General features: G+C 42.8%; 1 protein-coding gene across 1 annotated transcript; it reads left to right on the top strand.

The window, feature by feature from the left end:
- The first annotated feature begins 24,389 nt into the window (after positions 1-24,389).
- On the top strand, positions 24,390-143,172 carry LOC126236006 (fibrillin-1-like). The gene is made up of 6 exons (XM_049945017.1): positions 24,390-24,522; positions 71,773-71,824; positions 81,261-81,418; positions 93,934-94,070; positions 132,849-134,895; positions 142,742-143,172. The coding sequence occupies exons 1-5, from the start codon at positions 24,405-24,407 to the stop codon at positions 134,793-134,795; spliced, it is 2,412 nt and encodes an 803-aa protein (XP_049800974.1). The 5' UTR covers positions 24,390-24,404; the 3' UTR covers positions 134,796-134,895; positions 142,742-143,172.
- The last annotated feature ends 1,007 nt before the right edge of the window (positions 143,173-144,179 follow it).

Genomic DNA, 144,179 nt, shown 5'->3' with positions numbered 1-144,179 from the left:
AATTTCACTTTTTATTACTCTGTTAAGCCAGTTTTACTACTGATTTATTTTCCTTGTTGCTGCACATTGGCTCATATTAGTTGTAATGTTGCATTTGCTCTGTTAATTTACATTTACTGCTGCTTGCTTTGCCACTTTGCATTTTTTTGTCAGTGCTTTTTGTGTTAATTTTTTTGTGCTGCTGCATTGCCTCGTCCTTTAGTTTATGCATCTGAGCTCAGACGATTTAAGTTAGCTTTAGTTGGGGTAGGCTATATAAGAGAACGAGTTGTGATGAATTGGAAGAAATGCATTGAGAAGCTATAAGAAAATGGTTTGGCCAAAAAAGGATTTTGATAGAGGATATGAACATAAAAGTAGGTTTAGGGACAACAGGTTTAGGTAGGATTTTCTTGGAAATAAATGATGAGGTAAGATAATTGAAAATAAATAACGAGGTAATAAATATGTGAACATATAAATACAGAAAGCATACTTGGATAGAATTTTTTTGGTGGAAACAAACGTTGAAATAAGATGAAAGATCTATGGAATGAAGTTTTGGGTTGGACTGCAGTACCAAATGTTACACTGAAAACAAACCCTGTCCTTTCCTCCTCTGTTATTCCATTATGTGTGTGTGTACCCTTGTGTATTTGTGTTCTTCCTGTCTTTATATGTTTAGCTGATAAGACTAATGTTGTAGAATTTTTCTAGTACTAAGCTACATTCACTATGATGAGGAATTCTGTTATCCTCAAATATAATTTGCATTAATAATATGTTATTTTCTTTGTAAAGATGTTTATAGACATCATTAATTCTGGTCTGTTTCAATGCTCATGTGTGAAATTAATGTTTCAAAAACTATTCTCATTATTTTATATATTTGCTTATGTCATAATTCCTGTAACACTGATGTATATGCCTATTTCTATTCTTTTGTAAAGCCTGTATTACTAAAAATGTTATCCGTACTATTATGTTCTTTAATGATGTATTTTTTACCTTTGTAATTGTATTCTTATGTTGTAAATTTATAATTGTATCGACACCAGTTCTTCAAATTAAGTTACATTTCACTGCACACGTTTCTGTTGCTCATAGTAATGCACAATATGTGAGAAGTAGGGACTGATAGTGTCTGCACGTGTGTTAATAATTCAGCAAGGGACTGGTTAACAGCATTGCTGGATCGAAGGACATTTCAAAAAAAAATTTTTTTTGTGAGTGCACAAGTGGTGGTTCATGGACTTGCTATATTGTCCGCAAGACTCTTCGATGGTGATTGTGCACCTGCAGAGTCGCAACAGATGGCTGCTGGCCATCTCTACGAGGACTATGGTGGGTCTGCAACTTTGATGGCCCACTAATACCATTATTTCTGCGAGGACTGCAGTGGGTCTGCATCTCTGGTGGCCCACCAGTACCATAATCTCTACCGGGACTCCAGTGGGTTTGCTCTGTGATGACCTACCTACCAATATTCTTCAAAACTTCGACTAACTCTGCTGTGGGTTTGCTCTGTTGTGGCGCATTACCTGTTAGCATGTCAAGAGTAAGCACTGTCTTTCCGTTGGAAGGACCACGCTCCTTCTTCAAGACTGCATGGAAATCCACTACTTCCGTGTACATTTTCTGCTACTAAAGAGACTTCGTGAAAAAAACTGTAATTAGTACTGTGATGAATGATCAGGACTGTCTTTATGGACTGTAAGAAAATTTTAGCTTTTGACCAACATAGTATCAATAGGTGTGTGCATTTGATTTCTTTGTTATTGTAATTATGAAAATTTTTTTCAAATCTGTATTGGCCACTGCCCAAAACAATTTGTAAAATTATTTGTGGGGAGCATGGGGGCTCTGTAAGTAGGCTGTTTAGGTTTTTATATTGGTAACGCCACGTAGCGCTCTGCTGTGTGCAGTCTGTGGCTTGGTAGTATTGTCGGAATTTGCTATTGTAGTGTTGGGCAGTTGGCTGTTAACAGTGCGTAGCGTTGCGCAGTTGGAGGTGAGCCGCCAGCAGTGGTTGATGTGGGAAGCGAGATGGCGGATTTTTGAGAGCGGATGATCTGGACGTGTGTCCATCAGAAACAGTACATTTGTAAGAATGGATGTCATGAACTGCTATATATATTATGACTTTTGAACACTATTAAGGTAAATACAATGTTTGGTCTCTATCAAAATCTTTCATTTGCTAACTATGCCTATCAGTAGTTAGTGCCTTCAGTAGTTTGAATCTTTTATTTAGCTGGCAGTAGTGGCGCCCGCTGTATTGCAGTAGTTCGAGTAACGACGATTTTGTGAGGAAAGTAATTTGTGAAAGGTATAGGTTAATGTTAGTCGGGACGATTCTTTTGTAGGGGTTTTTGAAAGTCAGATTGCGTTGCGCTAAAAATATTGTGTGTCAGTTTAGTGTTGATCGGAATAGGTAAAGAGCGAAATGTCTGAGTACGTTCAGTTCTGCTCAGCTGTCTGAAAATCAAATAACGTAATGGATTTGCCAGCACAGTAATTCACTAATTTTTCTAAGGGAACGTTTCAATTTGAGCACACTAACACATCCAAGAAGCTGATCCTTCACTGTACATTATTATAGTATCCCGTTACAGTGATTGCGCAATGTGGTGGGAACTGCATATTGGTAGGTGGATTGGCAGGCAGAATTGCTGGACTCTGTCCATTCTTGGTGGTGATGATGAATACTAATTCCAGAATCATTCTAGCTATTTATCCATCCATCCGAGGCATTGGAAAGTAGCGGGAAAAAGCCTCTCTCGGAAACAGCACAATATTCAACTTTTACATGGCAGTGCACAGTTTGGTAGCTCGTCCCCGACTGACTCTCAGTTCCACCTTTTCTACTTAGACCAACCACAATTTGCGCGCGCTACAGAGTTCCGTTCCCGAGGGGAACCACAACAACTTTTACATACAGAATAACTAAGAACCTTAAGTGTGGATCAGCAATTTACGTAACAGAAAACAAATACATTAAGTAAAACGGAACATTTGCACATATTGACATTTCTACAAAAAAATTATTCACACAAAAATTACAATTATATATAGTAAGTTTTGTTCCCTCCAAATGGGACATAGAATTTAAATGACAGATATATCACATTACATAGAAATGAGTATACAGTTTTGTGTTACCTATTCAATCAAACACATTTACAGACGCTTAACGTAGTAATATTAAATGAATCAAAAGCAAAATAAATCAGTAGAGCACTAGAGTTATGGTGTTACAAGTGTTAAAAGTAAACCGTAACTTCTCTCTATCGTTGGTTGCCTGAAACTATCCTTACACTGGGCAACATGAGCTGCTGCATTACCAACCGATGAGCAGTTCTGATTGTCACTTGGGTGCAGATTATAGGCGGCACAGGCAGATTCCAAACGAAAAAAGAACGATAGGAATAAAAATAACAGCAAATAAAAAACTCAGTACAATGAAAATTATGTGGCAAAATATAAGAAATAAAAAAATACATTTAAATCAACTAACAACAGAAACAAATTCATTTGACGAGATTCGAAGCGACGACCTTCTACATGCCACGTTTATGCTCTAACCACAGCTTTTTTTTCTTTTTTCAAAGGTCCTCCCTCCTCCCCTCACAGCCCTTTCTGGCCTTGTGCAAAGATGCCTTCATCGGCGAAATTTAATGCTTCAGTCAAACTGAAATGGAAATGTCATGTTCTGACAAATGGTGAGTCACAAAACACTCACCTTTACAGCAATAAAAACGAAAAAATTTAGAAAAATAAGTAGTATGAATTGAAATTATAAATTTTCCTCGGAGTACATGTTCCGGGAAGAAAGTTACTTCTGGTGAACTGAAGTTCGTGATATACATCAAAACAGAAAGTGTATTTATTTATGGGTCAAATTTTAGAAACGTATACCTTGACGTACTGTCCCTCTTCTCAAAACCATATACAGAACGAAAGGCAAAACACAATGATCAGCATATGGACGAATTGACAATCCAGCAGAAGAGTTCTTGTTTGGCAGACACAAAAATGAAGCATTTATTAGATGCTGTACAAAAATAACAGTCGTTCTCGAAATACTTCGTCACTAACAAAATAATAGTCTTCTAAATCGAAAACAGCTGAAAAATACTGAAAACAAATTAAGATAACCTGGCAGCAGACATCCTTGCTAACACTAGAAGTAAATGTTCGCCTCCAGAGGTTACATCCTGTTTAAAAATAAAATGAAATAAAATGTACCTTAATTAAAGGAAATTCCAGCTGTTCTACATGTCCAGTCTTAGACAGTGTCATTTGATACACAAGTCGCCTGCCCGCGACACACAAGGAGACATGTATTGGAACGTGCACCACACTTAGCAAGTCCAAACACTCTTGAGACAAAGTAGCCTACGTCCGTTTTTCTGTTAGTTCTCTTCCAACAGAGTGCTACATTACGAAAAATTTCAGCACAAGTAGCATAGAAAAGTAAATAAGGACTTCGGACAGCACAGTAAATCAAAAAATCACATCAAATGAAGAGTAAAGATAATACAAAAAAAGAGGTAGAAGAAATAAGTTGTAGTTCCATAGCACCGTGCGATTTTCGCAATGTTATCTTCAGAAAATTTGCAAAGGTGTCAGTATATTTCTTCCGTGTTTGTTCCTTACCTTGCTCATGTTACAAATATTCCAGGAAGTCCAATTTACCAGACTTTATAAGGATAATATTGCCTAAATAGTGAGTCCCGTAATCCAGGTCGTAGCATTTTTCTTTGTTTTGGGATATGGGTTCGATTGTACTATGATGGCGTCTTACACCGTGATGTGAATCATAGCGACTTTGATTAACTGTCTGTCGCTGCATTTCTCTTGCCGTGTCCCAGATGATACGAAATTTGCGGCACATGAATCGATGTTCGATTGCGTCCTCTTCCACAGACATGTCACAGTCACTGGATCGGAGTAGGTGAATTGAATAAAGTTTGGAGCTTGTTGAAATAGCCCGGTTGACCACCTTCTACCACAATGCGTACACACTGCCAGGTAGAGCTCTGGAGGCTAGGTCAGCCACACAATGTGCAGGTTTTGCCACACAATGTTCCACTTCTGTTGTGGCAGTTGCAGTTCCCATTTATTCCATACTGGAGATCCACGAAGTCCAGTAGAAACGTAGCTGACTCTATTGCCTCTCAGGTCACTATGTAGAAGGTAACTGGTGTCGAGGTAAGACCGACACACGAAGTCCGGTGCATAGGGGATGCTACTGATTTGGGTGGGGTCTTCCTGTAATTGTGGTCGGAGTTTAGGAAATAATGTTGCCGTTGGACTTCAAGAACGTTTGTTAATCACAACATTGGTGAGTTTGATGAAAAGCGAAGCACATCTGGCGTGGAAGTATTAACCCCAGACCGCCATCTTCAACACTCAGGCTGCAAGTTTGCTTAGAGGCCTTGAAGTTGTATCCCCTCCACAACATTCAATATATGGCCTGTTTAATGGCACATATTATTTGTTTGGGCACTGACAGAACTTGAGCCAGGGAAAGTTTGGAAATTTGTGGGTAGTTCCTATGGGGCCAAACTGCTGAGGTCATCGGTCCCTAGGCTTACACACTACTTAGTCTGACTTAATCCAACTTACGCTAAGGACGACACACACACCCATGCCCGAGGGAGGACTCGAACCTCCGACGGGTGGAGGGGGGGGGGGGAGGGACTTGAGTCAAGTATCAGGCCATTGCTAAGATGTAGGTGTTAATGATCTCCACCCTTTCGTGAAGGTCCAAGGTCCTGACCGGGTGTATTCTGACTACCGCTCTCTTCTTACGTAGAATAGTACGCCAGTTGAGCGTCTCCATTCTCTATAGAGTACTTGCCATGACGACTCCGAGGACTTCGTGCTGTGTGCGTACACAGAATCAATTTCGGTGTATGTACCAACCGAGACATGTGAGGGAAGTAACACTGTCATTGTAGGACTGTCATTCGCCCCTGTTGCCTTCTCAAGTTAGCAGAGTAGAGTGCATAGTCTATCCATGTCTCCTGGCTGTTCCATGAAAACTCCGAGGTCACCGGCATAAGCCCTGCAAATCAGCTGTTCGTTGCCTATCGTGATCCCCCGGTATCCCTTGGATATACTCGTATATCGGAGCAGCGTACAAAGCCACCGACAGTGGGCGTCCTTGCCGTGCTGACATTGTGATCGGAATATTATCACTCAGAAAGCCTTTGATGATGACCCTCGAAGTGGCGTTTTCAAGCATATTCTGAATGACAGTCGTGAACTTTGTCCTAAATCCCATTCTGGTCATTATCTTCTGCAGATAACCGTGACTAATTCTGTGAAATGCTTTTTGTAGGCGTTCAGTGAAATCGCTGTGTTCCGCATCCTTTAACTTTTAATACAGGCTCTGTAAACCAGAAAAGCATCGAATATATTTCTATCTCGTATTGCACATTTTCAGTAGTTGCAAGGGCAACAGTCTGGATGATTGACTGATCTGGCCTTGTAAGAATAACCAAAACGGCCTTGCTGTGCTGGTACTGCGAACGGCTGAAAGCAAGGGGAAGCTACGGCCGTAATTTTTCCCGAGGGCATACAGCTTTACTGTATGATTAAATGATGATGGCGTCCTCTTGGGTAAAATATTCCGGAGGTAAAATAGTCCCCCATTTGGATCGCCGGGCGGGGACTAATCAAGAGGACGTCGTTATCAGGAGAAAGAAAAATGGCGTTCTACGGATCGGAGCGTGGAATGTCAGATCCCTTAATCGGGCAGGTAGGTTAGAAAATTTAAAAAGGGAAATGGATAGGTTAAAGTTAGATATAGTGGGAATTAGTGAAGTTCGGTGGCAGGAGGAACAAGACTTCTGGTAAGGTGACTACAGGGTTATCAACAAAAAGTCAAATAGGGGTAATGCAGGAGTAGGTTTAATAATGAATAGGAAAATAGGAATGCGGGTAAGCTACTACAAACAGCATAGTGAACGAATTATTGTGGCCAAGATAGATACGAAGCCCACACCTACTACAGTAGTACAAGTTTATATGCCAACTAGCTCTGCAGATGACGAAGAAATAGAAGAAATGTATGATTAAATAAAAGAAATTATTCAGATAGTGAAGGGAGACGACAGTTTAATAGTCATGGGTGACTGGAATTCGAGTGTAGGAAAAGGGAGAGAAGGAAACGTAGTAGGTGAATATGGATTGGGGCTAAGAAATGAAAGAGGAAGCCCCCTGGTAGAATTTTGTACAGAGCACAACTTAATCATAGCTAACACTTGGTTTAAGAATCATGATAGAGGGTTGTATACATGGAAGAACCCTGGAGATACTAAAAGGTATCAGATAGATTATATAATGGTAAGACAGAGATTTAGGAACCAGGTTTTAAATTGTAAAACATTTCCAGGGGCAGATGTGGACTCTGACCATAATCTATTGGTTATGACCTGTAGATTAAAACTGAAGAAACTGCAAAAAGGTGGGAATTTAAGGAGATGGGACCTGGATAAACTGAAAGAACCACAGGTTGTACAGAGTTTCAGGGAGAGCATAAGGGAACAATTGACAGGAATGGGGGAAAGAAATACAGTAGAAGAGGAATGGGTAGCTTTGAGGGATGAAGTAGTGAAGGCAGCAGAGGATCAAATAGGTAAAAAGACGAGGGCTAGTAGAAATCCTTGGGGAAGCAGGCAAAAAGGAATACAAACGTCTCAAAAATGAGATCGACAGGAAGTGCAAAATGGCTAAGCAGGGATGGCTAGAGGACAAATGTAAGGATGTAGAGGCTTTTCTCACTAGGGGTAAGGTAGATACTGCCTACAGGAAAATTAAAGAGACCTTTGGAGATAAGAGAACCACTTGTATGAACATCAAGAGCTTGACGTATTCCAATCTCTGTCTTCCTACATCTACATCTACATTCTACATTTATACTCCGCAAGCCACCCAACGGTGTGTGGCGGAGGGCTCAGATGGAAACCCAGTTCTAAGCAAAGAAGGGAAAGCAGAAAGGTGGAAGGAGTATATAGAGGGTCTATACAAGGGCGATGTACTTGAGGACAATATTATGGAAATGGAAGAGGATGTAGATGAAGATGAAATGGGAGATACGATACTGCGTGAAGAGTTTGACAGAGCACTGAAAGACCTGAGTCGAAACAAGGCCCCCGGAGTAGACAACATTCCATTGGAACTACTGACGGCCTTGGGAGAGCCAGTCCTGACAAAACTATACCATCTGGTGAGCAAGATGTATGAAACAGCTGAAATACCCTCAGACTTCAAGAAGAATATAATAATTCCAATCCCAAAGAAAGCAGGTGTTGACAGATGTGAAAATTACCGGACAATCAGTTTAATAAGCCACAGTTGCAAAATACTAACACGAATTCTTTACAGACGAATGGAAAAACTAGTAGAAGCCGGCCTCAGGGAAGATCAGTTTGGATTCCGTAGAAATACTGGAACACGTGAGGCAATACTGACCTTACGACTTTCCTTAGAAGAAAGATTAAGGAAAGGCAAACCTACGTTTCTAGCATTTGTAGTCTTAGAGAAAGCTTTTGACAATGTTGACTGGAATACTCTCTTTCAAATTCTAAAGGTGGCATGGGTAAAATACAGGGAGCGAAAGGCTATTTACAATTTGTACAGAAACCAGATGGCAGTTATAAGAGTCGAGGGACATGAAAGGGAAGCAGTGGTTGGGAAGGGAGTAAGACAGGGTTGTAGCCTCTCCCCGATGTTATTCAATCTGTATATTGAGCAAGCAGTAAAGGAAACAAAAGAAAAATTCGGAGTAGGTATTAAAATCCATGGAGAAGAAATAAAAACTTTGAGGTTCGCCGATGACATTGTAATTCTGTCAGAGACAGCAAAGGACTTGGAAGAGCAGTTGAACGGAATGGATGGTGTCTTGAAGGGAGGATATAAGATGAACATCAACAAAAGCAAAACGAGGATAATGGAATGTAGTCGAATTAAGTCGGGTGATGTTGAGGGTATTAGATTAGGAAATGAGACACTTAAAGTAGTAAAGGAGTTTTGCTATTTGGGGAACAAAATAACCGATGATGGTCGAAGTAGAGAGGATATAAAATGTAGACTGGCAATGGCAAGGAAAGCGTTTCTGAAGAAGAGAAATTTGTTAACATCGAGTATAGATTTAAGTGTCAGGAAGTCATTTCTGAAAGTATTTGTATGGATTGTAGCCATGTATGGAAGTGAAACATGGACGCTAAATAGTTTGGACAAGAAGAGAATAGAAGCTTTCGAAATGTGGTGCTACAGAAGAATGCTGAAGATTAGATGGGTAGATCACATAACTAATGAGGAGGTACTGAATAGGATTGGGGAGAAGAGGAGTTTGTGGCACAACTTGACCAGAAGAAGGGATCGGTTGGTAGGACATGGTCTGAGGCATGAAGGGATCACCAATTTAGTATTGGAGGGCATCGTGGAGGGTAAAAATCGTAGGGGGAGACCAAGAGATGAATACACTAAGCAGATTCAGAAGGATGTAGGTTGCAGTAGGTACTGGGAGATGAAGAAGCTTGCACAGGATAGAGTAGCATGGAGAGCTGCATCAAACCAGTCTTAGGACTGAAGACCACAACAACAACAACATTGCACATGTTTGGTGTTGGCGGACAGCATTTGGCGTTACCTGCTTCAATCTACTGGCGACACGCCGCGCCTTTATTTTGTAGTCGCTGCTGAGTGATTGGGTCGTAGACTGCCAGTGTTCGGTGTTGCGATTGTCTTTGGAATGGGCGTAATGCAGCCTTCTTCAACTGCTGATGTTATTTCTATCCCGTTCTGTATTTCATTGGCAATACGGATAAATTTGTCACTTAGGATGTTAAAATATTTGGCATAAAATTCAACAGGAATCCCGTCAAGTCCTGGGAACTTCCCCTGGGACTCCATTCTCTACAGAGCACATTTCCAACGCTTTGGAGGCTACGTCGGAACACAAAAAATAAGTTCAAAGTACGTGCTAATTTCTCGCCGTATCTTCGTCATGCGACTGGTCTTCCGACTGTGTTGTCTCCTCCAGTGTTTATGTACAAGTTTTCGCGATGCCTGCGTTCCCTGTACAGCAACGACTGGTTGGTTCCTTGTCACAGTACCCTCACTTTGGGACCTCAAGTAGCTTAAAAGTTGAGCTCTAAATCTCTTAAAGACCGGAAGTAGGTCCGGTTCTCCCGTAACCTGTTGAGCTAGGTTTTATAAACAGCTCCGCTGAAACCTCGCCGTTGTCCTGCGCCATTGACCTTTCTGTCGACTGTAGTTGATCAGAAACAGCTTCGCTGTAGTAACCCACCATTCAAGTGTATTCCTCGCAGTATATTGCTTCTGGTGTAATTTTTGACACAAGGTTTTAAAACCTTCACCTAAAAGGGCATCGTCCGAAAGACTGCAGTTGAACTTTCAAGTGTTTCTCCGAGGTGGCGAGTCGATCATGAGGGCAGTACATTTAGCAGAAGTAACTGCAATGATCAGAAAAGATAACGGGTAGGACGTCTGTGCTGTTTATCTGTACCTTAAGTGTAGGCGACACATATATCGTATCTAGACGACTATGGTCAGTGTTATAAAAATAGGTGTAGTGTATTCTGTCTGGATTCAGGACAAACCACGTGTCTTTAAGCTGGAAACTGTCGACTACACGAAGTTCGGCAGATGTGTTTGGCCGTAGCATGTGGTCTATATCACTGAGCGCTGCATTAAAATCACCACCAATGTCAATGGTGACGAAGTTCCTGACTATAAAAGTGCCTTCCTGGCGCTTTATCGCTAGAAGAGGCGTAAACATTGGCAAAGACAATGTTGATTATTGTGCAAGCAATCGCGTGACCATTCGGCAAAGAACGCCCCGTCTCTGACATCAGTATCTGGCCGATTTAAAATAGTAATGACTGTCTCCATTCCTGGGCCTACATTCCCGGAACAGTAAAATCAGTAATAAAATCAAGGGCTTCATGGATCATTTCTGGAAGGAATGCGCTGTGAGATTATCCAGTAAGAAATTATTCAGTGCCAATGTACTATTGCCATTGCGCATTTTGTTAACATTTATATCACAAACACACTGAAGAGCAAAAGAAACTGGTACACCTGCCTAATATCGTGCAGGGCTCCCGCGAGCTCGCAGAAGTGCCGCATCACGACGTGGCATGGACTCGACTAATGTCTGAAGTAGTGCTGGAGGGAATTGACACCATGAAACCTGCAGTGCTGTCCATAAATTCGTAAGAGTCCAAGGGGGTGGAGCTCTCTTCTGAACAGCACGTTGCAAGGTATCCCAGATATGCTCAATAATATTCATGTATGGGGAGTTTGGTGGCCAGCGGAAGTGTATAAACTCAGAAGAGTGTTCCTGGAGCCACCCTCTAGCAATTCTAGATCTGTGCGGTGTCGCATTGTCATGATGGAATTGCCCAATGCGGTTGGAGTGCACAAAGGACATGAATGGTTGTAGGAGATCAGACTGGATGTTTACGAACATGTCACCTGTCAGAGTCGTATCTAGATGTACCGGAGGTCCATATCACTGCAACTGCACACTCCCCACGTCATTACAGAGCCTCCACCAGCTTGAACAGTCCCCTGCAGGCTCCATGGATTCATGAGGCTGTCTCCATGCCGGTACATGTCCATCCGCTCGATACAAATTGGAAGGAGACTCGTCCGACCAGGCAACATGTTTCCAGTTGTCAAAAGTCCAATGTCGCTGTTGATGTGCTCAGGCGAGGCGTACGGTTTAGTGTCGTGCAGTCATCCGGGGTACACGAATGGTCCGACTCCGAAAGGCCATATCGAGGATGTTTCGTTGAATGGTTCTCTCGCTCACACTTGATGACCGAGCATTGAAATCTGCAGCAATTGGCGGAAGGGTAGCATTTCTGTCACGTTGAACGATTCTCTTCAGTCGTCGTTGGTCCCGTTCTTGCAGGATCTTTCTCCGGACGTAGCGATGTCGGAGATTTGATGTTTTACCCGATTCCTGATATTCAGGGTACACTCGTGAAATGGTCGTACGCGAAAATCCACATTTCATCGTTACCTTGGAGATACTGTGCCCCATCGCTCGTGCGCTTACTATAATACCACGTTCAAACTCTTAAATCTTGATAAACTTCCGTTGTAGCAGCAGTAACCGATCTAACAATTGCACCAGACACTTATAGAGACGTTGCCGATCGCAGCACCGTATTCTGCCTGTTTACGTATCTCTGTGTTTAAATACGCATGCGTATACCAGTTTGTTTGGCGTTTCAGTGTATTAAAGAAACAGTTATCAGGCGCCATATTCCGTAGTTTTCTTTGGTGGTTCATCTCTTTGTGTGATTTCCTCGTCCTTACCGTGAACATCTGCACTTTTTCTTTGGCAACAGAAGTCGGTGACAGCTCCTCAGTCCCCTTTTTCATGCGACGCATCTGTTGTTGCAGGGGGTGGGGGCAGATCTTCTTTAGTCGAGAAGTTGATCTTTCCACGTTGCCTGTCTGATGCAGGACATTGTGGAAACGATTCCTGGGACAAGTTACTTTCTGAGCCACTACGAGTAACTGTAGCCAGCGGTTGTATGGCTGGCACTTTGCGAAAACTCCCGTTGTCTGCAGTGACTTTCCGTGGCTTATTTTGAGTGGGGAGTTCATTAGCTGACTGTGCACCGTGCTTTCGCTCTCCAGAGAAACGCTCGCTTAAGGGAGTGGCTCTAGTGAGGTAGAGTTCGCGTCGCGAGTGTGCCCGGTACCTTTTGTGTAAGCCCACTGCTTATCTCAGCCGGGGTCCGTGGCGGCGGCGGCGGCGGCGGCGGCGGCTGCTCCGCGGGGACAGAAACTTCCACACAAGTACCTCTGGTGTGTCTTGGGATTGAGACACAGTACCAGCCACTGTCTCACTGAGTATCGGTGCCTATCAACGTTGCAGAATAAGGATTCCCTTTGGTAACTGCGCAGGCCTTCTGCTAGGACAATTCTGACGCAGGCGTTCTGTGGATTGACGTATTGTTCACGTTACCGGTTGTCCACTGTACGGCACAAAAGCTCGGTAACCTCCAATGTAAACGTAAGAAAGAATATGCTTCTGAACTTCCATTCTGAATAAACGAACATCTCTGTTCACGTGGTACACGTACGCACTTGACCAGAATTCTCTTGAAACAGAATATACTTTTCCTTATAATTCCAAAGTTTTCGAAATTTCCTCTTTTGGTACTTCAAACGCGACTGTGAACAACTTGATATTTAGAGTGCGTTATTCCGAATGTTGTATCAAGACATCACTGATGGAATCATCTACATGTTGAAATTTCCGGACACCGTTATTACAGGCAAGAAATCGTTCGTTAACATCAGCGGTACGTAGTTTAAACAAACACTAGTACGCCGGAAAGTCCAGCCTATTTCCTTCTAAATTCTCGAAGGATCACTAATCCATACATGAATTTCGTAAGCGGTGGGTCTCGGTAAATTTCTATCAAATGTGCACTACACGGAGAATTCCATGTTGTGTGAATTGCGTATTGATACCGGGGACCTAGAAACGATGGAGAGGCTTCGTCCCGCCGTACTCCTAGTGGTCCACAACCCCACAACAGGCCATAGCAGTCCACCCACACCACCGCCACCCCACACAGAACCCAGGGTTATTGTGTGGTTCAGCCCCCAGTTGACACCCCCGGGAACTTCTCTAACCAGACGAGTGTTGCCCCAAATGTTTGCGCGGTAGAGTAATTATGGTGTACACGTACGTGGAGACAGTGTTTGCACATCATTCGCCGACATTATGTAACTGAGGCGGAATAAGGGGAACCAGCCCGCATTCGCCGAGGTAGATGGAAAACCGCCTTAAAAACCATCCACAGGCTGGCCGGCACACCTAGCCTCGACACTAATCCGCCGAGCGGATTCGTGTCGGGGACCGGCATGGCTTCCCGTTCGGAAACCAGCGCGTGAGGAAGCGCAGCTAGCCGGGCGGGCTTCCCTGTTGTAATTCGTCTCTTACTCACAAAATTACTCAAATTACTCGGTAGACAGGAAACTTCACAGCACGTTCACGCAGCGGAGTCGCCACTTGCAGCACCGGTGACGCAGGCACCGACGTAGAGTGTCTAGCGAAGCGCGTGTCAGTCACGGCCGACCAGGCGGGAAGCCACGCAAGTATGTGACGAAATAAAGAATAAAAGGTCCAGATCTAGGATTCGGGATCCAAACACAAAGACAGAAGCCCAGACAAGGTTGTTTGCCAATGGCGAACGGTTCTTGGGTGACGTTGAACGCTCTGCATGGAGGAAACCAACACGTGAAGTGTCAGCTATCAGGCAATTTTAATCGAACTATAGTTATGACCCAATTATGTGGTTGCTCGGCACAAAACACAACACAGTGTCTAGTCATGACTCAGTTTACCTACGGATACCTTGAGAAAGTTTCTTCTGCTTCCCACAAGTTCTCATAATGCTGTACATATCTTCGCATTGATGCGCTGTGTGCCGCCTTATCCTGACCTATTGAAGACCTCTGTTCACTTAAATTCAGCGTATCTCTCAGTGAAACCATAGCTTACTAACCCACAAGCATTACGTCTGTCTCTACGCGTCGTAACGCAGCGCATCCAGGAACACGTAGGAATATATGTACACTTCATAATACCAGTCAGGCTTCCACTGACATGCTTCTCACGATCAATTCCTTTGCCTCACCCCTTTCCCTGTTAAATAAATTCCGTATGCTAGTTCTTCTTCCTTGGCCTTGAAAAAAGATTTGGTCGAGTATGGCACGAATGTGTCAATTTCAAAGTATAGAGTATGCACTTCCAGTCAATTACGTAAGCCTTAGCTACACCTACATCTACATGGAGAGTCTGCAAATAAAAGTGCCTAGCAGAGTGTTCATCGAACCACATTCATAATAATTCTTTGTTATTCCAGTCTCGTACGGCTTGTTGAAAAGACGAATACCTATATATATTTCCATGAGAGCTCATATTTCCCTAATTTTATTATGATGATCCTTTCTCCCTATGGAGGCCGGTGTCAACAAAATATTTTCGCATTCAGAGGAGAAAATCGGAGTTCCATAATTCGTGAGAAGATTCTGCCGCAACGAACAATGTCTTTTTTTAATGATGTCGACCCAAATCCTGTATCATTTTGGTGACACTGTTTCCCCTATTCCGCGATAGTACAAAACGTGTTGCCTTCTTTGAACTTTGTCGATGTGCTCCGTCAGTTCTATATGGCCAATCTAATTGAATAGCACCGCTCCTTCTTTATCACCATCTCATGTGTTCCCTTCATCTGCAGGAAGGCTCTGCAGGTTATTCATATCCTATCTCCTCTACTTCCACTAAAAGAGCAGATGTACCCAAGATACTAGCATCTGTCAGCAATACTACCTGCGTTTCCCTCCCCAAATCTTCACGTCTCTCAAGCTACCACAGGAGCCACCTACTGTATAACCTCTAGAGTCTTAAAATCAGTCCTTTCAAAACCCAGCCAATAGTCATATGTCAAACTTACCGTCGCTTCCGTCTAACATCTTCCTCTCATTCACCGTACTGCAACAACCTTTCCTACTAACCATGAAACATAAAGCCCTGGTAGACAAAAATTACTAATACTATTAACAGGCTACATGGGAATTACAACTTCCCAAAATCCCCTTCAATTGCTAAATAAATAACCGACGTATCTTCATATTTGCCAATGTAGGCTGAATCTTGTGAGGTATCGGGCGAGTTGTGGCGCCCTAAAAATATTCTAAGTTCGGAGTTGGCGTGGCCGCACGCTCGGCTCGGCAAGCCAGGGTTCGTCAGCAACTGTGTGCTGTCGAACATTAGCCGTAGCAAGAGGGGTGGCCTCAGTACGTGGTCCAGGCCGACCACGTGGCTGCGAATTCCAAGTTGACTCTGTGTCGAGGACTGTGCTTTGTGTCGATGAAGGACATTTGTATGCTGGGAGTGCCAAAGATGGCGGGATTTGTGAAACCGTAATGGCAGATGTTTCACAGTTCATGTAGAAATTAATAATAGCCAGAGGAATCATGAAAGAATAAAAATAAACATGTACATTACCATTATCTGCATGACGATTCTGATGGTGTAATCAGGTTTTCAATATCTTTATTAGTTGAAAGTTTAGTTCTGACTGTAAATTATACAAGTAACATCCAGCAACGAGTTTCTAAAATCTAAACGGTTCATCCGATTTTGTCGATCGACGTATCTTTAGAAATCTATTAGTGTAAACCTAAATTGATATGAATTACAGGTATGTAACTTGAATAGCGCATGCGTTATTGGAGGTCATAGTGGCCGATTACTATTGATCGTGTCTGGCCATAAGTACTCCACAGTTACATGAAAAACGGTAGCAGCATGCTTATAAATATATTTATTCATCTATGTCTTTGTTTATATCCGATATATACTATTCATGAAGAAATTGGTCCAATATTTGCTGTGTTTTAGAAAGGACAAAGACTTTAGGCTACTGGCCTACTTTTGCTTCTATTCCTTTGATATATGTTTATTTAATTTGTTTATGTATTTAATAATATGTGTTAGAACGTGTTAATGGTCAGGCCGTAGGAATATTTATTTAATTTCAAGTTATTTAAATGTAAATCCAATATTTTGTATGTATCTCAATACGTTTGCGAGTGTGCTTTGGCTTGGAGATATGGCGGGAGCGCTCTAGCCAACCACAGCGGTCGTTACTACGGTAGGCGACTACCTAAGTAAATGGGGAAACTGTATGGAAGTGGGGGAAGAGTATCGGGTATCAAAGGACACGGTGAGGTGCTGGATGGGTAGGGGCGACGGACGGTCGCAGGAAATACTTGGAGAGTGTTGAGCAGTTTACGCGTGGTCGTGGGAGATAAAAATATTTCCTAGTGCCGAGTTGTACACTTGTGAGATTTCCATGGCTTCTACAGTGAAGACGTAGTATGTGTTTAGGAGCGAATATCTAGCGAGCTATGTTGTTGCTCATAACTAATTACGTAAAGTGGGAATCTACTGTTTCCCTGTTATTCAACTTATATTTTATCTAATTGCTGGACCATCGACACCAATAAGTGTTTTGCAGTAATAAACGGCATTCTTAGAGGTACTTCTGCTATTGTACTCAGCATTTAAAGCTGTTAAAATAGTACCTGCAGATTTTATTTAATTGCAGTCTTTCATTTATAAATTTCTATGTTACATTCAAAACTCGCAATTGCTGAGTGATAGGAACCTTCGACCATTTGATTCATGTGTATATTCATATTGTGTACTGTAGACTCAGCATTATTTGGCTTGTAATGCGGTAGCTACGTATCCCAGCCTACGAAACCAGCCAAAACATTTAATATTTCAACTCTGAGTCTGAGGTTATGTAGTTGAGGGTCAAATTTTTTTGAAAGCTCGCAATCTCCGCAATTCAAAAATTTTACAATTTTTGGAAAACGATGCACTCCGCTTCGCTAACCTTGTCTGCCTTCCAACTCATACATACATCCTTACCAGTTGGTAAAATTCCTCCTCCCCTCTCTCCTCAAATATATTCGCAAATCCTATGCATCGCCTAAGCTCGAAGATAAACGCCCCATTTACTCCCCAATCCTGAGCTGCAGGCGCGCCTGTACTAACACGTTCCACCTTCCCTCGCCTTCCTGAACCAGAAATCGGTGCTGACCTCCACCTATCCAGCAGGTATAGTGTTGACCACACATCTGGCTACGCTAAGGCTCCCAGCCTCCTGCTCCACCCTCCATTTACACATCCATACATTCCATTTCGCAGTACAACATCATCTACCGGCTTCGTCGCAGTGATAGTGCCTCTTTTATCTGAATCCTCGTGTTGCTCCCCTTATCTGCGCTATTATTTCCCTTCCAGTTGCACAGAATTTACTGTGATGTGACGTCAAGTTACTTTTTCATACGTGTTATCGTAATTGCCAGCATCAGCCTTATGGAAGAAAACTATTCTTGATATGACTTGCTACAGAAATGTTGTCAAATGGAACATTTATTCTAGCTGGATTTGTATATATTTTATGTCGATGAATTGGTTATTTACAGTGAATATCTTTCGAGTCCTTATGACAACGCTGCTTAGTACCCAACAATCTTGAATACATCCACCTGCCAAATTGTGTCATGAGGAAAACACCACAATATGTTGCCACCAAACAAGCGCACTACCACACCACAACCGCGTTGCCACAAAGGAGACAGACAATACATCTCCTGGTGAGCTACAGCGGTTGGAGAAAAATATGGAAACACCGCGGGCAATGCATTCTTCAGCATAAAGGCAAATGCAGCCAAGCCTGAACATCATTCTCAAAACGTTTCAAGTGTCAGTCGTGGTCATAACAGTGCTCTGTGTTTTTTCGATTGCATTATGTTGGAGCTAAGCGCATTGGAACGTGAGAAAATTGTCGGTGCTCGTATGATGGGTGTTTCATTAATCGAGTTAGCGGAAATGTTTGGTGTTTCAAGAGGAATAACATCATCCGCTATGTCACAATGCCAACGAAACTGTGTTTTGAGTGACTGGTCTTTCTAGAGGTTTGTGACGAAAAATAAGAGGACGACAGCAGTAAAGATCACGGCAACAATGAATGTCGCCCCCGCGAACCCTGCTAGCACCAACACAACATGAGTGGACTTCCTTAATAAGAGAATTGTAGGTCTAGCTGGAATTCAAAAACCACTCATGAGTGATGCAAAAAACGGGGAATCGTGGTACCGAAGCCATAAAACTTTAACTGTGGATCAAGGGAAGAAAGTCATTTGGCGGCATGAGTCTTGTTTCGCACTGTTTCGAACTTTAGCCGATTTTACGTCCCACGAGTAAAAGATGGAGGGTGTTCGAATATGATTTAGGGAGCCATATCGTGGTATTCCATTGGTCCCATGATTGCCCTACCAAGGATTGTGTGACCATTCCGTCTGATTAGGTTAATCCAACGGTACAAAGATTGTTCCTCAGTGGTGATGCTGCGTTCTCAGACGGCAGGCCGCTGTTCGCACAGCTCGCATCGTCCAGGGCTGGTGGACTGGTTCTGTAGGCGCGAGGATGTGATGTCGCCACTCCCCTGGCTAGTAAGCATGCTTGATGGGTGTCAATCTCCATCGTCTTTACCTGCAATTGTCGCTATTTTGCAGGAGGAGTGATGTAATATTCCCCTGAAGCCCATACAAGGTATGTATTTGTTCATTCTGAGACTACTGGAAGTTTACATCGGTTTTTAGGCACCGAATTAGGTTCGGTAATGTGCTGCCATATTTTTGTTAACTCCCTGCAACTTGGCAGTGCTCTGAACCTGTTCCTCATGTATGTGGTGCACTCGAAGAAACTAACACCACGGGGTATTGTCACTGGACTACAAGGAGATTTTTTTTATGCATAACAGCTCCTTCAGGAATGTCTGACATTTCTGGTTACTTTCAAGCTCGCTTGGATGATCATTTTTGAGGCATGTGTGACTTGCTACAGTTACTCAAATGTAACAATTTAGTTATTTATTACACTGGTTTCAAAATTTTGTACGTAATGTTAGTAATAATAGCAGCGTGCTGCAGTGGATGTCAGAGAGCGACGAGGGGATAAGGGGGAGGGGGGGAGGAAGAAGGTTGGAGTAGCGAAAGATGTAAAAGAAGAAAGAAGAAAGGGGTGATTTGCCATAGCGTAAACACTTGGAACATCATATTATGCTACAGGGGTTGAGATAGTTTAACTTCTCTTTTTTCTTTTCATTTTCTCCTTGAGATTAAGAAATAATGCGTTTCACGAACAGATCGCTGGAGTGAGTTTCTGTAAGTCTTCCTTCAATAGTCTTCCATGCTTCTCTCTCTGCAAGTTGTTGTGAATGGCATTATAGTACTTGGGAAGTTATTTCATCTGTGAATCGTATACAAAAGAGGTCATGAAGAAACATTTTCGAGCAATCAATAAAATCGTGACGTTAAGGTACAAAACGCATATACGGTTCTGAATGTACGCTGCCTGCTAAGAAGGTGAAACACATACATTGTCGGACGTCAGAGTAACTTCATACGCACACAGCATCGGCGGATATGTAAGTCATTAGGGTTGCAATTGTCTATGACAGATGAAGCGGGGCTGCCAGAGTGTGTTAGATGCATGAAATGAATTCGCAGTGGTGAATATTGACAACCAGCAACTGCATAATGGAACGACGACAGTGAAAGTGTGTGCTGTACCGGGACCTGAACCCGGATATCTCGCTTATCGTGAGCGGTCGCATTACCATTTGGCTGTGCGAGCACGGCTCACGGCCAGACCAAAACTTCCATATGTCGTCAACCATGTGTATGCAACCTGTACTTGTACATCCATTATGTATATTCCCGTACAGGGGAGACATTTTACTTGAAAGTTGTTTGCCTGGTGTTGGCGGATAAGTACAATATTGCGGTGCGTGTGTTACTCCGAATTACGATTCAGCGTTCCTTTGGACATGCTTGCGGAGTATATAAGGAACGCGAACAACGTCAGATGTTGAGTGACTACTGCGAAGGACACGGAGGCGCCATGTTCTCGTGTGGGACAGTGAGTTTTAATGGGGCCTCCCTCTGGGTCTCCATTTGGCTGGATGGGCGAGTCGTGCAATATGCAGGTTGTGGGTCATTCGGAAGTGACAGTGGCCTGTTGTTGGACGGTAGGGGAACATGTAGGCCGAGACACTCGAGGCCAATGTTCAGGCCGAACACGTTTAACCATCACAGGATCGCCGTATTGTACACCAAGCTCGCCGGAACCCTTTCACATCTGCGGGTGCCATCCGAGAATGGGTAATTGGAACATTGTGTGTCATCCCACACCATTGGTTGGATACTAGCAACAACTGGATTATGGAATTACCGTCCAGTGAGTAGGCTGACGTTGACACGCAAATTAAACGGCTACCTTTGGACTGGTGCCGTGACTGGGATGTTCAGCGACGAATGGTGGTCGGTTAGTGTGGCGACCAAGTGGGGAGAAGTCTCATTCTTCCAATGTCTTGAAGATGCATGGCGTATTGTACACCAAGCTCGCCGGAACCCTTTCACATCTGCGGGTGCCACCCGAGAATGGGTAATTGGAACATTGTGTGTCATCCCACACCATTGGTTGGATACTAGCAACAACTGGATTATGGAATTACCGTCCAGTGAGTAGGCTGACGTTGACACGCAAATTAAACGGCTACCTTTGGACTGGTGCCGTGACTGGGATGTTCAGCGACGAATGGTGGTCGGTTAGTGTGGCGACCAAGTGGGGAGAAGTCTCATTCTTCCAATGTCTTGAAGATGCATGGCGTATTGTACACCAAGCTCGCCGGAACCCTTTCACATCTGCGGGTGCCACCCGAGAATGGGTAATTGGAACATTGTGTGTCATCCCACACCATTGGTTGGATACTAGCAACAACTGGATTATGGAATTACCGTCCAGTGAGTAGGCTGACGTTGACACGCAAATTAAACGGCTACCTTTGGACTGGTGCCGTGACTGGGATGTTCAGCGACGAATGGTGGTCGGTTAGTGTGGCGACCAAGTGGGGAGAAGTCTCATTCTTCCAATGTCTTGAAGATGCATGGCGTATTGTACACCAAGCTCGCCGGAACCCTTTCACATCTGCGGGTGCCACCCGAGAATGGGTAATTGGAACATTGTGTGTCATCCCACACCATTGGTTGGATACTAGCAACAACTGGATTATGGAATTACCGTCCAGTGAGTAGGCTGACGTTGACACGCAAATTAAACGGCTACCTTTGGACTGGTGCCGTGACTGGGATGTTCAGCGACGAATGGTGGTCGGTTAGTGTGGCGACCAAGTGGGGAGAAGTCTCATTCTTCCAATGTCTTGAAGATGCATGGCGTATTGTACACCAAGCTCGCCGGAACCCTTTCACATCTGCGGGTGCCACCCGAGAATGGGTAATTGGAACATTGTGTGTCATCCCACACCATTGGTTGGATACTAGCAACAACTGGATTATGGAATTACCGTCCAGTGAGTAGGCTGACGTTGACACGCAAATTAAACGGCTACCTTTGGACTGGTGCCGTGACTGGGATGTTCAGCGACGAATGGTGGTCGGTTAGTGTGGCGACCAAGTGGGGAGAAGTCTCATTCTTCCAATGTCTTGAAGATGCATGGCGTTGTTGGTTGTGGCGTCATGGTGTTGTACCCGTCAGATGTGATTTCCGGTCACGGCTGATAGTGACTGGGTGAAATAGGATTTTACAACACTACAACACGGACATCGTGCGTCCTCATGTTACCTCTCATGCGATAGTATTGTGGTGCAGCTTTTCAACAGGACAGTGTTCGGTATCACATGGCACGTTTCTCTATGAACTGTCTGTGTGATATTGAGGTACTTCTGTGGGCAGCTAGATCCCCAGATCCGCCAGAATAGAACGTATTTGAGGCTATCTCGGTTGTTAACGCCGTCGCAGTTGGATACAAAAGACCTGTTGCAAAAGCTGGGGACGACTTACCTCAGGCGGGATACAGAGTGTTTTGGCACGCTTCAAAATCGAATGACTGCGTGCATCCAAGCCAGGGGCGGTGCAACGTCATACTAATAATCGGCTTATACTGCCTAGTTCCTTGTAAAGTTGACTCTGTATTGTAATCATTGAAATAACATCAAATACTCTCTCAACTCATGATGTTTCATTCTTTTTCTGTCTCCTCTTTTTGTGCTTCCCTTTATTGGACAAACATTGTCGTACGAAATTTGTTCACCTCTTTTTCCATCCAGTAGGTTACACTCTCGGTAAACAACTGTAGCTTGTAATGTCACCAGCTATGAAAACATTTTGCAACTACAAGTTTCATTAATTGTAGGAATAATTAGAAGTCAGAGTAATGTGACAAGTTCATATTCCAAAACCGTCATTTTCTATAGTCAAAGCAGATGTACGAACGAATGGCAGATGTCGAAGTAACAATTTATTTTCTCTACGCAATCCACACCTGTCACATTTTTTTATGCATTTGACGCAGAAGAGCAACGCAGTGGTTACCAGTTACAACTCTGCTCTTTTCGAAGTAAAGACAGATAACCAAATTCTCGTCCAAGAACATGATGGCCAGACTGCCCCACCAGATGAAGAGGTTTAATATTTAACTTCCTGGCAGATTAAAACTGTGTGCCGGACCTAAACTCGAACCCGGGACCTTTGCCTTTCGCGGGAAAGTCCTCTACCAACTGAGCTACCCAAGCACGACTCACGCCCCGTCCTCACAGCTTTACTTCTGCCAGTATCTCGTCCCCTACCTTCCAGAGCTCGAGTCTCGATCTGGCACACTGTTTTAATCTGCCAGGAAGTTTCATATCAGCGCACACTCCGCTGCAGAGTGAAAATCTCATTCCAGGTTTAGTATTGTTTCCTGCAGATCAACACGTTTCCTCAGACTGCGTTGATAGGTGTAGTGGAGAAATTGTATGTAATTCGCAGTAACAAATCGATACACAGATTTAGTTGGATTCTGGTGAATATGGTCCAGAACGTGCTGATTGTGCTAATATTACACTGCACACGTTCTCTATATTGACACCTATGGTCACAGTTTCGAGAATTCTCCCCAGGGGCCATGTTCAAAACATTCCGCTCTGACAGGCCACGGAATGCTCAACAGTACCACCAACCACCGTGTCATCAGCCGACAGGCGCAACTGAATGCAGATGTGAAGGTGTGTCTGCTCAGCACACAGCTCTTCCTGTTGTTGTCAGCTTTCCTGACCAGAGCCGCTGTTCCTCAGTCAAGTAACTCCTCAATTGGCCTCAAAAAGGCTGAGTGCACCCCAAATGTCAACAGTGGTCAACAGCACTCAGCAGACACAGACGAACACCCATCAATGTGCTAGCCAAGCCCGGCAGCGTTTAACTGATCTCAAAGGAAGAACCGTCTTTTTAGCTCTGTTTTAGTAAAAAAGAAAAGAGTTGTCCATACAACTGATAAACAGGAGGAACAGTTCTTATAAAGCTTCGGCAGCTGTGGATTCCATTCCACAATGAACAGTTGTGAACAGTCTGTTTTACGACAAATGCTCTCCAACATGTACGTTTGAAAGGAACATCAGCTGCAAGTTATCTGCAAAAGTCATAGACGCTAAATTATTCAGAGAGCAGCAACACCGTCGCTGAGGAATATTCTCCTTGCAGAGGTACTCATCCACAGCGACACGTGTCAGGCTGGCGGAAGCGTGCCCTCGCCCACCCCCCCCCCCCCCTCCCTACCCCTGCCACCGCCGCGGCGCGTGGGCGGTGTCAGGCTGTCTGCTGGGTGCCAGCGGGCACTTTGCGCATGCGCACCCCCCGTCTGGGGGGAGGGCGGTAAGAGCAAGCTGGCGCGCGCTCGTGGGCCGCATTGCTTGCTAGGCATCCCTTGACAGCAGACATGGGCCACCCAGCTCCATACGCGAAAGCTAGGGCTTTGCGGCGGATCCTGATGCTGCTGATGCTGCTGCTGCTGATGCTCACTCTAGCTACCCAATCAGCTGTCAGCGCAGGAGTAGGTGAGAACTTGGCTGCTTCATAATTCTAGCGTAACGCATGTTTAACATTTTACGTATTATGTTTAGAAAGCTGTAAAGTAAAACAAGAAAACAGAAAACCTTGCTACTCCTTAGGTCAAACACACAGTATCTATTAGTGATTTGTTAGTACGCTTTATGTAAAATATAAGTAGCAAACGTGAATAATGCCAACGATTGGTTCGCAGAAAGTAACCGGAGTTTGTCTAAGTTGCACCTGGAACAGCTACCTTATAACACACATAATTTCGGCAGCAAAAATTCGATGCCTGTATACTGTATTCAGCATTTATTATTGACATGTGATGCTTTGGTACGCTTACATAAATAAATTTATTCGCTTCTGATATTCAGTTTGTCAGTTTCCTTCAGTCTACATTTATTAATTTGCTCTCTTGATGACCTTAGGTAGCATATCTTAGTAAGACAAGCATGTAATGAAGAATAGATGGCCCCAATTTGTGCTCCAGTAGACTTTGCATGAGTTACCAGCCTTCATTTTTTTAGAACGATATATGTGTGGAAGAATGTTATTAATTGATAACTGTACAATAACATAAAATTCATGAAAATGTAATCAACGTAAACGCTGTGCCTCATGTTGAGACAAGAGACATAATGGGAAGACTTTGAGATTATTATTAGACAAGTTAAAATCCCAATTTGTTCAAATTTAGTTTGATATTCTGTCAGATACATTACGATAGTAAACTCACATAGTTCAGGAGGCTACGATAAATAATATACTTTAATCTGTCTTCCAACAGTATTTCTCAATAGAGCTGAGTCGTTCACAAGCGAACATGTTCAAAGGAACATTTCGCTGAAGTGAACGAAAGGATCTAGGAACGACTTCTAAGAAACACTTATTCATCAATCACATCGGTCGCGGTCAGTCTCGTTCCTGAGGACGGTCGTTTACAGTGCACTGTGGTCGTAGCAGATCTCTTTCCAGGAATGGTCGTTCAGAGTTCACTTCGGCTAGTCTAGTTCTTCCGTTCCTCGATCTAGCTCGGCTGGTTACGTTCTTTTTTATACAGTCTCTAGTTCCATTTCAACTTATTTTAAATTATATGAAAATTAAGTTCTATGTCATACATATATATTTTTCAAGTAACAAAAAGAAAAATACAGTTATCGCTTTGTCGTTCTTTAATACAAGTCAAGTTATTTTTCATTGTTTGACGAATTAATGGGGCAGCCATTCCATTTCTTATTTACAGACTAACTTTCATCTGTCTTATTTAACGACTAGCTTTTAAGATAACTTTTAATATTCTTTGTAATTGCAGCGTCACAAAATTTGCATAAAAATTGAGATTTTTCGCATTAAAATGAAATAAAACCTCACACTTCAGTGGGGTTCTTGTTATTCAGGTTTGATTTCTTTGCACAACAAAGTAGTTGTGCATGATTGTAGCTCAGTGGGATAAGTGAAAGCGACGCCTCTCCATTTGAAAAATATGACAACGGCGTAAAATATTACTTACTTTTAATATCAAAATCTGTCGTCCTGCAGTAGCTTTTTAACGAAATATTTTCCTTTCCTTTCAACCTGACAACGAAACATGCGTTTTGCTAGGGTCTCCCGTCGATCAGACTGATCGCCTAGAGCAAGTGTTTTTAGTTGACGCCACGTCGGCGACTTGCGTGTCTATGTGGTTGAAATGATGATGAGCACAACGCAACACGCAGTCTCAGAGCGGAGAAAATCTCCGACGCGGCAGGAAATCAACCTCGGGTCCCGCTGATTATATTCTCTCGCATTGACTACTCAGCTATACAACGGACTGCTTTCAGTTTAATTATTAACAGCGTATTATTGCATTAACATTAACAATACAACCAATTAACATACTTTTTACTAATTGCGTGGAGTAAATGTAACGAGAAAATCTCATTTTATTTTAAGCATTATTAATCTAAGTTAATTTTTTAAAAAGTACTCTAAATTATTAGAAAGTAACTTTTCAGTCACATTAGCCATAATTTTTTAGATTTAATTGATTACAGCTTGAATGCTTACGTAGTTTCCTCTGTTGGTTCTGCTTAACGATTCAATGTAGTGACTGTTTTCATTTTGATTCAGGCAGGAACAATAAACGATTTTGCAGTTTTTGTAAAGCCACAGGCGTGTTATCGCTATCGACGATTTGATATATGTTTACAAAGATTTGAAAGAATTCTAAAATCGAAATACGGTGCCTTGGCTTTTGAAGCGGCACAAGATCATACTTCGACTTACACACTGACAAGCAAAATACGACTAGAGCAAAGTTCAGTCGTTTATTGTGGCCGTAATTGAACTTCAACACGGAACAAAAACTTCTGCAACAGATATGTGGCTTGCACCATCCACCTCGCAGGACGAATCCCCTTGGAGCACGGTAAGATAGTCCATGGGATGGTTAATTTCGAAGAGAAGTTGCAGTTAACTAAAAATCATCGATGTAATCATCTCATATGTATTATACCTTACAAGGTAAATACGGGAGAACTTATTCAAAAATATTTTAATCAAAACACACGCACCTCAAAAAGTGATCATATCTTACGCGAAAAATCTGATAATTCAACTAAGAAGCCATTCAGCGCAAGTTTCGTGAACAACTTTTTCCTGTTCTTTTGTATAGGAAGTTATAGCCGACATATGCTTACAATTGTCAGCTTTGAACTAGTAGTGGCCTTTAATTTTCTTTTATTTTCAAATACTTTAGTATGTAAAATTTATTGTTAAATACATTAATACGTATTTAATGAATTGTTGAGTTTCGTGTTCATTTCACCTTCGTTTGTTAATGGTTGCCTGCGCTCGCTGAGAAGTTATCTTTCTCAAGTGACTGATGACTGAGTCGATGCATGAAACTTAGCGCCCCTTTCAGCTGGTGACTGATCAAAAGCTTGTTATATTTTTCGACTGTAAATATCTCAAAGACATGTTGTGCTATGCCTTGACGGTATAGGAAGAGAGGGTCTTGTTTCTTTTCACTTAGAAAGTTTCGGCGATCTCCAAGCATAATTATGTAGTTGCCCCCGTTGCTGACATAAAGCTCATAATTTTATTAAACAGTTTCTCTGCTCCTGTGTCGGAACTCACGGTTTCTTCCAAATAAATTTACACTCCGTACACAGATATTGTCGCACTTTGTTATGTAGTTAATTTACACATCAGCGATATGTAAAAGAAAACTGTTAATTTTGGATTGACAGATGGCAGTTAATTTTCAATTACTTCATGCCAGTTAAGTAGAAATGAGTACATATTATTTTCTGTGAACGAATAAAAAACGAATTTATTGTACTTGCTACAAGTATCACCTATATGTCAATGAATTCAACAACCAGAAGTGATAGCTGTACTTAACCCGCCACGGTAGCCGACAGCGCTAATGCGCTGCTTCCTGGACTCGGGTAGGCGCGCCGGTCCCGGATCGAATCCGCCCGGCGTATTAACGTCGAGGGCCGGTATGCCGGCCAGCCTGGATGTGGTTTTTAGGCGGTTTTCCACATCCCACTAGGTGAATACCGGATTGGTTCCCAAGTTCCGCCTCAGTTACACGACTCACAGACATTTGGAAAACGTTCGCACTGTCTCATGACTTACACTAGATGCAGACAGCTGGGGTACACTACTTCCGTCCCGGGGGTTCAGCGTGGCGTCAGGAAGGGCATCCGGCGACCCTCTGCAATTAACACTGCCAAATCCGTAATAACAAAGCCGACCCCGCATTCGAGCGGGACAAAGGACCCTAGAAAGAAAAGTGATAGCTGTACTTACTCGATATTTTTCCTTGAAATTTATCTAAAATGCATGTAGCATGAATAATTATATAAGAAACGAAAGCTGAACGAGTAAACATGAACGGTTCTCAAATGGTACGATGACCACTGAAACAGTTCCAGAGCATGAACGATTTTGTCCATCTATAGTTCTCATTTGGTTTCAGAACCGCCGGCAGAAATAGGAGCTCAAATCCGCCAGGATACGCTAATTCTGACGCGAGTAATATACCGGTTGAGTGGCATTCCCTTCATGAAGCCCTATTTCAATGATTGCATAACACTACGTTCTGAAAGCATGTTAGAAAACAGTTGTCTGGTTCGTTTCAAATTGTAGTTCTCCTATGCGTTGGCATTAAAACGTTGTGTGCAAATGATTCTTTTCGCCGCGCGGAGTGGCCTCGCGGTTTGAGGCGTCATGTCACGGACTGCGTGGGCCCTCCCGCCGCAGGTTCGAGTCCTCCTTCGGGCTTGCGTGTGTGTGTTTTTCTTAGCATAAGTTAATTTAAATAGAGGGTTCTGTGTAGGGACCGATGACCTAAGCAGTTTCGACCCTTAGGAATTCACACACATTTAAACATTTTTTGATTCTTTTCAATGGATTAAAAATTCTAAACCGTCAATAAAATTGGCACAGAAAACGTAATGCTTTCCATCCACCGTTTCATTCGTAATATTTGTAAGTAAGCTTTACTTAGACGCACGTGAAGCCAACTCTACATGTTGGCTATGAGAGCATGCGGCACCCGCTTTGGACTTTTTCAGTGAGGGCGCATTAATCCACGCAATACAAAGGGGAGGGAGCACTTTGTGCTCACCTTTTGAAAAAAATTATAATCTAGTCGATCACTTTAAATTTTAGAATTTTGAAAAATTTTGTTTTTGTTTTTAATGAATTCTTCTAGCAGATTCCAGAAATGTTTTAAATGTTTCGATTAACCTTACCCGAAAATTTAAGTCTCAATAGGAGGTGTCACTTTCCCCATAGCTGCCGTATTGAATATTTCGAGGTTCAGGCCCTTACTTACACATCAACATCTCTTTTGAGGTATGTTGAGAGTAAAAGTCTACAACAACGACAGTAGACATTACAGAAAGGACGTTGATATTACCAAGAGTGTGGCAAAAGGCATCTTCCGGTGATGGACCCTACTTTCACGTTAGTACCTCTTCAAAAACTGTGTTGTTAATATAATCCAACAACAATTAAAGAGCTTTTTTAGTTTTTTGGGTGGGCATAATGTTAACACCCCTTGTCCCTTGCTAATGTGCCTTACGGAAAATGCCTTTCTATTGGTTGGGCTAAGCTACTATTCTCTTGAGCATGATCTATTTTTTTCAACATGTAGTCTATCGTCGAGAATGCTTTCCTGGGGTAAACCGTTGTAGTCGTTCTATACAGGACGACCGCCAAGTGAATCTGACGAGAATAGTTTATTAAATGTACTCCATTAAACTGTTTTTGAAATATCGATAAGATATATAAACGTAAATGAGATTACCTCCCTGCATCGTTTTCCTTAGCAGGGGATGTAAATCTTTTCGAACCTGAAACACTTTGAAAAGTTCATATTGAGAGCCTAAATTCTCTTCAGGTATCCGTTACTGGCACTAGATGCACGCCTTAAGTGTAGGCAACACGCTATCCGAAGGCACAACTCTGTGCAGTCTCGCCGCAATTCGAGAGTAGTAGTTCGCTGATGCTTCGTAATGAATCAGTGGATGACAATGAACGTCGGATGAGGTGTACAGGCCAAGCTCCCTGCATTACTTGTGTCTGCGGCCATACATCGATGTTTCATGCAGCGTTGAAGAAAGGAAAACCCCCTTACTCATTACCATCTCGCTATCAGATATGTAGACTCGCAGCAGATAGAACATAAATACATTTAGCTCCCACAGTGTGAACAGATTTGTCATTCTGTAATGTATATAACTTCACACGACTCAAACGAAATAACGTAACTTACTAAAGGCATGACAACGAACACTCCTTTCTCACGGTTCAAAACACGGGTATTTTCGTTACTTAGAGCACAGAATATTGCCTACTTCAGTATTATTCAGCGAAACCATTGCTAGATCACGCCTGATATATGCAGGATACATTACTCAAATGATCAGTTGATCGTTTAGTTTGCTGCGTAATTGAGGTACTCCAAACGAGTAATTGTCCGCGTAGCATGTTGCTAAGAGAGCTGCTTGCACTAATTATCTTTTGGAAATGCTTGTCCATTCCCAGTCTGATTACTCAACCGCGAACAAGATCGATGTGACTCAGAAACTGTGGATGTACGAACCAGTTTCGAATCTCCGTTCATCTACATCCACCTATATATTCCGTCAGCCATCATAGAGCGAATGGCAGGGGGAAAATTGTAGCACCAAGTAATTTCGATTGCTATTACACTCGCAATGGGGCGAGAGCGAAGCGACTGATTATGCGGCTTCGCATGAGCCATAATTTCTCTCATCTTCGTGGTCCTTAAGCGAAATGTACCTCGTCAGCAGTGGAATCGTTCTATAATCAGCCGGAAATGTTGGTTCTTTAAATTTTCGCAGTAATGTTTTGCGGAAAGAACACCATCTTCCTTCAGAGATTCTCATTTGAGTTCCCGAAGCATTTCCGTAATATTCGCGTATTGATCAAACCTACAACTCACAAATGTGACAGTCATCCTCTGAGTTGCTTTAAATTGCTTTAATGTCTTTCCTTATTCAGACATGTTCATAGTCCCAGACACTCTAACACTACCCATGAATGGATGACAAAAGTTTTCTGAATGCTCTCCTATGTAAACGACATACCTTTTACAAAAAATTTTCCCAATATTCATAAGCTCACCATTCACTGATCTTACATCTTCTTTCCATTTCATATCACTTTAAAACGTTATGCCTAGAGACAATCGACGATTGGTCCATGGTCTGACGTAGCGTCTTAGACTAATAATCAGAACGTCTTCGGCTCTGGGTTCGAACCTTGTCACTGCTTAAATTTTGAATATAAATTATTAGCAATGGAGACCGAAAACTTCCACATACAAAGTCATCCTCATTCTATCAACGGACTTGTCAAAGAGGACGGTGCAGCATGTAGAGGTACAGGGAGGTTTCTTGCATTTGGGATGTAAGCCTGTCCTAAAAAGAGAAAGAGGTAGCAATGACAATCTCAGGCGGATACAGACGGCAATGGAAACCACTGCATTAAAGACACATAAGGTAGATCTACAGGACTTGTGGCCTGCAATTGAAAAGAAGTATCATGACGATCTCTCCATTGGCGAACGATTTCTTATTAATCCCCCGTTTAGATCTCTGGGAGGGGATTGCCAAGGGGGAGGTGACTATGAGAAAAAAATGCAATAAACAACTAAATGGCAACATTCTACGAGTCGGAGCGTGGATTGTCGGAAGTTTGGACGCGGAAGGAGAGCTAGAAAATCTGAAAAGGGAAATTCAAAAGCTCAGACCAGGTATAGTGTTGGTCGGTGAAATTAAATGTAAAGAAGATAAATATTTCTGGTCAGACGAATCTAGCAGCAATTGCAGCAGAAAATGGTATAATGAGAGTACGGCCGGACATTGTGGCCGAGCGGTTCTAGGCGCTACAGTCTGGAACCGCGCGACTGCTACGGTCGCAAGTTCGAATCCTGCCTCGGGCATGGATGTGTGTGATGTCCTTAGGTTAGTTAGGTTTAAGTAGTTCTAGGTTCTAGGGGACTGATGACCTCAGGACTTGTTCCATAGTGCTCAGAGCCATTTGAACCATTTGAGAGTACGATTCGTTATCAATACCAATGTCTGGCAGAAAGTGAGCTAATGTGAACAGTTCAATTATAGGGTTGTAGTCATTAGATTCGACAGCAAGACAAAGCTCACAATAATAGTTCAGGTACACATGCCGACGCAGGGAACAGAAAATTTTGAGACAGAGAAAGTATATGAGTATGTTAAGTGGGTAATTCAGTATGTAAAGTGAGGGAGAAATGCAATAATCACGAGAGGTTGGGATGCAGTTGTAGAGGAAGGAGCAGAATAAAAGTTACGCGAGAATATAAGCTTAGCAGTGAGAATGACCGAGGAGAAAGACTAATTGCGTTCTGCCAGAAACTTAAGCTAATAATAGCAATTACTCTGTTCAAGATTCACAAGAAGATGTGATATACTTGGAAAAGTTCCGAAGACGCGACAAGATATCAGTTGGGTTTCATTCTGCTCAAAGAGAGACTCTGAAAACGGGTGTGGTTTGTAAGGCGCACTCGGGTCACAGTCAATTATCAGTGATGAAGAACAGAATGAAGTTTAAGAGAATCATCTGGAAGAATCAGTTGGGAAAGAAGTGGGATAAAGAAATAAGGAGGATTGATGAGACGCCTTTACAGTTCGCTAAAAATGAGGGTACTGCTACAAGGAGTACCACAGTAGGCAACTCAAATGTAGAAGAGGACATTTCTGAAGAGAGAAATCCCAGCTGTTGGACACATAATCATAGGTAGAAGGAAAGTAACTTCTAAGAAAACTTTGGTAGTAGACGACACATCTGCATTGCTCACAAAAGAAGAACTTACGAATACACGGAAGCGGCAAAGAAACTCATATTGGCAAGCGTATTCATATACAGGGATATGTAGACAGGCAGAATACGCCTACATAAGACAACAAGTGTCTGGCGCAGTTGTTAGACCGGTTACTGCTGCTACAAAGACAGGTTATTTTATAGTCGGCGCACGAGCGATGGGACACAACATCACTGAAGTAGCGATGAAGTGGGGATTTTCCTGTACGACCATTTTACCAGTGTACCGTGAATATCAGAATTCCGGTGAAACATAAAATCTGCGACATCCTTGCAGCCGTGAAAGGATCCTGCAAGAACGAGACCAACAACGAATGAAGCGAATCGTTCAGCGTGACAGACGTGAAATCCTTCCGCAAAATGCAGCAGATTTCAATTCTGGGCCATCAACAAGTGTCAATGTCCGAACCATTCAACGAAACATCATCGATATAGGTTATCGGAGCCGATGGCCATCTCATGTACCGTTGATGACTGCACGACACAAAGCTTTACTCCTCGCATCGGCCCGTCAACACCGACGTTGGACTGTTGTTGACTGGAAACATATTGCCTGGTCGGAGAAGCTTCGTTTCAAATTGTATCGAGCGGATGGACGTGTACGGGTATGGAGACAACCTCATGAATCCATGGACCCTGCATTTCGGCAGGGGAATGTTGAAGCTAGTGGAGGCTCTGTAATGGTGTGCGGCGCGTGCAGTTGGAGTGATGTGGGACCCCTGATACTTCTAGATATGACTCTGGTAGGTGACACGTAAGCATCCTGTCTGATCACTTGCATCCATTGTTGACCATTGTGCATTCCGACGGACTTGGTCAATTCTAGCAGGACAATGCGACCTCCCACACGTTCAGAATTGGTACATAGTGACTCCACAAACACTCTTCTGAGTTTAAACAGTTCCGCTGTTCACCAGACTACCCAGACATGGACATCATTGAGCATATCTGGGATGCCTTGCAACGTGCTGTTCAGAAGAGATCTCCACCCCGTCGTACTCTTATAGATTTATGGACAGCCCAGCAGGATTCATGAATTCCCTCCAGCACTATTTCAGACATTAGCTGAGTCCATACCTGTTGCGGCACTTCTGCGTGCTCGCGTGGGTCCTATATAATATTAGGCACGTGTATCAGTTTCTTTGACTCTTCAGTGTGTTTTCAGGGAAATTCAGGAATACACCTGTATAAGTCACTTAGGAATGGAAGAAATAGGAAATACAGAGAATCCTAGGAGAAATGGCTCCAAGAAATTAAAAGCAGGGGCGGTAACATAAAGAGTGTAACTGCAATTCCAATGTTAAACTCAGGGCGCATAAATTGAATAATTCTACGACAGAAAGGATTTGTCTCCTAAAGTGATAGAAGAAGAAATGGAGGTCGATATGGAAGATATATTGGATCCATTATAAAAGTCGAAGTTCAACAGAGTTTTTGAAGAGTCATGACCTATTAAGGCAGAAGGGACATAAAGTACTTCTTATGATTTTCTAAAACAATTGGGCGAAGTGCCAACCGAAAGACTGTGGAAGTTGATGGTTAGATGCTATGAAACTGGAGACATACCATCAGTCTTTCGAAAAGATATCATGCTCTGAATTCCGAAGATATCAAAGCACATAACTTACAGAACTATTGCACAGTTAGGTGAACAGTTCCTGCATTCAAGAATAATAAAGAGATGAATGGAAAAGAAAATTGAGGATGTGTTAGACGAGGATCAGTTTGGCTCTAGAGAAGGTAAAGCACCATTGAGGTAGTCTTGACGTTGTGCTTGATAATGGAAGAAAGACATAAGAAAAATCAAGAGCTGTTCATTGGATACGTCGATCTGGAAAAGATATTCGACCATGTAAAATGATGCAAAATGTTCGAAATTGTGAGAAAAAGAGAAACAAGTTATAGGGAAAAGTGTGGTATAGCGTACAATAAGTACAAGAACTAAGAGGGAACAATAAGAGTGGAAGACCAAGAACGAAGCACTCGGATTAAAAAGGGTGTAAGGCATTGATATAGTCTTCCACCCCTGCAATCTATACTTCGAAAAAGCAGTTACTGAAATAAAAGAAAAGTTCAAGATTGGGAATAAAATTCAGGGTGAAATGATATCGATGATAAAATTCGTTGAAGACATTGCTACCCTCAGTGATGGTAGTTACAGGATCAACTGAACGGAGAGGGTATAGTATATGGAATGAGAGTAAAGCGGTAGAAGACAAACGTAATGAAAAGTAGCAGGAATGAGAATGCCGTGGAACTTAACATCAAAGTTGGTTATCACGAAGTAAACGAATTTAAGGAATTCTGCTACCTTGGTAACAAAATAACCAATGACAGACGAAGCAAGCAGGTGATAAAAAGCAGATTGGCGCAAACAAAGACGGCATTCCTCTTCAAGAGGTTGGCACATCAAAGGAATTAATGTCCAAGCAATTCGAATCAGTTACTTGTTTCTTTTTTTTTTTCTTTTCTTTTACTTTTTTCTTTTTTAAAGATGTTATGACTCTGTCATTCATCGACATCACTTTTCCGTATAGTACAGCGTCATCAGAAAACAGTCGCTCGAACGTTGTCGCTTATCCTGTTCGTCGGGTTATTTATTTATATGTAAAACAAGTATGTTCCCAGGAGCACTCCTGACGATGCTGATGATGTTCGATTTGTGGGGCGCTCAACTGCGTGGTCATCAGCACCCGTGCACATTCCCAATCTGCACACAGTTCAATCTAGCTACTTTCGTGAGTGACGATGGTATGATGAGGACAACACAAACACCCAGTCCCTGGGCAGAGAAAATCCCCACTCCGGACGGGAATCGAACCCGGGACCTCGTGATCCAGAGGTAGCAAGCTAGCCAGTAGACCACGATCCTGACAATATCCTTGTTTCTGATGAACATTCGTCGTCCAGGAAAACGTACTGGGTTGCTTTACTTGAGAAGTCTTCGAGCCACTCACATATCTGGGCACCCATTGCATATGCTTGGACCTTCGTTAACAGTCTGAACTGAGCCACTGTGTCAAACGCTTTCAAGACATAGAGAAACATGGAATATTCCTTCCATGGCTCGCAGGATATCATGTGTTATAAGGGAATATTGAGTCTCTCATGACTGGTGCTTTCTAAATGTGTGCTGGTTTATGGACAGTAACTTTTCTGTCCCAAGAGCATTTATTATATTAGAACGGAGAATATGCTCAAGCCTTTTTAGCAGACCAATGTTAACTATACTGATCTATAATTTAGCGTTTTTACATTGAAGCGCCAAAGAAACTGGTATAGGCATGCATATTCAAATACACAGATCTGTAAAAAGGCAGAATACGTCACTGCGGTTCGCAACGCCTAAATAAGATAACAAGTGTGTGGTGCGCTTGCAAGATCGGTTACTGCTCCTACAATATCAGGTTATCAAGATTTAAGTGAGTTTGAACGTGGTGTTATAGTCGGCACACAAGCGATGGGACACACCATCTCCGAGGTTGCGATGTAGTGGGGAGTTTCTCATACGACCATTACAGGATTGTATTGTGAATATCAGAAATCTGGTAAAACATCAATTTCCGACATCGCGTCGGCCGAAAAAAAATTCTGCAACAACGGGCCCAACGACGACTGAAGAGAATCGTTCAACGTGACAGAAATGCAACTCTTCCGCAAATTGTTGCAGATTTCGATGCTGGGTGATTAACAAGTGTGAGCGTGCGAACCATTCATCGATAAATCATCGAAGTCCCACCCGTGTACCCTTGATGACTGCACGACACAAAGCTTTACGCCTCGCCTGGGCACTTCAACACTGACATTGGACTGTTGATGTGTCGGACATATCTCGTTTCAAATTGCGTCAAGCGGATGTACGTGTACGGGTATGGAGACAACCTTATGAATCCATGGACCCTGCAGGGGACTGTTCATGCTGGTGGAAGCTCTATATCCTGTCTGATCACCTGCATCCGACAGACTTGGGCAATTCCAGTAGGACAATACGACATCCCACACGAGAAGAACTGCTACAGAGTGGCTCTAGGAACATTCTTCTGAGTTTAAACACTTCTTCTGGCCATATAACTCCCCAGACATGAACATTATTGAACATATCTGGGATGCCTTCCAACGTGCTATTCAGAAGAGATCTCCACCCCCTCATACACTTACGGATTTATGGACAGCCCTGCAGGATTCATAATGCGAATTCCCTCCAGCACTACTTCAGATATTAATCTTGCCCATCTCATGTCGTATTGCGGCACATCTGCGTGCTCCTAGGGGGAGAGGGGGGGGGGGGCGAGGAGGCTACACAATATTAGGCAGGTATACCTTGGCTCTTCAGTGTATAAAGAAGTGTCTCCTCTGCTCCAGTGGCTACAAGATCGTATTTGATTCTGCGCCTTAGTAAATTCTTGAGGCAGTCGGATCTTCAGGACACGATACGGGAAAACGACAGAGTAACCAACGGAGTCCCCCTGCTCAGACCCACCTGCCAAGACAGATACAGCTGCTCATATAAAATATGTGAAAATATCGAATCAGAAACAAAAGACTGAGTGCTATCTCTCCTGTACTGCACTAAATCTAAAATGACGCTGGGCCTTTGCAGTAACCAGGGCGGCAGGCGGTTAAAACCCTGGATTTGGGTTTGTACTTGCTCAACAGCGAGTGACTCCAGCACACGCTGCACGCGGATCCCAAACGGCATTGTGGCTTGTGGGTGGTTGAAGAAGAGGCGTTGCAGAGGTGTGAAGAGCAGCTAACAGCATGGTGTGAAGATTAAGTCGAAGTTGCGAGGATCTTACATGCCTGATGCACTATGAGGAGCTGCCACCTAATGGTGAGTGGCGGTTCCCCAACCTCAGCACAGAGGTTGAGTAAGGGAGTGGTCTTGTAAGCACCCGTGGCCACCAAATCCCCTCGAGTAAGAAGGCAGTGTCTCCAAGTAACGTCATATGCCTTACTGATTTCGAAGAATATACCGATTGTAACGTCGCGAGTCAATACGCAATAGCATTTATTGCACTACTTTGCAGTACGGCTCGTAGCTTTGGAGCCGTTGGCGGTGATAGAAGCAGCCGCTTGTATCTTAGCGTGACTCATTCGCACCTGTCGCTATCTTAACCGTGGGATCGAGTGACGGCGTATTCAAGCCCCTAAGAATCTAAATAAAACTATACTGAATATTATTCAGTTCAGTTAAAAGTCAATGTACTGACATTTGTTATTAAAGGAAAATTGTGTAAGAATCTCAGCTTTCTAGCGGGCATACTTTCAGAGTTTGTGAAAAATCACCTAAAACACCTCAAACCGACTCTTGTAAGATTAAAGTCAGTTAGGATTCATAACGGTTTGTCTTTTAATATCATTTGGAATCATTACTGAAGTTCACAAAATGGCAGAACAATTTATTTGGATTTTCATAATTAAAAAACGTTAACTTCATTTTTATTTTTCGTAAGATAAAATTCAGAAAAGATTTTTATTTAGTTATTTTGGTTTTGTGTGAGTCAATGGGAATGAGTGAGAGTGTGTTTGTGGGACATACATAAATATTCAATATCATATTATGTACAACATTACGTAACTGTGTCATGGGAAAGCCGTGGTTTGCTCACCTTGCTGATGACGTATGTCCAAAGGTACTTGCTTTTGTAAGAAGGCAGCCAGAATAGTCGTTTGTAGAGTAATAGTTTTCTAAAGTTATTCCAAGATTAGTTTTCTTTTTTTTTGTTAAACATTATATTAATACTTGCATATTTAAATGACGTAAATGCAGCTGGGAATAGTGACTGCCGTAGGACAGTTATGGCGCGAGAATAATCTCGAAGGATTGTTCTGATTGGCTGGTCATTTTTACCAGCTAATCAGAGTTAAGTAGTTCCCGCGCACTGCCAAGTAGTTATACTGGGAGAGAAGCAGACCGAACAGGGATCGCTGGCTAACAATCGGACGTGCAGGTCGTGTTGGACGTGTCCGTCTACATTATGAGTAAAAAGAAGATGTTACTGGTTTCTCTCACCCAGATTGTATTGCCGTGAAAGCAGTTGCATTTACGGAAAGATTGTGAAAATCTGAGCATTGTGAAGTGATCTGTTTGATAGATAAACGCGTGGGAACATTCGGCCTTTTTTAGAATTCCGCGTGGCATGTTTCATACCCGTTTATGGAATGGTTGGCGACCAGTTTCTTTATTAGAAATCCACTGTAAAGGACCGAATGTGAAACTCGTATATTGTAGCAGAGTAATGACTGTAAATTGCGTAATAATTGGATTCGGACTTAAGCGCATCTCTGGCTGCCTTGCGTGTGTACTGACTTGTCTGAACTGTGAACTGAGGACAATGATATTACTCGTTAATTAAATATGGGCTGATGGCAAGTGTTTATTCTGAAACGAAAAATTAAAAGAACTCGTTTCCTGAATTTTGACAATTTTCTAAAGAGATGAAGCAATTGCCCTCCACCCGAAATTTGTTATAAGGTATTACAGGATAGCTTGCTACCGGAGTTTACACCGACTTTGCAAACGTAAGTATTGAGGTGGTTTTTTTTTCAACGCTGTTTTTAACATCATCTGGACAGTATCTTCGTATGGAGAGAAACAGGCTGGTGATCAGACGTCTTGCTGAGGTAGGTGGAACTTTGGTAGTGCAACGTACGACGAGAGACAGTGATCAAACAAGTACGCCACCCTACTAAACCCGCCCCGCCGCACGATATACTGATGGTTGCATAGGAAAGACTGCTTATCCATACACAGTGCACCCACAGTCCAGCTGCAAACGCACGGAAGCCCTATAAAACTGGAGAAGGCGCGCCCTGTCCGCTCCCAAGACTTGTGGCTAAGACTCTTCAAGAGATTCAGTGCCTTAAGGGATATGCCTTTCATGTCTCTCAGGTGCGGTAACTACGACAGTTTCGAGTCAAACATGAGAACCAGAAACCGCACTGGTCTCTAAAATGTCGAATGATATCCCTCATACGATAGGCAGCAATATTAAAAATACGACGAGAACGAGTAAATTGAACACACAGACGTTTACCTGCAGAAAATTGAAAACCCGTCTTTGCAGCCCACTCCTCCGCGCTGTAAGTTTCAACTGACGGCTTGCTGTTGCAACACTGAAGACGGAACAGAAAACTGCAAAATCGTCCACAAATAAGGAGCAGTGTACGGGACTCCTCACTGTAGAAGTGATACTGTTTATAGCTACGGCGAAGAGGGTAACAGATAAAACAGTGCTCTGAGGGACACCGTTCTCCTGCTGAAAACGATCAAACAGCGAGTCACCACTCGAATCTGAAAGCACTACCGATCTTGAGCGTACGGAAGAAAATTCATTGTACAGAAGATTTATTGTATGCACTCATCCCAAGCCCTTGAAATGGTCGGTGCATATAAGTGATCCGTCATCAAAATTAATGAAATCAGGGTTAAACTGGCGTAATACGATCTTGAGATAATATACAAAAAGGGAACGCAAAAAATAGTAGCATATGGATTGTAATGGGTACTAGGAGACGCAATTGCACCCACTAGGAAGAGATCGACAACGAAGAAGAAGACGACCAGAAACCAGTGATTGGCGAAGACGAAAAGTGAGCTATTCCGAAGCAGTTTCACGATTTGCCGATAGGTAGTCACAAAGGAACCATTCACACGTACGACCGTATTAAAAGTTATAGATCATGGACAGTTATGAAGAAAGACATAGAAGAGTACATTCGATGTTCTGAGAGTTATCAGAAGAACAAGATCACGCAGAATAAGGTGAAGATGTCCATAGTGCTGACCGAAATACTTAACAGGGTATTCGCTCTTTGTATTATCGATGTAGTTCGATTGCTTCAGATAATAGAAAAAGAGAAAAGATAAATCCTAAGGTTTCAGGATGACCTCACGAAAATTGTGGTAGCAAAGCCTATCTCACAATAGGATGCGGACTCATTAGCGAGTCTTGTACACTGAGTAATTTGAAATTACGGAATAACGTCCGTATTATTGAGTGACCAAGGAATAAACTTCCTAAGTGACGTCTTAAAGAGGGTTTGTCGTTTACTGAAGATCGAAGCCATTTAAGCTTGTGCACGCCATCCTCTAATGAATGGAGCACTGAACACAAAGAGAATATCTATGTCGTCATGTGGGATCGAAGTAGGAAAACTGGGGTGAATGGGAACATTTTGCCACTTTCGTATATAAAACCACAACGCATTCATGAACTGGGTTGACTCCATTTGGGTTGTTTTAGGGGAGAATTTGCAACAAACCTGGGATCCTACAATGACACCCGGCCAACGTACAATACTGGCCATTAAAATTGCTGCACCAAGAAGAAATGCAGATGATAAACGGGTATTCATTGGACAAATATATTATACTAGAACTGACATGTGATTACATTTTGACCCAATTTTGGTGCATAGATCCTGAGAAATCAGTACCCAGAACAACCACCTATGGCCGTAATAACGGCCGTGATACGCCTGGGCGTTGAGTCAAACAGAGCTTGGATGGCATGTACAGGTACAGCTGCCCATGCAGCTTCAGCATGATACCACAGTTCATGAAGACTAGTGACTGGCGTATTGTGACGAGCCAGTTACTCGGCCACCATTGACTAGACGTTTTCAGTTGGTGAGAGATCTGGAGAATATGCTGGCCAGGGCAGCAGTCGAACATTTTCTGTATCCAGAATGGCCCGTACAGGACCTACAACATGCGGTCGTGCATTATCCTGCTGAAATGTAGGATTTCGCAGGGCTCGAATGAATGGTAGAGCCACTGGTCGTAACACATCTGAAATGTAACGTCCACTGTGTCTGTTGACTCAGGGATCGAGACGTGGCTGAACGATCCGTTACAGCCATGCGGATTAAGATGGCTGTCATCTGACTGCTAGTGATACGAGGCCGTTGGGATCCAGCACAGCGTTCCGTATTACCCTCCTGAACCCACCGATTCCATATTCTACTAACAGTCATTGGATCTCGAGTAACGCGAGCAGCAATGTCGCGATACAATAAACCGCAATTGCGATAGGCTACAATCCGACCTTTATCAAAGTCGGAATCCTGATGGTACGCATTTCTCCTCCTTACACGAGGCATCACAACAACTTTTCACTAGGGAACGCCGGTCAACTGCTGTTTGTGAATGAGAAATCGGTTGGAAACTTTCCCCATGTCAGAACGTTGTAGGTGTCGCCACCGGCGCCAACATTGTGTGAATGCTCTGGAAAGCTAATCATTTGCATGTCACAACATCTTCTTCCAGTCGATTAAATTTCGCGTCTATAGCACGTCATCTTCGTGGTGTAGCAATTTTAATGTCCAGTAGTGTATAATACCACGACGATGACTACGTAACGTAACTGAAGGAAGGGATGAGGCAGGAAAATCAAATGGCAAGGAATTTTATTACGTAATGTAAAGAAAAGAACAGGGAATATTATGATCATACTCTAAAGCCCACGGAACTCTAGGAAGAAGACAAATATTATTGCGTGTGAAAATGTGAGAAGAGAGCAGTCAAAGAAGTAAACAAGGCAATGGAGAGGACCTTTGCGTGTTGTAAGGGACTCGTGGGCCAAATGTAGTACTCCAATTAACGAATAACAATTTCATAACAGTACATGCGAACAGCTTAAGCGGTTCATAACCTTCGATATGTGAGGTTGCGATAAAGTTGAGTTGATTTGTTCCGAAATACTCTACCTTAAAATGGATTACAGAGGGATAGGAAGTCAAAACGTGCAGATGTGGGAGGCGTAATGATCAGTTCTCAGAGACGACATCCGGTCACTTTGCCTCTGTTTGCCTCAAACCTGACAACGGTAGCAGGCACAAAGAAAGGTCGGAGGAGGGAGACATCAGCGAGAAACCTAAAACTTAAACATTTAGATATATCATTCGCAACATCGTGTACTGAAAGTGCAAAGAAGTGTTACGAACCATATGCATGTCAGGGTGATATAGCTGACGGAAAAATCTCACAAGAAGTGCTACCGCTGAGTGAAATTATTCCTAACCCCAGAGCTTCGTAACCGGATACACAAGACTGCAGATGCAGAATTGACAAGATGTTATTACTTATTTGTGTGCCAAGAAAATGTCAATGACAACGTATGTATATTTGTATGTGAAAATAAAATAGAAACCCATATATTTATGTATGTATATGTACACACCAATGTAACATGCAAAAGAAAGAGGAATAAAATTAATGTTTAAAATTCGACTGTGAACCTTCTGTCAATTAGGGAGGTGTAATCACTGAACCATCGAAGTCTGCCAGAAAACTAGAAAACTAATCCGATCATGAATATTAGCTGTACATCTCGTAACTTTCGTAGAGGACCACAGTACAACTTGCTTTCGTAAGTCCATTAACAGGTCATAAGCATTGAGAAACAGCTGACTTCACGCACAGCGAGTCCGGATTGGAGGTAAAAAGCGACGCAGTCACGTTCCATCTCTTGGCAAACATCATCAAACGCCGTATTTTGATGCCCTGAAACGCCCAAGCAAGGTATAGTTAGAGAGTTAAGAGTTCAACAAAGTTCCAGAGTTCGAGAGTTCCAAGGAAAACTTCCTGGGTTGGACGAGCCTACAGCAGATGCTACGTGAGTCAGCAGTCAGATAATTTTTTAATGGGTTAGTTGCAGGTTACGTTACGTTCTCATTCATTGAAAGAGACCGTAACATTTCCGTGACGCTACTTATTTTAAGACGCATTTACTAAATGGCTCTGAGCACTATGGGACTTAACATCTGTGGTCATCAGTCCCCAGAACTTAGAACTACTTAATCCTAACTAACCTAACGACGTCACACACATCCATGCCCGAGGCAGGATTCGAACCTGCGACCGTAGCGGTCACGCGGTTCCAGACTGTAGCGCCTAGAACCGCACGGCCACACCTGCCGGCCGCATTTACTCACTCTCAAAACATACATGGCGTTCCAAAAACAATATTCAGAGTTTAAACGGTTACGTTACATTACCATCATTTCAGGTTGCGACCGACGCCTGCGCGCGTATTTAGAACCACACGTAGCGATCTGCACTGACATACGAAATAACTAAAGCAATACTACAACACAACAATTAGGCAGAAAGGAGGTAACGGTACAACATCCACGACGGCATTGGGCAGAGCTGTAGTGAACTTTGGTGCCAATACGACATCATCAACAAACTTTGGACATCATATGAACTTCTGAGCTCTGTTCTTTTTTTGCATGAGTCGAAACCATGGAGTCTGAAGTGTCGATCCCGAGGATGACGTCACAGGACGCGACTCTTTTTCGCTATTATACAGGAATGTTGTAGGCACCTTTGAGTCAAATTTGAAACTTATGGGCCGGAACAGGAGACAATTAAGGAGTTTCGAGAACGTCAGCCTTTACCTGTGTGTGCATTGCGTAATCCTTTCGATCGTTATGCAGTAGAACCGCTACAGCGCTATAGTTACTTCATTGCCATTGTCTGTATAGCACAGTATTTGACCGAAAGAAGAACTATAAAGAAATCACAATACTTTTCCTAGCTGCTGCTGAACACAACAATACATCGACGTTGATTATCCGACCTGCATCTGTTGCTTTAAGTTAGACCGTCTCTTTTCGAAACTGATACAGTAAGAGAAAATTAAAAAACGTGAAAATCTATATTCTAAAACGAGTAATATGAATATCCCTTTACAGTGTCCCTTAGAGAAAAAAATCGCTTGGGTAGTTACTAGTCGACCGACAGGCTTTTGAATAGTAGGAATACGACGGTTTACCGTGACGGCAACTTAAGGACCGTTAGACACAAAGCACAATATTCGAGTCGTGTGGGATGGCGAAGAAAATCAGTCGCAATCTTCTTGAAGGTGCGAGCCTGTCGTTGACTTCACGTGTTTCAGGGAAACCGTAGAAAATCTAAACCAGTATGATCCTCCAAAATTCTAATTTCCTAAGCACTGTACTATTTCGTTTTGTGGAGATTTTGTACCTGGAGGGAAGACGACGTGCCTTTAGCGAGGAACTGTTGCGGATATTTAGAGAACCGACATTTGAAGTCGACTGCAGATCGATTCTACCGCTAACAACATGAATTTCACGTAAGGACCACGGAGATAAAATGGGAGAAGTTACAGCTCTAAAGGAGACTTGTAGACAGTCATTTTTCCCTCGTCTTGTTTGCGAATGGAACAGGAAAGGACCGACAGTGGTACGTTGTATCCTCTGCCATGCACGGTACGTTGGCTTGCGGGGTACGTATTTAGACGTAGATGTAGAAAGAAGTAACATTTTTAAAACGTTATTTACCTCTTTCATTCTCTACTCTAGTAGGTGAGGTGTGTCGTTATGGAGCTCTTGGGTCATTTTTACTCAAATCCAGGTAAGTGAAGAGTCAGTTACTTGCTTCATATATCACTTAAACTATTCATTTATCGAAATGATGTGGTACGAGTCCGTTTACAGGATATATACAAATGATTAGTGCTAACATTAATGAACATATTATCATTCTATTCGTACCCATGCAACTACAGTTGAAAATAATTTTTTTAACTGGCTAGCAAGTTTGAAGTAGAAATTCTTCAATGAAATAGAGAGGATTGTCCAGAAGAAATGGTTTTAAACTAGATATACAACTTGCTTCTCTACCTGTCAGACATTTCATGTTAGAAAATGATCAAAAATTTTTTATTGCTACGTATTGAACTCCTCTCTGAGTCAGTGATAGCGTTAACAATGGTTAACAAAGGTCTAGGTATGTACATCGCTATTCTTCTCACATTGTGAGTGATTATTTATGACAAACTTCAATAGGGAAAATGCGTATCCTGACGGTGGAGGTAAAATGCCTAGCTCCTTGAAGAGGTACCTATATGTCGTCTGTGGGTAAACAGCACATATTATTCTTACTGCCCGCTTTTGTGCAATCAGTACTTTCTTTCTACGTGTTGAATTACCCCAGAAAATTAATCTGAACGACGTTACTGGCTAAAATATGCAAAACATGTCAAGAGGCTGATAATTTTTTTTCCTATGTCAGCATTTACGAAGAGCAAAAGTAGCTGTTCCTGATCTATATAAATGACCTGGGTGACAATCTGAGCAGTTCTCTTAGGTTGTTCGCAGATGATGCTGTAATTTACCGTCTAGTAAAGTCATCCGAAGACCAGTATCAGTTGTAAAGCGATTTAGAAAAGATTGCTGTATGGTGTGGCAGGTGGCAGTTGACGCTAAATAACGAAAGGTGTGAGGTGATCCATATGAGTTCCAAAAGAAATCCGTTGGAATTCCATTACTCGATGAATAGTACAATTCTCAAGGCTGTCAATTCAACTAAGTACCTGGGTGTTAAAATTACGAACAACTTCAGTTGGAAAGACCACATAGATAATATTGTGGGGAAGGCGAGCCAAAGGTTGCGTTTCATTGGCAGGACACTTAGAAGATGCAACAAGTCCACTAAAGAGACAGCTTACACTACACTCGTTCGTCCTCTGTTAGAATATTGCTGCGCGGTGTGGGATCCTTACCAGGTGGGATTGAGGGAGGACATCGAAAGGGTGCTCGTTTTGTATTATCACGTAATAGGGGAGAGAGTGTGGCAGATATGATACGCGAGTTGGGATGGAAGTCATTAAAGCAAAGACGTTTTTCGTCGCGGCGAGATCTATTTACGAAATTTCAGTCACCAACTTTCTCTTCCGATTGCGAAAATATTTTGTTGAGCCCAACCTACATAGATAGGAATGATCATCAAAATAAAATACGAGAAATCAGAGCTCGAACAGAAAGGTATAGGTGTTCGTATTTCCCGCGCGCTGTTCGGGAGTGGAATGGTAGAGAGATAGTATGATTGTGGTTCGATGAACCCTCTGCCAAGCACTTAAATGTGAATTGCAGAGTAATTATGTAGATGTAGATGTAGATTATTTGAGAAGCTCAATAATATGCTTCTTGCAGTTCAAGTTTTCGTCAATATGTACACCCCCAAAAAATGAAGCATTTTATCTTACTTACTGACTGCAACTCATGTGCTACATGAGTTGTTAACACAATTCTGGTTCTTGTACGGAACTGAATGTAGTGCGGTTCTTTTTTTCAGAATTGGGGGGCGTCCTTTTTCTGAGAACGACTAAATAATTCTTTGGAAAATATCATTTATTAACTATTCTTTTGCTTTTTCTCTAACGGAATTTATTATAGTTCTGCAAAAGAAACGGAGAAGGTCGTTCACGTATAGAAGGGGATAGAGTGGACACAAATTTGAGTCCTGTGTGACTGTCTTTGTGGTTTTACCCCAGTCACTACAATTTTCTACCTTTCCGACATTGGCTGAATTATTCAGTACAACGTTTTGCATTAGTTTTATCGAAACCACTATACTAAACCACTAAATCACTATTTCCATAAAACTTGATTTTTTCTATGAGAATATCATCATGTACACAATAGAAAGCCTTGGAGAGGTCGCATAAAATGTCAGCTATCGATACATTATTATTTAAGGCTTGTACTATTTGTAGCATTCTCAGTCGAGCAATCTTTCTGGAATCCAAGCTGTAATATGCTAAATAAATTGTTTACACTTGAATGGGGACTACTATTGAGGACATTACTTTTTCGAATAGTTTGGAAAAAGAAGTCACGAAGAAAATTGGTGGATAATTATTTAATTCTGTCTCGCCACGTTTCTTACGAAGTAGTTTAATAATTGCATAATTTAACTTGTGTGGAAAAATTCAATGTGCAAGTGATGCATGACATACATCACTAAGGACATTACTTATTAAGTTGGAAAAGCTTTTCAGAATTCTGTTTGAAATTCCATCAGCCCCACAGTAGCTTTTACTTTTTAGAATTTTTTAATTGTTTTCATTTCAGTGACGGATGTCGGTAATACTTCCAGCTGCTTTGAGTTTTGTGGACTAACATATTTACTATATTCTCTTGTTTCTTCAACTGAACCATTTAATCTTATATATGCTGCTACTCAGAAAGTAGTTATTAAAACTACTTGCAACTTGTGAATTATCAGACGTATCTTTGCTACGTAGCTTAATTTTTAAGGAATCTTTTACACTGAGTGGCATTCCTGTCTCCCGTCTGACAATGTCCCATGTAATTTTAATCTTAGTATTCGGATTTCTGTTTTTGTCAGGACATATAAGCACATTCTTCAGGACATTTTAGTAAATTTTCTTAAGAAAATGAGTTTCCAGATTCGTCACTCCGGAGTGGGAACAACGACGTGGCCTGGAGGCTGTTATGTTGGCATGCCTCTTCTCTTTCTGGAATAGATTCAAAGCAGAGGTTTCGAGAGACGGGTTGCTTGTTCACTCACAACAAAGGACGGATCGTTTTTTTAAGTATGCCAGATATAAGAGACTGCAAATAACAGACTGTTCTTCCGAACTGCTGCGGGTCCGGTTTGTAAGGCTGTACTTTCGGAGGTAGCGGGCAGACAGGCGTCTTGTGTGTGGAGCCGGATACGCGGAGAGTGGCCGCTCGTCGAAGCGAGGTTATTACAGGGGCCGCCACTGCTGCCGTCTGACGGCGCGCCGCCGCCCTACTCTTGGATAACGACGACATCAATGCTGTCGCAACGCTCAAAGACGGGCGCTCTGACTACACAGTTCCCTTCGGCAGCGATTGCTTGTAATGGCAGAGAGGTTTCTTGCACAACGACACGGTCCATTAGCTAACAATGTCAAAGAAAATTTCTCAGAAGAGCAGCAACTCGCGTGCGTCCAGTCGATGGAGAAACGGTTAAAGGAAAAATGGTCTTTGACAATGAGCATGTCATTATGCAAGCAATAACCCTCCCATTTATCTCCAGGAAAATCTTAAGGATATTATTTTTGTTGGACGCATTTCCCTGAGACATACGACACAGACACTAACAACCTCATTAAATGAGTACCCAACAGTGGTTATGTCATGTGTTGTGGTCTTCAGTCCAAAGACTGATTTGATACAGGTCCTATGCTACCCTATCCTGTGCAAGCCTCTTCATCCCCTAATAACTACTGTAACCTACGTCCTTCAGAATCTGCTTAGTGTATTCATCTCTTGGCCCCCCTCTACAATTTTTACCCTCCACGCTTCCTTCCAATAGTAAATTGGTGATCACTTGATGCCTCAGAACGTGTTCTACCAACCGATCCCTTCTTCTAGTAAAGTTGTACCACAAATTCATTTTCTCCCCAGTTCAGTTCTCTTCAGTAACGTCATCTACCCATCTAATATTCAACATTCTTCCTTTATCATTTAGCTACAATGTAGTAGGTAAGCAACTGGAAGCAGTTAATTCCATAAATTATCTGGGAGTAGGCATTAGGAGTGATTCAAAATGGAAATGATTATATAAAGTTGATCGTCGGTAAAGCAGATGCCAGACTGATATTCATTGGAAGAATCATAAGGAAATGCAATCCGAAAACAAAGGAAGTAGGTTACAGTACACTTGCTCGCCCACTGCTTGAATATTGTTCAGCAGTGCGGGATCCGTACCAGATAAGGTTGATAGAAGAGATAGAGAGGATCCAACGGAGATCAGCGCGCTTCGTTACAGGATCATTTAGTAATCGCGAAAGCGTTACGGAGATGATAGATAAACTCCAGTGGAAGACATTGAGGGAGAGACGCTCAGTAGCTCGGTACGGGATTTTGTTGAAGTTTCGAGAACATACCTTCACCGAGGAGTCAAGCAGTTTATTGCTCCCTGCTACATATATCTCGCGAAGAGACCATGAGGATAAAATCAGAGAGATTAGAGCCCACACAGAGGCATACCGACAATCTTTCTTTCCACGAACAATACGAGACTGGAATAGAAGGGAGAACCGATAGCGGTACACAAAGTACCCTCCGCCTCACAACGTCAGGTGGCTTGCGGAGTATGGATGTAAATGTAGATGTAGATGTAGATTTAGATGTAGCACCACTTTTCAAAGGCTGCTATTCTCTTCTTGTCTAAACTGTTCGTCGTCCATATTTCACTTCCATACATGGCTACATTCTATACAAAAACTTTTAGAAAAGAATTCCTAACACTTAAATCTGTATTCGATGTTAGCAAATTTTTCTTCTCCAGAAACTATATCCTTGCTTTCGCCAGTCTACATTTTGCAGCTGAAATAGAGAAACTCATCTACTACTTTAAATGTCTCATTTCCTAACATAATTCCCTCAGCAGCACTTGATTTAATTCGATTACATTCCATTATCCTCGTTTTGCTTATGTTGGTGTTCATCTTGTATCCTCCTTTCAAGACACTGTCCACTCCGTTCAACTGTTCTTCCAAGTCCTTCGCTGTCTCGAACAGAATGACAATGTCATCGACAAACCTGAAGGTTTTTACATCTTCTCCCTGGGTTTTAATTCCTACTCTGAAGTTTTCTTTTGCTTCCTTAAACGTAGGTTTGCCTTTCCTTAAACTGTCTTCTAGCATAAGTTGCAGTGTCACTATCTTTCCCGACGACGGCTCCTACCAGTTTTTCCATTCGTCTGTAAATAATTCGTGTTAATATTTTTCAACTGTGACTTATTAAACTGATAGTTGGGTAATTTTCACACCTTTCAGCACCTACTATCTTTGGAATTAGAATTCTTATATTCTTCTTGAAGTAATAGTTTAATAAGCCCGCCCCGTTGGCTGTGCGGTCTAACGCACGGCTTTCCGGACGGGAAGGAGCGCCTGGTCCCTGGCACGAATCCGCCCGGCGGATTTGTGTCGAGGTCCGGTGAACCGGCCAGTCTGTGGATAGTTTATAGGCGGTTTTCCATCTGCCTCGGCGAATGCGGGCTGGTTCTCCCTATTCCGCCTCAGTTACACTATGTCGGCGATTGCTGCGCAAACAAGTCCTCCACGTACGCGTACACCACCATTATTCTACCACGCAAACATTGGGGTTACACTCGTCTGGTGTGAGACGTTCCCTGGGGGGTCCACCGGGGGCCGCACCGGACAATAACCCGGGGTTCGGTGTGGGGCGGTGGAGAGGTGAAGTGGACTGCGGTAGTCGTCGTGGGTTGTGGACCACTGCGGCTGCGGCGGGGACGGAGCTTCTCCGTCGTTTCTAGGTCCCCGGTTAACATGCAATACAATACATACAATAGTTTAATAAATATTGCCGCACTCAACGCTATTTTATCCTGAGGAAGGCCTCTCTTTCTGTTCTTGAGCCCTTGCAGACACTGTTCAATAGGAGATCGATGATGACCTCCATTCCAGTAATCACTTCCCACTCACGTAGTGGATTAAGCACTACATGGAAAGAAGCCACCTACAAGGATGGTCAGCAGAGCTAACTAGACGCTGTTGAGGCAGATAGCTCTGTTTGAGCCCTGCAGCAGCGTCCAGGAATGGGTGGCCCATATCATGCAAGTGCTCCATCATGCCGCTGACTTATCCATCCCAAAGGCCCCAGGTCATCTTCGGAGGCGACCTGAACGTTGGTGGACTCTCTACAGCACCCTCTAGTACGATGGAACATTTCCTCACACATGCCCTATCGTCTTGTCCCTTCTTGTCGTCAGTGTTTTCCACAAATTCCACTCCTCGATGATTCTGAATGAAACCTCGTTTCCTATCAGTTCATTCGATTTTCAACATCCTTCTGTATTACCACATACCAGTCACTTAAATTCTCTTTCCTGCTTTTCCCACAGTTCAGGCTCGCATTCGAGAGAACGACGGTTCAATCCTGCGCCCGGCCATCCTGATTTAGGTTTTTCGTGATTTCCCTAAATCGCTCCAGGCAAATGCTGGGATGGTTCCTTTGAAAGGGCACGACCAATTTCCTTCCCCGTTCTTCCCTAGTCCGATGAGACCGATGACCTCGTAGTTTGGTCTCGTCCACCAAATAACCCAACCCGACAGTTCGCGATTCACTTCGCTGAAAGATAGTTACAAGGTGCAATGCTTTCCCAACATGTTTAACTCTTTATAATTCACGTTCACATATCGATACGAAAAGGTCTTTTCTTCTCGCCCAATCAGTGTATGAAGAGCTGGGATTTTTTTGGGACAGCAGTTGAAATATGTCGGCTGCTTCGCTTCGGCTGTAAGCCATGAACGTGCCGTAAACTTCTGCTTGCCATTTCGCAGGCAGTCTTTGATTCTTTGCAGAGGAAGAAGCCGTCTACAGTGCATTAGGTTGGCTGCGTTCAGTGCATGGTATTTGATAACGAAAACTTTCAGTGTTTATTATTCAAATTCCAGAAGGCCTTCCATATCTCCTCGGTTTGCTCTCAGTCATGTAATATGCTCATTAGGCTATTCATTCCGTTACACAGGTCTAGTAATTTTTCCTCACTCTCTCTGAGGATAGAAAAGTCACCAGTGGATCTTATCACTGATATATTCTCATTCTGAATGTTACATCCACTTCTGAAACTTTACGTTTGGTATCTAGTGAATGTAAATAGCCCAATGACAGACCCTAGTTTCGATGTTTGTAGCGAACGTTCTCACATCAATGATGTATTACATACGAGCCGCAGAATTCGTCACTGCGATTCCATTTACAACTCTCCCATTGTCTAATTGTTGAAAGTGAGTGTAAGGTTACCAGCTTACATGGTTGTCTTCTGACATCTGCGTCACTGGTATTAAGTTGAGGGAAAGCGTGAACGCCAAGTTTCATCTCGTTGTTCATTGTAGGGCGTGATACATACAGAGGGGTTCAGTGTACTGATAAAGCAGTGTACCGAAACTCGGAACAGCTTACTACATAGAGTAACTATGCGTCTCGATCTGTCATTCTGTTTTCAAGTTTCGATAGTTTCAAAGGCAAATTTCTCGTTTACCACTTGCAAATAGAAAGACTATTTCGTAAAAGTCTGCCGCTTGCTCAGATTTTAATATCAAATAACAGTAAGTCTTTATCGTTTCATTTCAGTTCGTTGGCATTTGGACCACAGCCGAAGATATTTCAAGATAAATTTCTCGTCGCCCTGCATCTTTACGATGCAGTTCACCTGCACAACGTTTAAAAGAATGATCTAGTCTTCACCATTGCACATAATGGTCTTACATGTCTTTGCTGGTTGGATAACGACCGTACTGTGTGTAACACGCAGCTGTTTAAGCTGCAGTGCTATTCGTGAGATCACAAGGCTTTACCACATCGAACTCTTCATACTTTCTTCGATCCTTCTGATTCAGCATGTAGCTGACCCACACCTATAGAATCCACGCTACTCATGTTGTGCTCTTCACAGTGTTTGATCACTGTTGGATTGCTTCTGTGGCTAGGTCACTTACGTGACTTTTCAACTTCCTTTAAGTCTACTTCGCACGCGTTCCACAATGGCATGAGCACCTGTTATTAAGAGGCACTAATTAAATTTCTATAGTATATGTCTGACCTGTATGGATGGGAATGTAACACACTGTATGCCATGTTGCTGTAATAGGCAGTCGACCTTTCCAGTGATCGGGCTTGCATACAGCAGACGAGTGAAATCCACTGTACTTTTCTCGATCAAAATCTTTTGCAAAGGGATTGTTCATGTAAGCCGAGTCCACTAGATTTGTCGATACCAGTATCTCCTATGGTGTGAAATTGTTCGAAGGTATACTTCTTGGCTGAGAGTTTGGTTACCTGAATGTGTGCTGTTTATATTGATTAGGACCACAGCATCGCATAGTCGAACAGTTGCATTGTGATGTGATGTAGGGATGAAGGCTGTAAACTTTCTGTTTGTATCATTGGCCTTCACAGTACGATGGATTGAGTTTAGGTGTTCCAGGAAGTCTTGATTTTTTTCCTCGCTTGATGCGACCGCAAGAATTATGTCGTAACGTCATTGCTGAAAAGTTAACTCACTCGTCACAGCACAATATCCCCATGACGTCATCGCAGTAAAACTGACTGAATCTGAATCGACACGGCACATTCTGCAAATGGCAAGAGGGTGGACGTGGGGAGTTGAGGGTGCTGGTCGTTTAACTGGGCATAAATTTTACCTAATACTGGCAAACAGACAATCAACGTATTACACATGACGATAAAAGCAGTCACACAGCCGTTGACAGTAACACAGTTTAATATCCAGGTGCATTTCATCACATTTGCAATAAAATAACTAAATAAATAAAGAAAAATCCTAAAAAATTTTGCAATTCAGATTTAGATTTTATTCGAAGACATTCTTCTACACACAACTCTAAAATCATATGTCAGTTGACTTCACTTACATTAAACTCTTCATGTAGTCTTAGATCCACTAGTGCGTTAAACCGCGACGCAGTAACTCTCACATATATTCCAAGGTCTGTCATGCTACCACTGCAGTAAATATTTAAAGCAAGCAAATGGCAGCACTCTTCATACATTAAACTTGCAATAGAATATGAGACTCTTTTACGTTACTTAAAAGAAACATAGGTACTAATTATGTAATCAATAAAAACCAGAATTAATAGTAAATTTACACAAGGGACGAATGAGGAAAATTCTAGGCACCCAAAACAAAGCCTCACTTATATTAGAGAAAATACACTAACATATAAAGTGTAACAAGACCCGATCCCATGCTAGTAGCCAGCACAAAAACGATGCAATGCATGACACAAACATGTAGGAAAAGGCATACCTAAAAGAACAACGCCACAATAAACCACAATGACAAGTTGAAGCAACATCGCTCGTACGGGACTGATAAATCACACTGTCAAACAACGTCACTCAAAAGCTAATCAAAGACAATGAATGCAAAACAAAGTCAGTCGAACACCGACGAACGACAGACAGTTCATGTACGCATCATATTGCTGTAGCAGCACTCAGCAATAAAGAGTAAAACAAACTAAATAGCCCCAGCCAGAACAGAACAAACAGTGAACGACTAGCAGGCAGTAACTTCACTCCGGCGATTACTCAAGTGGCGACTATCTGTTCTGTTGCAATCATAGCTGAGCACCATAATAACACGATCTCATCACTTTTGCACCAACACCTGTCAAACGTGAGAGGCACAGCATCTACCCGGGTGCCGTACTGTACGCACAGCAGCGAGAAGATGGCGGGCAGAACACTGTACTTTTTGTCTGTAGGTTGGTACTGCTATCATTGTTCAGTGGTCTCGCCTCTGTGTCTGCGGTACAGAAACTGGCTCCACCCTAACGCACTCTGACAATATCTAGATTTCCTCGTCTCTAGCCAGACTCTGAGGTTCTGCACCAGCCGTCAGTGGTTGGACTTTTTACTTATCCACAGATAGTACCAGTCTCACTGCACTTACCGCAAGAATTTGACATCGAATCGGAAAGTTATTCCTGGACCCACTCAGTTCCGATAGGCTGAGGTGGACGTTACAGGGTTCGTATCCAAACTCTTGAGCAATCACTGAATCACCATAGTCACTTCACCTCTTTCTGCATTTGTGATGGTACGCTTGTTGCAAATGCATTCGGGACATCCGCTTGTTAAGAAATAGAGTGTGTCTAATCTTTCAAAAGTGCAAGAAGTCTGACCTGGCAAAGTATACGCCTCTTTAAGGAAATAACTAGTTAACTACTACATCCCCTTCATAAACACAATGTCGTTCAGCCAAATGCACAGCTAAGCTTTGACTAATATCATCACTTTACTGGGGAGGCTTTGTAAACATTAACATTTTACACTGAGCTGGACACCACATGGATTCTCTGAGAATATTGGGTTCTGTGGTGCTGTGGTGCTGACATCTTCCCAGTCAGCTCACAGTATATATATATATATATATATATATATATATATATATATATATATATATATATATTACTGTCCATTAAAATTGCTACACGACGAAGATGACGCGCTACAGATGCGAAAATTAATCGACAGGAAGAAGATGCTGTGATATGCAAATGATTAGCTTTTAAGAGCATTCACAAAAGGTTGGCGCCGGTGGCGACACCTACAACGTACTGACATGAGGAAAGTATCCAACCGATTTCTTCATACACAAACAGCAGTTGACCGGCGTTGCCTGGCGAAACGTTGTTGCGGTGCCACGTGTAAGGAGGAGAAATGCGTACCATCACGTTTACGACTTTGATAAAGGTCGGATTGTAGCCTATCGCGTTGCGGTTTATCGTACCGCGACATTGCTGCTCGCGTTGGTCGAGATCCAATGACTGTTAGCAGAATATGGAATCGTTGGGTTCAGGAGGGTAATACGGAACCCATGCTGGGTCCCAAACGCCTCGTATTACTAGCAGTCGAGATGACAGGCATCTTATCCGCATGGCTGTAACGGATCGTGCAGCCACGTCTCGATCCCTCAGTCAACAGATGGGGACTTTTGCAAGACAACAACCATCTGCACGAACAGGTCGACGACGTTTGCAGCAGCATGGACAATCAGCTCGGAGACCATGGCTGCGGTTACCCTTAACGCTGCATCACAGACAGGAGCGCCTGCGATGGTGTACTCAACGACGAACCTGGGTGAAGGAATGGCAAAACGTTATTTTTTCGGATGAATCCCGGTTCTGTTTACAGCATCATGATGGTCGCATCTGTGTTTGGCTACATCGCGGTGAACGCACATTGGAAGCGTGTATTCGTCATCGCCATACTGGCGTATCACCCGGCGTGATGGTATGGGGTGCCATTGGTTACACGTCTCGGTCACCTCTTGTTCGCATTGACGGCACTTTGAACAGTGGACGTTACATTTCAGATGTGTTACGACCCGTGGTTCTACCATTCATTCGATCCCTGCGAAACCCTACATTTCAGCAGGATAATGCACGCCCGCATGTTGCAGGTCCTGTACGGGCCTTTCTGGATACAGAAAATATTCGACTGCTGCCCTGGCCAGCACATTCTCCAGATGTCTCACCAACTGAAAACGTCTGGTCAATGGTGGCCGAGCAACTGGCTCGTCACAATACACCAGTCACTATGCTTGATGAACTGTGGTATCGTGTCGAAGCAGCATGGGCAGCTGTACCTGTACATGCCGTCCAAGCTCTGTTTGACTCAATGCCCAGGCGTATCAAGGCCGTTATTACGGCCAGAGGTGATTGTTCTGGGTACTGATTTCTCAGGATCTATGCACCCAAATAGCGTGAAAATGTAATCACTTGTCAGTTCTAGTATAATATATTTGTCCAATGAATACCCGTTTATCACCTGAATTTCTTGTTGGTGTAACAATTTAAATGGCCAGAAGTGTATTTATATCAACTTTATGAGAATGGATCCCAAACACATAATGAAATAAATAAGAAACTCCTCCAGAGAAAAACCTGATTCTGCTTTTTAATCTCGAATTTAAATGCTGGTGCTACGTAACTTATAATAATTCCACTACAAAAACAGATTTTCCCCCTGTCGAGGAAGTATTTACAGTTTCAACGACGTGTAACATTTTCCGTAGCAACACTAGCCACTTAAAGATTTATCTGTCACCTTACTGCCGGCCGGCGTGGACGAGCGGTTCTAGTTTGAAACCGCGCGACCGCTACGGTCGGACGCTACAGTTTGGAACCGTGTGACCGCTACGGTCGCAGCTTCAAATCCTACCTCGGGCATGGATGTGTGTGACGTCCTTAGGTTAATTAGGCTTAAGTATTTCTAAGTTCTAGGGGTCTGATGACCGCAGCAGTTAAGTCCCATAGTGCTCAGAGCCATTTGAACCATTTTGTCACCTTACTGACTCGTAAAGACGTGGCTATTATGCGTTCGTAGTTGTCACTTTCAGAACTCAGCAATTCATGTATTTGATATATAATGATGTCCACAGATGAGTGTGATTCTCTTGCGTATACCTGAAGGGCAACAGCAAAAGTGTACAGAAAGTAACGCTTTACTCAGGAAAGCTGTTTTTGTGTTGGATAACAACAATGTAGTTCACGATGACTTTGTCTATTAAAGTATTGCTGTTGCAGATAGGAAATTAACAGCAACTGTGAATATCATTGCTTCTTTAAGCTGCTATTTGTTTCGCTATGCATGAATTGCTTCGTCGGTTCCTTTCAAGGTCCAAAAATAAACAGTGCTGCCCCCTCTGTCAGGTATGTACGTTTGTTTCTGTTGTGAAGTAAAATGTAACTGAACCGAAGATATTAACAAGATGTGAAACTGTCACACGAGAAACTACAGGACTTCGTGTTCTTATACACTTCATGCGCCGCTAAGACTAATGAATGATATGCATCGTGGTACTGTAAGACTTTCACCGCTTCACGTCGCGTTTCCACGTTTTAGACTAACCGTTTACTATGTGAAACAAGCAGGTTTCGTCTGTAATAGAATGTTATTGTGTTCAAATCTATTCTGCAAATGTATAACGAAAGCAGTGGCAAAATGTAAGTAACATCCTCAAACATCAATTTGTAACTGTAACGATTTTCAGTACTAAATTAATTTACTCCAAATTAATGTTTGATTCATGCAGTTTTAAGATGAGAAGCATATTGTGAAAAAAGGTTTCATACAGCTGAGCACACAACTGGTTGCGAACTATAGTTACTGGTATTTCTTAGAGAACTGCTGTAATCTTTTCGTGACCAGAGCGTTTCAGCTAGCACATGAAGATTCAAAAAGTGATCATTTCGACTTGAACCACAGGTCTAGAGAGTGGTGAGACAAGGGAACATTTCAAAAGCGAGAATCACTAGTGGCAACACGTGATGATTCGCTTGCTCCAAAATCATTAAAGTGTGGGCCATGCGCCATAATGGTGGAAAACACTAGTTTTTGAAGCTGGCCATCCAACAATTTGCGTTGAGTTCGGATATAATGCTCATTACTTACAGGTACTGTAACCCCATTCTTTACTGACACTATGGCAATTCACAAGGAGCCTTCGCAGCCAAAGTTCGCGTATTCACATAACGATCCAAAATGTAAATGTGTCATAATGCTCATTCTCACCACAGAATTAAGGGATGCAGTAGTCTGAAGCATTTGGTCAAAAAAGTACTTACGCTGGAAAAATGTCTTTCACAGAGCTGTTGAAAGGTCGTAATTTCAGCTAGTAATATACAAGCGGCGCTCAATCAGTAATGTAGCACACCGCTTTCCTGAAAGCAAGTTGGTTTTATTCAGAATTCAAATACACCATGTTGTTGTTGTTGTTGTGGTCTTCGGGTTCTGAGACTGGTTTGATGCAGCTCTCCATGCTTCTCTATCCTGTGCAAGCCTCTTCACCTCCCAGTACCTACTGCAACCGACATCCTTCTGAATCTGCTTAGTGTATTCATCTCTTGGTCTCCCTCTACGATTTTTACCCTCCACGCTGCCCTCCAATGCTAAATTTGTGATCCCTTGATGCCTCAGAACATGTCCTACCAAACGATCCCTTCTTCTTGTCAAGGTGTGCCACAAACTTCTCTTCTCCCCAATCCTATTCAATGCTTCCTCACAAGTTATATGATCTACCCATCTAATCTTCATCATTCTTCTGGAGCACCACATTTCGAAAGCTTTTATTCTCTTCTCGTCGAAACTAGTTATCGTCCATGTTTCGCTTCCATACATGGCTACACTCCATACAAATACTTTCAGAAACGACTTCCTGATACTTAAACCTATACTCGATGTTAACAAGTTTCTCTTCTTCAGAAGCGCTTTCCTTGCCATTGCCAGTCTACATTTTATATCCTCTCTACTTCGACCATCATCAGTTATTTTGTTCCCCAAATAGCAAAACTCCTTTACTACTTTAAGTGTCTCATTTCCTTATCTAATTCCCTCAGTATCACCCGACTTCATTCGACTACATTCCATTATCCTCGTTTCGTTTTTGTTGATGTTCATCTTATACCCTTCTTTCAAGACACTGTCCATTCCGTTCAACTGCTCTTCCAAGTCCTTTGCTGTCTCTGACAGACTTACAATGTCATTGGTGAACCTCAAAGTTTTTATTTCTTCTCCATGGATTTTAATACATACTCCGAATTTTTGTTTTGTTTCCTTCACTGCTTGCTCAATGTACAGATTGAAGGGGGAGAGGCTACAACCCTGTCTCACTCCCTTCCCAACCACTGCTTCCCTTTCATGTCCATCGACTCTTATAACTGCCATCAGGTTTCTGTACAAATTGCAAATAGCCTTTCGCTCCCTGTATTTTACCCCTTCCATCTTCATAATTTGAAAGAGAATATTCCAGTCAACATTGTCAAAAGCTTTCTCTAAGTCCTTAATCTAGCTTCTAAGATAAGTCGTAGGATCAGTATTGCGTCACGTGTTCCAATATTTCTACGGAATCCAAACTGATCTTCCCCGAGTTCGGCTTCTACTAGCCTTTCCATTCGTCTGTAAAGTATTCGCGTTAGTATTTTGCATCCGTGACTTACTAAACTGATTGTTCGGTAATTTTCACATCTTTTAGCACCTGCTTTCTTTGGGATTGCAATTATTATATTCTTCTTGAAGTCTGAGGGTATTTTTCCTGTCTCATACATCTTGCTCACCATATGGTAGAGATTTGTCAGGACTGGCTCTCCCAAGGCCATCAATGGAATGTTGTCTACTCCCGGGGCCTTGTTTCGACTTAGATCTTTCAGTGCTCTATCAAACTCTTCACGCAGTATCGTATCTCCCATTTCATCTTCATCTACATCCTCTTCCTTTTCCATAATATTGTCCTCAAGTATATCGCCCTTGTATAGACACTCTATATACTCGTTCCACCTTTCTGCTTTCTCTTCTTTGCTTAGAACTGGGTTTCCATCTGAGCTCGTGATATTCATACAAGTGGTTATCTTTTTTCCAAAGGTCTCTTTATTTTTCCTGTAGGCAGTATCTATCTTACCTCTAGTGAGATAAGCCTCTACATTCTTACATTTGTCCTCTAGCCATCCCTGCTTAGCCATTTTGCACTTCCTGTCGATCTCATTTTTGAGACGCTTGTATTCCTTTTTGCCTGCTTCATTTACTGCATTTTTATATTTTCTCCTTTCATCAATTAAATTCAATATTTCTTCTGTTACCCAAGGATTTCTACTAGCCCTCGTCTTTTTACTTACTTGATCCTCTGCTGCCTTCACTACTTCATCTCTCAAAGCTACCCATTCTTCTTCTATGTATTTCTTTCCCCCATTCCTGTCAATTACACATTACTGTCAATACACCATATTACTCTCCAAACTTTGGCTACAAAACCATATTTTTTGGAATAATCTCCGATCAACACGACGGTCTTGCGCTACCTTACTGTTTGTATGTCCACATGATACCACTCTACCACTCTATCGATTGACGTCCGAGCATCGGTGATCTACCCCGTGAATCCGCACAGATGGTCCTTCGTTGCTGTTTACGGTCTACTGTTAGGCGGCGATGAACCCAGCGGGAACACACCTTCGAGCACTGCAACTGGCGGACGAGTGTGTCAGCACTACCAACAGAGACGTCCAGATGCGGAGTGAGGAATTTCACTGTCATCTATAGACCACCTCGAAAGAGAGTGTTCGCACCTTGCGACATTGCAGGCATCTTCGGGCAGGTTTACTCCTTCCCTTGTCGCGAAGATGATAGATGCTTCTACCAACGACTCACCGTGCTTTTGTTCACGCCAGATATCAGTAGACATCCTGCAGGCACCTATGAATACCTACGATGCTCTCGTTTTCCACCCAGAGAAACTCAGTGACAGCCGGCCGGGGTGGCCGAGCGTTTCTAGGCGTTACAGTCTGGAACCGCGCGACCGTTACGGTTGCAGGTTCGAATCCTGCCACGGGCATGGATGTGTGTGATGTCCTTAGGTTAGTTAGGTTTAAGTAGTTCTAAGTTCTAGGGGCTCATGACCTCAGAAGTTCAGTCCCATAGTGCTCAGAGCCATTTTTTTGAAACTCAGTGGCATCTCACCCTTTGGAAGTCAGCTCCGTTACAGACGCGATTCTGAAGGCTATGTACAGTGCCGCCACCTATCAAAACTTCACAAAACTATAGGGGCTGAAGAACAAATATTCCACTACGTCCCACCTCGCATTTTCTCATCTGAAACTGGGCGAGAAAAGAATGTGTTGCATTACTTATTGAACGACCGTCGTAGGATAAGACGAAGCAATCAACGATACTATTTTTTAGTCGTTAGTGTACGAGGATGTCCACTTGGTTTCTTCTTTATAACTGAGGAAAATGGGGCACTGGAATCTGATTCTGGAGAACGACAGCTCAAGTCCCCGCCCAACCAATCACATTTACCTTTTTCTCTAAATCACTCAAGGCAAATACCAGAATGCTTCCTTCGAAAAGGACCTGGCTTACTTCATTTCCATCTTAGATCAAGTAGTCATCGATGGAACTTTAAACCGTAATCTTCATCCGGCCCTCGATTCAACTAAAAGAGTGTTATGTTAGAGTAGTGGAACACCCCTTTTCGTGTAATATTAATCGCTAACGTAATTATTGTTCCGTCTTAGTTGCACATTTTTAATTGGTTCACATGTTTTGATCACTTATGATCATCTTTGGATCTAGTTAATTGCCTCAGCAATCCGTCTTGTATACTCAGAACCACCTATCAGTCTACTTACATCTGAAAATTATCCAAACTGATGAAAACACGAAAAATGTAATCTAATTAAAATTATGCAGATGAACCGGAACAATAAATGAGAGTTATCTTAAATAGCTATGTAGTTGCTGAATCCCTGAAGACGATTATGTCGACCAGAGTGATAATACAGACGACTAAAAATCCATTGAATATTAGCAGTGGAACATTGTTTCTAAAATACCGCTCGCTGGAAGATGTAAACACTACATTTTTCTGTTTCTAATGAAAAATTGGGTTTCGAGTCTGCACACTTTTAACTACTTCCTTAAAGAGGTGGTATTTCATTCCCCATTTCTGAAGCACTACCCACATGAAAACTATGTTCTCACTTCACGCCTCAAATGCGCGCAAGCAAAATAAAAAGTAAGTAGTGATAGAAAAGCTCCGCCGCCGAATTAATTTATTCACCGCACGTGTTTCAAGGAGACTAGCTTTCATAATCAGTTGAGCAAAGGTGAATATTTAAGTTATTCTCGCAAATTAATAACAAATGTTGCCAGTAGAGCCAATGTTTATGCGGAAACGTAAGGGCAAAAGACATTGACCCTGTACGAGGAGTCAGATTTTAAGCGTCCCATATGTCCATCGAGAAATACCTCAAATAATATGACAATACGTGAAACAGAACTCATGCAGACGGACAGTCAACGTGATAGAGGAAAACCGCCCGTGCTAGGGAGACAGTTGACGCAGGCTAAAGTATTTCTGCATTGCGACACACGATTTCCAGCGCGAGCGAACATGGACTGTTAGCGTATGTCGCAGAGCAGCGGTGTATTCCATTAGCCTGTCTGGGACTGCACTAATTGTCACACCGGCCGTGCGCGCAAATAGCCCGCTCTCAGGCGCCGTATTTTGTCATTAGGCCGTGCCCAGGAGAGGAGCCGCAGTCGCTCCAACTCCGCCGGCCAACTGCCAGAACTAATTTCAAACTACATAATGAAATATATCGTTGCACATACCTCTGAATTACAAAGTAATATAAAGTTTTTTTTTTACTCTTAATCTGAATCTAGAGGATCTTTCTTGCACATTAAAGCTCTAATTTCCTCACTTCTCGCTCTATCTTCCGTCTCTCTTTTTCTGTTTACAGTGGTAGCATGCAACAAATACTGGAACTGTTCGCTTCCATGATTATCTTTTGTAACTGGTGATGAGACTAGTTTATTAATTTACCTTCTGCACATAGGCAGTATGTCCGCTGTGTACAGGATGAGCGTGCGGGCAACAAAGCTGCAAGATTAATGCTGCAAACTAAATTTAGCGCCTCTTGTTTACCATCCTCGTCTCTGTGGTAAGGTCACTTTATTGGAGGAAACAAATTATACACAAGTGCAATGTAGGAAAAGGAAAGTGTTACAATGTAGACTCCTCGACCGAAACGTTATTCCAGTACCGTAATTCCAGGCTGTGATTAAAATTGCTATCCTTCTGCGAGAATACGCGGAGGTGACAAAAGTCATGGCATAGCGGTTATGCAGATATAAGGCGTTTGTAGTCGGGTGATTCATGTGAAAAAATTGTGTCCGAATGACGGGAATTAACAGACTTTCAAAGCGGAATGCTAGTTGGAGCTGGACTAACATTCCTGAAGGAAAATAATATTTCGAGATCCACATTGTCAAGAGTGTGCTGAGAATACCAAATTTCGTGCAGTACGTTTTGCCAAGCACAATGCAGTGGCCGGTGGTCTTCATTTTGCGAGGTGCCGGGGTGGAGAAGAGTTTGTATCTCTTTAATTCTGACGAATTTTGCATGCGAAGGAGACATGCACTCGACCCCCTTCTTACCTATCACCTAATTAATTATGCACACAACGGTAACGAAAGGAAATGATGGTGGACCCTGGTAGTTGGTAAAATAAGGAGTGCACACTCACTATAATTTGATAAAAATCATAATCTACTCAGAGGAAAAAAAGAGAACTTTAGCATAATAAACAAGAGGAAATGGGCTTCTGCATATATCTACGAAGTGATAAGCAGATTAAATATTACAATGAGATTTATTATAAATCACAACATAAAGGCACATGATTATAGACAGAAGGTTAAATGATAGGGTATACTGAACTATTATGAGAATAAGAGTTGGCTCGAGAACAAGGGGCTCCTACTCTCTGTGATGCAATAGGTTGACGATAATGACTGGAGGTCCTAATGAATCAATTATTACTCTCACGACTATATTCCAGTATCGCGATTAGTAGTGAGAGCTCAAATGGAATCACATGGAGAAACAAGCAAGGTGGACTTGTAGCAACGCGAGCACGCGTGATGCTGAGGGATTCAGTATAAAAATGATAAGTCCTACAATGCCGAAGCCGCAAAATACTGTACTAGACCTGAAATCTGCAGCACGTCGTCGGTAGGCAGCGTTCTGATGATGCAGGCGTCGACTTCTGCTGTGCAGCAACTCTGTTTCAACCCCTGGCTTCGAAGGCTGTCCTAGAATTCTGAGTTCTGCCGATAAAGTGGGACTAAGTTGCAATACCGTCCAATTCCGACAAAGACCAGATCCCGAATTCCAGCGCCTATGCAACGCAAGAAGCGAAGCCAACATTTCTCAACTCCCTACCATCCTCGAAACCCGCGAATCAGCATTCAGTGCTGATTCCAAAATTCCCCCACACTGTCTCAGAACATCATTCGCGCCAATAGTGACCGTTTCATCCAATTTCAAGCAGGGCTTTGTGACAACTAGTCTAAGTTTAAGTTGACCAATCATGCCTCTGCTATTCAGCTGAAGGCATGACGAAAACAACATGCCCAGATCACCGGCCATCCGGCGCCAGACAGTCTCGCCCACCATGGCACGGTCAACAAGTATCCTCAGAATCAAGAGGACAATGCAGTCAGTCGCTCCCAGCAGTCTTCGTTCTGGACGCGCCGGAACAGTAAAACCATAAACTGCGGCGACACTCAGACTTCTCGCAGGTCGTTTCGCCTTGCACACAATAGGCGAAACTCAACCAACGTCAGTCTTCCCACCAGGCGCATAAGTCCATTGATGTATGACCCTCTCAGTATTCGCAGAAGTGCAGTCCCCAACCGGAAACGCAGCGTGCCGCGTCCTCTGGCGCTCACCTCGCACAGGCCACCCAGGGAAGTAACACAACATGCTTAGGATTCAAGTGAAAAGTATTTTGAGTTCTCAGTACAAATACTCTTATTACATTAACCTTATTCGGCCTGTTACCACCGTGCAACGACATAAAACATTAATAATTTAAAGTTCAGTCTTGATCACGTTATGTCTGTTTTAATGAGTAACCGGTTTCGGTTTTTTCTATAAAACCATCATCAGACCCATTGGCTCCTTTGGGTTGGTAGGTGGAGCTCTCCTTGCTGCTGTGCTCCACCTACCAACCCAAAGGAGCCAATGGGTCTGATGATGGTTTTATAGAAAAAACCGAAACCGGTTACTCATTAAAACAGACATAACGTGATCAAGACTGAACTTTAATCTAAATATAACAATTAATTGATCACTGTATTCCAAAAATGTTTACCAAAATTGTGAAACATTAATAAAATTCATGAAAATGAGAGGCGACATGCAAAACAGGGCATGTAACGTCTCACTTTAACGTCCGAGAGCTGCGGCGTTTTCATAGAGTAGTCAGTACCAACAGACAAACAGCACTGTGTGATATAACTGCAGAAACCTATGTGGGACCTACAACGAACGTATCCATTAGGACGATGCGTCAAATTTGGCGTTAATGGACTGCGGCAACAGATGACCGATGCGAGAGTACTGCTGACAGCACGACATCACCTGCATCACTTCTCCTTGTGGCCATATTGGTTGGACCCTAGACGACTGGAAAACCGTGGCATGGTCAAAAAAGTCCCGACTGCAGTTGCTAAGAGTTGATGGTAGGATTTGTGTGGTGCAGGCCACATGAAGCCATCGACCCAAGTTGTCAGCGAGGCACTGTGCCAGTTGGTGGTGGCTCCATAATGGTGTGGGCTGTGTTTTCTTGGAATGGGTATTATCGTCCAACTGAATCGATCGATGACTAGAAATGGTTACGTTCAGCTACTTGGATACCATTTTCAGCAACCAAAGATGGAATTTTTATGGATGACAATGCGCCATGTTACCTGGCCAGAGTTGTTCGTTGTAGGTTTGAAGAAGATTCTGGACGATTCCAGCAAATGGTTTGGCCACCCATGTCACCCGACATGAATCCCACAGAAAATCCATTGGACATAATCAGGAGGTAAGCCTGTGAGCAACATCCTGCACTGGCAACACTTTCACGGATTTGGACGGCAATAGAGGCAGCATTGCTCGACGACTTGTTACGTTGCTGCTGCATCAAGTTGCTACTCTACACTGGGCAAAATGAGGTGAATAATGGTGTGAGTTCATGTGTGTTTGTGTGTGTGTGTGTGTGTGTGTGTGTGTGTGTGTGTGTGTGTGTGTCGTTACTAGAAGTATTCAAGTGGAGGTCTCAACATAGCATACCCAGAAGACATTCACTTACAGCTTATCACCACATTTTGATTGAAAATGGTGGAATTCTAAGCACAGGGAATGTGGAAGCAACATATCAACAGATCGAAAGAAAACGGTTTGCTGTAGCACAATGACTGGAGAACGAGTGGTAAAGAGGTGTGACAACGTTACAACTTGATTAAGCATGGGTCCTTCCAGAAGAAGAGGATTCTAGGATTGTTTGAGTGGCTTTGATTAACAGGCAGAAAACAGAAGTAGGAATCTGGGAACAGGATACAGATAGTGTGTTACTAATAACCATTGATTGCTGGAAGTTAGGTTGATATCTCGAGTTAACATGCGTCATTTACTGCTGACACCACACCATCGACAACAGATACTCGCTTGTTGTAGAGCAGAGGCAGCCAAGATTTTCACTCAAATGCCATGCCCTGATACGAGTGCTACAGCGCTCAGCCTCTCTACGCATTTCCCCCGCCACCACTGTTTGCTGTCTGAGCGTGACGAAGGGAAATAGAGGAAAACAGTGAACGCACTGCATTTAAATTGCAGTGCAGTCGCAGTGCACAGCACTTGGTTCTAAATTTCACATTTCTCAAAAAGACAGGACACAAGCAAAACAAATTTTCAACACTGTTTGATTATTTTCGACATATTCCGCATATGGACACATACAGGCAATTTCACACATTTTAGCACTCACGTTCTGATGTAATGGTGACCTTTTTAGATTTGTAACTGAAGAAAGGTTTTTCAAGCAAATATGTCAATTGAAGTACTGTAGCACATTCGCAACCTCATTACAGAAATGTGTAAACTCTACCTGAGGAAAGCAATGTAGACGTGCTGGATAGTTCCAACGTGAAAGGATTTGGAATTAAAATGGGAAATACCTTGCAGGTCAATAAGTTACATCTGCACATGCACAGTGGTGCTTTTAACTGAAACAGCAAATATTTTCGTAAACAGCTCGAAAAAGTAAGATTGACAGTGCCTTCAAAACCTTTAGGAAACTATCCTTGTAATTCTTTCAAAGTCACAATTAATTCTTCAAACCTCTCGTTATCTTTAATGGCGTTGAGCGTATGGAACTGGGCTGAGTTCGTCACAATGTGTCTCTTCTACAAATGGTTGAAATGGCTCTGAGCACTATGGGACTTAACTTCTAAGGTCGTCAGTCCCCTAGAACTTAGAACTACTTAAACCTAACCTAAGGACATAACACACATCCATGCCCGAGGCAGGATTCGAACCTGTGACCGTAGTGGTCGCACGGTACCAAACTGTAGCACCTAGAACCGCTCGGCCACCCCGGCCTTGCCGAACAGAAAAGAATGCACCAGCCCAATACTGAATGAAACGTCGCGCAGCACAAAGTTCTTCTGGGAAGTTACGAATAAAGCAGAGACGTCCGAGCCGTGGTCTGCTCGTGGGCGCGCCAAGTTCATATTCTTGAAGAAAAAACCTTGTTTCAGAAGGCGCCTAGCATCAAGCGCACGTTTGTCTATCGATTATTCATATGATGTTGAAACGCATTCCTGTTAGTTTTTCAGCATTTTTGAACATATTCTAAGTTGATTTCGGAATTAATCGTAAGTTTATTTTCGAATGCGTGCGTAGTTTACGTGATGTCTCCGCCAGGGGAATTCCCGTCGCATCTAGAAATAAATAACTTTTCCGCAGACAAAAGGGGATGGGGCTGTACGACCTGAGCCGAATAAACCCGAACTGGTGAGTGCAAATCGTTGTTTGTTTATTGGTTGATTGGGTGTGCAAACAATAATGGTTATTATTATTACTAGCGAAATCCATAGATTCAGACTACCAGAGTGGACATAAACGACTAACAGCAATAACAAGTAAGAAAGATTATCTTCTAAGTGTATCCAAGAAAATGAAGTTTTGAGAGAAAATTTTTGCCAGATCGCCAGACTACTAAGGGCCAATTTACAGTTTCCGCTTAGCAGCCGCCTAAGTTCTATTCTCGGAATAGCGCTTAGACGCGTTGTACGAACATGTAATAATGCCTAACTGGGGAAAAACTCGGGATAACTGAATCGGTGATTCTGGCAGGGTTAACGATGTTAACCGGGGTATAAGTTTTGACAATGGCAGGAACGGTTACAGAACTGGTAATGACAAGATTTTTCACTCTGCGCTGATATGAAACTTCCTGGCAGATTAAAACTGTGTGCTGGACCGAGACTCGAACTCGGGACACAGTTTTAATCTGCCAGGAAGTTCCATACAGCGCACACTCCGCTGCAGAGTGAAAATCTCATTCTGAAAACATCCCCTAGGCTGTGGCTAAGCCATGTCTTCCCAATATCCTTTCTTTCAGGAGTGCTAGTTCTGCAAGTTTCGCAGGAGAGCTTCTGTTAAGTTTGGAAGGTAGGAGACGAGGTACTGGCGGAAGTAAAGCTGTGAGGACGGGGCGTGAGTCGTGCTTGGGTAGCTCAGTTGGTAGAGCACTTGCCCGCGAAAGGCAAAGGTACCGAGTTCGAGTCTCGGTCCGGCACACAGTTTTAATCTGCCAGGAAGTTTCACTTGTATACTATTCGTATTAACTGCTTTGTCAGTATTAGACAATGACATTATGGGCCGCCATAGTGGCAGAGTGGTTCTAGGCGCTTCAGTCTGGAACCGCGCGACCGCTACGGTCGCAGGTTCGAATCCTGCCTCGGGCATGGATGTGTGTGACGTCCTTAGGTTAGTTAGGTTTAAGTAATTCTAAGTTCAAGGGGACTGAAGACCTCAGATGTTAAGTCCCATAGGGCTCAGAGCCATTTGAACCAATGACATTATGATTTTTCATGTAGCAAAACGTTAGACGAACTTTGACGAGGTAACAGATTCTTTCGCAGAAAGGAAAGTACGCTGTGTAAAGCTGCAGCAAGACAACAGAGAAAAAAAATTCTGGACCTAAGGATTGAAGAAATATGTACTGTCCTGCTTATCTCTTATGTTTACTAGTTTTGTGTTCCTTATATTTAATTTTATGTCACTCGAAAGAGAAAGTTATTAGCTAATAGGCGATAAAGAACGCAAATTTTCTGAAGAGTTCTTATTCTCCCGGTCACAATTAATGCCACCAGGTATTAATTGTGAATTTTTCTTAAAGGGGGGTAGGATATCAAACCGGCAGGCAGGGAACAGGAGAGGCACCACAGGACACTTTAATTTCCACTGTCCTGAAAGTAGGTTTGATGACTTCCTTTACAAAATTCATAAGTTTGAATTCCACAAAGCGAAATACAGTGACTTGTGATAGAAGAATTCTGTGTGAAGAGGCGTTGCACTGCACTTCGGCACACGTAAAACTAAATAACATGTCTTACATTCCATCGAACATACATGTTATGTATCTCAATCGCTTTAGAAAGATGTACACTAAAATGAACATATTTTCGAAAAATAGCTTTTCTTTATTTTTTGATGTTCTATCTCAAACGCTCGAGGGGGAAGGGGGGACGGTCGACGCCACTATAAAATTTTTGCCACATTTCGGAAATACCGCAGACCGGAGCTGACGGTAATGGGTAATTATATCGAAAAAACCTTCGAGGATCGCCAGGAACATCATCTTAAGAATATTAGTTAAACATTTCGAGGATTTTCAATGAGTGGCAACCATAGAATTGGTACTTTTAGTACACAAAATCCATGGTTTTTCGTGCATGTCTTTATAAAAGATACAGATTTTCGAAAATCGGAAAATGGGTATCTAAGTGAACGTTTACAGAATCTATAGCTGAAGTTTGAGCCACTTTCTACGATTAGTTATTTAGATAATTGTGGCCCACTGAACAAAAACGGCTAGAAACAGGTTTTTGCTGTTTTCTGCATTAGTACGGTGTCTTTGAACCTCTAGATCTCATTAACGGATAACAATATCGAACAAAGTTTGAAGTTACCCGAGAAAATTATTTTGATAACACATGGTAAAAATTTCGACTGGTCAATTGATACTTTCTGTAGACAAAAATAATGTTTTTTTGGAATTTTCTCGGGAACCGCCCATGACCTCACTCCCAAATCATGCTTTTATAAGTCACCTAAGCTTCGCCCTACACCACATCTAATACAAAAGAACCAACCGATTTGCTCTATTTGCATTGGCTGAAGGAAGCGCGTAATGTTTAAATTTTGACCTCGTATTGAATGATAGTTACAGTGTGCCCGTCCTTCCGATAGGTATGAAAATGGTCGATAGGCCAAAAGCTAACGAACACACTCGACCTCTCATGTCTGTGATCGGTATAAGCCGAGATGTGATCCCTGAAAACTCGCATTTTCGCTCGCGGCTTTTTGTAACATATTGGTTTCGTGCACGACTCATGCAGTGTATGCCTTTAACTTACTGTCCTCTGCTAGTGATATGAAGTTCTCGATAATCTTTCCCTCTTTTCATTTACGTTAATCTGCTCGCAATGTCTTATCGATACGCTCCCTGATTTTGCATTTGGCATTCACTCAGTGAACATATGACTACATTAAAGACATTCGTTAATCGGCTTTACATGGCAATCACGCTGCGCTATCTCGAACGTGAAAAATGACAGTACGTTTATAATATTAACGACGCCAAAGGGACGTTAAAAATAATGTCACGTGGACAGCGAGTGCAAACATGAAAAAAATGAGATGAAACATAGAGACAAAAGAAGAATAAAGAGAAACAGAGCTCGTAAACTGATCCTCGCCACTCGCGCTACGTAGCAATCATTTTTCTGTTTATTCGACATTGATGTATTTCGCTTGTGTGAGGGATGTATTCAATAACTCATCAGCGAATCGACAGCTATCGGCAAATAATAGTTTTCGGAAGGATGAAATTGAATATTGTTTCTGCACAGTACTTTTTCCCTTTGCTGACTGCTGATATCTTTTTCAGGACGACAGCGGGTGAAGGACGGCACGGCTCCGAAAACCTGGTTACGTTTGAAGTAAGTACAGTGCAACTCTTTTTCGCTATGATCTCCCATTTATAAATATTAAACAGACATCGTTTTCTGAGTGTTGTTGTTGGCTAAAATATGCGAGAACATATTTAAATTGGTAGCAGTGTTCTTCACTGTGATTAGAAATTTTTATCTTCTGAGTCGTGTACCATTTAATGACATAAAATTTTATTTACTTATTTATTCTATTCTATTATATCCTGCTACATTAAACCTTATTCTGTGCCTTCAGTTTTGTTCATACGTTCACTTTAGGTTAGATAATAACAACCGTTTGGTTAAAACTAAACATTAATGTCGCTACTGTTATGCTATCAGCATCCCCAATTCTGTTGCTTCTGCAGCTACCTATGTCTACGTGCAACACGATTATTCATACTGCTACCATGATGGTAACATTCTCTGTCCCAACAGTGCTTGACTGCAAGTTATTTTATAATTTTAGCAGCGCAAATTCCTAAGTCTCGCAACGATACTCGTTTACCGCAGGTGCACTGCTACCCACCTCAGTGAGCACTGCAGATAACATTGTGAGAAAATCTGAGTTCAGCGTCCATTTCCGTGCGGATAGCAGAGTTCAAGAGTAATAGTTTTCTCCTGTGCGTCTTGCTTGCAGAGGACATTCCTTTAGCCGCAAAGTGCGTCTTCAGTGACTCTGCTCTTCCAGTAGTATGGTGGAAACTAGTTATTTCAAACGTTATGTCTCTCAACGATCCATCTCAACAGTGCCTCTAAAAACCTCAACTATCCTTTAACTATCATTCAACAATTTGGTCTAGGTTTATAGGTTTATCATGCTGACTTGTACAGAATCACCTAAACCTGGACACGAAAAATATGTTTAATTTATTCTAATCTACATTATTGTCCCTCAAGATCGAATTACTGCAACGAAATATTTTACGTGCTCTTTTTTTTTTTTACAAAAAGGCCCGAAACGATTATTTTCTACAATAGATAGTCACTAAACTTAGCAACGTGTTTACAATGGTTTCACGCGTCTTCCACTGAGAATCTAAATCAAGACATAACTCAGCTACAGTAACAGCTACATTTTATGGCCTTCTGTCACAAAAGCTCGCACGTTATTGTCGCTGTAACGTTAGTTATACTCGCAGTAATGCTACGTCAATCCCAAAATATAATAGTTCACTGTCTCTTCTTTTGCTCCGTCGTTAGTTCTTAAGAACAGGACGTAATGTCTGAACTCAAGCCATGCAACTGGCTTGAGGCAACGGACTTCTGGAGAATAGACCACCACTAGACAAACTACCCATCTATAGCGGGTTTAAACTTCGAAATCTATTTAATCATTCTCCGTAAGGTTTTCTCAGTACCTTCTCTTCAGCATGGTTCGTGCTAGGCTTGGTAGCTACTACCGAATCACATCCTTCATAAGTCTTCAATAAGACTTCTATCTTGCGAATGTCAACACAGATGCTTCATCAATATTGTGGAGGTGTAGTTCACTATTGAAGTACGTACACAGTGAATTGTTTCATTTGACACTAAAAGCACCTAAAACATAGAAGAAATAACTTTTTAAACTGTAGTGTTTTCAGCCGCAGTTCACTTCCTTTCTGAAAGGTAACTTAAATACAACCATCTCCTTCCTCCAATTAATCTGAATGTCGTGCTACAGCAACCAACTCGTTCGACCGTACGCCTCTCTGCTTTCTCCCGTTTACAACAATACGTCCTGGGATTCCTTAGATCAAAATACCTTCTGAATTACTGTTGTTTGGGTCGGGTACTCCAAGTCGCAATATTGCGTCTGTCAGCCTATACAGAGCTGTTAGGAATTTCTCAGTGTACTTTCAGTACAACCCCAAACAAACTAAAAATAAATTTGTCGCTGTTATTTCTTCGCGGATGATGATGGTAACTTAAGTTTTAGACTCCATTAAATTGTGCTAAAGGAACGGTAGGACCGGTTTGCGACGTAGGCACACAATCAGGCCGCATCTAAGGGGACGTGAGTAACGAGAGGATTACTCCAGCTGAAATGGTATTTTACAATATGTAGATGTGTCTCTATTACATTTAATATGTCATGCGCATTTATGTGTAAATCTCTCCATTTGTGTGCAATCGATATTTGAAAGTTGATTGATCTAACCTTCAAACGTATAAATGGCTGAAGAAACAATACTATGTATCAAACAGTTACGATCAGTCATAAATTACATATTTTATGATTAAAATCTATGTGCTCTAAGACAAAAGAAAAAATACGACGCACCACCAAGGAATTATTCGAATGGGACAGAAATCTGTAGATGTACCGGCAACCCAATTATTGAAATTACATAAAAATTGGGTGATTTATTCAAAGCAAAGGGATTCACAAATAGAGCAAGTAAATAACGTATTGGTTCACCTCTGGCACTTATGCAAGCAGTTATTCGACTTGAAATTGATTGACAGAGTGGTTGGATATCATTCAGAGCGATATCGTGCCAAATTCTGGCCGGCTGGCGGATTAGATCGTCAAAATCCCGAGCTTCCTGGAGAGCCCTGCCCTTAAAGCTACAAACGCTCTCAATCTGGAAGAATCCAGCGACCTTACTCGCCAAGGTATGGTATGACAACCACGAAGACAAACAGTAGAAATTCGACGTACAGCCTTGCTGTAACGGTGCGATGGATGTCAGCTAAACGCGTTCTGCTATGAAATGAAATGGCATCATCCCAGATCATCACTAATGGTTGATTGGACTAACACGAGCGAGAGTCAGGTTACTATCCCATTACTGGCCGGTGAGTCTCCGGGGACCTTTTCAGCCAGGAATTTTGTTGACTGGAGAAGAATTGTCTACATCAATGAGTCCGTTTCCAAGTGAGCGCCGATGACCAGTTCCAAATATCAGGTGTCATTTCTCTCCACATACTTTGTCGTCGAACTATTTAGCGCAAAATAGAACTTTTCTTCCACAAAAATACACTCATTTCTCTCCTAACAAGTTGTCATGTCCTCTCTGTCCATCTTCCAGACACGTGTCGGACAGCTGTGAGATATCAACCTGCCTGGTGTCTGCAATACGTCCCGACAACCAAAGTGACGTTCTGGCGTGACGTTTCATTTCGCAGCAGGGTCCCCTTGGTCATCATCCGCTGTACCCTTACATGTCGACGTTATTCTACGTCCTGCGTTGTTGCTATTCATGGCAATCAGCCTGGAATTACATTTCAGCAAGATAATGTCAGTCTGCACTTGGCGAGAGTTCGCACTGCTTGTCTCTGTGCTTGTGAAACCCTGCCTTGCCTAGCAATTTCGCCGGACCTCTCCCCAGTTAAGAATATTAGGAACATTATGGGCAGAGCCCTCTAACTAGCTCAGGATTTCTACAGTTTGTCGCGCCAATTGGACGAGGACATCCAACAACTCTATTAACCAATGTCAAGCGAAGTAACTGCGTAAGTAAGGGCCACATGTGGACCAACCCGTTTGTGACTTGCTGAATTTTTGAAGAACTAGGGGGCGATCAACATCGGTAACCCAGCGTCGACCAGATGTAGGATTTTTCAAAGGTCCACTAACGACGCAGCAAGAGCGCGATGAAAGTACAGAAACCCCACTAGGTACAGCATGGGTCGCCTAGAAATTAGCGATGGTGGCATATTACATGCAGCCTGCAATAGCCCTGTTGTTGTGAGCTGTCAGCTGCAGCCTTTGATCATTTACTGTCGCAATCTGCTGGATCTAAGCGGTACTTACTGAGAGCTGAGTTCTGTATGGTGAATTCATAGCGCTGGTCGCCGCTGTCTCTAACGCTGGAGTCCGTTGTGGACTTGCTATAGCCGCGAACTGAAAGTTACCTGGCTGTAAGACTGAAAGAAGTGCATGAATCGCAAATTGGGAAAAATGATTGCACTAAATTCTTAACTAATTAGTCTTAAATGAGGTGGCTAGTCAAGAGAAAGAAGGAGTTGTTTTATGCTGCAGAAAATAAGCTTAACGGTACAGATATACACTGAAGCGCCAAAGAACTAGTATAGGCATGCGTATTCAAACACGGATATATGCAAACAGGCAGAATACGGCCCTGCGGTTGTCAACGCCTATATAAGACAGCAAGTGCCTGGCGCAGTTATTAGATTGGTTACTGCTGTTGCAATGGCAGGGTACCAAGATTTAAGTGAGCTTGAACGTGGTTTTATGATTGCTGCACGAGCGATGGGACATAGCATATCCGAGGTAGCGATTAACTGGGGATTTTCTAGTACGACTATTTCACGAGTGTACGATGAATATCAGGAATCCGGCAAAGCATCATATCTCCTATATCGCTGCGGCCGAGAAAAGATACTGCAAGAACGGGACCAATGACGACTGAAGAGAATCGTTCAAGGGACAGTAGTGCAACCCTTCCGCAAATTGCTGCAGATTTTGATGCTGGTACAACAGGTGTCAGCGTGCGAACCATTCAACGAAATATCATCGATATGGGCTTTCGGAGCTGAAGGCCCACTCGTGTACCCTTGATAGCTGCACGACGAAGCCTGCACAACACAAAGCCTTACGCCTCGCCTGGGCACGTCAAGCCTGACATTGGACTATTGATGACTGGAAACACGTTGCCTCATCGGATCGGTCTCGTTTCAAATTGTATCGAGCGAATGGACGTGTACAGCCGGCCGGTGTGGCCGAGCGGATCTTGGCGCTTCAGTCTGGAACCGCGTGACCGCTACGGTTGCAAGTTCGAATCCTGCCTCGGGCATGGATGTGTGTGATGTCCTTAGGTTAGTTAGGTTTAAGCAGTTCTAAGTTCTAGGGGACTGATGACCTCAGATGTTAAGTCCCATAGTGCTCAGAGCCATTTGAACCATGTTTGGACGTGTGCGGGTATGGGGTATGGAGACAAGCTGACGAACCATGGACCCTGCAAGTCAGCAGGGGACTGGTCAAGTTGGTGGCGGTTCTGTAGGCTACGGTTGAGCGAGCGTGCGTCTTGACGGATCCCCTACGCTTTCGGTGTCGCGTGAAGCCATGCTAAGGGCCAAAACCATCGTGTGATCAGTGTGTGAATGCTTCTTGCACACTGTTATGCTTCTGTGATTGTGGGGCGTGTGGAGTTGAAGAGACATGGGATCTTTGATACGTCTAGGTACGACTCTGACAGGTGACACGGAAGTAAGCATTCTGTCTGACCATCTGCATCCATTCATGTACATTGTGTTTCTGACGGACAATTCCAGCTGGATAACGAGACACCCCACAGGTGGTGGAGGTACTTTCACGTGAAGGATTATTAAATTAGATTAAACCGAGCTTCTACCACTATATATATATATATATATATATATATATATATATATATATATATATATATATATATATGGTACATCAACAGGTGTCAGCGTGCGAACCATTCAACGAAATATCATCGATATGGGCTTTCGGAGCTGAAGGCCAACTCGTGTACCCTTGATAGCTGCACGACGAAGCCTACACAACACAAAGCCTTACGCCTCGCCTGGGCACGTTATATATATATATATATATATATATATATATATATATATATATATATATATATATATATATATATATTCCTGGAAATAGTAATAAGAACACCGTGAATTCATTGTCCCAGGAAGGGGAAACTTTATTGACACATTCCTGGGGTCAGATACATCACATGATCACACTGACAGAACCACAGGCACATAGACACAGGCAACAGAGCATGCACAATGTCGGCACTAGTACAGTGTATATCCACCTTTCGCAGCAATGCAGGCTGCTATTCTCCCATGGAGACGATCGTAGAGATGCTGGATGTAATCCTGTGGAACGGCTTGCCATGCCATTTCCACCTGGCGCCTCAGTTGGACTAGCGTTCGTGCTGGACGTGCAGACCGCGTGAGACGACGCTTCATCCAGTCCCAAACATGCTCAATGGGGGACAGATCCGGAGATCTTGTTGGCCAGGGTAGTTGACTTACACCATCTAGAGCACGTTGGGTGGCACGGGATACATGCGAACGTGCATTGTCCTGTTGGAACAGCAAGTTCCCTTGCCGGTCTAGGAATGGTAGAACGATGGGTTCGATGACGGTTTGGATGTACCGTGCACTATTCAGTGTCCCCTCGACGATCACCAGTGGTGTACGGCCAGTGTAGGAGATCGCTCCCCACACCATGATGCCGGGTGTTGGCCCTGTGTGCCTCGGTCGTATGCAGTCCTGATTGTGGCGCTCACCTGCACGGCGCCAAACACGCATACGACCATCATTGGCACCAAGGCAGAAGCGACTCTCATCGCTGAAGACGACACGTCTCCATTCGTCCCTCCATTCACGCCTGTCGCGACACCACTGGAGGCGGGCTGCACGATGTTGGGGCGTGAGCGGAAGACGGCCTACCGGTGTGCGGGACCGTAGCCCAGCTTCATGGAGACGGTTGCGAATGGTCCTCGCCGATACCCCAGGAGCAACAGTGTCCCTAATTTGCTGGGAAGTGGCGGTGCGGTCCCCTACGGCACTGCGTAGGATCCTACGGTCTTGGCGTGCATCCGTGCGTCGCTGCGGTCCGGTCCCAGGTCGACGGGCTCGTGCACCTTCCGCCGACCACTGGCGATAACATCGATGTTCTGTGGAGACCTCACGCCCCACGTGTTGAGCAATTCGGCGGTACGTCCACCCGGCCTCCCGCATGCCCACTATATGCCCTCGCTCAAAGTCCGTCAACTGCACATACGGTTCACGTCCACGCTGTCGCGGCATGCTACCAGTGTTAAAGACTGCGATGGAGCTCCGTATGCCACGGCAAATTGGCTGACACTGACGGCGGCGGTGCACAAATGCTGCGCAACTAGCGCCATTCGACGGCCAACACCGCGGTTCCTGGTGTGTCCGCTGTGCCGTGCGTGTGATCATTGCTTGTACAGCCCTCTCGCAGTGTCCGGAGCAAGTATGGTGGGTCTGACACACCGGTGTCAATGTGTTCTTTTTTCCATTTCCAGGAGAGTATATATATATATATATAATTTAATAATTCTTCACGTGAGAGTACCTCCACCACCTGGTTGGGTGACAAGCCTAAGTTGGTTTCATCATACTGATACTCCACGATAGGCGTGTACCAAAGTGTACCGCTAGTCGTGAGTCCTTGCTCCGCTGTTCTATTTTCAGCAGTGCAGTGCCTCCTTTCCGCGATTATCATCGTGGCATGTGATGGACAGTGATGAGAATCACGCAGCTGCTGCTAATCAAGGGTCTAAAGACGCAGTCTGTGTAACTCATCTGCCTGCGTCTAGAGTGAGTCCTATGTGCAAAGGCGACCAGTTTTCTAAATGTTTGCATAACATATATCTCCTGTGGGGCAAGCCTTCCAGCCCGGTATTTAGCTAGGTGGCTGTGGGAAACCACCTAAAACTCACTTCCAGGTTGTCCAGCTCGCCAGCCATCCATGTCACGCTTGCCTATCCGAGTCCCAGAAGTGGCGCGTTAACGCACTCTTTTATATGGGCGATTCGGAGTACATATTATAGGTGTGACTTTGGTGCACTATAGTGGCCAGGTGCTTCTGGTTTGTGTATCTCCCAATCTACTGCTGTACTGAAGTTGCAAGTTACGATCAACGATAATCGACGGCAACACTTGTCATCAAAACTGTACCCAGGACAGTTGGCAGTGCCGGTTTTCCCGAATCGAGGTGTTGATGTTGCATCTTTCATAACCTTGAAAGAGTGTTCATGTTAGCCGTGTTAGTGACGGCGGTACGTGAAAAGCAAAGTACTTCAATTAAATCTTTAATTTTGACTCCACTGTGTTGGGACTACTCGATCTAGCTGGCACCAGATGAACTTATGTCGCACAACTATCACGGTCTACGGCCGCAACTTCTGTAAGCAATGTGAACTCTTCCATTCACCTTTGCAGCAGTAACACAGCAGTTTTTTGTAAAGCCATTGTACCTGACTGCATGTACTGAAGTGACAAATGTCGGTCACACGGGATAAGCCGACTGGTCTAAGGCGGCTGATCCCGGCGGAGGTTCGAGTCCTCCCTCGGGCATGGGTGTGTGTGTTTGTCCTTAGCAAAATTTAGATTAATTAGTGTGTAAGCTTAGGGACTGATGACCTTAACAGTTAAGTCCCATAAGATTTCACACACATTTGAACTTTTTTTTTCGACAAAAGTCGTGGGATACGTCCAAATACCGTGCAGGACCTCCGTTTGACCGGCGTAGCCCAGCAACTCGACATCGCGTGGACTCAACAAGTCTTTTGAAGTTCCTTGCAGAAATATGTAGCCATGCTGCCTGCATAGGCGTCCATAACTGCGATAGCGTTGCCGGTGTAGGAGTTAGTGCACTATCTGACCTCACGAATATGTCCCACGAATGTTCGATGTGATTCATGTCGGGCGATCTGGGCGCCAAAACCATCCGCTCAAACTGTCTAGAAAATGTGCTCCAAACCTACGTATTTCGGAAAATTGTAGCCCGGTGACATAGCACATTGTCATCCATAAAAATTCTTTGTTTGGGAACATGAAGTCCATGAATGGCTCCAAATGGTCTCGAAGTAGCCAAACATAAATATTTCCAGTCAATGTTCCATGTAAGCACAGCTCACAACAATGTGGAACCACCACCAGTTTGGACAGTGCCTTCTTGACAACTTGGGTCCACGACTTCCTTAGGCTTTGCGCCACACTCAAATCCTATCATCAGCTCTTACCAACTGAAATCGTGTCATCTGACCAGGCCACAGTTTTCTCCAACCAATATGGTCACGAGCCCAGGAGAGACGCTGCAGGGGATGTCGTGCTGTTAACAAAGGCATTCACGTCGGACGTCTGCTGCCATAGCCCATTAATGTCAAAATTCGCAGCACTTCCCTAACGGATACGTTTCACATTGATCTCCGCCGGGTATTTTACGCAGCGCTGCTTGTCTGTTAGCACTGACAATGCTACGCAAACGCCGCTGCTCTAGGTGGTTAAGTGAAGGCCGTCGGCCACTGCGTTGTTCGTGGTGAGAGTTAGTGCCTGAAATTTGATATTCTCAACCCTCTGTCGGACAGTGTTGATCTCGGAACATTGAATTCCCTAACGAATTCCGAAATGGAATATCCCATGCGTCCAGCTCCTACTAATAACCCGCGTTCAAAGTATGTTAACTCCCGCCGTGCGGCCATAATCACGTCGAAAACTTTTCGTCGGACATCACCTGATTACAAATGACAGCTCAGCCAATGCACTGCATTTTTGTAACTTGTGAACGCGACACTACCACCTGCATGTGAGCATATCGCTGTCCCATGACTTTTGTTGCCTCCATTTATATTCCAGCAATGTGCCTCTCAGTTCGTTAAGACTGGTAATATAAAAAGTGCTTAAACTTATTCACGAATTTTCAAATAAAACGGCGAATTTGTAAGAGGGGCTGTAGTAATAATTGCTGTTGCAGGCGAGAAGATGCTGAGAACGATGCCGACGGAACTGACGACGGCCACCGAATCCCTTCTACTGACAAAGAGACACCTGCTGGCAACCGTGGGGGAAACAAAGGCGATGAAGGGACATCTGACAAGCTGCACCTGGACAACAGCAAGAGCAGCACTGCAGGTACTTCACGGTCGCTTTGTTAAAGGGTGTACAACATTAGCAGTTAACAGTAGCCTGCGGTGATCTCCTTCATTGCGGAGAAACCTCTCTGATCTGTTTTAAATGTTTGTTCTGTGACAGAACAAGTCACTTAGCTCTCGCCGAAACCATGCTTGCGATTATTTACCAACCGTACTCAAAAGGAACATGAATCACAGCCCTTCTTGTGGTTTTGCTAAATAAGATAAAGCGAAGAGTTGGACAGTATCTTAGAAAAAGGCACGACTGAGTTCCTTCCTTTTCCTTTTATAGCGACTCGTTCCCTTTCTATAATGAGCTCGGCTTATCGTAAACATAGTTGCTTTTGCATAGTGACTGTCCACATGAAATTTGAATGACCGTCACTTCTCCAAAAGAGCATTATACCTGTCACTGTCCAGCACTGCCTGCCCATTTCGTGAAAAAAGAAAAAATGGAAATCAATCCAGTTTATAGCACACGTACTTATTCACTATTACAGGCAGAAATAGCGTATGCATTCTGTATTTTAACAGAAAATAAGCTTAATTTGTTCACATAATTGTGCATTACGATTAAACTAAAATAAAGCATGTAGTACGTATTTTGTAATTGTTTCCTTTGTGTACAAATTCGGTAATAGCTTGCGCAAAAGTTGTCAGGTATCTTCTGCTTGTATACTATCGCTGGCCCGGAAGGCAAGATGAATCGTTTTTGGCCGGTATTTTCTGACGTCAAAGATTATAGATTTTCCTCAGGCTGCACTGTATTGATATTCATTATTAATACAATATATATGATGGATTTCGGAATATACATTCCATCCTTATACTCATCAGAAATGGATGTGATTAGTTTCCCAAATACATCTAGTGATCTTTGTTGATGCATCATGGACGCGGGACAGCTGCTGGTCAAACATCTACAAAAGAAAATCGTCAAACAGGCGTAGTTTTTGAGAAGTTATTTTATTTTGAGAACTAGCTTCGGCATTTCAGTATGCCATCGTCAGATCCCACATACACTTCATGTACAGACATTTAGACGTATTGATATTGTCATACTCTATACTGATGGCTCCAGTCTGCCAATATCGATATATCTGAACGTCTATACATGAGGGGCTTATGGAGGCTGAAGATGGCATATTGGAAGGCCGAAACTGGTTATCAAAATAAAATAAAATTTCTCTAAATTTGCGGCTGTTTTGCGATTTTACTTGGTAAACATGTAATGATTGTATGTGAATTCCGAAATCGATCATGTATGTTCTATAAATAATCAACATCGATAAAGTACAGCCTGAGGAGGTTTGTAACCTATCAAATAATAGATTACACTGGAGTGCAAAACTTAAAGAAAGTAGTTTTTGTCTGCCAAGCAACACAGCTCGATGAAAATTGGCCCATACACAGAAACAGGTACTACAATATAGTACAAAAGTTAACGAAAAAAATGCGAAATGAGACGAACAGAAATGGCACTTTCATTCAAAGGCAATAATTACTCTGAAGTCACTGCTACTGATGATGGTCCCCTTGAAATGACAAGCAGCAGGACATGATTATTAACGGGGTGTGTGGTCACCATGTACGGCAGTGCATACTCTGCAACGTCCTCCCATGCTGGCAAAAATGTTGGTTAGGAGTTCTTGTAGGTGGTTCCACTCCTACTCCTGCGCCGTTGACAACTATAGGACGGTCGTTGGTGCGTGTGGACGTGCTGCCTAACGCGACGATCAGTTCGGCTTTAGGAAAGGTAAAGGCACCAATGAGGCAATCCTGAGGTTGCGGTTGACAACGGAACCAAGACTAAAGAAAAATAAAGACACGTTCATAGGATCTGTCGACCTGGAAAATGTATTCGACAATGTAAAATGGTGCAAAATGTTCAAAATTCTGAGAAAAATAGGGGTAAGCTACAGGGAGAGCCGGGTAATATACAGTATGTACAAGAGCCGAGAGGGAATGATAAGAGTGGGCTACTAAGAATGACATGCTCGGATTATAAAGGGTGCAAGACAGGATCTGTTAAGACATCAGGGAACGACTTTCATGGTACTAGAGGGAGCTGTAGAGGGCAAAAGGGATGACAGAGATTGGAGTACATCCAGTAAATAATTGACTCCTTTAGTCTCTACTGTTTAATCTGTGCATCGAAGAAGCTATGATGGAAATAAAAGAAAGATACAAGAGTGACATTAAAATTCAAAGTGAAATGATATTAATGACACTTTTCGCTGACGACACTGCTATCCTCAGTGCAAAGAAGAAGAATTACAGAATCTGATGAATAGAATGAACAGTCTAATGTGGGCACAATATGGATTGAGAGTATATCGAAGGAAGAAAAAGTAATGAGACGCAGCAGAAATTAGAACAGCGAGAACCTTAACATCAGGATTGATTGTCACTAAATAGATGAAATTAAGGAATTCTGCTACCTAGGTAGCAAAATAACCAATGACGAATGGAGGAAGGAGGACATGAAAAGCAGACCAGCGCTGCCACAAGTGCATTCCGACCAAGAGGAGTCTACTAGTATTAAACATATGCCTTAATTTGAGGAAGAAATTTCTGAGAATGTACGTTTGGAGCCCAGAATTCTATGGCAGTCAAACATGGACTGTGAGAAAACCGGAACAGAAGAGATTCGAAGAATTTGAGATGTAGTTCTATAGACGAATGTTGACAATTAGGTGCATTGGTAAGGTAAGGAATGAGATGGTTCCGCGAAGAATCGGAGAGGAAGGAAATGTGTGAAATACACCGACAAGGAGAAGAAACACAATGATACGATATATGTTAAGACATCATAGAATGACTTCCATGGTACTACAGGGAGCTGTTGAGGGGAAAAATGTAGAGGAAGACAGAGATTGGGATACATCCAGCAAATAATTCACTCTTATTTATTCATTATTTCCGTTATCAAACTACTCAGTGCCTGGCCCTCGGAATAAGTAACCTCGTCGATCAGTGCACCATTCGAAGTCTGTTTTCCGTAGCAAAAGAGATTGCCAACAGTCATTTCCTGCTGGTACCGACTACTGTCGCTATAGTTACTGGACCTTTTCTCACCAAGTCAGAATAAACGGCATCTACTTTCGTCACTCATTGTCCCGGCCCTTGTTCCATACACCCTACCTTTTTTGACGAAAATTCCCACTATTCTTGTCCTTGCATTGTCTTGACTTCTCTGTTCTTAATGGCCTATTGAGTCGATAAATGTTAGTACAGTTTTCTCCCTCTATCACCTTATTCTGATCCTCAGCTCTTGTTCTACTCCTTCAGGGTCTGAATAGTTTGTGGGTGGAATATTTATCACTGAAATTGCTATTAGACGTTCACCAATAACACTATGGTGAGTCTCCAACATATTCTTTAGCACTCTCATGATGATTATCAGAGAATTGTTTCAGACGTACTGTTTTTTTTAATCATGCCTCTTTGAAGCTCCAAAACACTCGTCACTGTCCTAATTGGGCTATAAATAAACTCATTCTTTGCGTAATTACCAAACACGCAAGCTCCTGTAAACGCGACTTAAACAAAACGCCCTTCTCACTCCCAGATCCTGCTTTCAATGGTCGTTTCTCTCCAGTTTCTTTGCCGTCGACCTATTTACCATAAAATATAAATTTCCTTCCACAAAAATACACTGATATCTCTCCTAACAAGCTGCCACGTCCTCTGTGTCCATATTTCTATTTCGGACTTCCTTCGTCAACTACCCTCTTTCCTCGATAAAATTACAACGATAATTTTTAACATATGTGGCCATATCACGTTCTGCTGCATTTAGAATTTTCACTAAATACAACAAAACTACATTTACATATAATATCACAGTCGTATATAACTATATTCATGCTGAAATTTAGTGTAGCGTACTGGCTTGTGTGGGCAGGATAAAAGGGTGGAATCGATTGACTCAATTCAGGTTAAAACTTGAACACTTTTTCATTTATTAATAACTTGAGTGAAGACCAATACAAAAGTGCAATTTTCTTAAACAGTAAACCTGTTCTAATAAATTAAATCAAATTGAGAACAGCAAAACATTTTGAACACTCCGACTCAAAAAAATTCTACAGCATTTAGTTCACAATACATTAAGCATAAGGTTTACTATTAGTGGAACAAGTGCTTCCAATTTTTACTCAGTTCTCAAAATGAAATGTTTAGAACAACACTGTAATCCAATTCTTTAAAATGACAAATATGACTTTGCTTCAAAATCCAATATACTTTCAATTTAACTTTATTTTAAAAAATTCCATGCTCATTTTAACAATTGCAAAGTGATCGGCACCAAAACTGGAATTAACATAAAACCATGAGGACAACAGGAACTTCCCTGGCGTAGTCCGTTGGATCCCAGGCTCTCGTTCTGTCATAACATGTACATTGGAATATGAGCGTCAGTCCATTCCAGCGCATACAAATGTAAGGAAATGTCATAGACTACCTGAAATAACTCAGTATTATAAACTGGAAGTCATGGCTTCTAAGCACAGATAAACAGTATAGGAGTTCTAGATACAAGTCCAACAAGCAGGCTGTACACCAGCAACGAGCATTCATACAAAGCCTGTCGATATAGAACAACATTAAAAGGCAATGAGCAGTCAGTTTATAGAAACAGTATAATCAGACAACTGCCTATTAACAACGTTCACTATGACAATCCCTACATACAGTCACATGAAAATAATGTGTGGTCAAATTAATGAACACGGTTTAAATATTCCTGAAGGTATTCTCGTTCCACCGTTACAACTACTAGAAAATGCGCGTTTTTCTCACCATAGTTAGTAGATTATGGACGCACAGTCCGTGAGTGGTAAAAAGAAAATAGCAACATAGTTACACCAAACCAAAGTATCTATTTTTATATAAATCATACACGCATCACTGTCGGAATTCACTCTTTAGCCACCCAATAGTCACTGGTTAAGTTCAGGCTGCATAGCCTCCAGAATCCACAATACAGCAGCCCCGCGATCAATCAGTTTGTGCGGTACGCCCCATAAACAAACCGCATTCACAGCTTTCAATGAGGCTCTTCTCGAACGTGCGAATAACAGCCTTCCATCGTGGGTACGCGCACCTACGGTTGACTGCTATTTTTCCACTGAGGACAGCTAAACACATCCGCAACCAGAGAGAGCAGACCACAAGGCACCAGCAAGTGTGGCCAATCTCTGACTGATAGTACCAATCTCGTGAATCATAAATCATGGATAAAAGATATTACACAATCTTATAATGGAGAAAATTCTCCATCACAATCCCTCCAACGGAAACTCTTTTATTCAAGCTTGCATCAGGGTAAAAATCCTCTGACACCATATCAAGTTAGTGTCTGATGGAATTTCTATTGAAGAATTTGAGATTATTAACCCTCTATTTTTCCAAGCAGGGATTCAGAAAGCTTCGCAATGATAGTTCTAGAGATCCTTAGGCATACAAATGTATACATGTGCAGCGATGAAGGATACAGCAATCTCTCACATCGTATATTTTCTGATTACGAAAGGTAGAGACACCTTTTAGCATCATTTTATAATACACTGGAGAAAATGTGTAAAGTGGAAGCATCAGCATTAGGAGAGTCAATTTACTGTTACAACTTTAATTTTGGCAGTAGAAACTCTTGAAACATGGATGGTAAGCGGGATACATACCTGAATCTACGTTCACGTTTTAATGTCAGATGTCAGTCATGAAAGTGCAGTGTCACACTGTTGCCATGGTTTTTATCGCTTTTCGTGAATAATCATTGTAATTTGGAATCGCTTATTGTCTGGTAACCGTTATAATGAGGGGAACTGGCAGTTTAGATTTTTGAACAATTGTTTTAATGGAAAAAATGTAACTGGTATGATGTTCTCGGTATTCTACTCAGCCTCTTTTAACGAAGATCAGGGTGACGAAAATACTATTTTGACTGCTGCGAAAGTAATATAGAAGGAAAATTTAAATTGATATTGAATTAGGTTATTAAATTCTATTAGGTTTTCGTCTGTAAAACAATGTTTTGATTTGTATTGTTATGAAGTAATCGAAAAGAATGCAGTTACTGTTACGCAAACGTTTCGAATGCATTCTGCGTATAGTTACTTCCGGTTAGTGATGCCCATTCTAAATAGCTGCTTTTCTCATTTCTTACATAGCATCTTTGATTAATAATATACTGTTATCAACTGTGTGACAATTGTACTTACACTTTTCATAATGAAGAAAGAATTGATTGGATTAGAAACCTAAATGTATGATTGATAATGGCGTTTTGTTATAGGCAGATACAACAAGTTAATTGGGTTGGTGATCTGCGTACTCTATGCTCGATACTTATGTTACTCATACAACAGGATAAGGATTCATTTACTGCGATTCAATTCTCGATATTTCTTTGTACTGTAGAATTTTACAGTTAAAAAAACACAAACTGTTGCATTGCTTCGAAGAAGGATGACTACGAACAGCTTGTGTTTGATTTTTCGTCCTTAATATATCTTCGGCGATCGTAGTAGAGTTGTATTCGAGCTGGCTGTGTTCAGTTGTTACTTGATATGGACGATATTTTTCATATACTGCTGGTGGTTTGAAAGCAAGTTCATACTGCGCCTTGTGACATTCCGGTGGTCTGTGTTAGTTCACAAAGTGTGTGTCCAGTATCTGTTCTTTCGGTGGAACGTCATTCAGCATATTCCAGGACAGCACGACACTGAGACACTTAAATAACAAGAATGCTGTCAGAGAATACTTAAAGCTTTAATATGACTTCAATAATCCCGTAACTGATGATTCTATAACGATTACAAGTGTAAAAACATGTTTGGCAGGGTGGTCTGCTGAAGTGGTTTATTGGCTTGCAAAATTTCTCTAGCAAACATCACGCTTAATCGGCACTTGCTGTCTTTTGATTATACACTCCTGGAAATGGAAAAAAGAACACATTGACACCGGTGGGTCAGACCCACCATACTTGCTCCGGACACTGCGAGAGGGCTGTACAAGCAATGATCACACGCACGGCACAGCGGACACACCAGGAACCGCGGTGTTGGCCGTCGAATGGCGCTAGCTGCGCAGCATTTGTGCACCGCCGCCGTCAGTGTCAGCCAGTTTGCCGTGGCATACGGAGCTCCATCGCAGTCTTTAACACTGGTAGCATGCCGCGACAGCGTGGACGTGAACCGTATGTGCAGTTGACGGACTTTGAGCGAGGGCGTATAGTGGGCATGCGGGAGGCCGGGTGGACGTACCGCCGAATTGCTCAACACGTGGGGCGTGAGGTCTCCACAGTACATCGATGTTGTCGCCAGTGGTCGGCGGAAGGTGCACGTGCCCGTCGACCTGGGACCGGACCGCAGTGACGCACGGATGCACGCCAAGACCGTAGGATCCTACGCAGTGCCGTAGGGGACCGCACCGCCACTTCCCAGCAAATTAGGGACACTGTTGCTCCTGGGGTATCGGCGAGGACCATTCGCAACCGTCTCCATGAAGCTGGGCTACGGTCCCGCACACCGTTAGGCCGTCTTCCGCTCACGCCCCAACATCATGCAGCCCGCCTCCAGTGGTGTCGCGACAGGCGTGAATGGAGGGACGAATGGAGGCGTGTCGTCTTCAGCGATGAGAGTCGCTTCTGCCTTGGTGCCAATGATGGTCGTATGCGTGTTTGGCGCCGTGCAGGTGAGCGCCACAATCAGGACTGCATACGACCGAGGCACACAGGGCCAACACCCGGCATCATGGTGCGGGGAGCGATCTCCTACACTGGCCGTACACCACTGGTGATCGTCGAGGGGACACTGAATAGTGCACGGTACATCCAAACCGTCATCGAACCCATCGTTCTACCATTCCTAGACCGGCAAGGGAACTTGCTGTTCCAACAGGACAATGCACGTCCGCATGTATCCCGTGCCACCCAACGTGCTCTAGAAGGTGTAAGTCAACTACCCTGGCCAGCAAGATCTCCGGATCTGCCCCCCATTGAGCATGTTTGGGACTGGATGAAGCGTCGTCTCACGCGGTCTGCACGTCCAGCACGAACGCTGGTCGAACTGAGGCGCCAGGTGGAAATGGCATGGCAAGCCGTTCCACAGGACTACATCCAGCATCTCTACGATCGTCTCCATGGGAGAATAGCAGCCTGCATTGCTGCGAAAGGTGGATGTACACTGTACTAGTGCGGACATTGTGCATGCTCTGTTGCCTGTGTCTATGTGCCTGTGGTTCTGTCAGTGTGATCATGTGATGTATCTGACCCCAGGAATGTGTCAATAAAGTTTCCCCTTCCTGGGACAATGAATTCACGGTGTTCTTATTTCAATTTCCAGGAGTGTATTTTACACTACTGCTGTCTCGTATTCGCCTGGATAACGATACGGTTTCCGGAACAGGAGATCCCAACACTGTCAGAGTGCCTTTGGACGCGACGGACTGGAGCTCCATAGTCACATATGTAGCCAAATGAAAACTGTACAGATCACCTCCGAGACTCACTATTAGATTCTGGCTGCCTGGTACTCAACTGGACTACTGACTGCTATACCAACTATTAACTACTGAGCTGATAACGACTTGCGAGGGCTTACGGACTTTCTAATACCTTTTTCCGCCATCAAGTTTGCCCGCTGACGCTGTCTCACCTCGTTCTGGCTCTAGTGTACTGCAACTTGATCTGTGGTTGTCTGACTGCATACCACTTACCGTAGTGCACTTGGTGCCCAATGAGCGAACAAGCGCGTACAAAACGCAGAATAGTACTCGTTGAAACAAACTACAACCATAATAGTGACTCTCTGACGCGGATATTGATGGAATCAGTCTTTGGGATTCATTCTAGCTCGACCTACACGACCATAGAACACTGCAACAAATTATCAAACTGTAGATTAGAACATTTACTGTTGAACTAATTTAACTAATTATGTAACTTCACATTAACCAGCAAAAGCGCCCTTTCTTCTATGTTTTTGGCTTTTGCCGAAACACAGTGCGCTTACTGGTATGGTCACCTTTTCCTGCGAAAGCAAAAACAGGTCATGAAAACTATTAGAGTAAAACTAAATAAAGATTTCAGCTTACGTAATCAGCGAACGTGAGATGGACACCTTCGGAAAAAATAGATCCCATGCTATGCAGCCAGTATACTAGCTGCGGTTTCTTCGCGAGCGCCACGTTCAACGCTCATGAAGGAGCTACAGCTAATATTGCACTTTCACTCAACGCAAACTATTATCAGCGTCGTGCGAGAAGGAGCCTGAACTTGCATTCAGGAATTTGGGTTGTTAATCTATCAGACGGACAGAAACGAAGTCGTGCTGAAGATCTGTCACTCTTGATGCGTTCGACGTGAACACAGCTGAAGTAACGTCACAGAAGATACCAGTTCCACTAGTTTTGACAAGTGGACAAGTAGTCCATATTAAAATTGCTATGTACAGGTTACTAAACGTTACAAAAATTATGGCAAAACTGTTTAAATTTACTATCATCAACCGAAAGCACTTGTCCACTACGACTGCTTAAAGAAGAAGAAATCATTATTTAAATATTTTTTTAACGTAACACGTTTTTAAAATAGCTTAAAAAGTATCAAAAAATTTCTCCTAGCCGATACAGATTCCTAACCGCATACGGATGGTCCTGAAAATTTGTGTTTGGGAATTTTATTTATAGGCATGAAAATACTTGTAGAATTTAAAACCAAAAATGAGGGGCGAATGCATGTGCCCAAGGTTTCTGATTCAAATTATACAAATATTTACATACGTATTAAAAATTCACAAGTACAAGTTTTCAGGACTATCTGTTTAGGCTTAAGAATCCGTAGGGGCTAGCAAAAATAATTCTACAGGTTTAAGTCAGATTTTTTAACTATTACATTTAAAAGTTTTTACCCATATTTAAATAATTATTTTCTGCTATGTAGTGAAAATGTTCAATAAACTTCAGACATTTTGATGAGATTATAACAAAGACTTGTAGTACACTACAGGATTATGTTAGTTTGTCCTCACATAAGTCAACCAATACATCGCTACTTCCTACGATTATCCCATGAAAATAGCTTGAAGGCAAAAATGAGAGAGAATGGAGCACACAGGGTGATTTATCAGCAACCGTTCTTACCAAGAAACAGTGAAAGTGGAACAGGAAAAGGGGAAAAAAGCAGTAGTACACAAAGTACCCATTACACACAAGACAAAAAAGCAAGTTAATGCTATATTGTCATCCAGTTTTGAACAATGTGGAAAGCTTAATGTATCTAGCTCATCTGGAAGTTAGTTTAAAATCAATTTCAATATTTGTACGGAACAACCAGACCTAATAAAAACGTGTTAAAAAGTAAATGAAGCAAGGCTAACGAGTTAAAAATTAAATAGACCAAGGTCACACATTTTCGAAGCCAGTACCTTAAGTAATGTTTTGATTTTCGCATAAAGAATAAGTGAATGTTTTAACTATGCGTAATTTCTTCTGTCAGTGACCTGCATTTATCGATCCAGGAAAAAAAAATGTCTGTTTGCCTGTGTGTGCTTGTAGTATATTACTCTTATGGCAACTACGCGAGAAATGCAATAGAGGCACCAGACCTTCCCCATAGTCTTCATCGAATATCAGTTCTCTAATGGTCACGTGAAAACAACGTCTCCTTTCTTCCAAACGTAACCTATTAGGAAATGATGTGTTATTGAGTGGAACTGGAATCTTTTATATCTCGCAGATTCACATTTTAATTCATAATTAATAAAGTTCAGTTAATTATACATTAATCATAATTTCCAAATTAACAGACCAGCGCACGTCATCTGAAATATATACGTCGTAGAAAGGGTTCTGTGTGCACTTTACATTTCGTTAGCTTCACGTTGTAAGGAGCTGCTATGCTGTGCACAAAAAATGTGGACAGAGCGTTCAAACGCTTTCGACACGACCAGCTGAATGTAGAGATTGCATGTCGTGAATTCTCATTCGTAAATGCGTTATCCAGTCATATGAGGACACAATGAACATTAACATTTCTTCTACAGCTACCTTCACTTTTACGAGTCAGTTTGAGTGAGATTTCGTGGTTTAGTTATACACTTCGTAAATATTGACTGATGTACACGGATTCATCAACAGAAACAAAGTAAAGGTCTATATTTTCCAAACTACTGTCTGTACAGATATGAATGATGCATGAATAGAACCTTAAACTCGTCAAGATTGGATTTTGCACACTACAAATATTCTACGAGTGTCCCTCAGGTCACACATCACACGTCCAAGAAGTAGTTAAGATCCTACCATAATTTATGTAGCTAGATCCGGTCAACGATCAACGTAGCAGCTTTGATGCGTCCTGTGGGCTATTCCAGTGTTACTGGCGGTGGGGCTACGTCAGCGCGCTCGTGAATATATCCCCAAAGGAAAAAGTCACAAGGCACTATGTAAGGCGACATGGGGCCAAGGTCACAGCGCCACAACGTGTTCACCACTACTCCCAATCCAGTGATGCGAAGTTCGTCGTTTAGTTAGCGACCGATGTCGATGATCCAGTGAGGGGTGCCTCGTCTTGTTGGAAGATGAAATTCTCGGAATCGCTAGTCAGTTGTGCAACAGCAACTGCAACTGCAACATCTCGAGGTAAGAAGTACCCATCACAGTCTTTACAGAAGAAAAACGGCTCATACAACTTCATCTATGACATTGCACAGAAAACAGTAGCATTAGGATAATCTCGGTCACGCGTAACACTTCCATTAGGATTTTCAGTGTCCCATACTCTCAAACTCTAGCGATTAGCTTTTCAAGATAAGTGGAAGATTGCTTCGTTGCTGAATATCAGATTGGAGGTCAAATGTTTATTCTCAAGTGCTTTTTGATTTGTGATGGAACGTTGAAGGTCATTACCTTTTTGTTCTAACTGTTGCTGGAGAGGCAGATGGCACGGTCTGCAATATAACTTCCATCGCAAAATTTTTGACACAGTTTGCTGCGGTATGATTTATTTTATTTTATTTTATTTTATTTTTTTTTTTTTGGCAGCATACTTAACTTCGATTCACTCTCTCCACGGTTGCATCTGCCACACTTGTTCAACCGGTACTTTTCTGTTTACAAAGACGACCAGAATCTCTAATTTGCCAGTAGCAACGCACAATGCTCTGTTTCCATAACTTCTTGTGAATGTACGTTGCAGTATCGTGATAGATAAATATCTCGCATATTACAACACGCAAAAACTCTTTTCTTTCTTTGTCGCCGTTTCATCACAATGCCAGCTAGTGGGCACATTGCGAACTTTGTGTGTTAACGGATACATTCATGCATAAATCATATTTGTACAAGCTATGCTTTGGGAAGTATAGAACTATGAAAACGAATGAATCATTTATAGTAGCGTTGTACCAGAAAACAATGCCCGATAATTTTTGTATTCAAAAATGTGGCAGCTGCAGTTTTTCCCTAAAGATACAACTTAATAACTTGCCTGGTGTGTATATTTCTAAGGTGAAGACCAGCCGCCCCACGAGCGCCAGGGAACTGAGTCGGCAGGCGGGAGCTCCGCGTGGCTGAAGCACTACATGCGCGGCGCCCACAACTTGAGGCGCCGCGACACCAGCGACGACGACACGTCCGGTTCGAAGGTGAGTGAGCCTAGGGCGCTCCTCGCCTCACCTACTACGGTGACTTGCAACCATGTTAGTTCGGTCTAAGCACGAGTATGCATTGATATGTCTGCTAAATGGTCTGCCCCCTTACCTGAGTGGTCAATGCCATGTTTGATTCCTGATCCAGGTCGGAGATTTTCTCCGCTCTGCGACTGGGTGTTGTGTTGTCTTCATCATAATTTCAGCATCACGTCAGCCGCCCAGTGTTGCGTCAGGGCAGCACGTCAGTGGTCGAACTCACCCCACGTGTTGACTGCCAGCCGTCAATACCATGCGATCATTTAATTTCAGCCTATTAAACTTCTGCTAAACAGAGGGAAATGACTCTTGTTAACAACGATTCTTGCAAAGATATTGTCCAGACTTTCAGACTGATGCAAAGAGAAGCTCTTTTTGGTAGGTTCCATAAATGATCGCAGTTGCACATTCCACAGTTTCGAGGAGATACGATTAGCGTAGAATGGCAAATCATGTCTACTTAGAAATCATACTTCCATTGTATTGCTAAGCCACAGAGCAGAAAAGGGGAAGAAATTAAAATTTTTCTTAAGCACAGACATAGGCGACACTAGGCAGCAGAAAGAAACAACATTGTAAGTCAGTCGTGGACGTGACCACACGTTGCTACATCGGTACCAGTCGCCAAGCTGCAGTTACACGTTCAGATGAACGTCAACTAAGAAAGACAGAGAGAGAGAGAGAGAGAGAGAGAGAGAGAGAGAGAGAGAGAGAGAGAGACAGAGAGACAGAGATATGTTCGTTAGCTCTTATTACGTGGAGCAGCATGCTATATTTTGGACCCAATAACATCCTTCAGAGGCTTAACAGAGCAGCCTGTAACGAATAAGCAAACACAGTGGAATGTGAATCACTGAGCACTGGTAAAGAAGTGGGACACATTTGTTCGTTAGGAATAGACCATCACATCATTGTCTCCCTCCCATCTCCATCAGTACCCTCGTTCTCCAGCTCTGAATTCAACTGGTCCTTAGGATTGACGTTTGTGCCTAAGCAATGTCTTCAGTTATTATTATTATTATGGTGTAGTGACAACCACGTATTTGATGTTCAAGCACTTCCCGTGAACATGCTGTTTTCTGTTCCTCAAATCCCAAGTAACAAGCACCTGCTGCATGGGGGACTTCACAATTACCACCTACCACATCGCTGATGTGGAGACTTACGACCTTCTAACACCAGTACAACTTGCAGTGCTTATTGTACTAACATCATCGGATGCCTCTGGTCTTGATAATGGCTGTAGGCACTTCCAGGTGCCAGGGTCTTCCTGTCTGGTGGGATGAGGCGATTACACAACTTCCGACAGAACAGTACATCCTGATGGGTCACTGTGGGTCATCGTAATCTTGGAGTGAGACTAAGGATGCTATGCCACTCTGCGGTGGCACAATCTCTGTGGAATTTCAGCAAGCCACTTGCATGCGTCGTCAGCCATGGCTGATCGGAGGAAACAGAAGTGCAAATCTGAATGAAAAATATTAACTTACTAAGCAAGTTTTATTGGCACCAAAGACGACAGACGACCAGCAGATTCCACAACATCGTAATGACAATGTAGAGGTTGATACAACTAGGGTTCGGATAGCTCTAAGGGAAGCTCATAGAAGGTGAACGCACATACTTCATTTGTTGTTCCATGGAATACAATTTGGTGCTTAACAACAGTACTGTCATTAACAAAACCTTGTTAAAGGAGTCATAACGCACGCAATCTTAAAAAAATAACTTGAACAGGTTCAATTCATAAGAACGAATTTTAAAAATTTATACCATTAAAAACAGGGCATGAAACAGGAAATATACAGTTCCCGAACACAAGAAAAAAAGTCGCACAAACTAGGCGTGTCTGAAAGCAGGTTCCACAAACAATTTTATCATCAAATGAATTACAATGAGAGTCACTAAATGTACTAACAATTTCCAAGCTTTGGTAACCATTACACAAATGGGTAACACACATCCACAATACAGAAAGGATAACAAGTCACACCACCGATTGTGGCTGTCAGAGAGCACTTAACGACGTACAAGCCTTAATAAAATCATGTAATAATTAAATACGCAGTCACCAGAAATACAGAGACATCTGGGGTGGCGTACAATTTAAATGTAGCTCCCAACTGGTACACACCAGCAGAAACGTTGATGGTGACACTTAATTAAAATATAATTGTTCAAATACAGGATAAGGTGGAAGGACATGTAGTTTTAAATGTGACTCTCAAATGGTATACAACCGCAGAAACGTTTACAACGATCTTCAATGGATATACAATTGCCCAAAATTCAAGGTAGGTTGAGAAGTACAGCAGACGGGTATGACAGCTAATAAGGAACCAGCAGAAAAGGTTCACGATAAGTGGAGGTAGGTACTGTGATTCAAAGGAAAGGTGCAATAGTTTGTATTGATAAGTACAGGGGCTTAAATGTAACACGCTCAGAGGTAGAAATAAGGGTGCAAGGTTTAAACGAGTAGTTAAAGAGAATGAAGGAGCAACTTTGGGATTGCCAAATACGGTTGAAACCTAATGAGCTTACTAAATACACCAAATATGGCAGACTACTGGTTCCCACCATGGCACGCATCAAACGATCAACTTTACTCAACTTGAACCACCACGATGCGGCTGCTAGAGGTACCAGATTGCGTGCCAACCCAGACGCCGTGCGAAAAGGGAAGTGCCGCCACGACACAAGGCAAACATGTCTCTTCTCTGGGCTCACGGAACAGCAATGTGGCGTCCGCTGCCAAAGCTACCCTGCCAACACACATCACAAGGGACAGTAATCTGTACAAATAATGCTACACACGAGAATGCCTAACGTGTAGGAAATCTCAACTAATCGCACACGCTACTACATGTACAAGTTACAAGCTTAACACTCCTTGAAATTACTTTTTATTTAGAAGGTGAAATGTCAGTCCCTTCTGATGCAATGATTCAGGCATACTTTTCTACAAAGGATGCTTTGCCTCTACATAGCTAATGTTAGAAATTTACTTCTGTCCATTGAATTTCTGATAGAGAATACTCGTACACTTGCACTGAATATGACCAGGAAAACATATTGCGACCCGTTACACTGCCAAATGACCATACACACAATCACTCTTAGGCTCTAACAGGTCCAAATCCACATAACACAGACAGGGCCTTACAATCTCATGAACACAACAGTAAGAAAACAACACTTTAGTACTCTCAGGTGCAAAGGAGCCGTGGCTTTCAGGATTCCAGCCCTGGTTTATTGCCTCCAGGCTGTACAGGCTGTCTTCGAGGTGCCTTAAAATTCAAGCAAGCAGAGTAGGCCGGGAACTTGACGACTAGGTTGCACGCGACGACCTCTACTCTCCCCGCGATTCGGTACTACCAATCCTTAAGGGAGCGAGCAAGGCTTGCCCCCGACAGATCTGAACATTCGCGGCTTTCCGAGGTCCTTACTGGCAGCTGCAGTCCCCCAAAACAACATCTTGCCAACCAAGTGTCCTCCAGCCAAATGACTCCCCAGGCCCTGGCAAACTAATCACACACACCTCGACCAAAATATCCTGGCTCGCGACATACGATCAGATCGATAACGGCAACACTAATAGGTGGCGGTGCCAGCAGAGTGTCAGACTTCAAAGATAAATCTGCCACGGCTGTACGTCCATCCTTAAACCAACTACGCCGTGCGGCATTAGCCGAGCGGTCTGAGGCGCTGCAGTCATGGACTGTGCGGCTGGTTCCGGCGGAGGTTCGAGTCCTCCGTCGGGCATGGGTGGGTGTGTTTGTCCTTAGAATAATTTAGGTTAAGTAGTGTGTAAGCTTAGGGACTGATGACCTTATCAGTTAAGTCCCATAAGATTTCACACACATTTGAACATTTTTGAATTTTGAAACCAACTATTCCCTCCCCCCAACCTAAACTCAGAAAAGTAGGGAGGTCAACTAAGCGTTTTAACTTGATTAAGGTAGACTCGGGGGCTCTTGCTGAATCATTGAACAGCAAATTAACTTGCCCCAGAAACTTAACAATGGGGCAAGGGCCGACAAAGTGAGGAATGAACTTGCCAAGTCCAATGCCACCATAGGCTCGTCTGGCGTGGTTTCCAACAAATATCGTAGCTCGTACCTTGCCCTGAAGAGGACGTCTTCCCTGGGTATAGCGCTTTGTCTTCCGACGATGAGTTTATTCCATATTGTTCCTGGCTCAGTGCGAATTTTCCTTAAGGATACCAGGATAGATAGATACAGGCAGAAGACCATTAATTTTCCACAAGTTGGACAGTGGAGAATTGAGAGTATATCAGGGCACCAGGAGCGGCTTTCAATGTTTCGTGTTGAGGGGAATTAAATACAAAGTTGAGCCAGGACTGGGAAAGAGGTTCCTGGGTTCCTATACAGAGCAACGCCTCCAACACAGAGATTGCTGCAGTTGTCCTCAAGGAGGATCAGGGTCAAAGACGCCGAGGCCCTTCAGATTTTTTGACGAGAAGGTTGTCCGGGACTGAGTTGAATTATCCGTTGTATGAATGTGAGGCACTGACTGTCCTGTTCGCCCTAAAATATTCCAATTCTGTCTGGAACATAGGGAGCCAATGCGCTCAGCTGCATGTTAGAGCAGAAAGATACCAGTGAGGGAGCTCGAGCCCATCATCTTGCTTGCACTGTTCTAAAAGAAGAGCAATCACGAAGCGCCGAAGTGTTGGTTGTGGCAACGATTATTTGCTGATATTAAAATTATGCAGGACCAGGACCCGTTATGGGGCTGCTTAGTAGGCAATTGTTATCTGGAAAGGACGTGCTGAGGTATTCTTTGAAGATGGATAAATTGTGTGAGTCCGCAGCTCGTGGTCGTGCGGTAGCGTTCTCGTTTCCCACGCCCGGGTTCCCGGGATCGATTCCCGGCGGGGTCAGGGATTTTCTCTGTCTCGTGATGACTGGGTGTTGTGTGCTGTCCTTAGGTTAGTTAGGTTTAAGTAGTTCTAAGTTCTAGGGGACATATGACCATAGCTGTTGAGTCCCATAGTGCTCAGAGCCATTTTTGATAAATTGTGTAAACAAATGGGCAAACCCCGAGTAATTCAGGATTTTCTTGCCTGTTAAGATAGTCTCCCCCTCCTTCTTTCATTACTTCCACAGTTAGTTGGTGGGTGAGTATCTAGGCCTGTATTAGACCTTGGCAAAGAAGCGAGCTGATCTCACCTGGCCGTCATTGTACAGGGTATCCAGCGTTTGGTTGGTGTGTTACTCTTGTAGAAGGGGAACCGCAAACACAACCGCTGAGGGGCTTATTACAATCTGAGCGTGAACAGTACCCCATGGTTAAAATCTTTATTGATTTTGTTGTTCCCCTTCCCTTTACTAAGAAAGGAAACCGTTATATCCTTGTGGTCATTGTCGCGTTACCGCGATTTGTTTCGCTCGTTCCTAGCCGAGGGGTTACTGGTGCTATTAGTTCCGGACAGCTGACCCACATCTTCTCCTGGTCTGGCGCTCCTAAGGCTCCGATGAGCGTTAACACTCCGGAGTTTGTTTCTAAGCAATTTAAACAGTTTTTGTTCTTGCAATGCCATTAAGCAGTTTCAGGGTTGCTTTGCTGGAAGAGTGAACCGTAATCTGTAGTCAACGTTGATTATATATCAAATAACTCCCCGAGTAAATAGGATATTACCCTCCCCTGGCTCAACTTTGTATTTAATTCCCCTCAACACGAAACATCGAAAGCCGCTCCTGGTGCCCTGATATACTCTCAATTCTCCACTGTCCAACTTGTGGAAAATTAATGGTCTTCTGCCTGTATCTATCTATCCTGGTATCCTTAAGGAAAATTCGCACTGAGCCAGGAACAATATGGAATAAACTCATCGTCGGAAGACAAAGCGCTATACCCAGGGAAGACGTCCTCTTCAGGGCAAGGTACGAGCTACGATATTTGTTGGAAACCACGCCAGACGAGCCTATGGTGGCATTGGACTTGGCAAGTTCATTCCTCACTTTGTCGGCCCTTGCCCCATTGTTAAGTTTCTGGGGCAAGTTAATTTGCTGTTCAATGATTCAGCAAGAGCCCCCGAGTCTACCTTAATCAAGTTAAAACGCTTAGTTGACCTCCCTACTTTTCTGAGTTTAGGTTGGGGGGAGGGAATAGTTGGTTTCAAAATTCAAAAATGTTCAAATGTGTGTGAAATCTTATGGGACTTAACTGATAAGGTCATCAGTCCCTAAGCTTACACACTACTTAACCTAAATTATTCTAAGGACAAACACACACACCCATGCCCGACGGAGGACTCGAACCTCCGCCGGGACCAGCCGCACAGTCCATGACTGCAGCGCCTCAGACCGCTCGGCTAATGCCGCACGGCGTAGTTGGTTTAAGGATGGACGTACAGCCGTGGCAGATTTATCTTTGAAGTCTGACACTCTGCTGGCACCGCCACCAATTAGTGTTGCCGTTATCGATCTGATCGTATGTCGCGAGCCAGGTTTGGGCAAGATCTTCAAGTCCTTTGTTCACTTTTGGTCGATACTAATGCCATACCTGGTAACCAGATGACCCAAAAATGAATGTTGACGCCTGGTAAGAGAAATCTTAGAGAGCTTGATTGTTAATCAAGCGTCGCGAAGTTTCGACGACACCTGTCTCCCCAAATGATCCACTACAAACGACCATGTCATCCAGACAGTTAAATACACAGACGAACTTCAAATCCCCCGAGATAAGATCCAATAAAAGAAAGGTTCAGGAGTGGAATTAAAATTCAAGGTGAAAGAATATCAGTGATACGATTCGCTGATGACATTGCTATCCTGAGTGAAAATGAAGAAGAATTACATGATATGCTGAACGGAATGAACAGTCTAATGAGTACAGAGTATGGATTGAGAGTAATTCGAAGGAAGACGAAGGTAATGAGAAGTAGTAGAAATGAGAACAGCGAGAAATTAACATCAGGGATGAAAGTCACGAAATAGATGAATTTAAGGAATCCTGCTACCTAGGCAGTAAAATAACCAATGGCTGACTGAGCAAAGAGGACATCAAAAGCAGACTTGTAAAGGCAAAAAGGGCATTCCTGGCCAAGAGAAGTCTAGTAATATCAAATATAGGCCTTCTGAGAATGTACGTATGGTAGTGAAATATGGACTGTGGCAAAGCCGGAACAGAAGCATTGGAGATGTGGTACTGCAGACGAATGTTGAAAATTAGGCGGACTGATAAGGTAAGGAATGAGGAGGTTCTATGCAGAATCGGAGAGGAAAGGAATATGTGGAAAACACTGATAAGAAGAAAGGACAGGATGACAGGACATGTATTAAAACATGAGGGAATGACTTCCATGGTACTAGAGGGAGCTGTAGGAGGCAAAAACTCTAGAGAAAGAGATTGGAAAACATCCAGCAAATAATTGAGGAGATAGGTTGCAAGTGCTAGTCCGAGATGAAGAGGTTAGCAGAGGAGAGGAATTCGTGGCTGGCCTCACCAAATCAGTCGGAAACCTGATGACAAAAAAATGTCAAGTTTTGGAATTTTGTGGTAAGGTAGTATGGGACCTAACTGCTGAGGTCATTGGTCCCTAGGCTTTCTCACAACTTAATCTAACTTAAACTAACTTACACTGAGGTCAACACACACGTGCAAGCCCGAGAGAAGACTCAAACCTCCTATGGGAGGAGTCGTGCGAACCGCGGCAAGGCGCCAGAGACCGCACGGTTACCCCGCGCGGCACTATAGTCAAATAACGAGACAGAACTACAAGAATCCAATAATTGGCACAACGGTTCCTGTCTGACTCAGGCGCAAACAGAAGGGAAGAACGAGCTTGTCACAGCATGAATAAGTGCACACCAGTGGTTGACTTTCTCCAACATGTACAAACCCCCGACACTGTCAGCTGTAACGTTTCAGGACGCGCGCAACAAGACACTAAGGTACAAGATGGTCGTGCGTGCCTCAACGAAAGCAATTTCTATAATCGAGTGAATAAAATCTGAGTGAGAGTTTGTCACCCCTGTAAAATGAAGACACCGGTGCCGAAACCGAAACTACGCTACGTTGCTCATCAGTGAAATTGAGGTCCTTAATAGAGTCCACTAGTTCTTGCAATTCATCAAAGTTGGTGGGATCACGAGCAAAGACCAAACGTGATGAATTCTCGGACGGCATGGCATCTAAGATGTTAGAGACACTATCAGACTCGGTAATGGACATATTGAGGGCTAGCATGGCCATGTGTTTTCGCTTCACGTATCGTCTCAATGTCTCTGACGATGTTTGAACCTGCCAATAATACTTCCACTCGTGCTCATTGGGCATACATGCTGACCACTTCCTGGCTATAATAAGAACCCTGAGTTGCGCTATAAAGTCCTCACGTCTCAAGGTTTTCAACACCAAAGTGCCCAATGTCCCTTTTTTTGTTTAAGGGTAAAGCAAGGACAGGATCACATGATGTGGTATGAGTAAGATATCTACATGAGACTCAAATCGCACAAGTAGTTACAAGATTTTCTGCACCTGGTTTAACTATCAAGAGACTAAAATACCGGTGAGGATACACGTGATTGGGTAACTTAGCAGAGTAATCTGAGGGCAAACTACCTAGACTTCAGATCTCGGAGCACTTACTATCACAGAGTTGATTACGTCTTGAAATTTCCTGCTCCGAGCCCACATCTTCGATTTCTAAAGCCAGGAATGTTGACCTAACCTGCAAGTTCCTTGCCCCATCACTCAGCTGCCTAACCTTCAGTCTCTAGTGGTCGTCTGAAGTCCAGATTCCCTAAATGTGCCAGATGCTCTTGAAACCTTCCGACCTGCCTACCTATGGATTGGCCATCCTCCAGAAAGGAAAGATTTCGTTGGACATCATCCATCGCAGCTGAAATGATATGGAGAGAGGTACCTGATTCCCTGATGACGTCCGCCGAAACACTCAGAGCCCTGTCCAACGACGCAAGCAACCTAGTCCCCAATTCCGTGACACTACCTTCGATTGGACGTTAATGAGTTTTCAACTCGTATTGTAGGAATTCCTTTTCTAGATGTGAGGTTCCTGGACACCCCTTGGAATCCATGATAAGTAACGGTCCCGTAAAAACGGTACCAATCTGTGAGTACAATATCTTTAAAAGGACAAATATATCTACAACAATCACAACAAACAAAAAATGACGTCAAAGGGTACACGACTCTAACCCTCCCTGCGAAACAGAACGTAACCACGCTCTGCACATGCTAACAATTACGATTAGGGTAGCTTTAATGAAAGCACATGGAAGGTGTACCCACATACTTCGTCATTTGATGCTTCATGCAACAATAAAATACACAATCCCCCAAAAGAAAGATAAAGATAGGAACGGATAAAATTTAAATGTGACCCCAACTGGTACACACGTTGACAATGACCTTCAATGAATATACAATTGCCCAAAATTCAAGGTAAGGTGAGAAGTACTGCAGACCGCTATCGCAGCCAACAAGGAACAAGCAGGTAAGTTTCGCAACCTAGATGCTGTGAGAAGACGAAAGTGCCACCACGGCAGAAGGCAAACACATGTCTATTCCAGGCCGATATGTTGCACCATTTCCAAGTTAATTAGCATTGAAGTTAACCAATTACACCACTGTGCATGAAAATTCAAACTGTACTTTAGAGACGTTTCTTCATTTGGTTTCCTAAAACCGGACAAGAGAAAGATTCCAAAACCAGCCACTGGACGGTAGTAAGGATCGAACCCGAGCCTATGGCTAAGCGATCTCGTGTGTTATCATCTACACTATGAGAACAACTGACGATAACTGTATCTGTGAGACCACTTGGATTTGCACGTGAAATGGCCTGATTGCGTAATGACCACTGACACAACCAAAGCTCCATTGCCTTAACTTGCAAATTGTGGAAGTCATGTGTATTTGAGTTGGGTAATGGTCAAGCATTCCACAGACAGATAAAAAGTTCACATCTGTTTCCTGCATATAACACTCTTAAAATGCAGCCGACCGGCTATGCAGCTGAACTTGGCTGTGAGTTGTGGGATTTATCCCTACAGTATTTGGTGTGTCGACACCTTGCACCTATTCAGCCGGCAACCAGCAACGCACACGATTTATGCTGGTACAGAAACTTGCAGGGAACAGCTCTGCAGATGACATATAAGTGATACTGCACTACCCTTCATCCCCCCCCCCTCCACCCCCCACCACCCGATCGCAAGACCAGCACTTGGACTTTTTAACAATTGTCTCTTTTACATAGCCAATGCGCTGGGCTTAAACTTCGTAGCCTCACTTTGGAAATTTAGATATTGCTTGTCCTCTCGATACTTTAATTTTTGCACATCTCTTACGCACTTTGTAGCACATGTAGTGAATGCACATTGGATTTTGGAGCTTTCAAGTTACTGTGACATTTTCAGGCCTTCAGCTCTGTGGTATTATTATTGTACTGTTAATATTCAAGAAGGACCTGTTTTCAGTTGTTATGTTCCAAGGTAACACTCATCGGAGAAGACTGTTTACGTGTCTTACAATATATATGTATCGCGCAGAAAAATGATCAGACATAGAACGATAGTCTCTAATCCAGGTAGACAATGTTTTGGCATGTGGTCTTCCACTTCCAAGTACACTTACTGACACATTGCTTCCAGCACGACGGTGCCGATGAATATGAACTGTGCCCCCACCATTCCATCGGTTTGAGAAGAAGGTCACTTTCTTACCACGCGATTGCGGTTTCCAGTGTAGCAGTCCTAAGTGTAAGCAGTCATATACAGCTTTCTTTATTCGCGACATGATTCTTGTGGACATCCCCGGTACAAGACTAAGAACGGATCTCCTTAGAAACTTGTCTTCCAATTGTCAGAGCCTTTGTAGAGTCTGTCAGACCATCAGTCACCCTGCAGGACACATCGCAGGTATCCGCCAGATGACCAATGCACCGTCCTCAGAACCAGTCTCACCCCCTCCGTCCCTAAACCAGGTCGAATTCGCACAAAGCAGACAAAGACTCAGAGACTTTATTTGTTTATTTTATTTAATGTCCAGTTAAGTAGGACCAAACTGAGGAGCCAGTCTCCAAGATCATGCAACGTGTCAGTACATGAAATTGCAACATAAAAGTAATAAGAGATAAAAATAAAATGTTTATGAACCCGAATAAAGTCAGTCCATAAGTTTAAGTAAACGCAATCAACAATACAATATGAATCAGCTTAATTTTTCAATTTTTCAAGGAACTCCTGGACAGAATAGAATGCGTGACCCATGAGGAAACTCTTCAGTTTCGATTTGAAAGCGCGCGGATTACTGCTAAGATTTTTGAATTCGAGTGATAGTATATTTAAAATGGACGCAGCTGTCTGCTGCACACCTTTCTGCAAAAAAGTTAAGGAGTCCGATACAAATGCAGGTTTGATTTCTGCTGAGTATTAACTGAGTGACAGTTGCTTATTCTTGGGAATAAGCTAATACTGTTAAGAAGAAACGACAGTAGGGAATATATCTATTGAGAGGCCAATGTCAAAACACCCAGACTCGTGAACAGGTGTGGACAAGAGGTTCGGGAACTTACACCACTTACTGCCAGAACCGTCCGTTTCTGAGCAAAAAATATCCTTTTGAGTGGGAAGAGTTACCCCAAAATATAATACCATAGACATAAGCTGATGAAAATAAGCATAGTAGACTGATTTTCTTGTCGAACGATCACTCAATTCAGGTACATTTCGAATAGTAAAAATGGCAGCATTAGGTCTTTGAACAAGATGCTGAACATGGGCTTTCCACGACAGTTTACTATATATTTGAATACCTAGAAATTTGAATTTTTCAGTTTCACTAATCATATGTCCATACTGTGAAATTAAAACGCTAGGTTTTGTTGAATTACGTGTTAGAAACCGTAGAAACTGAGTCTTACTGTGATTTAGCTTTAGTTTATTTTCTACAAGCCATGAACTTAGATCATGAACAGCACTGTTTGAAACCGAGCCAATGTTACACACACCATCCTTTACTACCAAATTAGTGTCATCAGCAAACAGAAATATTTTTTCGATTTACCCGTAATACAAGAGGGCGTTTGACTTATATAAATAAGGGACGCGAGAGGCCACAACACAGATCCTTGTGACTGTACCACACCCAGACCCCACATCACAGCCATTCGCAACATTGTGAATAATGACCTTTTGCTGTTTGTTGCTAAAGTAAGAGGCGAACCAATTGTGAGCTACTCCCCGTATTCCGTAATGGTCCAACTTCTGGGGCAATATTTCATGATCAACACAATCAAACGCCTTAGTTAAATCCAAAAAATATGCCTAGCGTCCGAAACCTTTTGTTTAACCCATACAGTACCTCACAGAGAAAAGAGAATATAGAATTTTCAGTTGTTAAACGACTTGTAAAGCCAACTGTACATTCGACAGCAAATCGTGTGATATAAAATGATCAATCATCCTTACATTTGCAGCCTTTTCAATAACTTTAGCAAACACTGATGACATAGAAATAGGTCTAAAATTGTCTGCGTTATCCTATTCTCCATTTTTATAAATAGGCTTCACTCTTGAGTACTTTAATCGCTCAGGGAACTGACTATTCCTAAAGGAAAAATTGCAAATGTGGCTAAATACAGGACTAAAATGTGCAGTACAATACTTAAATATTCTGCTACGCACTCCATCATATCCATGAGGGTCCTTTGTCTTCAGCGGTTTAATTATTGACTAAATCTAACTCTTGTCTGTATCACAGAGGAGTGTTTCAGACATCAATCTCGGAAAGCCTGAAGAAATTAAATTTTTATTTAGTTCACCATCAATGCTCAGAAAATGATTGTTAAATACTGTACATATATCTGATTAATCAGTAACAGAAATATTTTTACTACGAACTGACTTTATATCGTCGACCTTGTGCTGTTGACCACACACTTCCTTCACAACTGTCCATATGGTTTTCGTTTTATCCTGTGAATTAGCTATTCTATTGGCATACCACTTACTCTTTGCCTACCTAATAACATTCTTAAGCACCTTACAATACTGTTTTTAATGGGATACTGTAGCTTGATTGTGACTACTTCTAACATTTTGATATAATTCCCACTTCGTTCTACATGATATCCTTATCCCACCAGCCAGCCACCAGGGCTGCCTATTACAGCTAGTACCCTGTTTAGAACGTTCTAATGGGAAGCAATTCTCAAAGAGCATGAGAAATGTGTTAAGGAAAGCATTATATTTACAGGGTGTTTCAAAAATGACCGGTATATTTGAAACGGCAATAAAAACTAAACGAGCAGCGATAGAAATACACCGTTTGTTGCAATATGCTTGGGACAACAGTACATTTTCAGGCAGACAAACTTTCGAAATTACAGTAGTTACAATTTTCAACAACAGATGGCGCTGCGGTCTGGGAAACTCTATAGTACGATATTTTCCACATATCCACCATGCGTAGCAATAATATGGCGTAGTCTCTGAATGAAATTACCCGAAACCATTGACAACGTGTCTGGCGGAATGGCTTCACATGCAGATGAGATGTACTGCTTCAGCTGTTCAATTGTTTCTGGATTCTGGCGGTACACCTGGTCTTTCAAGTGTCCCCACAGAAAGAAGTCACAGGGGTTCATGTCTGGCGAATAGGGAGGCCAATCCACGCCGCCTCCTGTATGTTTCGGATAGCCCAAAGCAATCACACGATCATCGAAATATTCATTCAGGAAATTAAAGACGTCGGCCGTGCGATGTGGCCGGGCACCATCTTGCATAAACCACGAGGTGTTCGCAGTGTCGTCTAAGGCAGTTTGTACCGCCACAAATTCACGAAGAATGTCCAGATAGCGTGATGCAGTAATCGTTTCGGATCTGAAAAATGGGCCAATGATTCCTTTGGAAGAAATGGCGGCCCAGACCAGTACTTTTTGAGGATGCAGGGACGATGGGACTGCAACATGGGGCTTTTCGGTTCCCCATATGCGCCAGTTCTGTTTATTGACGAAGCCGTCCAGGTAAAAATAAGCTTCGTCAGTAAACCAAATGCTGCCCACATGCATATCGCCGTCATCAATCCTGTGCACTATATCGTTAGCGAATGTCTCTCGTGCAGCAATGGTAGCGGCGCTGAGGGGTTGCCGCGTTTGAATTTTGTATGGATAGAGGTGTAAACTCTGGCGCATGAGACGATACGTGGACGTTGGCGTCATTTGGACCGCAGCTGCAACACGGCGAACGGAAACCCGAGGCCGCTGTTGGATCACCTGCTGCACTAGCTGCGCGTTGCCCTCTGTGGTTGCCGTACGCGGTCGCCCTACCTTTCCAGCACGTTCATCCGTCACGTTCCCAGTCCGTTGAAATTTTTCAAACAGATCCTTTATTGTATCGCTTTTCGGTCCTTTGGTTACATTAAAACTCCGTTGAAAACTTCGTCTTGTTGCAACAACACTTTCTAGGCGGTGGAATTCCAACACCAGAAAAATCCTCTGTTCTAAGGAATAAACCATGTTGTCTACAGCACACTTGCACGTTGTGAACAGCACACGCTTACAGCAGAAAGACGACGTACAGAATGGCGCACCCACAGACTGCGTTGTCTTCTATATCTTTCACATCACTTGCAGCGCCATCTGTTGTTGAAAATTGTAACTACTGTAATTTCGAAAGTTTGTCCGCCTAAAAATGTACTGTTGTCCCAAGCATATTGCAACAAACGGTGTATTTTTATCGCTGCTCGTTTAGTTTTTATTGCCGTTTCAAATATACCGGTCATTTTTGAAACACCCTGTATCATCTGTGTTATTGGCACTATAAACATCCTGTCACTCTTGTTCCTTGACCAGATTTAAAAAACTCTCCATTGCTGTAGCATTAACTTTCCTACATAATTTGTAACTATATATGACATTTGTTTGAGTACAAAAGCCTTTTCGTGTTAAAATTTGTGTATCATGGTATGAAAGGCCATTCACCCTTATACTAACAGAATGCCCATCTAGTAAGGAAGAATGCATAAAAAAATATTGTCTATGACTGTGATGCTGTTCCTCGGCACCCTAGTTGGAAAAAAACGCCATCTGCATCAGATAATATGAATTCAGGAGATCTACCAACATCCTTTCTCTTGCACCATCATGTACAAAATTTATATTGAAGTCACCACATGCAACTAATTTCTGGTACTTCCTACAAAGTGAAGCCAGAACCCTCTCTTGATTGAGCGGAAATGCTCTGAAGCCTGAGTAAGGGGATCTATAAACAACAACAATTAGAAATTTAGTTTCACTAAATTCAACTGCCCCTGCACAATATTCAAATACCTGTTCAGTGCTGTGGCATGATACGTCTATGGACTCAAACGGCATGCTGTTTTTTTACGTACGTAGCCACTCCCCCGCCACGCAAGGAACTCTTTGAAAAACCGTCACATAATCTCTACTCTGGTAAAGGAAGCCTGTCAATTGTCAAATTATTTAAGTGGTGCTCTGATATACCAATAATTTCAGAATCAACATCTACAAGCAGTTCACTAACTTCATCTCTAACACCTCTTATACTTTGGTTAAATGTGCTAATTCCTTCTCTACTTGGAAACATGACATCCTCTGAAGGAGAGCCCTTCGTTAGAGGGACTTCCTTTAAGCAGTTATACCTATCAGCTGACTTCTATCTAAGAAAGGTGCAGCCCTAACACCAACTACTACAGGAATTTTTCCATGAGTGGTCCCACCACCACCCACTATGCTGTCACCAATAAGCTTTGCCAGCCTCCCCTTCATATACCTACTGAGGTGCAGGCCATGCTTAGTGATATCCGATCTACTGATATACCCAGCTAGCCCACTGAAATGTGACCCAAGCCATCTGCCAACAGCGCCCTCCCCAGCCCCATATTAATGCGCCTAACAACCGCATTAGGATGAGGTCGATCATGACGTTGAAGCAATTGCACTAAATGCACATTAGTGCCACCAGTTTGAGTAGTTTACCATGTCACCACCTACATCATAATCGCCGTCCCTATACGTATAACTCCCACACACTGTCAATCACCTGAGCCAACCCTGCGCTGGGCTACACAATGCTGGTGACCTGGTACTCCCCAACACTTCCTGCAACTGCTAGCCCACACCTCTACCGAGCAAACTATCTAGCTGCAGAACCTTCTTCTTTCTGTTAGACTTTGCAACTGACCTAGTCCTCCTAATTGCTGAGGATTGCTACATGATCTCTACATCTACAGCTACTAGACTCCCCTCTCCACTCAACTCTGACAGTTCGTCAAATCTATTGCGTATACGTAAAGTATAACTGTCTGAATGCTTCCTCCTCCTGGCTGTCTTCTCGCCAACTGCCAGTTCCCATTCCTCACCACTCTTCACCCTCCTCAACCTATCTAGTTCATCCTTTGCGCGTTTTAACTGCACCTGAAAGGCAGAGATCTTCTCATGCTCCTCCATGAACTTATTTCTGCATCAGATTCTGTATTCCCAGGAGAGGATCTCGCTAGAATGCCCCACTGGCTTCCCCCACTGCATCCCCCCCCCCAATGAAAATACTTTGAACATATCCCACACCGTAACTCACTACTCACAAACCTATGACAGAGCCTACACTTCTCACTCATGGCAAAATTTTACAGTTACAGAAAAAAAAACTATACGTCTACGTTACCAAAGTTCACTTACACCAGTAGAACTAGTTATACAATTAACAATAGAGGTCTCGAAAATCTCTGTCTACTAAGAAAGCAACTGCTTGTATTAATACTAATACACCACAGCTAATACCAATACCAACAAAACTTCACAAAATTATCAACTAAAACCACAAATTCAAGCGGCCACTGGAACACTCAATGAAGTTAAAACACGGAATGAAAATTTCACTGAAATATTTCACTCGAAACAATAAGAGACGTCACCTGACAACTAAAGCACGAAATTTGCTAAACGACTTCAACATACAGAAAATTCTAAAAGAATACAACAACTGAACGTTTCCAGAAGTGTATTAAATCGTCATTTCACAGAAAACACCACGAAAACTCCGCTGAAAACCATAAAATATAATAACTGTACAACAGTGCACAAATAACTTTGTCAGTACTTAGCTTTATAACTGCTACAGCTGCAACTGTACGCCGCAAAATGTAAACACACTACTGACAGGAGTCACCTGCGCTTTTTTCTAGCCACTTCAGACTTCACGCTGGAGGAGAGATTCGCGATGATTGCAAGCTAAATATGCGGCCATTGCCTTAGAGTACTCTTTGTAGTATGGAATAGGAATTCCATCCGGACCTGGCGGATATTATTTTCAAGACATTCATCTCTTTCTCTACGCCATGGATGGTTATTACTACGTCGTATATAATTGTTCAACGGTCAGACGACGGCAAGTATGTACGGTTTCCCTGCATGATGTTTTCTTGAACGCGTTATTTGAAGCTTTGGCTTTCGTTTTGCTATCTTCAACTGCCATATCTGACTGGCCAACGAGTAACTGGATGGAAGCCTTAGGCTAAATACGTAGCTTACCGCTCTACAGATATGAACAGGTGACAGCAGAGGGCCTGACTGACTGTGTTCCTAAACGAACAGATGTTTGTCTTTAAAAAAAAAAATGGAGTTTTACAGCCTCGATCCAGATATTCAGAGTTGATGCTTGCTTGACTTTACAATACGTATGCCGTGTTAACTACGCCAGCATCAAAGTGATTGCATTTGATTCACCATGCAATAATGTGCTTCGTCAGTTTCCTGAAGGCATCTGCCCATCGCCTACTCCAGCACCGATATGTCAAACAACAATATATCACCATGGCAAGACCGCCAGTTCATGGATGGTCCCAACGTCTGTATTCAGAACAACTAAAGACACAAAACAAGAGTTATCGTCAGCACAAGGAATCTGTCATCCTTCAAATTGTCGCTGGGCCTCTCCACTCTATACTGTCTTGAAGAAGAGTAACAGGTGGCGCTCTTGTGGCGACTATCATCACATAACGCAAGAGCGACTTCTGATTGCTATACCGTACCACATACTGAATAATTTGCAATGTACTTTCATGGTAATAAGAGTTTCTCCACGATCGACCTCATCCGTACCTTTTACGATACACCAATCGTGCCAGAAGATAAACTCAAATCTGGTCTTTGCACTTTGCACTTAAGGAATTAGTGCGAATGCCACTCACACTGTGCAGTTCAGCCAAGATTTTCCAGCACTTCATGGATAAAGTAACTACCGACTTAGATCTTTATGTTTACATAAATCCTGCTACGTTACAATAGGGTGGAAACTATTTCGCAGTTTACCCAGCTCATTATAATACGCTAATTGCGTGATTTCTTGGGGTTGACGAACATTTATCGTCGTTTCTTGTGCACTCATGCATTGTTGGCAGCACCTCTCAACTAAATTCCACAAGATCCGCCTAAAACGGAAGACATTCTACAGCGGACTGATGAAAAGAAAGCATCCACGGCCAGAGTGGAAGCTGCTATTGAAGAGGCTAGGTTGTTAGCTCATCCTCTTCCTGCTGCACCTGTTGCAGTTATGTTGGATACATTATCAACCGCAGCTGTAGCTGTGTTATAACAACATATCCATCTTGGCTGCTATCCTTTAAGTTCAATCAGCATATTAGTCACCGTGTGATCAAGAGCTCCTGTGGCATGTGTCTCAATGAAAACATTTATGCATATGCTTGAAGGTAGACATTTTACGCTTCTTACAGCCTATAAGCTACTAGCGTTCACTTTCTGTCAGAAGCTAGTCAATGTATTACCTCGCTAACTGCGGCATTTGAACTTCATTGCCCAATTTACTGAGGATATTCAACACGTCATGGTGAAAAGAGTGTACCAGCAGACGTAATATATCTCATTGGCGTCATCGCAATGGATCACAGCATTTCCTAACGCCAAGGAAAAGACAACAAACAGAAAGCATGCCTTGTAACATCTTTAGGCTTACAACGCCGATTCATCTAAATACCGAGCTTTATCTTTGAGTCATCAGTCTTCTGACTGATTTGATGCAGCCTGTCACGAATTCCTCTCCTGTGTCAATCTCTTTATTTCATAGTAGCACTTGCAAACTACGTTCTCATTTATTTTCCGGATGTATTGTACTCTCTGTCTTCCTCTACAGTTTTTACCCTCTCAGCTCCCTCCAGTACCGTGGAAGTCGTTCCCTGATATCTTAACAGATGTCCTGTCCCTTCATATTGTCAGTATTTTCCACGTACTCCTTTCCTCTCCTATTCTGCGAGGAGCTTCCTTCCTTGCCTTATGGATACACCTGGTCTTCAGCATTCGTCTCTAGCAACACATCTTAAGTGCTTCGATTCCACTCTGCAGTGGTTTTCCCACGGTCCATATTTCACTACCAAACAATCCTGTGCCACAAACGCATATTCTCAGAAACATCTTCCACAGATTAAGACCTACGTTTGATACTTGTAATCCTCTCTTGGCCAGGAATACCCTTTTTGCCAGTCCAAATCTGCTTTTGATGTCCTCCTTCCTCTGTCCGTCACGGGTTATTTTGATGCCTAAGTAGCAGAATTCAGTAACTTCATAGACTTCGTGACCATCTATCCTGACGTTAAGTATTCCCTTGGTTTTCATTTCTACCACTTCTCATTACTTTCGTCTTTCTTAGATTTATTCTCAGTCCGTATTCTGTACTCATTAGACAGTTGATTCCATTGAGCAGATCAGGTAATTCTTCGTCACTTTTACTGAGGATACAATACCGCCAGCGAATCGTATGACTGATATCCTTTCACCTCGAATTTTGATTACACTCCGCCGGCCGCGGTGGTCTCGCGGTTCTAGGCACGCAGTCCGGAACCGAGCGATTGCTACGGTCGCAGGTTCGAATCCTGCCTCGGGCATGGATGTGTGTGATGTCCTTACGTTAGTTAGGTTTAAGTAGTTCTAAGTTGTAGGGGACTGATGACCACAGATGTTAAGTCCCATAGTGCTCAGAACCATTTGAACCATTTGATTACACTCCACAACCTTTATTTTGGTTGCTTTATTACTTCTTCGATGTATAGATTGAATAGCAGGGGCGAAAGACTACATCTGTCTCTTAAACTCTTTTTAATATGAGTACTTCGTTCTTGGTCATTCATTCTTGTTACTTCCCATTGGCTCTTGCACATGTTCTATATAACCACTCTCCCCCTATAGTCTATCTCTAATTTCTCCCTAATTTCGAAGATCTTGTAAAGTTTTTCATTGTCAAACGCTTTTTCCATGTAGACAGGTCCTATAAACGTATCTTGATTTTTCTCTAGTCTTGCTTCCATTATCAAGCGCAACATCAGAATCTCCTCTCTCGTGCCTTTACCTATCCTAAAGCCAAATTGATCGTCGTCTAACACATCCTCAACTTCCTTTTCATTCTTCTTTAAATTATTCTTGTCAACAACTTCGATGCATTAGCTGTTAAGCTGATTGTGCGATAATTTGCGCACTTGTCAGCTATTGCAGTCTTTGGAATTGTGTGGATGAAATGTCATCCACACAATTCTCTTCGTAGAGAGAGCTGCTATGTAGGTCTCATACATTCTACACACCAATGTGAATCGTCGTTTCCTTGCCACTTCCCCCAATGATTTTAGAAATTATGGTGAAATGTTATCCATCCATTCTGCCTTATTTGATCTTAAATCTTCCAAAGCTCTTTTGAATTCTGATTCTAAAACTGGACCTACTATTTCTTAATCGACTCCTGTTTCTTCTTCTACCACCTTAGGCAAAACTTCCTCCACGTCGAAGCCTTCAGTGTATTCTTTCCACCTATCTGCTCTCTCCACTGCATTTAACAGGGGAATTCCCCTTGTACTCTTAAGGTTACCGCCCTCGCTTTTGATTTCACCGAATGTTGTTTTGACTTTCCTATATTCTGGGTCAGTACGTCCGACAATTATTTCTTTTTCGATTTCTTCACATTTTCCATGCAGCCGTTTCGTGTTAGTTTCCCTGCACTTCCTATTTATTTCATTCCTCAGTGACGTGTATTACTGAGTTCCTTAATTTTTGCTGAACATTTTTGCACTTCTTTCTTTCATCGATCAGCTGAGGTATTTCTTCTGTTACCACCGGTTTCTTCGCAGTTAACTTCTTTGTGCCTATTTTTTTCTTTCCAATTTCTGTGATTGCCTTTTTTAGAGCCGTCCGTTCCTCTACAACTATACTACCTGCTGAGCTATTCCTTACTGCAGTATCGATAACCTTAGAAATAGAAACCTTCAAGCATATCTCATCATACATTCGTAATTTCGTACCACACTTCCCTCCGTATCTATTTTTGTTGAATAATCTTTTAAACTTCATCAGTATTGCAGTGTGATTTGGGTCTATATCTTCTGCTGGGTTCTCCTTACAATCCAGTATCTGATTTCGGGATCTCTGTCTGACCATGATGTAATCCTAGTGAAATCTTTCCGTATCTTCCTGCGTTTCCAAGTGTACCTCTCCCCTCTTGTGATTCTTGAACAGAGAGTATTTGTTATTAATAGCTGAAATTTATTACACAACTAAATTATTGTTTCTCCTCTCTCATCCGTAGTATGAAGACCATATTCTCCCGTAACCCTTTCTTCTGCTCCTTCCTCTAATATGTGAGAATTTATTGCCAATGGAGATATCATCATGACACTTTTCCAATTACAGGCCACGGGACCTGTGGATACGCATTTTGTGTCTTTAATTCAGTGACTGTCATTTCCCTTTGGATCCTCATGCCGTTGACCATTACTGATTCTTCCGCCTTTATTGGCAGTTTGCCACTCCCAAGAGGTACAGAGTGCCCTGAACCTGGTCTGCTCCGCCGCACTCTTAACATACTGCTACGCTATGACAGTTCAGTGCCATAATCAATATAAATCATTTTGAGAGTCTTTCCCAAACCACCAATTCCCTCTCTTCACATCCTCTCTCATCCAGGAATAGGGACTGCTGTTCACCTTGTTAAGAAGAGATTGACAACATCATGGAACAATGCTAGGTATTTGTCTGCCAGTGCAGTGCTTGTTAGAGAAACAAAATAGCTCAGACATTAAAGCTCTGCTCAGTACTTTTATCTCACTAAGTCAACGTTCTGAGCCTGACCACATCGATAACACAGGACCTCTACCACCATCAGCAGGGCAACAATACTTGCTGACACAGAGTGTCCGTTTCTCTCACTGGTCTGCAGTCTGTCGATGTATGAACAGCAGTTCCAGCAATAACCTGTTTTCATGAGTGGATCCGACGCATTGGTGTTCCCCGTGTCACTAACTGAGCAAAGCAAATCGAATCATATGTTTTTAAAGCACTCTCAGCACTGCTTCGCCGGTGCTGCGTTCGAACCAGCGCCTACCACCCCACGTATAATCGTCTCTTTGGAACTGCTCCACCGACAAATAAAGGTCTCCCATTAGATTCCATGCCACAGGACGTTGGAAAGACAGCCTCCCTGTGTTCCTACTAGGCCTCCACTTAACCCTTGAGCAGGCGCGCCGATTCTCGTAACATGTAGAGAAAATTTGTTGAAATGTGGCAATGTGCTGTGCACGAATGACCACGCTTCAGATAAGCAATAATTTTAAGAACTGCATGTGATACCTAAGAATATGAGGTGTCCCCAGGAAGAAACCTGGTGGTTGTAAGGGCAATAAAACTAAAGTTTTAGCCTTTTTAATTAATCGAGCGTCGGGTAAAATGCAGCGGTATGGCACACAGGCGGACGGCCGGCGAGAGCGGTGGTAGCGTGCCGAAGGGTTACGAGCAGAGCCGTGTCGGCCGCGGTAGGCCAGGACGGTGACTTACAAGAAGGCGTGAGGTCACAGAAAAGCTAGGGGTAGCTTACAAATACACTACTGGCCATTAAAATTGCTATACCACGAAGATAACTTGATACAGACGCGAAATTTAACTGACAGGAAGAAGATGCTGTGATATGCAAATGATTAACTTTTCAGAGCATTCACACAAGGTTGGCGCCGGTGGCGACACCTACAACGAGCTGACATGAGGAAAGTTTCCAACCGATTTCTCATACATAGCCGGCCGAAGTGGCCGTGCGGTTAAAGGCGCTGCAGTCTGGAACCGCAAGACCGCTATGGTCGCAGGTTCGAATCCTGCCTCGGGCATGGATGTTTGTGATGTCCTTAGGTTAGTTAGGTTTAACTAGTTCTAAGTTCTAGGGGACTAATGACCTCAGCAGTTGAGTCCCATAGTGCACAGAGCCATTTGAACCATTTTTTTCTCATACATAAACAGCAGTTGACCCACGTTGCCTGGTGAAACGTTGTTGTGATGCCTCGTGTAAGCAGGATAAATGCGTACCATCACGATTCCGACTTTGATAAAGGTCGGATTGTAACCTATCGCGATTGCGGTTTATCACATCGCGACATTTCTGCTCGCGTTGGTCGAGATCCAATGACTATTAGCAGAATATGGAATCGGTGGGTTCAGGAGGGTAATACGGAACGCCGTGCTGGATCCCAACGGCCTCGTATCACTAGCAGTCGAGATGACAGGCATCTTATCCGCATGGCTGTAACGGATCGTGCAGCCACGTCTCGATCCCTGAGTCAACAGATGGGGACGTTTGCAAGACAACAACCATCTGCACGAACTGTTCGACGACGTTTGCAGCAGCAAGGACTATCAGCTCGGAGATCGGCAAGACTCAGCGGAGCAGCGCCTCTGAGGAAGTCCAGCACAGTTCTGGACGAAACGTAAGGAGCAGAAAAGTTCTTGGACCACGACCTCACATCCCGGAAAGTATTTCAACAGCCATCATAGCTGCGGTTTCCCTTGACGCTGCATCAAAGACAGGAGTGCCTGCGATGGTGTATCAACGACGGACCTGGGTGCACGAATGGGAAAATTTCATTTTTTCGGATGAATCCAGGTTCTGTTTACAGCATCATGATGGTCGCATCCGTTCAAAATGGTTCAAATGGCTCTGAGCACTATGGGACTCAACTGCTGAGGTCATTAGTCCCCTAGAACTTAGAACTAGTTAAACCTAACTAACCTAAGGACATCACAAACATCCATGCCCGAGGCAGGATTCGAACCTGCGACCGTAGCGGTCTTGCGGTTCCAGACTGCAGCGCCTTTAACCGCACGGCCACTTCGGCCGGCTCGCATCCGTGTTTGGTTTGGCGACATAGCGGTGAACGCACATTGGAAGCATGTATTCGTCATCGCCATACTGGCTTATCACCCGACGTGATGGTATAGGGGGGGGGGGGGGGGCATTGGTTACACGTCTCGGTCACCTCTTGTTCGCATTGACGGTACTTTGAACAGTGGACGTTACATATCAGATTTGTTAAGACTCGTGGCTCTACCGTTCATTCGATCCCTGCGAAACCCTACATTTCAGCATGATAATGCGCGACCGCATGTTGCAGGTCCTGTACGGGTCTTTCTCGATACAGAAAATGTTCGACTGCTGCCCTGGCCAGCACATTCTCCAGGTCTCTCACCAATTTAAAACGTCTGGTCAATTTTGGCCGAGCATCTGGCTCGTCACAATACGCGAGTCACTACTCTTGATGAACTGTGGTATCGTGTTGAGGCTGCATGGTCAGCTGTACCTGTACACGCCATCCAAGCTCTCTTTGACTCAATGCCCAGGCGTATCAAGGCCGTTATTACGGCCAGACGTGGTTGCCCTGGGTACTAATTTCTCAGGATCTCTGGACCCAAATTGTGTGAAAATGTAATCACATGTCAGTTCTAGTATAATATATTTGTCCAATGAATACCCGATTATCATTTGTATTTCTTCTTGGCGTAGCAATTTTAATGGCCAGTAGTGTACGATGCAGCATCTACAGGCGGACACCCCTTGGCTATGGAGAAGGTGGACTGGTCCGACCAGAGGCTGCCTATGGGTAAAAAAGTAGTTCATTTGAAAAAAACTTTAAATTAGAGCAGTGGGCCAGAGTAAAATTTGCAGAAGAGTGTAAATGGAAAGTGTATTTGCCCTGAAAGCCATAGGGAAAGGTAAAATGTGTCTGTTTTAAGGGCAGGGACGGTACAAGTGGTTTAATGGGGGAGAAGGAGGACTAGCGGTACGGATGGTCGGAAGTTGCGCTCCCGCAAGAGTACCAACTAAGCTTTGCTTTTTGGCGAAATCTGCACAAGACCGTGACAAAGTAACGTTCGCGTAGTTGGTGAAGTTGTTTTGACTGTGAATGAATGTTTATCTTAATATGTGACAATAACTGACGTATAGACACAAATAGTTAATTGAGCAAAGGTTAGTGCATGCGACAACGCGACAGTCATTGAACGCGGTATGTCAGATACTGTGCTCGCTCCTGCTGTTGCAATTCTGTTTCTGTTTTCTGCCAATGTTCATTATGACCAATTGGTTATAATCGTGTTTATTTTTGTGTGGGATATAATACAAGATCCTGGCCTTGTGCACTACAGGACCTGCATGGCAACTGAGTGAATGGTGTTAAAACGATCACAATTGCGATTAGACTGATTGAGACAACAACCAAAGACTTTCGATATCCGACGGTAGTGTTAAACCCACTTAGAGTGGCTTATCCGTCTGACCGCTATCTGTCTGGATTCCTGAGTGGAAACTACGATTTTGCAACTTGTTTGTAATAAAATGTATCAAACGATTTTTAGGCCAACGGGTCTCTAGAATATAATTGCTTTTATCAGAGCTGCGTTGCATTATTTAGTAGCACCCGAATTCCTCTCCAAAACCTTAGTTCTACGTATGTACTAAGTCCAGAATACACGGGGTACCGAATAACTTACTAGTGGGTGAACTACAGGTAAAGGCAGGTAAGATTACAGGTCGAGAAAGTGCGGAGGCTGACTACGCTGCCACCTCGTAGGTAAGTCACAAAGAGGATGCGCCACGCACCTCTGTAAATCTACCTCTTACCGTACCAGTCAGTCCAAGGGGTCCGGTAGGTTATAATTTAGGGTCTGTCAGTCCACAGAGGGGATGTTCCAAAGAGGTACATCGGCTTAGGAAATGTTACACTGACATCATGCTACCAAGGGAAACATGTATGCGCTAAATCACAGTTTAATTTTAGTTTACTTAAACAGCAATACAAGAAACTTATATTACATCGCTAATTTACTATTTGATTGAATAAAAAAGAAACTTTCATATCATTCTATTGCCACAGCTGACATATCAATCTATTCCAACACTTATTAAGCACATACTGAACAAAATTCGTTGCAATATAAAAGGACAAAGGCTGTATATATTGAAGTATCAGTTATCACAAAGTTCCTTCCATCTACACAGTTAACTGTTTTCGCAGTTTCGGGAAATACTCTACAGTTCTCATATGCATGCACTGTTTCTACATGTCCTTTGTAAACAAAGATATGACATGAGTTACACCTGATGGTAGTAGATGTGTTTCTTGCTCGTCCACATGTTCCTCTAGCTGACGCTTCATAAGATACAGTGCTAAATCTTTCAAGAAAATTCTTCTCTTCCTTTTTGGATTTGCCTCATTTGCATGAAAAATTACCTGAGCATTGATTCCTGCTATATCCATTAGAGCATAGAATACAACCAATGGCCATCTTCTTGTCACCCAGGCGACGGAATGCGCACCTCCCTCTTGGTCGACTGTGTCGACTCCTCCCTTTGTTATACTGTAATCCAAAAGTATCTCTGGTTCAACTGTAACTTCGTCGATGGTTCCAAAATTGTGCGTAGTTGAAAGTAATATTCGGCACACACGAAACTAGTTTCATATCATTGTGAAAACCAAATAAAAAGAACTGGGTAGCCCTACATCTCCCAGGTAAAAATTCTTGGGGAATCTCGCGTTTGTTTTTTCTCAACGTGGCGATGCATGTTAGTCGCTTTTCCAAAAGCGAGTTAGCTAACGAATAGCTAGTGAACCAGTTATTCACTGTAACGTTTCTTCCTGAGCCTTCAGCGTGAGTAACTAGCCGTTCTACTTTTCCGTCTACTGTCACAAATTGTCCTACACTATAAGCATTCTTGCAGTTCACTTAAAGGCATCCAGTATTTGCCTTATTGCAGCAAGTTTATCAGTTCCTCTTCTTTCTTTCCTTGTACGCTTGTCATCAAAATGGATATATCGTAAAACGAACAGAAATTTTCTGTAGCTCATCACAGCTCTCGTAATTTCCATACCAGTACCATCTTCTGTCCACAGTTCAATGATATTTGTGTGGTTTGCTTTCTTAGTCCCAATGAGATACGGCAATCCCAACAATGCCATTATTTCACACCTTGTTGTTTCCCTAGCGTCTCTTTCTCTGGAACATTGTACACACTCTTTTTTAGAGTGAATGTATATGTTCGTGTATTTTACAATTTCAACCATCATTTCCAGGCTAAGTATTTTCATAAAGCCTAAGTTTCACTTGTGAGCCCTCTGGCAACACTTTTAAGCCCTGGGAATATTTTCTCAATATTCTAACTTTTTGTTTTCGAAGTCACATGAGGACATATTTCATTCCATTTACACCTTTTGTCCCTCTCAATGAAAATACCACCAGTGGAGAGTGGCTCTTCACACTCATCATCTGAATCGTGAATTTGATCAGAATCTGAATCGTGGTGACTTCGTGTGATAAATTCCTCTTCTTCTTTAGAGTCGTCATCGTTTTCGTTGTCTGGTATGGGGCTGAATTCTGTATTCTCGTTGAGTAACCTATGAAGCTCGTTGTCTATCAGCTTTGATCCCACTCTGCACAGTGACATACCCTCTAATCACGTGTTACCTGTTGATTCGATTAAAAAGGGACGAAATAAAAATGAAGGAAAAATTACTTACATGACTGGGCGCATGGTGTACTTTGTACATTAAGATGACACACTCGCAGTTTACTTTAAATTACTGTAGCTCACGTGAACCTATGACAACACAACTTCTCACTGTGCTAGCTGAAACAATAATGCTAGAATAGGTAGGGGCTTGCTAAAATAGCAATGGAACTGTACACGACAATGTTATTTGCGATTGGCGCACTTTATACACAGGCTCGCCCGCTCGAGGGTTAAAGAAACGTATCAAACAGAATTACTCAAGCCTCAAACTGCCTGCAACATCTTCGCATGTAGATCCACAGGCTCCGTTCCGCCCTTTCAAAAGAAATTGCTACTAGCACTCACTCTTTCTGTGACTTAAAGTACAACAAACAGGTTTTCGTGAGACACGAATTCATCCGAGAAACGCTCCAACCACCATACAATTCTGGTACTCCAGGACAAAATATTCGAGACTGATATCAGTGGCTCTCCCTCCACAGAATCATTCGACGGACTCAACCAAGCCTTCATACCAGATGAGACAAACTGAACCAGAGACAGAAGCTAACACCGAGATGCTACTTACAGTTGATTTCATGGCACCTCATTTCCCTTCTTAGCCTTAATGTCCTACTCTGGTAACAAGATTGGCTCCTGTGGTAAAGTGCCCACAGTTACTTACAAATTTTTGCGGCACCCTTGACGCATCCAGTGACGGAGTAATGATAGATTGCCAGAAAAATAAATACCATCTACGTATTACCAGTAATTTCTGGTAACTTAGATGGAGACGTAGAGTGCCAGTCGCTTTCTGCAGACCAGTATTTCACGCTCCCTGATTGCGAATTGGACATCTGTTAGCACACACCCCAAACGCAATATATATAAGTCACCAAACGTCAAGTAAGGCAGAATTCCTGCGAGGAGCAAAGTTCTACCTGGATGTCTATCCAACCAGCGGCTCGGATGATCACCAGTCGACAGCAGGATCTATGTAAGTGGGAGGTATACCCAGTTAAGTTTGAACACTAAAAAATAAAACTTGCCTGTATGTGCCTCTGGACTGTGAATAGTGGTTTCCTTTGTACATTTGCCATATATGTATCTGTATCTGTCCGTCATTTCCATTGTGAGGCTTAACAGAATCGTTTAAAGCAGTAAAAACTATTTTCCTTCATAGTCTGAAATTCCATCATTAGTCGTTGCTGTATACCCTACTCCTAACAGAGATATAGGCTGGTGTGACCATTTGTTGTAGTAGCTGGCTGAAGCAGCTAATAATAGCGTGAGGTTCATAGTCGTGACTGTGTTTTACATGCATATTGTGTCTATCTTAGGTCTCAAGTGATAAACGAGTATCTGTGATCTTCCAAATGTTCATATGAAGACACGGCAAAGCTTTCAAAGTAAACTAAAATCCCACCCAGGGTCCCACTTCCTTATTACCACGATCTTTCTCGTTAGCCTGGCATCTGAGCAATTTAGTACTGTCTCTCACAACAGATCTGAAAAATCTCTGCTTGACGTCCACCATCATCTTTACACCCGCAGAAAGCTACTCGTGTTCCTGAGATGGATGACCTCAAATCTCCCTTCGCCTTCAATTTGGTTGTGAGGCTGAAAGCATCTTGTGGCTCACAAATGGCTGCAATACACTTCTATCATAATATCCAGCGACAGACTCAAGCCACCTTATACATCACCTGAGACTTATATTGGTGCAGGGACAATATTTAAAACAAAATCTCTGCCTCTGCGTAATTCGGTGGGGACACTTTTCTCTTCTTACCCTCAACATCCTTCACTGATTATAACCCTGGAACTTGTGATAATGCATCAGTACTTCTCTTAAGAGGCTTGACGCACCCAAATGAGTAATAGAAGATCTTGTTGGTAACTTCAGCTTCATAGATAATCTATGACTTCGCATGGTCTTTGGTAACAAGTAAGTACCCTTTGGTGTGTAGGGATTCAGCAGCATGATCACTGACAAATTCTATGCTCAGGGAATTTACCAGCACTTCATCCAACTTGCTCATGATGTTTAAAAACTTTCGTTTTTGCTTTTGTCACCAGTTTCCAAACATCCCATAACGTCTTTCACGAATTTCCTCATTAGTTCCCCATTTTTCCAAATTTTAGACATACTCACTTCAAAATAAGATGGGATCTTTCTACCATATACTATCTCGAAAACCCAGTGCTGTTGTGTACTTTATAATTATATGTGGCTATGATGTAAGATACATAAATGTCCCAATCATTTTGATTCCTCATCACTTAACACTTCCGAGCTGAGATGCCGTGGTCCAAACATAAGACTCTCCCATGACGTTTCGCCTTCGACTGAGGAAGGCATCCTCCGAGGACAAGCGGCGAACTGTAACGAGAGCACTAGTGAACGCCGTATATATAAGCCACCCAGAGGGCGCCGATGTCAATCAAGTGACGTCGGCTGTGATATGATCTCTGATATTGCCAAGCTTCTCAATTGAAATTAATCGATTGTCACGCTGTTGCTGCAATGTTGACATCCATATCTTATCCAGCTTAATGCCTTAATCTTTTCTATTAAAATTATTGCAGTGTTTGGCAATTTCAATGGCCTCTCTGTACATTCGCGCATAATAATGCGACGTCTTTGCTGTGACGGTTGTCTCACTAAACTTTATTTCATGATCACCTTCTTGAAACACATGTTCCGCTACAGCCGATTTATCAATTTGTCCGAGGCGACAGTTCCTTTTATGTTCACCCAGACGGGTGTTGACGCTTCTTTTTGTTGTGCCTATATAGACCTTTCCACAACTGCACGGAATTTTATACGCACCTGGTGTGGCTAGAGAATGTCGTTTATCTTATACGTATCTTAAACATTCTTTTATTTTCGTGGTGGGCCTGCAAACAGTTTCCACATCGTACTTACTTAAAATTTTTCCAATGCGGTCAGTGACCTTACTGATGAATGGTAAGAACTTTCCCCTAAGAACTTTCCCCTTGGGTTCGTGTCGATCCTCGTCCGTCCTGGTTGTCAGTCTATGGCGTAGTGCACGATCTATCTCTCTGTTGGAAGACCCATTCTTCTTGAAGGTCGCTCTAAGGTGTTCAATCTCATCATGTAGGGAGCTGGTTCACATATTTTGTGCACCCTGTCAATTAAAGCTTTAATCACCCCTCTCTTATGTCTTGGGTGGTGGTTAGAATCTTTCTGAAGATAACGATCAGTGTGTGTGTCTCTTCTGAAAACCTTGTGACCCAATGATCCGTCCTCTCGTTTGATTGCAGTCACATCTTATAAGTTCAGGTGACCATCGATTTCCTTTTCTATAGTGAACTGAATTCTTGGATTAATACTATTCAGATGTAACAGGAAGGCATGCAGTTCCTCTTCCCCATGGTTCCATATAACAAATGTATCGTCTACATAACTATACCATCTGGCTGGTCTTTTTCTAGCTGTTTGCAGCGCTCGTCGTTCAAAGTTCTCCATGAACAAGTTACCCACAGCTGGACTATGAGCACTTCCCATAGCCACCCCGTCAATCTGTTCATAAAATACATTATTATATTGAAAATAAGTTGTTGTAAGGCAATGTCTGAATGATGCAAAAATATCACTAGGAACAATTTCCGCTATACATGTGATCGCTTCATTCACCGGAATCATGGTAAACAACTACACCTCATCAAAACTGACCAGGATATTATTAGGGCCCATACTAATTTCCTTAATAGTATCGATGAAGTGATATGAATTTTTATCATGACTGTCAGTTCCACCAACATGAGGTTTCAGCAGCGAGGCAAGGTGTCCAGCTAATTCATGGGTGGGAGACCCTATTGCGCTGCCTATAGAAGGTACCAGCGGTTTATATACCTTGGGTAACCCATGGAGTCTGGGCGAGTAAGCTTCTGATTTAAAGAGTTGCTACTTGTCGAACGAAGAGAGGGAAGACGCTTTCACCAATTGATTGGTCATTTTTAAAATCCTCGATGTCGGATCCTGGATGACCAATCAGTTGGTGAAAGCGTCTTCCCTCTCTTCAGTCGACAAGAAGCAACTCTTAAATCAGAAGCTTACTTTCAAACACTTGCATTTTCCTTTTCAGATTTTCCAGCTTTCCTGCAGCACTGAAGGTTCTGATATTTCATGCTACATCTCATAGAATGTTATCATGTCATCGATTATTTGATCTTATTCTCATTGTCACTTTCCCTTTGACAATCCCCTCCCTGAATTGGGAGCTAATCTGGAAACTTGAATCAACGGAGAGATAAATAAAAATGGCTCTGAGCACTATGGGACTTAACATCTGAGGTCATCAGTCCACTAGACTTAGAACTACTTAAACCTAACTAACCTAAGGACGTCGCACACATCCATGCCCGAGGCAGGATTCGAACCTGCGACCGTAGCAGCAGCGCGGTTCCGGACTGAAGCGCCTAGAACCGCTGGGCCACAAAGGCCGGCTTGGAGAGATCAGTGTAACACTTTATCTATTACAGCTCCCTTGTTTTAGTGCAGCTGTTCCGTTGCTCTCTGTATCCTCGTACCGTCGATCACCTTTCAGTGGCAGTTGCCCAACTCGAGGGCAAGAGAATGCTCTGAAATTCTGGACTTTCCTTTGCTCACTTACACGAGACCGTTGGCAGAGCAAGGGTGCCTTTTCATGCTGGGAATCTTGGGGCACCATTGCTCGTGATACTTTGTTCGAAATTTAAGCAATGACAAGGTTCAAATCTGGAACACAGGACATTTTCGTTGCCATTCGAAGTCACTACCCCTAGAACGATACAGGTAACAATGGAAATAAGTAATACCATAAATAACACTCAACACTTCTTTCTCCAAAGCTGAGAAAATCTGGTTGAATTGGTTTCAACATACATGGTACCGACCGTTCCTCGCCATCTACGTTCTGACAGAATACATTCAATCACCTGATTGCTTGCCTCACAGGATAGGATACATTTATTCTCACAATTTGTAAATTTTAACAATGGGATAGTCTTTAATGCCACATTCGGTTTCTGAAACATGGCCTGACAGTCAATTTATCACTAGAATTCAGATATTTTTTCAGCAGCTGAGTCAATGGTCATACTTTTACGAATTTTCGATGATAATTACACAGGCCTAAAAATTATTGCACTTGTTCTGTTGTGGTGGTAAGGAATCACCAACAACATGTATTTAGCTCATTTTAGGTCATCCTTTACACCATCTTCGCTGGTCACATTAGCTAGATAGTTCAGCTCTGGTTGATGTAATATCCTTTTCAGTACATAGCATTAAACATGCCAAATGCAGCGTATGAAACTCTTCCTCCAATTGCTGAATATCCACATTTAGATCTTTATAAAATAAACAATAATATCATCTAAACAGACAGCGTTATGGTTTTAATCTCCTAAACACGTCATTCAATAACTTTTGGAATGGGGTTGGAGCACTATAATGACAAAATGGCATCCACTGATACTGATAGTGATCCATGGAAAGGAAAACATGGTCTTTGGACAGTCTTCTAGAACCAGTTATAGTCGGTGACATTGATATCCAATCTTCAAATTCATCATACAGAAATATTTACATTGACCTACGTTGTCCAAAGGCTGTGTTATGTCCAGTATAGGATATGGCGATTCTTCTTGATTTAAGTATCGGTAACTGATACAAAACCTGTATTATTTTGTTCCATCTGATGATTTCTTTAGAACAATGACGACAGAAGTTTCCTATTGACTATCTCTTCCTTCAATAACGTTCTCAGCCAACAGCTGATTGAAGGGTTCTTCCATTATAAGTTGCAGGTTAATAGGTATTGTGGGCAGATTTCTGTAGATTGTGGGGTTATTCCAGATCAGAGTTCTATGCTGAGTTAGAGATGTTGCTAGTAATGGTCCACTAGGATTGAAAATCTGTGAATTGTATCAACGAAGTTTCCATGACTGACTTACACTTCCCTTTGAAATGCTTCATCTTCCCTCATAATGAATTGATGGTCTATTTGCAACACAGGTCTCCGCTCGACATTTGTAAATCATCCTCAGGTCAGTCTCCAAACTGTCAGTCAATCTGGCAGATCAGCGTTGTCAGATGTGGAGGTACCTGTATTCAACAAAACCATACTGGCATTATCTATTTTTTGAACACATGCCTTGCACCTAAGCACAAAATAAGGTGACGTATACAATTTGTCATTGTGTTCCAAAGGCTATGTAACAGACAACACATCGCTCAGTATGTCAGTGCCCACACTCACCTAGAGTAATTTTCCTTTATCTCTTGATATTTTATAACGTGATTTGACCTTTAATGATCATGCTTGCAGTTTATTATTTTTCTCCTTCATAATCTGTGAATTTTTTGGCAGTTTAACGCGTACGGCAGTCTTTCACAGCTGGAACAACATCTCACAGAGTCTCACAGTAAACGGTGAAAGATCAGTGTTAGTGAACTGTTTGTGCGTGACGAAAATACAATCGTCCGTACAACTGTAGGTTCTTTACTTGCTCCAAGAACAGAACGAGAGGAAACTAGAACACGTACAATATTAGTTCAGTTTATTACGAGATAGACAGGAAAATTTACTTTACTGTTTATAATCAGTTTCCACAGGAATATCCTGAATATTCACAACTGTAGCTGAATATTAAAGTAACACTGGATAGAGACAATTTTATAAGACTCTTCACTTTGGACTACGCAGACAATGTTCACCGTTAATGTTCAGCATCAGACATGAAATACAGTCGTACCCTCTCTAAGATGATGATGTCATGTTAACTGCTGATCATGAACTCGTTCCAGGTAGCCCCGACGATTACTCATGATTCTTAGGTCGTACGTCAGGTTACGGTGAGTTTGGTACCCCATCGCTGTCTGGGACGCCTCCAGACACATCTGGTTATGGGGGCTCAGTTTGAAGCAGGAATTACCACTAAACACAATTCTACTTCGGTCAATGAGATTCCATGCCAATGATGTATCTTTAGACGCCGCGGAAAATGGTGGGACGCCAACCAGACTGTCGCCCGTCGTACAGCCCAACAACCAGTAGTGATGGTCAGGGGTAACATCTCTTTTTCATAGCTGGACCCGTTTGGTTGTCATCCGCGGTACCCGTACAGCACAACAGCACGTCGATGATAATCTACACCCCGATTTTCTGCCCTTGATGGCAAGCCATTCTGAGCTTACATTTCAGCAAGATAATGACCATCCGTCCATGGCGAGAGTTTCTACTGCTTGTCTTCGGGCTAGCCAAACCCTTCACTGGCCTGAAAGGTCGCCTGATCACTTCTCAATTGAAAACTTTTGTAGCATTGTGATTGGATCCTTCAACCAGATCATCAAAATCTCAGACTTCAGCACAATATCGCACAGGAGGACGTCCAGGAGCTCTGTCAATCAATGGCAAGCTGAATAACTGCTTGCAAAAGGGACACAGGTAGAGCAAAGCGTTACTGACTTGCTCAGTTTTCGAAGCTCTTTGTATAGAATAAATTACCCAACTTTTCCGAATTTGTCTTGTTTTGGGAGTGTATTTCCACCCTGCTCCCTCGGCTGCATGTTGTGATGGGGTAACTGCCCGGCGTCTTAACAGCAGTTCCTGTTGTCAGCAAACAACCCCTGATGTAATAACGTTTCGTGAACTCGTGCCTCACCGGCTTATGTGTTAGCTGCCTTAATTTCACGCAGCTGTGCCCAATGAATGATTTGCCCCACAACTACATTATGCATGCAGTGTAAACCGTTGATCCTTTTTGCTGCCTCTGAGAAAAGAAAAAAAAAAATGACAGATAAAGATGCTCCATACTGTCTTAAGACCATGATTTCTAGTTTATCATTGTCAATGTCAATGTCAATGTAACAATGTGACAGAAGAAAGAGGTATTTTTCATTATTTAGAGTCCTTAGAAATTGACTGAAATCAGCAGAAATTTGGAACACCTAAGTATATGCGTGGTTCTGTTCACACAATTCTCAAATGAATACCTTCTAGTACATATTCTAGGCATGTGCCAATTTCTTGAAACAGTCGCTTTTCTTTTTGTAATAGTTACCGGTTTGGTTCAAATTTAGAACAGCTCCTAATAATTTCCTTGTTTCAGTGACTTACGGAGACTGAGCACGTCACATATAGCTGATGGGTAACTTTGCAACTCCAATAGTTCTGATGAGGTTCTAAAAATGAACGAAACCGGTAATTATGCAAACACAATTGCAACATTGGACTGCAGCTAATAATATTAGTCATAGCTGTTGCGGATACACTCTCCACTTCACAACATGTGTAGCTTTCACAGACTATTTATTCTCACTTTCAGTCTTGGCTGTACTGAAATTTATTGCAGTATTACACGTTTCAGCAATCGTGCATCATGCGGTACAAAATTCTCTATAAAAGCAATAACTTATCTTCCACTGAGTATTTATTTGTACTTCTCTTAAATTAGTTATGGTAGTGAGCGTTTTGGAACATGTAACACCATTTGCCTCGGGCTATTTGTTAGTGGTGATTACTTCTAGGGCACAATAGTTTTGAGATTGGTAGTAGCTCCTTACTTAATCTTGTCTCTCTCGTAAGATTACTCAAGCTCACACATTGTCTCATTACTATAAACACTGTCATTTATTTCAGTGTATGGCGGGCACATTCTCTTTTAGTTTCTCGATCTCCCTTCCCCTTTTCCCTTTCTGGTAAAGTAGACCACCTGGAGCAAGTGTTTTTGTTTAACGCCATTTCAGCGATTTGCGCGCCGGAGATGATGACGATGTGATGATGAGGACAACACACACATCCAGACCTGAGTGGAAAAAATCAACGCGTGGGCCGGACATGGAACCCGGACCCCGTGAACGACAGTGTAGAATATATTCTGTTAGGAAGTGGCAACAATGCGGTCAGTCTTTTTCTTACAAGCAATTTAGGGGTTACCCCTTCTTCTACATCTACATCTACATTTATACTCCGCAAGCCACCCGACGATATGTGGCGGAGGGCACTTTATGTGCCACTGTCATTACCTCCCTTTCCTGTTCCAGTCGTGTATGGTTCGCGGGAAGAACGACTGCCGGAAAGCCTCCGTGCGCGCTCGAATCTCTCTGATGTTACATTCGTGATCTCCCCGGGAGGTATAAGTAGGGGGAAGCAATATATTCGATACCTCATCCAGAAACGCACCCTCTCGAAACCTGGCGAGCAAGCTACACCGCGATGCAGAGCGCCTCTCTTGTAGAGTCTGCCACTTGAGTTTGCTAAACATTTCCGTAACGCTATCACGCTTACCAAATAACTCTGTGACGAAACGCGCCGCTCTTCTTTGGATCTTCTCTATCTCCTCCGTCAACCCGACCTGGTACGGATCCCACACTGATGAGCAATACTCAGGTATAGGTCGAACGAGTGTTTTGTAAGCCACCTCCTTTGTTGATGGACTACATTTTCTAAGGACTCTCCCAATGAATCTCAACCTGGTACCCGCCTTACCAACAATTAATTTTATATGATCATGCCACTTCAAATCGTTCCGCACGCACACTCCCAGATATTTTACAGAAGTAACTGCTACCAGTGTTTGTTCCGCTATCATATAATCATACAATAAAGGATCCTTCATTCTATGTATTCGCAATACATTACATTTGTCTATGATAAGGGTCAGGATGATTATACAGGGTGTTACAAAAAGGTACGGCCAAACTTTCAGGAAACATTCCTCACACACGAAGAAAGAAAATATGTTATGTGGACATGTATCAGGAGAGCGTGGAGGCCATGGAATTGGTCCGCCTCTACCAATCCTTCGGTCACCGAATCTGTTGTTGAGAAGCGTACGAACACTTCGACTGAAACGTGCAGGAGCTCCATCGTGCATGAACCACATGTTGTGTCGTAGTTGTAAAGGCACATGTTCTAGCAGCACAAGTAGAATATCCCGTATGAAATCATGATAACGTGCTCCATTGAGCGTACATACTGACGAAACTAAAATGAGCTCTAACATGGAAATTAAGCGTTTCCGGACACACGTCCACATAACATCTTTTCTCTATTTGTGTGTGAGGAATGTTTCCTGAAAGTTTGGCCGTACCTTTTTGTAACACCCTGTATATTGTCCTATTTCTTTCAAATGTATTTCACTCTGTTTGAAAGCATTTCAGCTATCACTCTATAATTTTTTTTTGTTTAAACCTCATTTTAACCACATTGCAAAACTGCACACATTTAAAACAACGTTTTTAGTGTTCACGATTTTTCGGTTCCTTCATTATTTCCTAGTGTTCTCCTGTATACAAGGAACCGTTTTTGGGACAACAGATGGAAATAATGGAAAGTAATATTATTTTTAAAAATGATGTCTGTGAAGAAAAGTAATAAGAAATAAAAGTCATCCCGTCTACCTTCAGCCTAAAACTGATGGTACCGCAAAAGAAACATCATTACTTTGAGTTGCTTCACTGTGAAATGAAATTATATCTTCGGACTGAAAAGTTCCTCCTTAGCTCTTTCTTTGATTCTGATAAGATACATGCGAGTGATATTGTTGTATGACTGTTCTTCTTTCTTAGTAAGGTCTCTTATTTTCCAGGTTGCTATGTATAATGTATCTACTTCGTTTCCGATTATCTCTAAATTTTCACTTGTCTTCATTATAGTGGTCCAACTGAAAATTTTATTTTTTGTTTCGTATCCTGTAATTTATAAATGTTGGCGTTCGGGCGCTTGTGTGGGTAAGGCTTTTCTTATTGGTAGTGTGTATTACATTGCACTGTGTAGTGGAATGTGTCTAGCTTGCTCATATAAATCGTAATGTTTTCTGTTTGTCCTAGAAATATACAATGAATAATGGTGATTGTATCAAAATGCACGTTCAATTCAGTGTAAAGAGTTTCTATGACCTTCTTTGTTCGCAGGGAGAATGCGCCTGTTTGAAGGAATTACTGACAAACTGTTCTTTACATCAGAAGACGAGAATCCCTATCCAATACGTTGATAATCAAGGCGAATCTTCACGCTTGCTTTTTGAAGGCAATATTGACTTGAATGAAATCAGTAAACCGTTCTGTAGTCCAGGCTCTATCGTGATTCTTACTGTATCATTGAAGACACATGGTACGGGCTTCCCTGGATTTCTCCAGGTCAAAATACAGTGTGTTCCAACGACGATGAGTACAGACTTTATCCACAGCCGTGAAAGTAGTGACGGCAAAAAAAGTTTCTCCTGGAGTACAAGTAGGAATTTTATGTCTTTCACGGATATAATTCGGATGTACGTTTCCAATGGAAGAAGAAGAAATGGCCCGCAGTGCTGTCCTCCTAATAAAAATGATGCCTCATGTTTAGATGTTGACGAGTCTCGCGACAAAGTATCAAAGAGCAATACTACGAAGAATCTACCCAAAGTCGTAAAAGGAATCAAATGCAGGTACGATCTGCTTGAGGGAGCGGTGAATGACATTGGCCAGAAGACGGCTGCATGCAAGAAAAATTGCTCAACCGTTGCAGGTCGTAACGTCTGTAGCTGCGCTGACGGCTCGAAGGCAGGCGAAGATGAAGACGACGCCACAGGAGTTGTGAGACACTGTATGCCGCTGGATCCTGGGGCTGGAATGGAGTGTCCGCAGGGCTACGACCTCGACACTGACGCCTTGGTGTGCGTGGATATTGACGAGTGCCAAGTAAACAACGGTGGATGTGATCACGAATGCGAGAACACCAACGGGGGTTCCAGATGCAAGTGTCGGCCTGGATTTTTCCTCATGGAGGACCAGAAGAGGTGTGACGATCGGGACGAATGTGCCATCGGCGAGAACGGCCGCCCCCAAGCACCCTGCGCGTACAGGTGCACGAACCTGCCGAACGGATTCATGTGCACCTGTCCTGAAGGGTTCGAAATCAGCCAGCCAGATATCATGAACTGCATAAACCGGAAAGAAAACATTACCATCACCCAAGAGGGAACGTTTTATTCTAAGCCAACAGTTCCAGCTAAGGATGGGAAATGCCCTAAAGGGTTTACGCTAGATGCTAACAACATGACGTGCACAGATATCGACGAATGTCGGCGGAATATATCTGGATGTGCCCACATCTGTAACAACATCTACGGTGGATTCAACTGTCGGTGCCGGGTCGGATTTTCGATTATGAGAGACGGCAAGTCGTGCGAAGATGACAACGAGTGCCGCTACCACTACATATCGGGATGTGATCACAAGTGTCAAAACACCGAAGGGAGCTACAGGTGCACATGCGGGCCTGGTTACAGCCTCGGGGAGGACCAGAAGTCGTGTGAAGACATCGACGAGTGTCGGGACAACACATCTGGCTGTAGTCAACTCTGTGATAATACGGAAGGGAGCTATAAGTGTTCGTGTCGCCACGGTTTCTACCTTGTGAACGACATGAAGACGTGTGAAGACTTCAACGAATGTCGACTGAATAGATCTGGCTGCGAACACGAGTGCGAAAACACACAGGGAAGTTTCAGATGCATGTGCCGACCAGGCTACTACCTGGCGGAGGATCAGAAGACGTGCCGAGACATCGACGAGTGCCGACGCAACACATCGGGGTGCGCTCACCAGTGCGAGAACACTGTGGGCGGCTACCGGTGCCAGTGCAGACCCGGCTACTTCCTCATGGAGGACGGGAAGTCGTGCGACGACCGCGACGAGTGTGCCGCGGACGCGCACGGCCACACGCGTGCCCAGTGCTCGCACCAGTGCGTCAACCTGCCGGGCAGCTATTCCTGCACATGTCCAGAAGGCTTCGTGTTCCACGCTCACGTCCTCGGTCTGTGTGTGGAGGACGAGGAACACAGCGTGACAGCACGTGAGGAGGGCGCCGACCTCTCTTGATGGCTTCGTGCTACTCACCAACAAGGACACGCGGGAGCGGAGGAGCAGGACCACGGGTTATGATAGGGGCTCCTCGTGCTGCTTATCAAGCGGGAGTGAGGTAAGTCGTTCTCAGCACGCAGACTGCAAATATTAGTTTTATTCCATTTATCAATACAGAGTGGAGAAAAGTAGTCTCAAGATAGGTCTAAGTCGGATGGGGAATCGAGAAACAGTTTCCAAATAACCTTAGGATGGAAAGGGTCCATTTATGGCTTACCAAAACAAAACAAGAGGAATCTATTATGTTTAGCTGCTAATGGGCATTGATTGAATTCAATGGCGAAAGTTAAGAATTTATGCCGGACTGGGATTCGAACACAGGTCTCCTGCTTACTAGGCAGATGCTCTGATCACTAAGTCATCTGGACATAGTGCTTATCGCAACTGCGTGGACCAGCCCATATGCCTGATGTCAGACCCCACTTTTCAACTTATTCGCACACCACTGACTTAGCTCTCTGACCACTATCCTCATTACTCCCGGCGTTTTGATGATAATCGTAAGAGTTCGAGAGTGGCGTGCATCTGTACTGAAGGGATCACACTGGCCAACCTTGCCTTGATGAAGTCGTGTCTGATCTTTCGGACTCCAACCCAGCAGTGGCAGGATCACTACTACCATTACTTACAACACCAACAGTAAACCAAAGTTTTGTTATTAACAGTACTAAAATTAAAATTAATGATGGACCATCCGGGATAGAGCGCAGACAACTCCTTTCAGTTTATTCTTAGCGACACCCACTCAAATGCCACTCTCCGTTTGTATCTTAATAATGGTTCAAATCGTTCAAATGGCTCTGAGCACTATGCGACTTAACTTCTGAGGTCATCAGTCGCCTAGAACTTAGAACTAATTAAACCTAACTAACCTAAGGACATCACACACATCCATGCCCGAGGCAGGATTCGAACCTTTGACCGGAGGGGTCGCTCGGCTCCAGACTGTAGCGCTCAGAACCGCACGGCCACTCAGGCCGGCTCTTAATAATGCTCTTGAGAAAAATTACGGAGAGGCTGGCCAAGGATCTCTTAAGTTTAGATACTCACCAGGCTCGAACTCTTATGGGAATTGGCGAAACGCCGATAACGGGCAGGGGCACTACATCAGTAGTGCGTCAATAAGTTTAGAATTTTGGTCTGACGGGCTATGTGCTAGGGTAATCTGTGCGATTGCGAAGACCACTGTGTTCAGATAGCTTAGTGGTTGCCATGTTAGGTCAGAGGACTGCCTGCCCTCTGCATCATAATGCCATGCGACGTCCACCCGACAAAATGCAACGAACAAAATGAGAGGAAAAAAGGAAAAGCGGTCAGAACATCCGCCAAATAAGCAGCACACTAGGGCACAAATTGCAACCCTGGTCAGATTTTCAGCTTTGACCATTGATGTAAATACACTGAAGAGCCAAAGAAACTGGTACGCCTGCCTAATATCATGTAGGGCCTCCGACAACACGCAGAAGTGCCGCAACACGACGTGGCATTGACTTCACTAATGTCTGACATAGTACTGGAGGTAACTGACGCCATGAATCCTGCAGGGCTGTCCACAAACCCGTAAGAATACGAGGGGGTGGAGATCTCTTCTGAACAGCGCGATGCAAGGCATTCCAGATACGCTCAATAATGTTGTAGTGTGGAGAGTTTGGTGGCCACTGGAAGTGTTTAAACTCGGAAGACTGTTCCTGGAGCCACTCTGTAGCAATTCTGGACGTGTGGGGTATCGCGTTGTCTTGCTGGAATTGTCTAAGTCCGTCTGAATGCAAAATGGACTCGAATGGATGCAGGTGAACAGACAGGACGCTTACGTACGTGTCACCTGTCAGAGTCGTATCTAGACGTATCGGGGACCCCGTATCACTCCAGCTGCGCAAGTCCCACACCACTACAGAGTGTCCACCAGCTTGAACACTCCCCTGCTGACATGCAGGATCCATGGATCCATATCCATACACGTCCAACCGCTTGATGCAATCTGAAACGAGACTCGTCCGATCAAGCAACAAGTTTCCAGTTATCAAGAGTCCAATGCCTTCGTTGAAGGACGCAGGCGAGGCGTAAAGCTTCGTGTCGCGCTGTCATCAAGGGTAAACGAGTGGGCTTCGGGTTCCGAAAGTGCATGCCGATGACGTTTCGTTGAATGGTTCGCACGCTGACACTTGCTGATGGCCCAGCATTGAAATCTGCGGAAGGGTTGCACTTCTGTCACGTTGAACGATTGTCTTCAGTCGTCGTTGGTACCGTTCTTGCAGGATATTTTTGCGGTCGCAGCGATGTCGGAGATTTTATGTTTTACTGAATTCCTGCTATTCACCAAGGCTAAACGTACGGAAACACCCCCACTTCATCGCTACCTCGGAGATGCTGCGTCCCATCACTCGTGCGGCTGCTGGAACACCACCTTCAAACTCACTTAAATCTTGGTAACCTGCCATTGTAGCAGCAGTAACAAATCTAATAACTCTACCAGACATTTGTCTTATATAGGCTTTGCCAACCGCAGTGCCGTATTCTGCCTGCTACATATCTCTGTATTTGAATACATGTCCGAAAGAACCGACACCACATATGTAAGATAAAACAACAGCGAAGTCAAGTTTGTCGGGTAAGGAACGTGTTTGGGTGTACCTAGTAGTGGGCAACCTACTTCACAGGCGTTATTTATTTATTTCGTCAGCATTTAAAAGGTAAATATTAAAAAGAAGATTACATCGTAAAATAAGATATTTTCCGTGTTAGATAATATGAAATTACACAGTGAGATTCATTTTCTAAATTCATTCAGTATAGTTGTCGGGGAGTTTATTTACGTCCTCAAGGTCAGCAGTAGGGCCATGCATAGTGCACTTAATCAGTCATGGACATCGATTAGTTGAGTCCATACTCGCACTGACGGAGCGTACGATTGACTCCATGATGTCATCAGCTCTCCATACCTGTCCTCACACACTTATGGTAGTCCATGTTTTTCTCAAAATGTTAAATGCACCCTGAAGCTGTTTCGATCGTCAACCATGCTTCTATTCTTGATGTTGCAAATATTTCACAGTATCTTCCATTCTATTCCTGGATCGTAGAGAAACACCTGTTCACGTATTGCCTAAGGGTTGACCTGGGTTTTAAGTGGTTTTTGCTGTCAGGTCCCGGTGTAGAGGAAGATTTGGGTTTGACATTATTTTACAATACTTTCTGAAGAATAACTGATTTCTTCGGATTTCATGTGATATTAGTTGTACGGGTGGCCAATCAATACTTGCAGGTCTAAACTTACAGATGTTATTCTCATTGTTTCTCTTAGCTGAGTATCTGTTTTTGAAACTCCTCGCCTATATAAGCCCAACAATACTGGGCGACTCTGCGGAGCATTGCCAAGGCTGAAGTTCGCTAGATATTTGCATGGCACCACCAAGCTTGCTGCAATGAACTTGGAAAGTATTGTAGATTTCATTTCTTGTTTTTTACCATATGTTTTATAAGCGGTTTGTGCATTTGAGTCCGATCAAGGTTCTCTTCATGTTTCATGATCTGGTTATCCATGAAGATGTGTAAATTTCTTTTGGCTTCTCTATCATTAAGATGCACATTTACACTCAATTTATTGTCTGGATTGGGTTGTTGATATCATTTAGTGCAATCTGGGTGCAGCAGGTTTAGGTTTTCTTTCAGCAGCTGTCTGAAATTTCTGTCTCTGTCATAGCTACAAAATAATTTTGAAGATAGCTTATGAAATTATATCTTTCGGACGAAGTCAGTTTGAATGCACACACTTTTCCGCACTCTTCGCTTTATTACCATACCCTTCACAAACCTGCACTACCAACCTATCTTTATCTGGAAACATTTCCGCTCTTTGAAGTCCCATACTGGTTTGATCTTATGATTAGGTTGTTTTTCTCAGAAGGTTTTCAGGGCTGTACATTGTTAAGCAGCGGTGCTGAAGAACAGGTTTCTGCCCAGGCTGGTGTAGCTATGATACAAGCAAAATGAAAAGAAAGCGTTGCGTCTTATACTCTTCACAACATGAAATTAATGACTGCACGATTCAAAATAGACAGAGGGCACTTATCTATGGCTGTAGTTCACTGCCCTGGAGAACGACAAGTACAGGACTCTGAACATAGCGAAAAGCTGCAGCCTGTATATGATGAAATAAGTAAAAGAGAATAGATTAACATATATGTGGATTGGAAAAGCAGCGAATAACCCAATTAAAGATATTGTGGGAAGATGCGTAGAATATACTGCAAATGCGATTACAAATATCTCAAAGTAACTAATACATTCTTCCGAAAGAAAGATAATAAGGGGGTTAACTTAGGAACAAGGTGAGTCGTAGATTATATTGTAGTGGATCAGAAATCTGCTTCCTTAGTGAAGACGTTAAAATTTTCACAGTATTCGCAATGCTCCGTGTGGAAGAGATTTTAAGGGTTCAACGCCTGTATGAAAACAAATGTAAAAGTAAGATTGTTAAAGGATAGTTCAGCTTCAGATATCCAGATATATACCAATAACGACTGAATTATTATTTAACAAATAACCTACACAAAATGATATTAAGTTAAAATGGAAAAACAACAAATACTGTGTGAATAAAGCAACTGATAAAGTCGTAGGAAAGAAATGTAAATGGCAAAATGAAAAAAGACTTAAAGTTTGGAATGAAGAATGTGAAGAAGTACAGCGTACAACAAAAATGTTGTCCCCGTTTAAAAAAGTGGAGCGTAGCAAACTTTAAAATTATAGAGCTATCAGCATCTTAAATACTGCCTAAAATATATATATTTCACTTGTATTAAAAGACAGATTCAAGATCATTACGAAAGTGTTAATTCTAGAAGAACAAAAGATCTTCATAGCACGAAACTTCCACACCTATAACATATTTACTGTGTGACAAGTAATACAGAAAATGTGAGTATTCAATTTACTTAGGTACCTGGCTTTTAGAGATTTGGGAAAATATGTCACAGGGTGTACAGGGAGAGACCATGGAAAATTATGATAAAAAGTGGATACCAAAATCACTTAACAAGTTGTGTCCAGAATCAGTACAGTGGAACTTATTTACACCGGTACTTGACGTCACCATTATACAGAGAAAAATATTTTAGTAAACCAAGGTGTGAGACAAGTATGTATTTTCCGCCTACTTTTTTTTTAATTTTTAATGATGTATGCCACACGGAAATGGAGAGAAGGAGCGCCATAAGGAATTAATTTAAACAAGAATAAATGTGGTAACTTACTATTACATATTGACGACATTGTAGTATAGGAAAATTTTAAACTGAGTTTGAAAAGAATATATTTTTAAGATGGCAGTAAAAAAAGCTAAGGCAATGGCGTTCCATAATAAATAATGGATATGGAATAAAATTGTAATTTAAGATCTGATTCTGGAACAAGTTGGACACTTCGATTACCTAGATCTAGGAGGATTGGTATTTTCAGTGAAGATAAGGATGTAAACATTAAATTACAGAAATATCAGAGTATATGTCGCGCTGTAATCAGAACATTAAAAACAACACGAAGAGACACAAGAATTAAATTTTACAACCCGGGTATGAAGCCATGTTCATGTGGCTTAAATGAAATGTTTAATGCAGTCAAACGTTGGACTATGTTAGACATGATTCCTAATGAATACATTAACAAAGACTGAATTTTTTGTTGTAAATGGTGAAATAGAAGGACGTAAACAAACTTGAAGGAACATGTACAACGAATGGAAGCAGTAAGAATTCCAAAGATAACATTACAATACAAACTCAAAAGAAAGTGAGACACAGGACGGCCACATAAGAGAGGAAACTGAGGTCGGAACATGTCGTTAGAGCAAATCAGTGTACGGCAAAAGAAAAAGGAACCAGGTCGGAGATGTTCAGGTATAAATAAGTTCGTTTCATCCTAATTAATTATTGCTGGACGTTTGAACACTGACACAAAAAAGTCGCAGCACCAAGAAGGAATTGTGCGACATAAACGAAAGTTGGTAGGCATGTTTCTACATCTGGAAGAAGATATCTATTAAAAGTTCACGCCAGTCGCATAGGAGTGACGCTAATAGCATTACCATGAGGAAGCGACTCTGGCTTCCTTTAAATACAAACTGTAACGGCGTGCGTGTTAGTTAACTATGAGAGTGGATGTGGTGAACTGATGTTAGTCAAGAATGCCTTTAGACGACAAAGATGCCATATAAGCACCACACTGAGCCTGAACGACGTCGTATAACACGGCTACAAGAAGCTGGCTGTTCCTTCTGCGATACTGCAGAAAGGCTTGGCAGGAATGTTACCACTGTACATGACTGCTGGCAGCGATGGTCACGGGAACGCGCAGTCGCAAGAAGACCGGGCTCCGGCTTCATTTGATATTAAGTCACATGGAGGCATGCCAGCAACTAGAAATAGCCAGTGCCATAAATAGTATTATCTCTGTCCTGTTCTTGATCATCCTGCAAACCTAAAAGCATCTTCCTTTTCCTGCCTCATGCCTCTTTATTCATTTCTTCTGCTGCACGCTGAGCTTTCATGATCCTACGTCGATCCATTCGCTGGAAGGCTTGCAGTGTGTTGTCTCCTGGACTGATACCAAGTTGTTCTAGTACCTTAATTCCTGCCTTATTACCACCATTAAACGTTATCACAGCGTCACAAACACTGAAGCATGATGTTTTCATTCCTTCAAAGACATTTTTTGGTATGCGCGTCCAAATGACATTATTGAAAAGACTCATTCAGGTTCTGCGTTCGACCATGGAGACATCTGGAAAGAAGGTCTGGATGTGTTAACTGTCTATTTATTGATTTAATGGCTTCCATTATTGGAGATGATATACTATTTTTGCGCCTAAATTGTTGCTCTGTACTCGCTGCCTGAGCTTTTCGGTACTTGCACCATGAATCAGCAACAGGTGAGCAAAGACAATGTATAGGTGTACCATGTGTGGATAATTAGTGGAAGAATGTAGCCCACTTTTGATCCCTTTAGATCATGTGTATTGTTTCTTGTTGCTATTGCACAATATTACTGGAGTACATCAATATTTTTGCCTGTACGTCTTCCTTTACCATTTAGAGTTTCCACAAAATGTATGTGCAAAACCAGCAGTTCTGTTTACATACTGCATCCGATTTCTTAACATGGACATTAACATGAAGTCAAGGAATGAACAGCTGAAAACCAGAGCCTTCTAGATTGAATAGGTTCGGAGATACAGAAAATTAAGGAAGTCAGTGCAGAACTACAGGACTTTTTGTACTTGCACTATTAACATCGAAATAATAAAAAACTGCACTTCCAATGGAATTAATCGACAAATGATGCATCAAATTATTCAGGATAGATCAAATATTATTAAGGGATAATAATCGGAAAAAGTCACTTTTTGACGAATTACACCATACGTACTCCCCTTAAAACATCTTACACCAGATGGGTTATGGACATAGGCTCAGTAGTGTACAATGGATCGAATCTTTACGGATTTTAGAACAAAAGTAACAGCCGTATGTTACAAAAAGACTTAGTGAAACGTTGCTGACAGGTAGATACATTAGGAGGAGTTGTCGATGAATTCACAAGGTATAACGAAGATGGACGCTCTAAAAGCAGTTGGAATCTTAAAAAGAAGTCGAACGAATGGACTGATTGAATGAAAACAAAAGTAATGTATTTTATGCAAGACAATAAAAATCTTAGTCGATAAGTTTAAGTCAAAGAAAAAAAAATTCAAGAGACCGGTAAGGTATTGGCACATCTATAGATTAGCTAACTTTGTTTCGTTCTTTCAGTGGTGGGCTAATACATTTCGCGTAATAATTAGTTGGGCACTATGCCTCTTCCAAGAGAAGAAATATATGGTATAATCTGTAACTGTTTATATGTTCCAGGTGGACTACTCGTGAGATATCGAAAGAGAGGAATTGATGCGTAAACACCTTCTCCGCCTGTACAGTCTAAAAGCTAATCTGACGTTCGCACTTCAGGACTACAGCGACGTCGCCTTCGTTTAATTACACCGAGGGACTACCAAGCGTTGACTGCAGAGACGACTTCTAGCATCGCTCACCTCAGAGTGTTTGTTTAGAGGCCGCTAGTCTCGCTTCGGTGGCCATCGTGGCTGGACATTGATCGTGGGAAGCGGCCGTGATGCTCTGTGCTCCACTTTCTGCCGATGTCCAGAGACCGGCTCGGTCATGTGTGTCTCCATACCTTTGTGGTTTCAAAATTATACTTTCCGCCTTTCACCAATGTATCATTCTGTGGTTAATTCACTGTGGCTGTCAAAATAACCACTAATGAAATATTAAATGTGTGTAAATCACCCATCCAAAGGTTTCTGAAATATATTGAAACAACTAACCCTCACGCATCTCATGACAATTTTCCGTAGAAACCAATTCAATCTTTCCTAGCGGCAATGAAACGAGTTACAGACGAAGACGTTATTGGTAAGAAGCAATCGCCTTTCGTCACAGGTTTGTCTCTGGACTTGTGTGTGTGTGTGTGTGTGTGTGTGTGTGTGTGTGTAATCAGCAATTACACTATGTACTAATTACGCGGATGTTTGCTGGTACCTAGTATTTATTTCAGTGCCTGATGCAAAATTTGTCTAGTAAGAAAATTATCACGGAAACGCACCGACGAGTCTTGTGTTGAAACGGTGTAAATATAACATGTTGATGTTAATAATTTCTAGAGGTAATGACTCGGCAGTACTGAAACTCTTATCTGAAACGTTTATCATACATGTTATGCAGTGGATAACATAGCTCTTCTTACGATTTCATGTTACTTCTCGAGATGACTTGCCTTTGAAAAGAATACAGTAACTGGAAAACTTTTCATTTTATATTCAAATACAATAATTGTGCAGCCGGCCGCTGCGGCCGAGTGTTTCTAGGCGCTCCAGTCCGGAACCGCGCTGCGGCTATGGTCACAGGGTTCGAATCCTACCTCGGCCATGGATGTGGGTGATGTCCTTAGGTTACTTAGGTTTAAGTAGTTGTAAGTTCTAGGGGACTGATAACCTAAGATGTTAAGTCCCATAGTGCTTAGAGCCATTTAAACTATTTGAATACTTGTGCTGAGACCATCGCGACTTGTTAATGTCCCATGGACATTATAAAACGAGAGGCACCGTTATTAATGGATTATATGATTACTACGGACAGCAATAAAAGTACTGCAACGAGTTCTCATGTCGGTCACAAAGTAGGTAAGGAGTTCGCGTGGTGGGGTGTTCCATCCCCCTACCAGAGCGGTTGGCGACTACTGCATTCTCATTGGTGCAAGTGGACGTGCTGAAATACGTCCCACTAACGTATC

This window comes from Schistocerca nitens, chromosome 1 (genome assembly GCF_023898315.1).
Source record: "Schistocerca nitens isolate TAMUIC-IGC-003100 chromosome 1, iqSchNite1.1, whole genome shotgun sequence".
Taxonomy (NCBI): Eukaryota; Metazoa; Arthropoda; class Insecta; order Orthoptera; family Acrididae; genus Schistocerca; species Schistocerca nitens.
The sequence above is the reverse complement of the archived record's forward strand: the minus strand, read 5'-3'. Positions and strand labels throughout refer to the sequence as shown.

Bases quoted from the DNA above. Each gene is read 5' to 3' on its own strand.
- LOC126236006 (XM_049945017.1), top strand. From the start codon at position 24,405: ATGGGCCACCCAGCTCCATACGCGAAAGCTAGGGCTTTGCGGCGGATC. The intron at 71,825-81,260 runs GTAAGTACAGTG...TTGCTGTTGCAG, and splicing joins AAAACCTGGTTACGTTTGAA to GCGAGAAGATGCTGAGAACG. The intron at 94,071-132,848 runs GTGAGTGAGCCT...CTTTGTTCGCAG, and splicing joins ACGACACGTCCGGTTCGAAG to GGAGAATGCGCCTGTTTGAA.